General features: G+C 36.2%; 4 protein-coding genes across 15 annotated transcripts; 1 reads left to right on the top strand and 3 right to left on the bottom strand.

The window, feature by feature from the left end:
• Window positions 1-7,105: 7,105 nt before the first annotated feature.
• Window positions 7,106-28,595, bottom strand: LOC105446254. The gene is made up of 5 exons (XM_030999225.1): window positions 28,209-28,595; window positions 16,865-16,974; window positions 10,587-10,728; window positions 7,461-8,695; window positions 7,106-7,120 (listed from the first exon to the last, which is right to left on the bottom strand). The coding sequence occupies exons 1-5, from the start codon at window positions 28,261-28,263 to the stop codon at window positions 7,106-7,108; spliced, it is 1,557 nt and encodes a 518-aa protein (XP_030855085.1). The 5' UTR covers window positions 28,264-28,595.
• A 9,371-nt stretch (window positions 28,596-37,966) lies between these two features.
• Window positions 37,967-53,604, bottom strand: LOC593605 (ribosome biogenesis protein NOP53). The gene is made up of 13 exons (XM_030999369.1): window positions 53,439-53,604; window positions 48,824-48,894; window positions 46,435-46,516; window positions 45,906-46,120; window positions 45,369-45,442; window positions 44,555-44,650; window positions 43,855-43,959; window positions 43,183-43,350; window positions 42,802-42,977; window positions 42,007-42,073; window positions 40,932-41,008; window positions 40,350-40,403; window positions 37,967-39,974 (listed from the first exon to the last, which is right to left on the bottom strand). The coding sequence occupies exons 1-13, from the start codon at window positions 53,594-53,596 to the stop codon at window positions 39,962-39,964; spliced, it is 1,356 nt and encodes a 451-aa protein (XP_030855229.1). The 5' UTR covers window positions 53,597-53,604; the 3' UTR covers window positions 37,967-39,961.
• A 2,353-nt stretch (window positions 53,605-55,957) lies between these two features.
• On the top strand, window positions 55,958-93,658 carry LOC581115. 9 transcript variants are annotated; one of them, XM_030998338.1, is made up of 23 exons: window positions 55,958-56,186; window positions 62,177-62,268; window positions 71,919-72,076; window positions 74,839-74,969; window positions 75,819-75,954; window positions 76,589-76,731; window positions 77,329-77,411; window positions 78,155-78,386; window positions 78,676-78,860; window positions 79,992-80,093; window positions 81,661-81,732; window positions 82,251-82,301; window positions 82,634-82,698; window positions 83,248-83,388; window positions 83,757-83,947; window positions 84,595-84,782; window positions 85,490-85,536; window positions 85,857-85,898; window positions 86,576-86,765; window positions 87,389-87,643; window positions 87,775-87,896; window positions 88,548-88,667; window positions 90,761-93,658. In XM_030998338.1, exons 1-23 carry the CDS (start codon window positions 56,084-56,086, stop codon window positions 90,897-90,899), a joined length of 2,988 nt encoding a protein of 995 aa, XP_030854198.1. In that variant the 5' UTR covers window positions 55,958-56,083; the 3' UTR covers window positions 90,900-93,658. The 9 variants fall into 9 exon arrangements, with proteins under 9 accessions (XP_030854198.1, XP_011673701.2, XP_011673699.2 ...); XM_011675399.2 differs by having other exon boundaries at window positions 78,152-78,386; XM_011675397.2 differs by having other exon boundaries at window positions 77,311-77,411.
• Window positions 93,659-95,596: 1,938 nt separating this feature from the next.
• LOC581180 (mitochondrial amidoxime reducing component 2) lies at window positions 95,597-121,622 on the bottom strand. 4 transcript variants are annotated; one of them, XM_030999066.1, is made up of 8 exons: window positions 121,142-121,604; window positions 117,923-118,099; window positions 117,112-117,232; window positions 100,436-100,486; window positions 99,246-99,386; window positions 98,565-98,629; window positions 97,998-98,072; window positions 95,597-97,543 (listed from the first exon to the last, which is right to left on the bottom strand). In XM_030999066.1, exons 1-8 carry the CDS (start codon window positions 121,363-121,365, stop codon window positions 97,411-97,413), a joined length of 987 nt encoding a protein of 328 aa, XP_030854926.1. In that variant the 5' UTR covers window positions 121,366-121,604; the 3' UTR covers window positions 95,597-97,410. The 4 variants fall into 4 exon arrangements, with proteins under 4 accessions (XP_030854926.1, XP_030854925.1, XP_786287.3 ...); XM_030999065.1 differs by having other exon boundaries at window positions 100,436-100,584; window positions 117,210-117,232; window positions 121,142-121,601; XM_781194.4 differs by lacking the exons at window positions 117,112-117,232; window positions 117,923-118,099; window positions 121,142-121,604 and adding exons at window positions 101,211-101,387; window positions 101,854-102,107; window positions 103,148-103,297 and having other exon boundaries at window positions 100,436-100,607.
• Window positions 121,623-125,365: the final 3,743 nt, after the last annotated feature.

The following is a 125,365-nucleotide window of genomic DNA, read 5'->3' as shown; positions in this document are numbered from 1 at the left end:
GAATGAAGGCTATACATGTACAATCATTTTACACACTAAAATGATTAAAAGATTAAAAGAGAGAGGTGTTGTGTCAGTAATCAAAAGCTTTATCTTTGAAGAATTTTAAACTTGTAACATATCCATACAACATCTACAGCTGAACTCTACATGCATACAGTCAAAAGTGAAAAGTAATTAATTTGACAGATCTGTCGGCATAACATAGACTTAACTCGCTTCTCACTACATATTAATAACATATTTCTTACATAATTCTGGTATAACTCTTTGTTTATTGTATCATAAATATTGAACGTCGCTGTAACTTATTTCCTTTCTGTGGCCTTTCCCCATCTCTCACTTGAGATGAAATAACTCAGTATTTTTCGCCCCTATCTCTTTCTAGATCCCTTTCTATGAAGTATGTATGATATGAAATGCACCCAGCTTGAGCATCACTTTTAAATGATGCATTATAAATGGGTTTCTTTTCTTAAAGAGAAAAAATAAATTCCATAGTATGCTCATTTCTTTATTGTCACTAAAAAAACAATGTGGCCAAACACCAAGTAAAGCCATAACACATGTATTTTACACATTCAGATAACAGAGTAAGATACATGGAGTTCATTAAAAACATATTTTCTTTAAAGGTACATACATGAACACTGTATTAGTTAATTATAATTAGGGCTCTGACAAAATCAGTGTCTGAAACCGAAACACTACAAAAATAACTTTAAAATAAATTATAGGGGACTACATCATGTTTTACTACCAAGTGCCTCTATGAAACTTATTCATTAATAGATATATATTTGAATAAACTTCATGACATCTTGGCACAATTGAAGCACTGTTTAAAACATGTAGTACATTTTTAATCAACATCAAGAATGCAATTCAACGTTATGATTTCATTTCTTGATATGAATGAAGTTTCACTCTACAACACATAAATAAACAGACATAGAAGTTCCAGCACACATACAATTCTTGTAAAGTGAAATAGCACATATTTTTTAATCATAAATATAAATGATTGTAATCTGGTACACGATACACCCTGTATGCAGCAATAGGAGTTTCTTACTTTCCAAAAAGAAAAACGCTCAGATATCTATGGTGGTAAACACATTTATAATTTGCATTCACTCGCTAGCCTAGTCAAATCTAAAGCCAACTATGAGTGCAATTCAATGTAAGATCATTCACTCTAGATAACAAACTTTATCATAAAGAAATGAATATCACATACATAACCTTGCTGAATACTAAGCCCAAGATAAGACAGACCTAGGTTGAGATAAAGTGCATGTTATCGCAAAATTAAATCACATTTAAAAGATACAAGTGTAATCCTCACTTCTCCATGTGTTCATACAATCCATTCCTATACTGAGGCAATGGCAATGGTACAATCATGCCAATAAACCAGTACTTTCCAAACACATCAGTCCATTTTGAGTACATGCTTGCCTCAAGTTTTAGTTTAGCTTTCTTCCCATAGAGGGCCTCGTGTGTAGTTGATCCCATAATCACTAAGACTATCTCCCATACAAAGAAACCAGCAGCTACAAAACCACCAATCAGAAAGATGTATAGTAGCATTGTCAATGCTAGCTCCATGACATCAGTATAGCCAGCAAACCAGCCTGATACAGCCCTAGGGAGTAGCACAAGGTACGTCCAAGCACCAGGGAACTCTACATGATAGGCTAGACTCAGGTACAATGCTGTCTGGAACAAACAGTAGAAAGCAGTTACCATAGAGTACCAACAGAACCAGATGAAATATTTCTGATTGTGATACCCAATGCATTTTCCTAGCAAGTAGCAATGATGATCATGTTTTAGGATCACAGATCTACAGAGTGTACAATAATGGGCACGGAATGGAAGTGAAGTATTAGCCTCTCCTCTATACTTGATATCAGATCGTATCGATGTGTTTGTAAATGTAGCAAGTATAAAATTTGCCAAGGTCACTCCAAAGGCATAAGTGGTAAACATCAGATGCTTCCATTCAATAAACCCTAGTTTTTCCACCACTTCTGGGATAGTAAAAACGATGACAGTAGTGGCTGATACAAACATCATCAACAGAATGAATAAAACTCCAACATTTTTAAATTTCTGAGCAATTTTCAAACGAATAGAGCTTGTTTTTGACATTCTGTTGTGTGCTGGATTATGGAGATGTTTCCGACTGTTCGTCTTTCTTGTCTTTCGTTGCATGTTGCTTCAAGCCTTTTCTAGGCTCTAGACTAGCCTCTAAGTCTAATGCTCTATCTCGATCTCGCCTTTCTCGGTTTTCTTCTTGTAGTATTGTACAAAGTTGGAGATCTAACAGTTAGACCTATACTCTGTATGTAGCCAAGCCTTTGTTCCAGGAAAGATGCCTCTCTTTGCCGGACAATAATGCCAATAAATTTACTTTATTGGTGCTTCCAGTTTGTCCACACCACCAACAACATATTCTGTATTTACGCATCTAATCTACCAAAAAGAAGCACACACCAAATGACGTACGTGGGACTGAAATGTGTAATGATGACAATATGCTGGAGCAAGCCAATAGCCTCAATAAATGCACTTGTCCTTCCGAAGAGAGCTCAAAACATACTGTTGAATAGCTTTAGTGTCCACAACATGTAAAATCGTAAAATCACCATAAAATATGCAATGTGATTGAAAACAACGATTGTTATCATCCACTTCGGCTTCGTCCTTGGACCTTGGTTACCAGACGCTATTTACGAGAAAATCCGTAGTCTATAACAAACAGACACCGAAATTGTTAAAAGTCAATACTCTATACGGGTTAAAGTAGAGTTTGTTTTTAATGATACCCTCCATCGTAGAACTTCATATTTTCTATCATAAACAAGATACGAGTTATACGCCTACACATGATACCCTATTTCTGTTCCTAATTCAATATTTGTATTTCATGATTTCATCCATTGTCACCGTCATGGCTCATGGACATACATGTAAATGACGTCGCAATGAATGGTGGCATCATGTTACCAAACTAAAACAGTTAACTTAGATCAGGGAAACGTTACAGAAGTTTTCATACAAACAAATCCACAAATTACACAGACCCTTCCTAAATCAAATTCTATTTAACTCGGGGGGGGGGGGGGGAGGGGGGCGGGGGTCCATAACATTGAGAGTACCCTAGCTTCCTACCCCAAGTCACCACTCCGGCCTAAATGACCGTATATAGTGGCTACACACGGTTACCTCGTGGCATATCATAAAATATTGAAGTAGATATTTGGTAGGTAGGCCTAGACCTAAATCATAATGAAGATTACCAGTACATCCACGTGTAATGCTGTGAATCCGTACTGGAAAGTAGACTAGTTGCCTCGTTTAGACTGCATCGTTTCCTTATTGCTGTCCTGTAAATGATAATGACATTTAAACTTCATTACATCAAATCAAATCACTTTATTGGAACATCATCCACAGTTTGGGATCATCATTACAAAAAATTCCAAACAGGTTTTGTAAAGCCATACCGACTTTACAGCATTTTCATTATCAAGAAAATATATCGAGATAATTGATCTGCTTCATGACAAAGAATAATTTTTCAAATGATTTTATCTCTTCCTATAATAACAAGTTCTACTCTCTCTCTCTCTCTTCCTCTCTCTCTTTTCTCTTTGTTTTCTTTTACTTCTTTTTCAAGCTAACATCAAGTTGGATTAGTGTTAATGTGATACTTTTAATTCTATTATATGCTGAACAAGTAACTTTTCTTTCCTGTGATAACAAAATATGTGCTAAATTATGTTTGTTGATAAATAAAAAATATAAGAAACATCCATTACAAAAAAAATACTTACCTTTGAGAGAGTTTAAAAGAGCCGTGTATAAATGCTTTTGTCTGGCTGATAACTGATGTGATATAGCGCCCCCTGTAAAACGGAATAGTATTAACAATAATTGTGAAGCTCTCGTTTGATGCGGACATTTTTGAAGGATGGTGAGGTTGAGACAGCATTTCATATTGATGAAGATGTCTTTCTCTCATCACAGTCGTCATCCATTTTTGTTCTCCTTTGTTTCTTTCGTCTTCGTCTTTGTATAAATTTAGTAACATGCAAAATAATCACCGAATAATATGAACTTTGTAGTAAATATCTATGCACAAAATTACTTCACTGGATGCAATTAAATCCTTAATCTATCTACAAAAGCGGTTTTAGAAAAGTAATTTTAGCTTTGTTAAAGCCACACTGTCCTACTGGTAGCTACTTGCTCCCTCTATATAGAAACAATGCCTAATCGGTGACCATTGCTCCCCATGATCCTCTTTTTATAATGTTAATGGAGAGCTGAGTTGATGAGATAACCACCTGTCCAGTGACTTTGCAGTTTGGTCTAATCCCTCCTATAAACTAGTACAGATAAGCTTTAAAAGTTTTATTTTAATTTTTTTCCTACTCTCGTTCTTCTCTTCCTCTCTTCTATTTCCCCTATCTTCCCTTTCATTGTATGTTTCAACTCGACCTCCGCTATATATACTACATTGAATATCTACCTGATGGTACGAGAGAAAGAGCACAAAGGACGGCAGCTTTCTGGGTTGCTTCAGCCTTGTATCTCTCCTCATTCATGTCATCATGTTTGGTATCACGAAGCAAGCAAAGCCGTGAGATCACTTGGAATGCTCGCTCACTGTAGCTCGATATCGGTAAGTTACCTATTAAAAACAAACATATAATCACGATCAGATAGATATTAACATGAACACAAAGGCGGCGCTCCCGGATGGCAGGGGGTGCAGTGCCACCCCCCCCCCCTCCCACCCACCTTTTCAAGTACCCCAAAAGTGCCCATTTTACTTTGAAAAGTGCTCCTATTACTTTTCAGCTATGATTAGTCCCCTTTTTATTTTGACACTTGTCCATTTTCCTTTGCAATAAGTATCCATTTTTCATTCTCATAGGTGCCCATTTTTACATAGGAAAAGTGCCCATTTTATTTTGAAAAGTGCTCCTATTACTTTTCACCTATGATTAGTCCCCTTTTTATTTTGACACTTGTCCCTTTTCACTTTTACCCCCTTCACCTCTGATAATTACCCTATTCAAATTTGAGAGGTGCCCCTTTTCCTTTGTAAGAACTGCCCCTTTCCCTTTTAATAGCTACCCCTTTTCAACTCAGATAAGTGCACCTTTCGTTTTCATAAGTACCCCTTTTCATATCTGGTCAGTGCCCCTTTTCAGGTAAGATAAGTGCCCCTTTTCACCTTTGATTTAAAACAAATTAAACAATAATACGAGCGCCCTTTTCTTTTCTAATAAGGAACCTATCTCCTTTGCATAAATGCCCCTTTTCTCCTCTTATAAATGCCCCTATCAAAATCTGATAGGTGCCCCATTTTCGTCGACAAATGCCCATTTACCATTCTCTTAAGTGCCTTTTTTCATCCCTGGTGAGTGCCTCTTTTCAGATATAGGAAGTGCCCCATTGTCACCTTTGTACTTTGACACGTGCTCCTTTTCTTTTCCAATAGGTGTCTTATCTCTTTCGATAAGTGTCCCCTTTTCCTCTCATCATTAAACGCGCCTCTAATATAAAGCGACTAAGAGCAATTTCCCCTAAAGCTCGCTCGCTACACTCACTCGCATTAATAGATGATATAATTATGTTACTTATCACAGGTCTTTTCAGGCTTCCGTTAATATGAGAATGTGCTCATAACCCCATCAGGATTGGGTTTTTCCTTTTTATATAAAGATGTAATTTTTCGCATTGCGACCTCAAAAATCTTTAAATTTTCCTCGCTCGCTCGCAAATAAATATTCAGACCAAGCTTAAGCAATATATTGTATGATGTTTAAAGATAAACATATATTTAAGGCATCCCAAATAATGTAATCAAACTATAGGGGTATATACTATTATTACTAATGTCTAATAAATTGTATATTTTCGCTTTGATTTTCCCATCAATCAAATAATCATATTTGATTGATACACGTCTGTAAGAAGCCAATTACACACACACGCATACGAGAAACATCTGATATACATAAAAGACGCCAAAATAAAAATTTTCCTGGAAATGACTTGTGACCCCCACCACAATTGATCACGCAGTTTGATTGATGTTTAATCGCAATGTATCTCATAACGCATTCGATATTGAGTGTGAAAGTTCAGAGCTTGCTACAGCTCAAACTTTGGGTGAGTGTGCATGCCCTTTGTGTTATTCGTCTTCATAATATGGTCATTCATCTTCTAAATAAAACTCACCATAAACTTTGTAGGAATAGCCAGCAATTATCGTTTGGATATCGTCTCTCTTTTCTCGAACAAAAGTATCCATGTCCTTGTTACATAACTTCTCCTCAAACTGGATACAAGTCAGAATATGAAGAAAGACAACAATAAATAGAATTAAAAATGAATAATACTGTAAATTCTGTGAGATATATATGAACGATAAATTCACATGATTTAAGCCAAATATTTCTTCTTTACATGTCCATTCTCAGGTTGCAACAATAACGTATTTGAAAGGGAGGAAAAGGAAATTTTCCAACTCGGAAACATTTCCAATTATTTATTTTTAAAAATCTTTTATTTAAATGAAAATGTAAATGCAAGGCTCATACAATCATCAGGTTACTCTTAGAACCTTGTAATCAATGGACATTTTCTCAACAAAAAAGTGTGATGCAGAAACTGAGTTTATTAGGAAGTCAAAGTTCATTAATAGAAGAGAAAGAGTGACGGGGAACGCAAATAATAATAAACCACAAACTATTTTGACACAATGCAGTATCGAATGCGACAAATCTGAAATATTCTTAAACATTAAAGCCCCTTTTAAGTGATGGGAGCCCAAAATTCGCCCAAAATTTGATGGCAAAGTATCACTTAAATTGTTTCATAATGTGAAAGAGAATGTCATTTATTATGCACTTCTGCAAAGATCCCCCCTCCCCAAATCTGTTTGAAGACTTCAATTACAGTTGTTTTGAAAATCCATGCAGAAATGTGTCGTAAATGACACCTTCTTTCAAATTATGATACAATTTAACTGAAATTTAGCTATCAAATCTTTGGGGCTCCCAACACTTTAAAGAGGCCTTTAAAAGAAAGCAAACTGTTAATCATTCAATTTCACAAGCAGAATCATAGTCAATCGACGTCGGCAAGGAATTTAAAAGAAATAGAGGTGGCAAGAGTAAGAATCTCATCATTATCATACTTGTTGGAAAAGGTTTTAGCAAACATGCCAATCCCACCCCCTCGCCGATTGAAATAATGACTACCAGTACTGACGCCCTGTCAGCAATAGTGCAAATTGTAAGCACCGCATTTAAGACATGCTTATTGACAATATTTCTGCAAACTTGTTAATGATCTTGGTCGAACATCAACCCCTCCCCCGCCTTGAGAATAGCGACAACAAAACAAAAGTAATAATGATACAAAAGACATACCAAAGAAGTACTGCGAAGATGGTGCTGCCACAGGTGTTGCATGTTCTTTGTAACATCTGCAAACGCCTCTATTAACCTCTCAATAAGCTCTGCTGATAATCTGGTATTATCAGTATCGTGTTGGATCTCTCCTGTTTCTTCATCGCAGCTTTCATCATCATCTTCATCATCACCTGCCGATTGTTCATCTTCTGACCAGTGACAGTGTTTCTTTCTCTTCAGATAGCTACTGGTTAGGAGAGTCATTGCACTTCCAAGCCTTCGTTTACGGGGTTCTTCTCTTGATGGATGTATTCTAGAAGTAACAAGGTGGTGTGGATCCTTCACAACTATTCGCTCATTATCACACGACGCAAGATGGTTAAAGACAGATTTTTCTGCTGGGCATTTAGGAGAAAGCTCTACTCGCTGCCCATGCCATCCTGTATCGTAAGTGTTCTCACAAGATACTGTCTTTAGAGGAACAAGTTCCGTATAGCTCTTTGACTGTCCAATATCCACATGGTTAGAATCACCCGCTCTATCATCAGCCATACAGATATTCTGATTGATATCTTCGGGTTTATGATCTACTGTCTTGTCTCTGTATAGGTTAGCATATGCCAGAGCAGCTACAGCGCCTGCTTGCACCTCAGGGATAGTCAAGGTAACTGGTGCCTTTCCTGATTGCGTTCTCATTCCATTGTCCCACTGATCATCGGATGATACTTCACTGGTGGTCGAAGGACTTTGTTGAGATACTTGCCATCCATCCCCTTGTGTCACGTTGATCGGAAGGGTCGTACTAGGTGAACGCGTCATCATGGTGTAGTTGTTCTGGACGCAGCTTGTAGCACTATACGTAGCTTCCATCTTCCACGTCAAGTTCGATGTCGGAATGGTCCCATGGTCGAATGATCCATAGCCCGTCATATCACCGTGCCCACCAGCGTATGTATACTGGTTTTGGAACGGTTCGCTACAATGATCACACTGAGACATCGTTTCGTGTTTCAGGTGATAGCATCCCTCACCGTGCAGACCGTACTTGGACATGACGTCGATTTCTAAGTCCTTATAATGAGACTTGACGTAGTCTGGATGTGTAGTCACGTGGCCATTTAATGTTGGAGACCACGAGAGGCTTCGTGGACTACCTGCTATAATGGGTATCGAACCCATATCTATTCTGTTGGCGTAACACATATGCTGTAACGGTTCATTCTCTACTTTCGGTCGGCGTCCCAACTTGATACCTGCATGGTGAAATTAAAAAAAAAAAAAAAAAATCCAGATGACGTGTACATGTATATTCAAAATTTAAACACATGTGGAGAAAAAAATATTAACATAATACAAAATGATACAAACTTATGTATGTGAAAGTTAATTTGTACACGTATCCAAGCAATAGGCCCTACCAATAAACAAATCTGAAATTAACACACGTTTGGTGAGGCATTGGTCTGTCATGCAGATATACCTATGTACAACGACTTCATTTGTATAAAACGTCTTTTAATAGAGAATAACAAGTTCAAAATGAAAGTAACACAATGGAGAAATACAATTTCATTGTTTTGTTTGTTTCGTATTGTGATTTTCATTTTGACATGTTTAACATGGAAAACAGTATTAATGCTGATATTAATGCTAATAATTACTATTATTATTATTAGTAGTAGAAGTATTATTATTATTATTATTATTATCATTATGATTATTATTATTGTTATTATTATTATTATTATTATTATTATTATTATTATTATTATTATTATTATTATTATTATTATTATTATTATTATTAATGATCAGCTAATATATTGTTTTACATATCGGTACTGCGTAAGATACCGAAATTTCAACATAGTACAAAAAGTTTAAACACTTATTGGGAAAATATACAGTTAAGTAAAGGATAACAAAATAATGACAATTTACTTAACATAATAAGGGTTTGTATTGATTTTTCTTTCTCTCTCCATCCATTGATAATGGAATATTTCACCTCCTTTATTTCCTTGTTTTTTTATTAGTTTTGTTTACTTTTTTTGATTTTGCAAACTTTTGAGGAATATGACTAAAAAAATATAAAATCTTTGAACAAATGCTACCAATTTCCAATTTCAAACTTCTATTCATGTCTTTGTGAAAAATATATTTAGTGGTCGACATTTTCGTCATTCCCTGATTGGTGGGAGCACGGCGGAAATCATTATTAGGGCTCAATCTATAATCTAGACCTAGAAAGTTAACGCGATTCTCATTGTTTGGTTGAAATCAGTACAAATGGTCTCAATAAATCAGTCCAATGATCATTCATAGCCTTACTGATGAACATGTCCCTACCATAGAGAGATAATAGGCGACATTAATAAGCAGACAATAGTCTTTAGTAGTTCATTAGTACAAAACAACGGTTTCCTCCATGTAATTTAAGGCGGTAAACTGCGTGCCTAATTAGCCATAGCATATTATGCTGAATCTGGAAGAGTTTTGTACGTCTTTTATTGAGTAGAGTACCTCCAATAAAGCAATCGATAGACTTGATAAATTATTCAGATTGTGAAAATTCTTTCTGCTCTTATCATGTTATATATTATTTCAAGTAAATCGAATGACCTCTGACTCCTTAAAGCTCTTTCTTTTCATACACTACCATGAGAAGTTTTTAGAAAATGACTCGACAATGAGAGACATGTTGCACTCCACAATGGGTTTCTTAACAGTCATAATTTCAATATTCCACAGTAACAGTTTTAAGAAACATATTTCCCCCTCTCTCTCTCTCTCTCTCTCCCCTCTCTCTCTCCCCTCTCTCTCTCTCTCTCTCTCTCTCTCTCTCTCTCTCTCTTCCTCCCTCCCTCCCTCCCTCCCCATACCGCAAGACACATTCTACGTTGTCAAATTTCTAAGGAGAGGGGTAGATAGAGAAAGACAGTGGCAATGACACTTCCAGTTATAACTTTAGTTCCCAATCACGAAAAATATGAGTCTTCTTTTGATTTAAAGAAATTGTAACCTTAAGGCTGAGCCTATGAATTATATATTCACTGCATGGATCAAGATCGACAAGAGGTCTCATTTTAAGATTATATTGAAATATAAGACTTACGGGAAGATATATATATAACAAATTTTTACCTTCTTTTGACATTCCAAGACCAATGCATTTTTGAAATCGACAAAATCGACACGAGTTCCGCGTTTCCATGGTGATTTCACAACTTCGTTCCTTAGCACATGCGTAGTTAGCCCCTTCACGGATGCTCCTCCTGTAAAAACACTGAACAGGTACCAAAAAAAACCAAAAAAAATCACTTGTATTTGTTCACATATTATAACATTTCTCACTTGTTTCCATTTTAAAGATAAACTTTAGTACTGGTAATGCGATTGCATTGTGAAAGAAAAGGTGTGAAAGGATCAGAAACAGTTGATCATGTAGCATGTAAGTATTGGTGTGCACTGCAAGGTTCTGGAGTCATCAAAATCATAATAAATTTGACCGAGTCTTGGTAAAGTAACAAACACTCACATAGAAAGCTACATATGGGACAACACACATGGTGTCGGGGATGGTACTACCTTGGTTTCCTTGTCTTTCTATGCTCATTACTCAGCCAGTATACATTTTCTTCCAAAATTGTTTGGCACATGTCATTTATTTGTAATCTTGAACATTCAGTGTAAGTTTCGTTTGATTCTGTGAGAATTTTTTTTTTTTTTTACCAGTACTGGAGTTTATCTTTAAACTCTTTACCCTTCAAGTTTAGTTTTGGTGTATATGTTTCAGCGATTCAATTATATATTAGTTTGAAGTGATAATATTTATTGAACGTATAATGTGCACTTTGAATGGTATATGGCATGATTTTAATGTACAATGCTAAGCTACATGGATTACATGGGTCATACATAAGCCCTGGCCTGTGTAATTAGACTATGAACTAATAATTTTGCAATTTGTTATCAGCAGCAACAAACAAAATCATTCATTAATTTGTTTTCATTTTGCGTTTTTTTTTATAGAAAAAATGGGCACCTTTAATTTAGCGTTTTATTTCATTTACCTATAACCATCTGAATATCTTTGAAGCATCATGTATCATCGATGTATAGGTGAAAAACAAAGTCATGTTAAACTAAAGTTTGATTTACATTATGTACCATATTGTTATCATTCCTCCACCGTGTTAAGCATCTCACCTACACGGTTCTTTGTGTGCACATTCATTCAAAATTCGTCACGTTCCGTATTTGTATTCATAATTAAAATTGCCCCCTTCATCCATACACAATACCGATGTTTCTTATTGAATTATATACACGTCCTTTAAATATGGCTAGCTCACTTTCAATTCATCCATACAGTTTGCCGGCGATGCTTCATACTCAATCAAAAATCATATGACGGCAAGTTTCACCATGGAGTGAAAAAATGTGATTCAAAGGTGTAAAGGTGGAGATCAAAATGAAGAAATATAACAGGGATAAATGTTGACGGGATTCTCTCTCTCTTTCTCTCTCTTTCTCTCTCTTTCTCTCCCTCTCTCTCTCTCTCTCTCTCTCTTTCTTTCTCTCTCTCTCACACACACACACACACTCACATTTTCTCTCTCTCTCTCTCTCTCTCTCTCTCTATGTGCGTCTCTTTTTCTGATTAGGGGAAAGAAAATGGTATGAGGTTTTAATATACATGTATTTGAATAAAACATAATAGTTGTATTATGAATCGGGCCTGTCTAGAAGTGAGAGGTAGGATGAAGCTCATGCAAGTATTATGAACAATGTTTACATGTATGCTGGGCAACCGGGAAAGTATGCATACAAGTAAATGATTATAATACTGATAATGTAACGTTTCATCTCTCACTTTATTTAAACATTGATTTACATCAATTTTGAGTTTTCAACCAGACAGCCTTGTTCATAATCTATTATTACGTTTCTTCTAGAATTGGAGATTTTTCACAATGAAAGCGATCGAAACAATAGTAGCCAAGCAACAAGTGAGATTGAACATTATTTTCCGCTGGTGTAATACCAACTATATGCCTCGTCATCTTAAAGTTACGAGACATTGCCAATTTCTTTGTGTTTTTTTCTATTCTCGGGTGACCTTGTATCAAAGTATTAAACTTATTACATTCTCTTTTTTCTCAGAAATTGAGGCCAAATATTGATAATAATACCCTTTCGATCATTAATCTTGATGCGTTCTAAAGGTCTGCGTCACATTAATTATTCAAGTTGTGCGGTTTTATCTCAGTGTGATCGGTGCACTAAGCTGAGACAAAGGAAACCTTCAATCATTAACCAACGCTCGAATGGATCTTTTGTCAATACATTTTTTATTCAGTTTAAATTGCGGTTAACTCATTAAATTTTATGAAGACACAATGAGATTGGTTTGTTTTGCTCAAGATATAGATTTTTATATTTTACGTAGGCCCATTTTTATTTTTCCATGTGCATTTCATCAGGAGGTTAATAATAATAATAACTTTTATTTACCCAGGGTAGCCACTTCAGTTATGAAACTGTTCTTCCAGCGGGCCCTGCATAACATAATATGTTATTACTACCCTTCTCCAATCTAATATGCTGAGCGCCTAGCTAGAAGGCAGAAGGTACCATTGTTATAAGTCTTTGGTATGACTCGGCCGGGGTTCGAACCCACGACCTCCCGTTCATGACGCGGGCGCTCTAACGACTGAGCCACCATGCCCGGTTGAACCAACTTTACCGTCACAATTTTCATAACACAATATCATGCACCCATGTCATCATCACATTACCTTCACCAACACTCTTACTATGATCACCATCCTCACCTCCACAATCTCCATCATCATCATCATCATCACCATCACCCCGACATCAAAATCATCATTATCATCATCATCATCATCATCGCTATCACCCCGACATCAAAATCATCATTATCATCATCATCATCACCATCACCCCGACATCAAAATCATCATTATCATCATCATCATCACCATCACCCCGACATCAAAATCATCATTATCATCATCATCATCACCATCACCCCGACATCAAAATCATCATTATCATCATCATCATCATCATCGCTATCACCATCATCACCTCCACAATCTCCATGATCCTCACCATCATCACCACCATCTCCTCCACCACCATCATTACCATCACCGTCATCGTCATCATCATCAGCAGCAGCTTTCACCATCACCTAAAATACCAAGAACATCATCGTCGTCAACACAATTACCAGGACTATCATCACCATGACAACTATCACACGATCATCATCGTCGCCATTCCCACGGTGGTCACCTCAAACATCATCGTTATCCCAACCATCACAATCATTACCACATCACTACCATCATCATTATCACCATCATCACTAAAATAACCAACACCACCATTGTCTTCATCACCGTCTTCGACACCACCATTGCTATCATCTTTGGCGAAATTTTATGATGATGGTGACGATGATGACGATGATGATGATGATGATGATGATGATGACAATGATCATGATGAGGATCATGATGACGAAAATGATGATGATGATGATGATGATGATGACCATGATGACCATGATGATGCTGTTTACATTATGAAAGCAATTCATGATAGGACTGGACCTGCCAATGTAGGAGGAAACTTCTTTTGAGTAGAACGAGTGCAATGACTTTTTTACTAAAAATATTTAGTCATTTGAGTCTCATCGTATACCTCATTGTTGAGATTAATTAAACGTTGTTCAGAAACAAAATGGTTTTATATCAAATATTTTTATCGTTATGTTATAAACTGTAATTATCGGAGATTATTTGTCAATTTGTTTGATTTCATTGGCGATGCAGAAAAGCTTTAGACTTATTCATCAAATATTTACGCGTTCATCTTTACATATACATGATATAAGCAATTTGCGACGCATAGAGGGAATAATTGCTAGTGTTTATCGGCCATTAAAATTACACGATCTCTTCTTTTGTTCTATTGCATGCGTGCGATCAACGCTTAATTCATTCCATTCAAATACCGGCTGCCTGCCCACAGGACCTTAGGCCTTGATATTCTAATCAACTTTTTCATAACAAAGAAAAAGTTGATGTCAAAATTGAACGAAAAGAGAAAAACAAAAGAACCTCCTTACTAGGATAGCCTCATAGAAATTTGAATATGTTAACAGAAAGTTAATATTTCAATAGATTTAATTAATCTGAGTATACTCGGTAATGAGAGGGTACTGTAAATGGACAAGGTTAATAACTCAGAAAAGAACTATGATTTTGTTTTTTTTAGAAATAAAGATAGGATAGATAATCAGTTCACAAACATCTGCTAGTATGGTCCATCATTTTGATTAGAAAATAAACACAATTAAAACAAATAAAGAAAAAGAGAGCGACATTGTTTCTCGATAACAGACATTTCTAAAAGACATTTACTTCAATTTTTTGGTATGATGACCTTTCTAGGACAAAAATTAAGGTGAGACAAAAATTAATATGGCATTTAGGTATACCTTGAATTATAATGTTATATCAAACAGAAGGCAAAAGACAAGTTCGTTCTGGTTTACAATTGTGAGTATTTTTGTACATCTCAACAAGGATTTCTTTTTTAATTCTTAAACAATGCATGACTTGTATTACAATCGCATAAAAAACAAATGAAATAGACTTAAATAAATGAAGGCCTTTTTTTGACAAAATAACATATATATTGTGGAGGGGAAAAAAACAGTGGCAATACAGCAGATGAAGAAGGGGGCACGGGAGATAGAGACAGACACAGACGCAGAGATAGAGAAAAAGACAGAGACAGAGAAAGAGACAGAGACAGAATAATACAGAGACAGAGACAGAGACAGAAAAAGAGAAAGAGAAAGAGAAAGAGAAAGAGAAAGAGAAAGAGAGAGAGAAAGAGAAAGAGAAAGAGAAAGAGAAAGAGAAATAGACAGAGACAGAGAAAGAGAAAGAGACAGAGAAAGAGACAGAGATAGAGCCAGAAAAAGAGACAGATACAGAGACATAGAAAGAGACAGAGAAAGAGACAGAGACAGAGAAAGAGACAGAGAAAGAGACAGAGACAGAATAATACAGAGGCAGAGACAAAGAAAGCGACAGAGACAGAGACAGAGAAAGAGACAGAGACAGAAAAAGAGAAAGAGATAGAGACAGAGCCAGAGAAAGAGACAGAGAAAGAGAAAAAGACAGAGACAGAGACAGAGACAGAGATAGAGAAAGAGAAAGAGATAGAGACAGAGCCAGAGAAAGAGAAAGAGAAAGAGAAAGAGAAAGAGATAGAGACAGAGCCAGAGAAAGAGACAGAGAAAGAGAAAAAGACAGAGACAGAGACAGAGACAGAGATAGAGACAGAGAAAGAGACAGAGACAGAGAAAGAGACAGAGAAAGAGACAGAGACAGAATAATACAGAGGCAGAGACAAAGAAAGCGACAGAGACAGAGAAAAAGACAGAGACAGAGACAGAGATAGAGAAGGGGACAGAGACAGAGATAGAGAAAGAGACGGAGATAGACATGGTAGACAAGAGTGGAGTGGAAGAGGGATGGAGGGGAGAAAAGGGGAAAAGAAGGCAGTGAAACAAATACAAAATGATGAAGTCTTTTCATTTTGTCCAAAAAGGCCTTCATTTGTAGTCTTTTTAACATCTTGATATCTGTCAGTAAATAAGACATTTTTTGAAAAATAACAGTCGACACGATAAATGAGCTTACTTTGATAACTTATTCGAATAAAGATAACGAATGAAAAAAAAATAGAATCGACCAAAATTTTGGAGGCAAGATGGGCAATGAGAATATTGAAATACTTTAATCATGTCGTAGAATATACAGTAGGCTTGCGGATGTCATAGAAGGTTTTCATATCGTGGGGCATCAACATTTAACATCTTACCTTCTACTCTAAAACTATCCCCAAATTACAATGAATTCATAAGGTTATTAAATAAACATAAGTTGAAAACTGCTTCCCTTTAAAAATAAAATAATGTTGATATTGATCAATAATAGGGTGGATGGGGGTTTTGGGTTTTGCTCTTGGGTGGGTGGGGGCATGATACTGCGTAAACAATGTTGTTTTTATATTATACCAATATGATAAGAACTTTAATTTATGATATATCATTTTTCTCGTTTGTTATGTATTGTAAACGGTCCCCTCGGTAGAACAGCTGTGCTGCACTGACACAGCTGAGCAGGGCGATCCATCCAATGTTATTTTCTCATGTTATAATGCATATTGTTATTTATATATTTCTTTGATACATAAAATCATATCAAATCAAATCAAAAGGAAACGTACATCGCATTGAAAAAGTGGATGGGTATGAAATAAAGTTGTATAGGATAGCTAAAGTGATTGATAAAGAAAGAAAAACCTACCTTGCATCCCTCGCATGTAAATACACCGAAGTGAAGTCCAGACGACATCGCACCGCAGACTTGACAGGGTATCTTACGGCTGCTCTGCGGCTGCATCGAACCAAGCTCATCTACAAAGAATTAATCACAATCAAACAACATGCTGTAATCTATCAAACAATGGTTTTTCATTGAATGCTCAAATTTCTGTATGTTTGGGAAACACGTAATGTTGGATTTAGTATCGTTTCATTCATATGAAATGTATACATGAATGTCCGAAAAAGGCTTCCAGTCAACAATCACATTAATAATGTAGTTCCAGGACGAAAATTTTCATTTTAAATGCCCAATGGAGACTATTGCCACATCTTTTTGTAGACCTGTAAATTTATAAAATTAACTCACAAATTATCCGATACAGAACAATTGTGTTCAACCGAAAGTCATATAACGAGAGAGAATAATGTACCAATCATAAGACAGGAAATAAGACTGTAAACAGAGAGTGAGAAAGGAATATAATGATATAGAATAATAAAAATTGCAAAGGAATGAAAAGTAGATGCCGAACTTGTAAAATGTGGATTACATGAACTGGACAGGTATACAGGGAGGAACCATTTTTTATTCAGGAGGAAATCTCAGATTTACAAGAGTTACTACCCAGGCAGGCAATATCATTGCAGCCTTCCAATCTTTCATTGAGGTGTAAAGACCTACTTCAGCGTGGAGCCAACATAAAGTACCTTGTTTTCTGGTTGATATCAGATACTGCCTGACATATCATTAGCATTTATACATGATATTTCACCGTTCACAAGTCACTAATAGAATGATGTCACTACTATGATTTGGAGCGTGCATGGCTAGGTAATCAGTCTTCCATATACATGTAGATAGACATAAAAATACACAAATATGTCGAGTAGCTCACAGTGGATTATGATAAGAAGAAAGTAAAGAGTTATGGCCTCACTGTGACATCCTGATCAATTTGAGAGACAATAATATTGTTTAAAGTCAACAAATAAATCATCAACATAGATAGATATAATCACTTGAATTGGATAAACGCATTTCAGATAAAATGTGCTTATATTCATGTCTTCTAAGTATTCACGTTCCTTAATTTTAAGTATGAGGGAAATATTAAAACTATCGCTCGCTATATACTCATGTCTATACCAATCGTCCTGTGACTCATGGTATGTATAGCCTATTTTTATACAATGGCATACGTAACTAAATTCTTCGCGCAGAAATATTTTGTTTTTATTACAACCTTTTGAACTGAAGGTCGGCTAAGACAAGGTAAAGTAATTGTCGAAGAACTTGTAAAATTCAATTATTCCAGAACAGGATACGCTAATGTATGTTTACATTTCTCATCATACATCGTAGTGTTAAATGCTCTTTACTCTCAAGCATGGTGTTTCAAGTTTACTCTAAAGCTTTGCCTAGGAAACCACACTCTCTAACAACAGTGTAGCTCTTACAAATTCTATTATTGATTCTTACTCCAGAACAAGTGTAATTTTACCGCCGATAATGCCACGATATGAATAAAATTCCGGGTTTCTTTATAGAAGTATAGCACATCATTATGGAGCTTGCAAGCATACAATCATGAAGAGTGTGGAAACGTATCTTCTTTATTAGATTAGTCACAAGAAAGGAAAATGGCACGGTTGATTAAACAGACAAAAAGGTGTTTATTTTATGAAAACGATAACTGTGTATACCATATACGTTGACTCTGTCTGGGCACGCACAAGCTTTTAACATGTTTCATGTTTTTCTAACATATTCCACGTCTAAAAACATTAGAAAATGAGAGAAAAAAGAAAGATAGAGTTTGAGAGTAATTGTCACGGAGCTGAAAATTTATATTTCCTACCAACTTCAATTAAGGAGCCATTAGGAGTAACCACCATTGCCGAAGTAGGAGAAGTTATGATGTATAAAGTTACAACAGAACGTTTTAGTAATTAAGTCGTCTTTTGTTTTAGTTCTCTGTTCAATTGTTGGGAAAATCATGTCAAAGAAACCGAGAGACTAACACTTTCAAGATTTCACTTTGTAAAATTATATTTTATGAACAACTTCATTTAGAATAAGGAGGTCGAGACTCTCTCAAACATTAATGAATCTGAGACCGGGTGGGATTGGTTGATTAGTCTCGAGACGTACACATCTCTGAGTAGTCAATCGCAGAAGTATACCTGCTACAATCTGCCAGGCGCGGATCCAGGATTTCTTAGGGAGGGGGGAGGCCAAAATTTGAAATCAATTTGAAATTTAGTGTGCTAAAATTTGAAAATCGTGCCGGGTAGAGGGGGGGGGGGGGGTAGTGAGCACTAATTTTGTTTCTTCTATTTTGACCCCGAAAATTTGAAAATCGCGCGGGCCGATAGTGAGTGCTTTTTGTAATACTAAACACCCCCCCCCCCCCCCTGGATCCGCACCTGCAACCTGCTACAACCATTCTACATAATATTCAGTTTCGTATAACAACAACGAATGATGCAAGTAAATACAGATCTATAATTTGATCTCATTTAAACATGTGATGAAAGGCTTGTTATAAATATTTATGTATGATTTTATCCATGATTTAGTATCTGAATAAACATTTATTTCAACAACAAAAAACGAAACAACGAATGAAAACTCATAAATTACATAAATTTAAAGTGGCAAATTTAAAGAATGCATAATCACTCTCTTCATTTAGAAATTCTTATTTTTTTGATAATTTAAACATTAGCGTACATTATTTTTGACTGCCCGAATATGAATTTTCCAGCTTCTAAATTTGCAAGTGAGCGAAGCTAGCTTGGAGTAAAAATGAATGATAATGGTAAGAATATTCTTTCGTTTATGAAATTATGCCTATGCAAATCAGTTTGCTTTATTTGAAAGTTTACCTCGTACTATTCAAAACTATGATATCATGTTGTTTGTCTGATATTGAATATCAGGAGGCCTTCGCCTTTTGCTCGGTTAGTTTCTCACTTGTATGCCTTTGCTTTTGCTTTGAGTTCATGACTTCACCCCCTTCAATTCACTGCAAGCATTCAAGTTGAATGTTTGTTCCGCATTTACAAACAATTTATGTGAAGTCACACCTGCCAATTACTGCGTACATTTTATATCTAATTTCATTGATTTCATTTTATCATTGCAAAAATTGCAATCCTTGAAGTATATAAAAAATATTATGGCCTTTGTAATGCGAATGACGTAGCGTCGTAAAAAAATATACAATTTGATTATAACAAACCGGGAAAACATCTTTGAACAGAACGTTGCAAAACGGAAACATCTATGACATTGCATAAGTTACATTGTTGTCCATTACTTACATAACTTAGGTATATTCATGAGCTGATTGGGAAAATGTGAAATTCCCCCTTTCGGCAATTCCAAGAATTCCCATCAAATTTCCATCAATTTGTAACATTCAATCAATTTCTTGTCCAGTACAGTGAATGGTACACGTTGTAATTGGAGACCTAGTTTTTATAAAATATGAAACGGACACGTAATTAAACCTTTCTGCATGCACTGACCTCTCTATTGTGGTGAAAATATAAGCAGGACCATTTTAATAAGTCATGTAACAGCAAAATACCAGTAATGCTGCCAAGTCCAAATTCTAATTTCTACAAACAATAGTTTGCCCGCTTTCCCTTTATCGCTTTAATCTCCTTTCGAATTTTTAACCTGATTATTAACGACTACAAGCAAACTCAACGGTTGATTCGAAAGTTCGAAAAGTTGTTGAGTTCTTTTTTTCATTTATAATTTGGATATCTATCGAGATTGAATACAATAACCGAAGTTTTAGAGTGGGTTAAAGGTCATTGATGTAATATTTTTGCAGTTTTAGTGTCCTTACATCTTAGATGAAAGTGTATTTATTTGAGTGTTGGTGATGAAGAGAGCTCCTGCACGAGTGACGAACATCTGGATTTCCATCTTCGTGTTGTATTCAGGAATTAAAGTATTCACAGTCATGCCTGTAATAGACTTTTTTGTCCAAGATTTATAACAAAAAATAAGGTCATAGGAAAAATAAAGCCCTCCCGCGAATAAACAATCTTTTGTACTATGGGAATTGGAAAACGGATGCAAACAAAGGGAAAAGTTCTCAATGACATCATGACACCAGGCCGGTGGGAAAACAGCTAAAAATTATAACTTTCTAAAACCTTGTCCGATATTTCTGAAACTTTCTTCTTTGCTTCTACTCAACTTTTGAACGAGAAGCAAATTTCCTGAAAATAATTTGAGCACATAATCGTTCTGTAATACAAGTTGGAAATGTTTGAATATTTCAAATAGTTTTCTGATGTTCAAAACGCTCTTTTTAAGGTCATGATAATTAGCCGTTTTGACCCAAATGAAAACATATTATTTCTACGTCTACTAAGGTTATGGTGAAGTCTAATCTCGTACGACGTCGAAAATAGATAATGAAAAAAGAAAGGTCCCTGAAAAGAAAAAAAACGAAACCCGAAAACAAACGATTATTGTGAGTAAACTACTCAGTATGGGCTGTTTGAAAATAGTTCTATAATTTTCATAAATTCTTTGTAATATGTTTCCAAATGACCCATTGAAGACTTTACTCCAAACACACTTCACTGAACTACGTTGTTCTGAAAATGGCATGTCAAAATCCTTTTGTGCCAGATTTGTGTAAAACGGTGAAAATGTTAGTTTATCACATGCGAACATGACCTAAGGGAAATGTAAGCTTTAAAACATTATTATGCCATATTTACACTGTGTGATTATGTGCGTTTAATTAATCTGTTATGAATAGTAGGAGCGAACACTCAGATTTTTTCCAACCAATAAATATCCCTCGAGCAATTAAAATGTGCCCCTTTTTTGATTGAAAAAGGTGCCCTTACTGAATGGAAACTTACATATTCTGTTGATGATTTTCATGATGTCCCCATTAGACCATACCTTTCTCTCTTTACCACAATGGAATTAGCCCTTTTCTCCGATTCTTGTGGAAATATCTACTGCGAGCTTTGCGCTTTTTAAAAAATTGCAGTTTTGAAAACGTGCAAAAGTCACTCTTCATAACCATTGCAAACCGCTTTACACGTGAGCACAAAATATGCCCTTTTTACCCTCACCATCGACAATATCTCAGTTATCCTTTATTTTATGATAAAAGCATTGATTAAATGAGCAAATGAAAGCTATGTCCTCGTTGGATTTTAAAGTTCGTGTTTTCCTTCATGCAGGTTATGTTCAGTTGTTCGTGTGTGATCCTATCGTTTTTCTCAGTTTTACCAAAATCGAGCACAAAGGATTTTGACATGTCCTTTTCAAAAAAAATGTTGGTCAATGGAGCATGTATGGATTTAATGTCATCAGTGTATTATTTGAAAGCACATTACTTCTACTAAAGCAAGGAATTATATTTATGCAGCTCATAGTTTGTTCAGAATAACCGTTTGATTTTGGATTTCGGTGATTTTCGAGGACAGACTGTATTTGGGGAACTTGTCTTTTCTGATAATTTGGTTTGCATGAAATTGATTTCAATTCAGATTACATGTTTATTTTAATGTAACTAAATTTCTCTCGCGGCACCCCCCTATCGATGCATTACGGCATCCCTTGCGGCATCCCTAGCGGCATCCCGGTTTAAACAAACCCTGGTATGGATGATGTCGATGGTATTGATCAAATAAACCTGAATACGAAAAGAATGTAATGTCCATCTTTGAATAAAGGCCTATTCTTTAAGTAATAATAAAGAAAATGAATATCATTGTTATCGTTGATGTTAAGGTTATAATTATTGTGTTCCATCACCTATTCATCACAATGTATACATGGCCCATAATTACTTGCATACAATAATATTGTTTATCATTTAGGTTTTGCAAAGAAAGTAACACAAATTATTGCCAGGGGCTGACGTCTCTTGCCAAAACAACAAATTTTCGTTTTTGCAAAGGAGCGAACCCCATTTTTGACGCGTTTACTATGACTATAATTATGACAAATGACACTTTTTGGGAGGGGTAGAGCATCTATAAAGTACCTTCGTCTGCCTCTCAGTATGTTATCGTGAATGATTCTCATGATCAACTTCCCCTTTTTTGCGAGCGAGCGACGCGAGCTAACAAATATTTTGTTTGCAAAGAAAGGGACACAATATAGCCAAGGGGCTGATATCTCTTGCCTAAAGAACAACTTTCATATTTTGCGAAGGAGCTAACACAAATTTTGACACGTTTATACCATCTCGCTGCTCGATTATCTAAGGAAGCAGCTGAGATTAAAGCCGGGGATTAAAGACATCGCTAACTAGCGAGTGGTAAGCTCCATCTCGGTAATGATCGTTATGATGAATCCTATCCAGAGTGGGGATGGGGCTTTGTGTATCTGGGCACCTTCATTGGAATTTGATTGTTATCCCAAGTGAGGCTTGGATACGCCACTGCATGATAAGGTGGTGCTTTTGTTGAAAATGAAATGACACCTTTTAGCGAGCGGGGGGGGGGGGGGGGCTATGATCAGAACCCCTCCCATATTTCCTTGTCATTGGCTTTTACCTGCTAGAAAACTAAACAATTTGTTATTATTCAACATGACATGTATTTCAAAAAGTTTAATACTGGGCAATTTTAAAGTCTAAAGTAGAAAAATGTAGTAATTTTTTGGTAATTATTGGTATGCAATACTTTAAGTGGATATTAGGCATTTGGAAGTTCAAGTTGAGGAAAAGTAGCAGAGTTTGACATTGCGCCTCCCGAACCCGAAAACGTTGTCATTTTAAAAGATTAAAAAATGCAAAAGTGTATGTATTGTAACTGAAAGAGCCATCGATAACATTTGTATTGGCTAGCGTTTTCCTACAACTGTATATTATTTGCGCGATCAGTAACTACAATGACAGGATAGCAAGTGCCTATAATGGTTGACATGGGAGCTATATAAGAAGCTAATATTTGTACTCTACTTTCAAACTGTTGAAAAATAGCATGCATTAACAACAATTACACGTTTTTTTTTGTTTTCTTACAATGTATTTTATGCATTTTACATAAAATTAAAAAAAGGCTTCATCAAGCTCATATTTAGGGTTACTTATTCAAGAAAAATGCTGTGACAGAAAATTGTAGACTGGTGCATGTACGTGTTGTTCAACTTTTCGACAGCTTGAGATATCCATTTACTTTCTGAACTGTAATGTAGATGAATTTACCCAATGATTTTAAAGACCTTCAAAGAATTAAAAAGCAGAATATTATTTTTAGGTATCTCGATTACGCCGCGTGGCTTTGTCTAAATTTGCAAGTTTTAAAATATCATTTTTTGAGAAACTTGCATATAAAGCTATCTGATACCGTGTTGCGAGGGGTATTTTTGTTTTGGATAACTTTTCCGTTTATCTGGAGCTTCATCAAAAACAAAAAAGGAAATATAAACATTCCCCCTTATTATAGGGTGAATCTTTTATGGTCATTTCTATTTTCATAATAATTTAAGATGAGCTTAAATAGATAAGTTTGCTCTCCAACTCCGAAGACCTTATACTGCATCTTGAAAGAGCAGTCGCATCGGTTCTTACGTATCTCTCTCTCTCTCTCTCTCTCTACATGAGATAATGCAACACGGAGGCAAAGATTCAAGGGGGAATATCGATACCCCATTGTATACCCTGTTTTAAGACGTCGTTTTAATGTATACACATTTCAATAGGTGTTGAGAGAAAAGGAGAGAAATGGAGGGGGAATGGGACCACGAAAGGATACCGTCCCATCTGAATAATAATAATGATATTAAAAACTTACGGTATGTTATTGAAACGCAACTCACAAACTATTCAGGATTTAAACATTTCTTTGGATGGAAATAAAATCAAACAAGAAAAAACATTAGGTACTTAGGAATTGAATTGAACGAACACTTAACCTGGAATATTCATGTAAAGAAGCTCAGTAAATCGTTAGCTTATGAAATATTTTCTTTGAAAAAGGTCAGTAATTTCACCGATACGAATGTGTTGAATAAAATTTATAAATGTATAATCCAACCTATATCAGATTATGCATGCTCGATATGGGGGAATTGTTCTGTATATAACAAGAACATTATTTTTAGATTACAAAAAAGAACAGCAAGGATAGTTGAACGGAATTTTGATTTTAATGAAAGTGGTCTTGATATTGTTAAAAGATTGAAGTGGCAGGTTTTGGAAGAAAGACGGAACTATTTTCTTGCTTGTATAATGTATAAATGTATCCATGGCTACGCTCCATTACGTTTGTGCAATGCTATTGACATGGTTTTTGAACGGCATCCAATGAATACGAGATTGGCTAACTCAACGAGTGTTGTCCTGCCCAAGCCTAATATTGAAATTTTCAAGAATAGTTTACGTTACGAAGGCGGCAAAGTATGGAATCATTTACCCTCTAACCTACAAAATGCACAATCCATCGACTGTTTTAAAAACATGTATAAGAAAACTTTTTTCAGCAAATTATGAATAATATCATCCTTATTTTTGCTCCTTTTGCTTTAAGTTTAATTTGATACTTCATGATATAAGCTCATTTTGTAGTGTGATAGAGTTTTTATTTTGAATAGATTAGTTGATTACTTGATTCCATTATTGTGTTTTTATATATTTAATGAGATATCATGTATGTTTCACTTGGTTTTTACTCAAGATTATGGTCATTCAATATTTGTATCATGACTTCATGAGTATTTTAACAATTCTCATTATGTCTGATTATTTTGTTTTGATGTTTTAGTGTAAGCTTTCAATATTCAGGACCATGCAGGATGTAAACCAGTCCTTTCTGATCTTCTTATCCTGATGAAATTTGTTCAAATAAATAAATAAATAAATAATAAATAAATAAATAAATATTTAATTTTTATATAGCGCTTAATACAAATGTCTCTAAGCGCTTTACAGAAATACTATTACCCCGATCATTGGATTCAGTGCTTGCCCGCACACAATGTGTGTACAATCTTCACTCCCTGGGGAGCATTACAGCCAGGCGTTACATGACGCTCTAAACCTGTTTGACCAACAATGACGGTTGCATCCTACCGGGTACCCATTTAACACATGGGTGGAGAGTGGCAAGTGCAGGTTAATATCTTGCCAAAGGATAGTAGTGCCGTGTCGGGATTCGAACCGTCGACCTTCGCATCTCCAAGTCAAGCGCCTTAAACCACTCGACCACGACAATCCCATTACTTTTTAACGTTGTTAATCTACATCTCATCTACCTGGTGAGACCGGTGTCTGTGCTCCCTCAATCTGTAGACCCACGTTAAACCCCAGGGGGTCACTCCCAACATGACTGACTGGCTACGCACCCGCGTCCAGAAAAAGCGATGAAAGGGTGTCATTTTCAGCTATACGGCGGCGTTGACGTTTTCCTTCATGTGTGTTTTTCAAGCACTGATCGCACAAAAAACAAAAAAGGGTACTTTTTAAAGATTACAGGTTCGGCGCCGTCAACGTTTTCCTACAAAAAAGGTGTTTTTCAACCACTGATCGCACACAATCCAAAAAAGGGGTACCTTTTCAGATTCACAGGTTTCCGACGTTTTCTTAAAGAAGGGTCATTTCAGAAAAGATGCGATACACCACGGGTGGGTAGCATTTGTGTATGAGAGTGACCCCCGGGGCGTTAAACCACTGTTCACAAACAATTCTGAAAATTGTAATTGGCAACATGCTTTTGCATCTTTTATATTTGTACTGCTAATTATATTTATTAAAGTTTTTTTCTTCAAAGGTTATACCATTTTTAGATCGAACATGATAACCCTTACATCTGCAGGTACATGTATATTCGTGAAAGGACTACCCTCCTGATCAGTAAACAAATTAATGATTTAATGTTTTAAAGGGGATTTTAAAGGGGAACTGAGGGGCCAATATCCCGCATAAAAGTAAAGTAAAAACTCAGAACAGTACAGGAGCTGGCATCATATACATCGAAGGCATACGAGATTGTATTAAGAATAGCTAAATAACTTAACATGAGATTTAAAAGCATGACATTGCACGTGTTTGGTTTAATGTTTTATGAAACGACAGCATGTTCACAATGATTGGAAAGCTTGTAGAGCGGAGAACAATATTTAGTCTCAGCTAGCTTCCTTTCCGGTACCGATTCAAAAAGGGGATATGGATACCTAAAAAAGATAAGTTAGGGAGATATTATTTTAATTTCCGCACATGGAAATGATTATGATGAAAAAGTAATGAAGAATCTATTTAAAGATATATATTATACATATATATTTGCTTTTAATTAAGTGTATTTCCAACCATTTTGTTTCGTTGTGACAGCTACATCTTTTTAAAAATATTATGTATGTTCCTGAATTTCTTTTCCTTGAAACTTCGCTTTCAGAACACACGTCAATATTACAAAATTACAATATTGTCAATTATACAGAATCATATATTTTCAATGGACTGAAAATGTTGATATAAAATAACCATGAGTCTCAACATTCTATATATATATATTTCATGTATAGAAGTGTTAGAACTCTGCTCTGAAGCATAATATTTCGTATTCTTGTTTCGGGGAATTTCAAACTAACTTCAATACCGCTATTAATAGATTTTCTCTCAATATTTTAACATTTCTTCAAATGACAGAAAGGTATAGTAAAAAAAAACATTAGGTTCTTTAATGATATCCATCAGTATTTAAGAGGAAAATGCATATTGACTGCACTTTTATTAATATTAAAACCGTTTGCTCTGCGAAGCTATGTTTTTTTTTTAAAGTAACTTATCTTGAAAATTTCCCGCTTAATTTAGATAATCCAAACTTAATCAGAACTCGTGATATCAAAATAAGTGTTATGTATATCTGGTGAGTTTGAAAGGTAATAATTTAAATGGGCTAACATATTAATTCGCGGTTAAAAAATATATTGTTTGTAATTTTGTTCTATCTTGCTTTGTGAAGACTAGGGAATATCTCAATTTATTTCTGCATGCTTTAGACATGGATTTTTTTATTTTTTTATTTGCCTTCTTTTTTTTCGTTTCATATCTCGGAAATCAATCGTCTGTTTTTATAATGAGTTATTATTAATAGTATGTCGATTCCTATAATATATTTAAATGTATGCTTATCAGGCAAAATTGTTTTTCATCATGAGAATAATCATTATTGCAATCGATTATGCCTTCGTTTCAACTTCAGATGAATAAATATTTATAATTTTATATGCTTCAAATAACGTTTATTATAATTGTATTTCACTGATATAAGCGAGCTCAAAACCTCGACTTATTAACGTTGTAATATATAAGAATTTAACTTACCTTGCAACGCGATAGACTGGTATGGCAGATCTAGCTGTAGCTCCAGGTTATGCATAGTGGAACTCAATCTCAAAATATCAAAAAGGAAAGTTCCTAATTAACAATTATAAATTACACAGAATCCCTTGCATGTACCTAGATTCGTATCAGTTTATGCCATAAGTTACAGTCAGAGGTGAATTTATGGAAAACACTGTTTTATTTCGATGAACTCATCATTTTCGACCCTCCTTATTAATTTCAATCTAATATTTCAGATTTAGTGTTCACTTCCAATGCTCGTTGATAAATTCTGTCTACCACCGCTTGCTTGCTGTTACTTTTCTTTCAGCTTCCATGAAGCTACGATGTCTTGAGCACCTCTCACCGGTCTCCTCTGAAGCTGTACCTGACCATCAAAGCGACGAGTGAGCGAACTGACGAGATAAGAGGCTCGCCGTGAGAAAGGCGCCGTTTTAAAGCGAATCGTAGGTGACTGCTGCTGGCGTGTCATTCGTTAGTAGTGTCATCAATTATTCTTTAGTTCAATTATTCTCGCCGATACCATGCCCTTGGTCTCCAATCAATACATGAACGATCGTGATCGGTGAAGGGTGCATGAAGACTATCAATAATCATCAAATCAGCTTCTATTTAAAACACAGTTTATTGGTTTAATAACAACTTGTCTGCTATTGTTCCGTTCAGTCGCTGAACATGTATGATATTGGGGGTAACAATAGCCCAAGGTTCATAAGCTAGGCGACCATTTCGATCACGTGATTTGTTCTTGATTGACATGTGTCTATCAGAGGAGTTTACACACCCACTTCATATTACATGACATATCCGTGTAACTTCCTCAGTCGATAGTAATTCCCAAACACTTATACATAGGAATGATCATGGACAAAAAGAGAAATATTGACACGCGAAGATAAAAGGGTATCATTTCCCTTTTCATGTATGTTTTCACTTTCTTGACATTTTCACTATTTTCACTATGACATCGCTATTACATCACTATCATCTTCTCAATCGATGTTATCATCATCTTCTTCATCACTGTTATCATCATCAGCAGCAATATCATCGTAGATGCATTTCGATTATACTTGAACTATCTTGCTTTATAATGATTATCATTGTTAATATTTTAGCTTTCCTATTAGTACATTGTTGTTGTTGGTTTTTACTAAATCTAGAGCATAGTTCTTGCATATCTATCTCTCTCTCTCTCTCTCTCTTTCTCTCTATCTCTCTCTCTTTCTCTCTTTCTCTCTTTCTCTCCCCCCCTCTCTCTCTCTCTCTCTCTCTCTCCCTCTCTCTCTCTCTCTCTCTTTCTCTTATCTCATTTGTGCTCTCTTCACTATCTCTCCCACGTCTGTCTTTGTCTCATTTTTTTCTCTCATTTTTTGCTCACCTAACCTATTCACATACCCTCTACAGGGAATACCTGTAATTGAGTAAAGTTTATTTATTCTTTACTTTTCAAATACAGAATTGAAAAGGCGCTGTATGTAAACTGAAATGTAATAGCATCTGAGTCCAAGGGTTACGATAACTGACATTTCCCATCATAAGACTATTCATCTTTGACTCTACTCTCTACCTTCATTTTGGAATGAAGAAATGACCACAATGCCACAATGCCTCAAAAGTGAGCAAATTTGTGGATGTAATTATTTCGAGGGGTGAGATGTAGATTTTTCAATTTTCCATTTACTATAATACTTACACTGTGTTGTGGAAAAAACATACATAATAAGTGTGTATAAACAGGACACTGAGGCAAGGAGCAAGTATTCCACATAACTAAAAATGAATATGGAAGTATTTATACAGAGAAATAAGTAGAGCTATATTGCAAAACTTCCTTCCGCGACAGGAAAGACAAAAAGACAGATTAAAGATAGAGAGAATGGGGATTAAGAAAGAGAGATAGAGTGAGAGAGAGAGAGAGAGAGAGAGAGAGGGAGAGAGTGAGAAAGAGAGAGAGAGAGAGAGAGAAGAGAAAAATAGAGAGAGAGAGAGAGAGAGAGAGAGAGAGAGTTGAGATAGATATAAATTTATAGAGAGAGAGAGAGAGAGAGAGAGAGTTGAGATAGATAGAAATTTATAGAGAGAGAGAGAGAGAGAGAGAGTTGAGATAGATATAAATTTATAGAGAGAGAGGCTTCATTTTTTCGTTTTGAACATTTAAAAATGAAAACAATTTTCTGTAAATTGTATTTTGTGCATCTTTCCCACTTTCTTGCTCATCTTCATCTGATGCTGGTCGATGTGATACTATTGTAGTGCATCCAGTCTCGGGGTGACATCCTTATAAGAGGTGTAGATACATGGGTACTGTTTACCAGTTGATTTTGTTTTCGTTGGCCTTCAAGCGCGGGGGCGGGGTATTTTGTATTTGAAAGGTAACACAAGCCATTAGATTTATATATATTACATCTGTTGATTGATCATTTCATTCAAAATATCAATTTTGTTACAAAATGCAATATAGGTGTAATATCAATAGCACAAATCGTTTTGAAATTAATCATAATTTTGAATAAATGTTTTGATTTTAATCATTGCTACAAACTTTCACTAAGCATTCCGAGACTTTTCTCTTATTTCTCATTAAATCTTTACCTTTGATTTTTTTTTCTTTAATCTATACCTCCTGTGTATCCTTTTTGTAAAACTTAGTTTTAGTTGTTCACTGAGTGTGTATATAGAAAGCATCGAAACCATGCTGATACTGTGATAGATCCTTTGTGATCGCAATATAATTTTAGACCTCTAAGTACATGAACCACTACTACAAAGATGGTATTTTCCTTGTCAGAGGTAAATAATTTCCTTTCTTCCAATATCAGAACAGAACCTCAAATTTAGCATGCAAATAAATCAAATTTGCGAGTTTTCTTTTCAGGCGAGAAGTACCGAAATGACGTGGAATTTGAAACAATTGGTAGTGTGTATGAGTGGGCACACGCACAGGTGCTCTTTCTTTTGATCTAGCTCTATCGTGAAAATATAAGAGCTTGGTATATTTTACTAATAGAATCATCTACTCACTGACTATGCATCCAAGCATTAACGCTTGACAAGATTATCAAATGAGAAAACTCGTTGAATTTCTGTCAGTTTTGATAACAATTTGTAACGTCAAGCGAAAATAAATCATAAACATGTATCGATATGAGTAAACGAGGAGCATAGAAACGAGGAAGATTTCTTTGGATTCTCCCTCTCTCTCTTTTAATCGCATGTGCAAGACTTCTTTTCATCATGTGTTCGTATATTATCGCATTGATACTTCAAATCTATGATGGTAAGTTCTTGTAGTTAGAGTGTGAGCATCGAGGGTGAAATCTCGTGCGTGACTATTACAATTGGGGATGAAATTCCCTTCTTGGATTGAAAAGTGGTTAATTGTATTTGACGATCACTGATGGCCAAGAGGTCTGCTCTCTGCCTGTATGCTGTACACAATCTCACTCTGATCGTCCGAACCGATGAGAGAACTGGCTTTGACATCTTAACAAATTATGTTGGTGTTTGGGGCTGCAATTACCGACGCTATTGACAATACTTGGTAGCAAGATGAGAGGTATCGGGAGGAGGAGGAGGAGGAGGAAGAAGGGACTCTGCATGACGCGTGGAGTGTTCTTTGGTGTTAAATGAGGTGTAAAGTATCGGTTTTATTCAGGGGATATTATAGATTGGAGAGCGCGCGCTGAGGGAGAAAATACGGTGCAGTCGAGATGGCATTCAAGACTCAGCCAAGCGGGTGAATTACAGCGCGGGAAATATAGAAGAAGATCAATGCGACAGCACATGGGTTAGAAAGATCTCTAGTGAGGAAGCAATAACAATGGTATAGGAAACATGCAACCACTGATCACCGTTACCATAACAATAGAACATGCAGAAGACAAGTCATCATAGCAAGAGAGAATTTAGCATCTAAATAACTGCAGCACTTATAACCCCTTTGACATTAGAAAGACATTTTCATCTACGTTTTGTTAACCGCTTACATACAAAGCTGCAGTGCCATTTTGATTTATATTGGATAAGTCGAGGAGAAGTCACAACCATACTTCTTTTATGAACCTATGTCCAATATGATTATTTTGTTTTGATGTCGATTAAAGTGGATATAAAAAAAACTATAAAGAGCAATACAAAAATAGATAATAATGCAAACCCCGACTTTGACACTAGCAATGTGAGCACCCCAACTAAATCTTATATCACACACAAAAATATAGGGAATCGAAAAAAGGACGGGAAATAACTATTTTTAAAAAATGAAGAGGGTTAAACGAACGTGATAAAATATTATAGGACCAATCCCCACCCTGGTCGCTTTGCTCCCTCATATTTCATCCACCATGTCCATCGAGGAAGACTTGTGCCTCTCCCCATCCACCTCTGCCAATTACGGCCAGTCCCCCCCCCCACACACACACACCCCTCAGTGATCCATGTCCTATGCTACACTACATTCTCGAATTCGACATCTTCACTGCTTGCTTGAAGGCGCTATCTTCACCATCATCACCACCACCGCTACCACTACCACCACCACCACCATCATTTCCATCCCCTATATCAACCTTATCAACATTACCACATGACCACTGTAGCAACATCATCATCATTCTCTGTAACCCTCATAGACTGAACTATCTCTCATGATCCCCTTCGACGGTGTTATAAACCCCGTCCATTGTAGAAACAGTTTCTTTTCATTTGCCAATTCAATCTTTCGTTCCATCTTCTTCCCATTCTTCTCCTCTTAGCTGCACAGCTTGTTACATCGTACCGTCTTCTCCAAATCAAATTCCAATAATTGATGCATTGTACCCATCTTGCTCCAGGCACCAACACCCTTGTCTATTCAATACTCAATGTGGACCTCATCGGGTTGAATACTGTCTTTCTCTCGACCTTCTCGCATCGCATAGCATCACTCTACGAACCCCGCTCATCATCATCATCATCATCTCGGCTCATAATAGCCAAGTAATCAGGTGACAATACTCCTCCTCTATCTCGCAGATTCATAGCCAGTTTCACTTACATCAGAATAGTCATCAAAGACATGCCCATACACATGTTAAAGCGAAAGTGACATTACGAGTAGAAAGAAAAATGTAAAAGCATAATTTCCTAATCTAAAGGTCCATAAAGAGCTCATAAAGGGCGAGCTGACATAATCAGAAGATTGAGCTTTAGAACAATTAAATAACTTTTCTCTACACTTAACACAACCAGAAAGAAGATATCAACTCTAAATCGTGTTCGAATTACGTAATACTTCATCGTCATTATTATTTGCACAATTAAGTAGGTGATGGACATGGATGTTAAAAATGCCCTACAATTATATTTCAGTAGTGTCTTAATAATGCTTACTGATGATGCATCCTAAATACTCCTTCCTTGTAATAGTTCATAGAAGAAACATATCAATAAACATGCTAAATGAACAGGGTTAGTTTATGACATGATTTTCTGACCGACTGCTTAATACAATGTATATTGGTCTGTTAAAGAGTTTCATTTCAAAGCGTCGAACTGATTCTCTTTCCATGTTGAATGTATATGTCATTGATGAAATATTTATGCCAGCAATTAAATCAATAATTTAACTCGTAACTTAACAATGCCTGATTTATAATAACGAAATGGGTGAAAGTTGCAAACATGTTGATTCCAAATAAATTGAATAATTTTCTATAGATCAAAATATTTACAATGAGTTTTTCTTGATTATTGTCAAGTTTTTGTATCTCACTGCCTCCCCCCACCTCTCTCTCTATCTCTCTCTCTCTCTCTTTCTTTATCTTTCTCTCTTTCTCTAATCTATTTCTTTTCCCTTTTTCTCCATCCCTTTCCATATTATTCGAATTTCTTTTTATGACCGTTATTTCTTTATATCACTTTCCTATTCGGTTTTATCTTATATTAATTTTGTTTGATACTTATATTGCATTTTGTTCGAACAGTTAAATACTTCCTTTTAATAAATGAAATTCGTACGTACGTAGGAAAATAATCATTGAGCAAGAATCTAGAAGCCTGTATCCCTCTACATCAAATATCAGAGCTAGATGTTTGATGACATGATGCAAGCATGTCTCCTCCTCTTAGCAAGAAGGGGAATTAGCTTTACAAATCCCAAATTCAATCATTTTTCAATATACCGACAAATTTTCTATTTGACTTTCCCCGGCGACACTTTCGAGTGTCTTTATCATTTCCTTATGTTATACTACCCTTGGATGACATCACATAACTTCCTCTGCTTTCTTCTCCTTTGCAAATAATTATTGTTGATATTGGTCGAGTATGCAGCGCATCGCAATATTTACTTCACATTGTCGTGTTCCCGTCGTCGTACAATGCTTAGAAAATTGCTCATTGATAAAATTACTCGCTACGAGACCCTTTCTGTCATCTCTTTCCACTTCTTTATCAATAAGTATAACTTTCTCCCTCCCTCTTTCTTTCTCTCTCTCTCGCTCTCTTTCTTTCTCTCTCTCTCTCTCTCTCTCTTTCTTTCTCCCTCTTCCCTCTCAATCCCTCTCACATCTCTCTCTCTCTCTCTCTCTCTCTCTCTCTCTCTAACACTTCGTCGGGATGAAGATAGTTTCTTTTCTCATTTCATATCATCGACAATCAGAATTATGATTCCATCTTTTGATTACCGAAGCCTGTCTACTTCTGCTCTGTACAATCCTGTGCTATTTTTAGATAGCTCTCTTCGCGATGGAAGATAAGTTAGAGAGCAACGGTTAATTTCATTTCAGGACCGTACTCTGATCTATATAAACACGCAATCTGGGCAATTCGATGTACCTGTTTGTAACGTTCCCATCAAATTAATCACACATCCTTCTTTGATGCCATGTGAGAGAAAAACATGCATGCATTATGAAACAACTTGACGGACTTTCAATTTCCTTTGAGACTCCAGGCAGAAGTTTCTTTTCTTTTAAATTTCAACATCTCTATAAATATTATTTTAGACAGAAATACTTGAACAACGTGAATAAAGCGTGCATCAGTGATAACTGATTTAATGTACTTGACTCTCTTCATCGTATACTACTATACTGCATTGGAAACAATTAGCTTCTTATCTTAATTGGTCGTCTCATATTCCTGCCTAGCCCCTTTTGTCTTTCTTTTTTTTTAAAGTTTCTTCGTTTTTTTCCCCTCTCATTTTCCATTTCCCTCTCCTACTTTTTCTCTCGTCTCATTTTCCAATATCTTACCCAGCCGAGCAAGATATTACTGAAATGAATTGAATAGTAGCAGCAGTAGATGCAGGAGGCCCCGTTAACAGAGAATAGTCTTCATTATTATCATATCTTCTAACTTATTAAATATTATTACGAATTGTAATTAACTATTCGATTTACTATTTACCTGCTTGATTCATAATTATCTCATTCAAAGTGTATATGCCTTTCTAGACAATTTTTATATTGCATACATTTCTGCAATCGCAGTTTCGATTATCAGCTTAGCGTTCTAATCGACTCTCTGTTATCTATTATTAGCTCAATCACCTGTCAAATATTATTTCTATCTATTCTTCCTGTCTCTTCGAGCCATACTCGTCCAACCATCTCAACTCTTCACACCAATCTCTAACATGCACTTTAGTTCACTTATCTCTACGATCATAGCCTCTCACTGTGAAACGCACATTACGAAGTGTCTCAGTCGGAGAGCTCTCCGGCTATACACCATCATCTACCCGCCACTGTGGCCCGAAGGCCGAGCCGCTGTCTTACTTAATCTACTATTCCTCCATGGGCAATATTCCAATTTACGGGATGGACATCTTCAACAAGACAGGAAGGAATTTGAGGGGGAGACGAGAAACAGTGTCTTGATCTGTACAAATATTTAAGCGTACTACTTTTTATAGCCTTGAAAAACAAAACATCCATTAGTTTGAACTTGTATCAAGAGTTTGATCGGCCTTTCACGTTTCTTTGGTTGGCAGGTGTTTTGTCATTAAGATTGTATGCCTCCAAGTATAATACTAATCAAACCAATCTATGGGAAAACATTACAAGTTGTGGTCCATTTGCAAGCTTGCAATTTTTTACTTCATGCGATTAAAACAAAAGATAATTAAGATTTTATCTATTCCTTTTACTTTCCTTAGCATTCTGATGAAGACGAAATGAGGCCACTAACGAATGGGTTTTAGTAATATGAAGGAGGAAAAAGACGAAGACAGTGTGCATGCACACTTAACATTACAAATTATTTTGGTAAATGAGGTAAATGAAGAAAGTGTGCTAGGAAAAGACAGAGAGAGAGAGAGAGAGAGAGGGAGAGAGGGAGAGAGAAGGCTAGTGAGAAAAAAGAGAGAAAGAAAAAACGACAAAAGCGACACAATACAATGACGACGAAGAACGACAAAGAAGATAAAGATATGGAGAGAGAGAATGAGAGAAATAGAGAAAGTAAGTGATATTGCCTTGCTTGTAATGATGACAATATGGTGTTAATTAAAACAACAATAATGTTGAAATAATGATTATGGACAAATAAAAGTCAAGTGACTATACAGCATTTCCAAGGAAAATGATTACATTGATGATGGAAACCGTTTTTTCTCTCAAATGAAGACCTAGATGTACTCAAAGCATTATACGTATAAATTATTGATAATTTATGCGTATACGTAGTAGAAAATAAATTTTAATTTCAATACCTGGAATTTCCTGCAAGCTATTACGATAAAACCCAACGTATCGTTACTTGACCGAGTGTAGTCATATATATTGTAATGATTAACCACATTGTAACAACAGTTAATAAAATTATGCATGTTCAATGTTTATCGGGCAAATATGTGGTGATATTTCTGGTAAACAGTTACTTTGTAACTATACATAGATGAGATTTTGACCAACGTTTTTTCTTCAGTCTTTCTTTTCTTTGCTGTACAAGCTTTTCAGTCTTTCATCAAACCAACTCACTCATAATAGATGTATGATGTGCGTGTTGATTTACTGACCGCATCCCACAGTCAATAATGGTTTGGATAATATCCTTTCTTATAAGTAACAATAACTATACTGTACATATATTTATCTTTCAAATCTTACGCAAAATTCAGGACCAGATGGACTTTATCCCGTGACAGCTCCTTTATCAATAATAGAAGCTACATTGGATATATTCTATTTAATTGATACCCAGGATCAAGTCGTGCTGAACTCGGAATTCCGTACAGTTCTTTTAATATGTTTCAATTTTATTTTCATATTGTTATAGCGTCGACCTTGCGGGGATATTTGCCAATTATTATCATACACACATGTCTTCCTTAAAGTAGTACACAGTGTGGGTAAATGTAGAAGTAATGGAACATTTCTAAATTTTCTCTTTTTATTTTTTAAATAGAGAAAACCTTGTCATGTCGGAGAGATAACACATAGCTCTGTTTTCCACTCCTTTGCTTTCTAAGTTAACTGAAGAAGAATGATTCGGTGCAGAGTAATTCGAAGAAAAAAAATAATTAGAAAATCAGGAAACCCATGACCTTGACGAACACCAGCACTGCCTTTATACCACTCCCTCCCTCTTTCTCTCTCTCCCTCCTTCTCTCTCTCTCTCTCTCTCTCTCCCCCACCCTCTCTCTTTCTCCCGCCCGCTCTCTCTCTCTCTCTCTCTCTCTCATCGATGTAGTTACCAAAACATTAAAATTACCTAGCACTTTCTACACAGAAATGCACATACTCAAGTCATAAATGTAATGTGTGTTTTTGTTTAATAAGTTTACTATACACAGTAATTCTCAGATACGCAATTGTATAATGAGGGTAATTGTATAATAAGGGTATTATACCATGCACATTAATAATAATGCATGCATACATTATTAACATTGACAAACAATAAGATGTCAAATACTAAATGAAGGATAGATGAGGCATGTGTACTAAAGCAGTTTAGTACCAGCTCCTGACTGGATTCAAGGCCCCCTAGGCTTGTATGAACATTTAGCAATGACTTTATCTTATATACTGGTAATACAGTGTATCAGCATCTTCACTTCACAGTCCTTAAATGGTTTTTATCTTCTCACAAGTCGGGAGTTTAGATGGGAACCACTACAGGAATAGGATATACTCAACAATAATACACAGGATAGGACAGTTATACACAGGTCTTCAAATAATCTTCTCCACTATCTTGTCCTCATGTCATTTATTGTGTTGGAAAGTTGAAGATTGTTCTCTGATTTCAAATTATTTTATATGATATTGTGGTTAAATATCACACATTACTGGTGCATAATTTGATAAATGGTAGATTTGAATCTTAGCCCAAGAAGCGAATTATCACATATAGGAATATTATTCACAAGGCGCTATAGAATTAAGAAATAAATGCTTGAATATCAACTGTGCCAATCAGTAGATTTGGTAGTTAAAAGACAACATGAAATATAAAGAATACTGAAGGGACAATCATCACATGGAAACTAGAAGCAGTAACCATTGAACCAACTGACTTGTATGATGCATGTACATCAACATATTACATGAAATGACAACAAGAAGATTGAAATGAATAAAAAAAAAAAATATTAAAAAACCTTTTAAATGCTAAGCCTACAATATCTTGAGAATGAGCCTTAGAAAAATGAATAGTGTATCAAAACCAAATCATATGCTTATATTAGATACATGAAAATATACAATGTCTATGCCTATTCTGTAGAGGGCAGTGTTACTGCACTGTAAAATCTCCACAGACAGTCAGACAAAGTGAAGAAAGGATTTAATTATAAATGAACTTGTTTGGTTCGTTTTTAGATTCTTCTCTTTTATCATAAATATTGCATTATTTAGGCACTATTTAAAAAAAAGTCGTACTTACATTGTCTTCCCACTTAATTACAGAATTCGGCACATTTCACTCAATGCAGCAGTGGTATAAAGGATAATGCTATCAAAACAACTTATAGTATGTTTGAAATCAGAGGCCCTGCTGATTTGACATTTTAATACTTCATAATTAGAAAGCTTTTAAAAAAAAAAACTTCTACAAAGACATCTCGGGAGACAAGGAATGATATTCATGGTTTAGTTGTGTACACCACAAGAAGCAGTATTCACACACTGACAAGCATGTCCATCATCATGATATAAAGTCTTACAAGAATTACCTCAATTAAAATCCAACCTTTTGTAGAGAATTGCACTAAACTGCACAGTAGAGGTTATAAGAGTGTAAAAACATCATGTTTCTAATTGCTTAAAACTTACCCTTGAACAACATACCGGTTCTACTAAATAAAACAAGTACCTTGTTATTCATGAAATAAAAAAAATAAAAAAATAAAAAATAAATCATAACCATGATTTCTCTGACATTGAGAAATTTGTATTCTATAGAAGGATGGCTCGTTTACAGTGAAATGTATCCTTGATATTAAAGTTGCTTCGAAGTAAAGCAGAGAATATATGCTTTGACACAATTCAACTCCTCACAAAAGTTGCATTGCCATATTCAAGTGATCTGTACCAGGAACAAGGATTAATACTATATCGGTCAGAAATTGTTTCAAGATCTCGAGATGGGATCTTCTTAGTGTCCACTACAGATGAACAGACCAAACTGCAAAGTATTGATCCTATTAAACATGACAATGATGACAATCGTATGGGTGGTGTGAAGCTGGAGGTAAACTCAGTACAGATTGTGTTCTCTGCAGTTGAGAGAATAGGGCTGGTTCATTCTGCTAACCTAGAAGCAAATATATACAAACATATGCAAATTTAGTCAAAAAGTCAAACTTGAGGCAACTGTTCTATGCTGAAATTGATTTTGTAATTATTTTAGTCCAAACACTTATCCGTTATTTTACTTTGGTCTGGCAATGAGTTTTGTGTTGACATAGACAATACATAATATAAATTTCTACCCTCTTTTTAAATACTAACAAAAAAAAGAGGTAAACCTAGCTTAATCCATGCTGAAGGTTTGAATGACGATTCATAATCAATGGATAATCAGTGATTAGTGTAAAAGGTGGATCAACGCCGCAGTAATATTCATTTATAAAAAAATTATTCAATTAAAACTCTTAATTCCACCACTGAGTATTGACTTGACACTCACTTGATTTCCTTGAAAGTCTTTTTCTCGTACTCCTTCATCTTGGGTTTCATGCCTCTGTTAAATGAAGAAATAAAAATATAACAGAAAAGGTTAATCAACCAAGAGCTAGAGCTTATAAAAAGCATGAACATATAAACCTGTAGTTAAGTCCTTACTCCTGCTTTTGTTATCCCATTATTTCAGATAACACTTTCAGTACCAAAGTGTTCATTGCCAACATTTGTGGAAAAACATGTAATATATTTCACAAAAATAGTACGGCATAACATTTTCAAGTGAAAAAGAAGGCAGTTTTATTGTGAATACATTTTTTGAAATGTGTTAAAAAATTATTGCATTTTGTTTTGCTAATTTTTATGTTATGAGACATATCCAACTGAATCTTCTGTGTATCTTTTTTTATTCATTACCCATCAGTTAGAAATACACTGAAAATGGTAATTAGGTTTACTTCAAATCATATCATTTGAAAATAAAAATAAAACTCACTGAGTTGCTGTTTGCTAGATTACCTTACAGTCCATTACACATGGGAATAATGTTTAATCATAGCATGAAATGCTGCATGCATCATTGACTTACTTTTTCCATATCCTTGGTTCTATCATGTTTCTCTTCTGAAGATTGTTGAATCGATCCACAATCAGACTTCCCTCAGGCTGCAATGGAAACAATAAACAAAAAGAAAGTTACCACACAGGTTCTTGATATATCATATTATTACCCGTATCAGACATCTGAGCAGTGGTTTTACAAAATCATATTACACTTGTTTGTAATCCTCAAAAGGGCTAATCAGTGAATATAGGACCATATTCACCTTTCATGATAAAGCCTATGAGCTTTACGTGTTAAAAAACAGGAAATAAAGTCTCATATTCACCGCGCCGTACTTTGTCATTTTCATTGCGCATCTATTATGCGTATGAGAACCTGCACACTTTGCGCGCGCTCTAGTGTGACGTAATAATCACATCAAATGGTACACTGTTTCCAGTGTATCAACAACAAATTCAAGTACTGGATGCACAGTGCTGGTTTGACATTTCTATGTGAGATTGTCATGGTTGATTCATGTATTTGCTCTAAATGTCTGATTTGGATAACAATAATAATACTGACTGGCTTAACTTTTGGGAGATACCACATATATTGCCCTCACAAGACCTATTTTGCCCTCGTCTTTGACTCGAGGCAATATGAGTCTAGTTTGGGAAATATATGTTGTATCTCCCTCAAGGTCAGTCCATATTATATAATTGTATGTCTCAATTGTTTTTCCACTGACTTTGTCAACAATTTATAATTGTATGCTGGAGTAAATAAATATGTCTATAGGCTAGATAGACTTTGATAATCATAGATTGAACACATGAAAGAACAAATAATGATGGCCAAGCAGCACAAGACAACAACAGTCATTATTCTACCAAAGCTACAAGAAGATATACTCTTCAATGAGCTTTTGAAAATTCCTTTAAACTTTATTAATATTAAGCTATGCAATGAATGTAGTATACAATACAAGCTTGAATTAAACATTTAATTTAAAATGATAACATTTAATCGTCTCATATAATAATGCAGAGTACTTGATCTTATCATATCCTAATATTTTCCTCCGGTACTACAAGATGGATGTCTTGATCAGTCTTACCTTGAGTCGTCTAAGGTTCCCAACAAGATGCTCTGAAAGCTTTACTGGTATAGGAAGCTCTTCATATCTGAGTCAAATCAGTCAAGAACAATAGCCAAGGAAACGTGTAGGTTTTAGAGAAAGAGACACTGTCAATCAGTGTGTTTCTACAGGCCTGGAAAGTAATTGATTGTCTATAGACTTGGAGAGTAATCCCAATCAGAATGTAATCAGTCTGTTAATACAAAAACACAATGATTGTTTATTCGCACCATTAACAGACTTACAGTGGACACTGGATGACTGGAAAATGGGTACTGTACACAATAATGCACTGTGTTATGTGACCTTAAATGCTAGCACTAACAGAAACATTCTAAAGAGCTGAGTAGGCAATCCTACCTGGACCAATCCTGGAGATGACTAGTTATAATTGAATTGTGGTGTGTTTCTACAGAAATGTATACCTGGAAATAAACCATTAGACATATCAAATAAAAGACCCATAAAGAATGGAAAGTAATGGTACATATCTTGAAATCCTGTAGAAATGTGCAATATCAAACCACTATATTATCCAAATTAAAAAATAAATAAGCTTTCAAGAATCCAAAAATTATCTGACAGTATTTGAGTTTTTAAAACAGCCTTTATCTCATAAAGAAAAGGCCCAAACCATGACCAATGTTACATCATGCATTTGTATTAGGGATAACTGATGATTTATTTTGAAAAGAATATACACTGTATAACCAATTCAGTAAAATACTGGTATATTTCACTGAACATTGATAATGGTAGTTCAGAAAAGGATACTTGTAGCGTCCAAGTCGCTTAGTTTTGCCTTCATCCTCCTGTGCTTTAGCCTTCTTCTGCTTGATCTTAGTAGCTATCTTCTCCTCTTTCTCCTTGATTTCTCTCTTCAATGATCTCAGACGATACACCTCATGCAGACGAATCTTTTCAGCTTTCTCTGCATGGGCTTTCTTCGTCTGATGGAGAGATAAAATTCAGTATGAAACATGCAATACTGATGTCAATGCTCTGACCTTTTCATTTTACAGAAATGAATATTAATAAATAAATAAATTAATAAACTAATAGTTGAGAACATTATATGAATGAACAGTGAAAGAAGAATTCCTCTTTATTATACAATATAAACAATAACATGGTATACTTATTCTTAGATTTTACCTGTTGACTGATTTGCTTCTCTTTGTTTCTCTGTTTTCTTGTTTTCCTCCTCTCTGCAACAACAGGAGCACTAGGCAACACATCATCATCTCCATCATCTTTAGCTTCCTCTTCTGGATTGTGTCCATCTTCAAACAATCCTTCAGTCATTTCTGCCATACTAGTTCTCTGTCATGACAAAGTAAGAAAGAAGCTTAGGGTATCACACAACAAAATGTTAAAAGAACAAATGTATCACTTTATAAGGGTAGAATACTAATACACTTAAGACTTATACAAATACGAGGATGATTGGGATTATGATCCCACATTATTTCGTGATAACCACATGTTTAGCATCCAATCAAATGCAGCTTTAGTTTTCATGACTGATTTCATCACATTAAGATTCTTACTTCAAGGCTTCATATCTTATGCGTGCTCTACGGTACTAAAGACAAGTTTGTTTAATACCACAAATGAAAATAACGTTGTCTCATATTTGTTTACAATATGGTCACAAGAGTTATTATTCCATTATTACAATTCCGACAACGATTATCTTTTGTTTCTATAATATACCTGTAAGCTGCTTATTGACATCGTGCCTGTATCGAAGCACTAGGTATATCAATCTAGATTATTAATGTCATTATTATCATTAAGACTTGTGAATTCTGTAAATAGAATTACCTCCATCTCTGCTCTGCTAACTTTAGCAAAGCGATGCCATCTGTTGAGTTTCTCTTCTTTCTTGTCCATATCCAGCTCCACTTGAATGGCCTTCTGGATCAGTTCCTATAGAAATCAAGTTAGACAAATTATAATATCTTTCCACTTACCTAAACCTAAAGTGGTTGACTGTAGAAATGTACAACCATCATTAAACAAATGCAGATCCCCGATTAATAAAACTTGCTTCCAAATAAAAGATAATTGATTGAAAAATAAATAGCTGAACATTTTAATAAATTTTAGTGCATTTACGCCCTGCAGTAAGCACTGACATGACATTGTGAGACATGAGGGAAATTTTGCTATTTTCTTCATGATGAAAACATCAAACGGCTTTATACCAAACATCAATGTCAATGGCATGGCCTAAGTTATGCTACCTACAATGAGGTAATAAACTAAGTGAATTGGGTGTATCACCTGACCAATATACACCTGACTTATACACGGGAAGAAGCCACATTCAGCTCAGCATACAAATAGGATATTTACACAAACTGGATACAAGCATCAAGCATCTCCTCGTGTGATAATATTCATCCAGTAATGGACACATTTAAGAGATCAATGCACTTAAAATTTGGGTTACGGGCTTCAGGTTTTAGGATAGATATAAGCTTATAATGGCAGAGCCGATTGGAAGAAGAGAGAAACATACCTGATGATCTTCAAAGGTTGGGTTATAGGATGCTCCTCCTGACACAACTTCTACTGCATTGAAACATGAAGTCTTATTGTAGTATGTCTTTGGTACCTGATGTAGCACAAACAAAACAAAAATAAATTAAAATATAACCAAAACTCTAGATCTTACCGTTATGAATTGGGCTAGTTTTAATATAAATTCACAGAATCAAAATAACGAATGATGATGCACTGTGTGGTATCAACTTACGTAAATCTTCAATATTTATAAATATATAGCTGACATCATGAACGATGCAGAATAAATTTGGCAAGATATTGCTAAGTACTGGTACACAGAAAAAGTAGAAAGGTACATCTTTCAATCAGAAATACAATGATAATATGATTTTAAAACTGTATGAGTAAATAGATAAACTAGATGACTTTGTGGTTGAGTGGATAAATGGATGTATGAGTATAAAACTATAGATGTATGAACTATAGATGGATGGATGAGTGAGTTGATTATAAATGGATAAATGGATGGAAGAGTGAGTTGATTTATGAATGATTGGATAGATGGAAGAATTCATTAAATAGATACTGGAAAAGTCAGGAATGGATACTAAATAAATAATAGGAAAATGAAATAACCGACAGATAAATGACAAGCATTCACAGAGGGGAGACTAAATTGATAGATGAGTGGACAGATGAACTAGCCTAAGATGAACAAATGATAGTGTGAATGAATGGTAATTAATATGGTGGTATATATTTAAACACAGCGATTGCGGAAAGGACAAGAAGAAGAATGGTAACATTTTTCAGTAGGTTAAACCAACCTGTTTCCTCGTCTTCTTAGTGACCCTGAGATAGTGTTCATTCGGTGTTCCTTCTGTCTTCGTCTTAGCAGGCACTGGAATCAAACACAGATGGTAAAGTAATAACTGTAATCTCATTCACACAACGTTCTGCATTTTCAAAATATAAACAAAGAAATAAGTACTGTCAACATGTATAGTGCTTACTATAGGAGTTGAAACTTAGCAACAGTCCATTAATAATTAAGAGGGAAATCAATCTCTGTTTCCTGTTATCAGTTGAAATAATACATCTGAGTTTTATTTAAACTGCTACATATTGTGAACTTACATCTCGGAGACCATTTGGAAATGAAAAATCAGGATAAGATATATATATATTGTGTGCTTTTAAACATGAGTAAATGTAGTGCACATATCATAAGTATCTTTATAAATTATTATTCCTATTACAATCATTATCTATTCCTAATTAGAATTTGGAATATGTAACATTGAGTGTGAACTCATATTCCTGACTGACATCAAATCTCACTTAATCAAGCAATGAAAACATACCTGGAGCTCCCCAGAGATCATATACCGCTCTACCACATTCTCTCCTCTTCTGATCATCATCTTTGTCTTTCTCTGCTTTATCACTGTCTCTCAAAGCTGCTGTCAGTTTTCTTCTCTTGACTGTTGATGATGGCCCCCATTTACCCTCTTCTTCTAGTCTTTGAACGAGCTTACTCTTGCGCTTCGGTCTCTCTGAAGACTTTGGTGTCCTTGATCTATGATGTAGAATTTAGAATAGTGTTGAAAAAAGATATAATTCATCTTGACGTATGATTTTCATTAGAGTCAAGAATAAAAATAATACTCAATGCTTTAAAACAAACATGATAATTCCATTCTAAAACAGACCATTGTTTATATTAAATGAAATTTAAATTAGTCTTCATTATCTTTTATAGCTTATTATTAAAAATGCATGAGTTGGAGGTTATGATACTATTGATAAATCCACTTTGTATTGCTTGTATTCAAGATATATGTCTCTATAAAAACAATGAAAATGCCCAGAATGAGATCTCTTCATACTTACATTCTAGCCACTGGTATCCTAGGGTCTGGCATCAACTTCCTATCGATCTTAAGAGGCTTCTCAAGATTCTTCTTAGACTCGCCTTAGAGAAAAAATTAAAGACAAATACTATTCATACATGAAAGCATTACAAACATTTCCTTTTTATGAAAACAATAGACTTTAGTCTTGTCAGATCTCGTCAGATACAAATTAAAAAACTTACCAACAAAAAATAAAAAGTTGAATTTACACTAGAGTAAAGGAGGGGGTTTTCGGCCACTTCAGACAAAATCCTATTTTTTGGAACCTTTACTTCCTATTTATTATCATTTCTTGTTCAATTCATGGAGCAAATATTATTATTATTCAAACAAAAAAAGAATCCCAGAGAAAAATCACGAATTGCCATGACAATATTCATTTCAATTTTTACTGTTGCGGAGGCAATTATCGGAATAGCGAACCAGTTTTCGGCCGCATGTACAAAGTCAATAGGAAGCGCGCACGCGTGCCGTGCGTTTCCACGCTGAACTATAGCACTAGCGGGCGGAGCAGGTATCCGACGCCGGAGCTCCCCGGAGCTCGCCAGGCCGAAAACTAGTACTGTGGTGATCGGAAATTGGAATCTGAATTAGACAGAGATATCGTGTGTGCGTTGTGGTGTCCGGCTGCATTGATTTAATACATGCGATGAAATACTTTTGAGCTTGCGACTAGCACAAAATCGGGCTCTAAATCTGAAAAATACTTTAAAAAGCTCATTTTATGGTACCCATATTTTTTACAGACACGCGTAATATACTCGATTTTTCAGATTCGGGTAGCGGGACCGCCGATTTCATCGCTAAAATGTGATATTTTAGGATATATTTTTCATTGCAAATGTGGTTCTTCAGTGACACTGGCATGGTATAGTATGTGTGGGATATGTGTTATGCTATTATGCAATGTATTTTAAAGGGATTTTATCATGCATCCAACCAATCGGCCGAAAACTGAAGCTGGTCGATTACCCCTTCCTTTACTCTAGATCTATATTAACTAGATGGAACTTTCACTGCGCGCAGTCGAAAATGATGCCTCCGTCATAGAGCAATTTTACAAACCAAAACAGAAGAAATTTTTCGAATTCAAGTTCAATTGTAATCCATTAACAGGTTCTCAGAATATTGTGATTACAAGCTATTTTTGCATACATAATGAGCCCATGACCTTTGACCTTATGAACCAAGAATCTACTCAGTTCATTGGCTCTGCAAGAAACATACATGACCTAAGTTGGCAGGAATCCATCAATCGGTTCTTGAGATAACGCGATCACGAGCTGTTTTTGCATACATAATGTGCCCTGTGGCCTTTGACCTTTGACCTTGTGACCCCTACATCTAATCAGTTCATCGGCTCTGCAAGTAACATACATGACCTAAGTTTGGCAGCAATCCATCAATCGGTTCTTCAGATAACGCGATCACAAGCTCGTTTTGCATACATAATGAGCCCTGTGGCCTTTGATCTTTGACCTCGTGACCTCAAAATCTAATCAGTTTTTCGGCTTTGCAAGTAACATACATGACCTAAGTTTGGCAGCAATCCATCAATCGGTTCTTCAGATAACGCGATCACGAGCTCGTTTTGCATACATAATGAGCCCTGTGACCTTTGACCTTTGACCTCGTGACCCCAAAATCTAATCAGTTCATCGGCTCTACAAGATACATACATGACCAAAGTTTGGCAGGAATCCATCAACCAGTTCTTCAGATAACGCGATCACGAGCTCGTTTTGCATACATAATGAGCCCTGTGACCTTCGACCTTTGACCTCGTGACCCCAAAATCTAATCAGTTCATCAGCTCTACAAGATACATACATGACCAAAGTTTGGCAGGAATCCATCAACCAGTTCTTCAGATAACGCGATCACGAGCTTGTTTTGCATACATAATGAGCCCTGTGACCTTTGACCTTTGACCTCGTAACCCCAAAATCTAATCAGTTCATCGGCTCTACAAGATACGTACATGACCAAAGTTTGGCAGGAATCCATCAACCAGTTCTTCAGATAACGCGATCACGAGAACGGGACGTACGTACGTACAGACGTACGTACGTACGTACGTACGTACGGACGTACGGACGGACGGACAACCCGAAAACATAATGCCTCCGGCTACTTCGTAACGGAGGCATAAAAATATACTCTAGTATACTGCATGTAAATTAGAAAAGGGGCAATACTAGTTTGTAAGACTGAGAGTACGCTAGCATAACCCTTCTAGAGTAAACAAAATATATATATTAAGAATAATAATTACACCTCATCAAATATTTAACCTAATTTTCAAATGATGAACTTTCAGATCATGGAGACCTTGAAATGAAGTGAAATAAGTTGAATACACTCACCTTCATCTTGTGGAGGATGTTTATTGTCAACAAAGAACAAACTTTCATCTGGTTTCTCTGATATCAGACCACTAAAAGAAGAACAGAAAAGAGACCAAGAAACAGTTAGAATATCATTGGAAAGAGAAATTGAAAAAGCATTAAACATAAAGACCAGTATTGGAAACGCCCCAATTTCAAACAATGAAATGGAAGCTCTTATTTAATATCAATCATGTGAAAGAATATGTTTTGAATATTACATGATGATAAAAATTTTGACGGGAAACCGCCTACTAACTGATATATTTGGTAAATTAGTGTATCTCTTGCCTGTTGAGAGATATGAAATGCATGTGTCATGCGCGTGTGTGTAGTCCCATATACCTCTTTCTGTGTACAGTGCTTCTTACTTTATAAAGACTTGGCCAAATTTCTTATCATTTTGATGATTCCAGAACCTTGCAGTACATCTATGCTAGATAATCAACCTTTTCTGATCGATTTCAGAACGTTTCTTCCACATTGCAATCGCATGACCACAACTGGTATTTAGCTTTAGCTAGGCACATTCATGGGGCACTAGAGGGCGCTTCGCGCTCGTACGAAAATCTGAATGGCCTTGCTGCGGTGGGTCGGCAATAATCAGCCCAAAACTTAAATATGGGAGGGTGGAAGGATATATCTTTTTTATAATGTTATCCGGTCTTACCCTTAACCATCCTATGTTTAATCTATGTAGAAATAACATGCGAGTATGATAAGAGAAACATCGGGCCCATTACTGAAGTAACTTTTTAAATATTAGCCTAGAAATGACCACCAAACGGAAAAAATCTTCATAAAATCTGAGTTATAAACAAGTCACATCTAGGTTCGCTAATACAAATAGGATTTTCTGAAAATTCAGGTATGATTTTTTAAGTTTCTTTCAAGTATATTTCTGCGCATCGCAGCGCAAATATTCTTCACTGCTTCAAAATCACCCTTGAAATTTTTTATTGCAACAAATTTGATACGAGGTCCGCGAGTGTTCCCCGTTCCTTGCGTGTTGAAAGTTTGGTAATACATAGTTTGCATTGAATCGCGCACGAAAAAATGGTCGAAAACAAAATGTCAAATGAAGAAATAAACAAGCTTTAATTTGTATAGTTATAAGAGTTCTACCGAGGTTTCTTTGTCGATTTAATTTATTATATAGTCTCAATTAGAATTCAGAATTATCTCACTGAAAAGTTAAGAAACCGACGATGTTCTCGATCGTAGTTATTTTCATGTTGCCAGCAGCCGATCTAGCGTTGTTTGGGCAAAAAGCTAGGCCGCTGCCTTCCCACCGGGAACCTTTCCGAGTCCCGCTAAAATGGCGCGCTGCGGAGCTCCAAAGGTGCGTTGGATCTCTGGGCAAACTCTCAGCCGGCTAGCTCCCCACGACGGACCATTCGCGGTATGGCGAGAGTGTGTGTGTGAGGTATGATTTTGGATTCGAGAACGCACGTAACGCAACCGTGCGCGTCATTTTCAGCTGTCGAATGTCTACGACCAATTTTACATGTACGATTTTTAGTACACATACTTGGTCAGTTTTCTTCTTATATCTTTGGTTTTACAACATTTAAAAATATAATTTCTTCAAATTTGCTCCTGACTCGGTTCAGACTAATTGTCTGATGTGTTTTCAAGTCAATTTTTTGAATATATTTTTTTGCATGAATTTGCCTACTTTAGCCAATTTTATAAATTTAGCATCAAATGGACAATTGCAAATTTAACATCAGTGGTCAACGTTTTGTAACATAAATCACGTCAGTTTACGAAAACAGGATTCACATACAAGATAAGTGAGCGGATAGCATTTCCATCCCCCAATTCCTAACTTTGCCTTGGCTTCTGCATTCTTTTTAAAGGTAAAGACCAGTTATGGTCATGCGATTGCATTGTGAAAGAAACGTTGTGGAATCGATCAGAAAAGGTTGATCATCTAGCATCTAGCATCTGCAAGGTTCTGGAATCATCAAAATGATAAGAAATTTGGCCCATTCTTCGTAAAGTTACAAGCACTATACACAGAAAGATGTATATGGGACTACCCTAGTGCTGTAAGTCAGACGCTATGTTCGTGTTCGGTTCGGTTCGGCAGAGTTCGGCAATTTTTCACCCGAACTTGGTTTGGTTCGGGGTTCGGTAATATAATAGCAAGCAGCGTTATAGCCACGGTGGTTGGCACTGGGCGGGCCGGCTAGCCGGCCGGGCCCGACCAGCACGGAGGACTTCTGCACACTGCTTACGACCAGCACGAATTTCACATTCAAAAACTGCTTTAAACGTAATTATTTGTGAAGAAAAGTACTACTTACATTCGTATTTCCGTCTTGAATCGTGTTTTATTTTCAATTTTAAAAGAATCATGTTTTCAATTTGTCGATATTTTTTAAAGATTTTCCGAGACGGTTGTTGTCTAATCATTGCTTATGTTAGAGTCATGAAAAATGCCATCTTGAATAGCAAATCAGGCTCGTCAATAACTGTTTTTTATAAGTTTTTATTTTCAATAGGAAAAATATAAAATCCCTATTTTTCCTTAATAAATAAATACCATACTATAATATATATTTATTTCATTATTTATATTGCAAAATTTGTCCGATATTGTTACAGTTAAAATATTATTTTTTTGTTGAATGGGCTTGAGCTGAACATGTTTTGATCATGCACATGTATTCTTGTTTATGGCTTGCGATCGCGACGTAGCGTGGTCAGGATTTGGGATTTAAATGGCGCCAGTGAAGTCGCGCCCACCACTGGATAGACATAAATCACAAAGGCGGAAAATGGGAAAAAAGTAAATATAAAATGAGCAATCATGACATGAAAATTAGGTACAAAATGACAAGTTTATTAGCTTGCAAAAACGTTTACATTTTTCTGCCGAACATCCGAACCAAGCCTTTGCGTTCGGTTCGGTTCGGTTCGGTTCGGAAGTGCCATGTTCGGCAAACTTCCGTTCGGTTCGGCGGTTCGGCTACAGCATTAGACTACCCTATATCTCTCACAGACCATGAGAGAAACAAATTTACCAAATATATGAATTAGTAGGCGGTTTCCCGGCAAATTTTTTATCATCATGTATTAGTCAAAACATATTCTTTCACATGATTGGTAATGAGAGCTTCCATTTCATTTTTTGAAATTGGGGCGTTTCCAATACTGGTCTTCACCTTTAAGTTACGCAATCAACGCACGCATAGAGTAAAGGGGCCCGTTTTCGGCCACTTAAGACAAAATCCTATTTTTAGGACCCTTTACTTCCTATTTATTATCATTTTTTGTTCAAATCATGAAGCAAATATTATTATTATTTAAACAAAACAAGAATCCCAGAAAAAAATCACGAATTGCCATGACAATATTCATTTCAATTTTTACTGTTTCGGAGTCAGTTTTCAGCATAGCGTACCAGTTTTCGGCCGCATGTACAAAGTCAATAGGAAGCGCGCGCATGCGCCGTGCGTTTCCGCGCTGATTTTTAGCACTAGCAGGCGGAGCAGATATCCCACGCCGGAGCTCCCCGGAGCTCGCCAGGCCGAAAACTAGTACTCCAGTTTTGCTCCAGTTTTCGGCCGATTGGTTGGATGCAAGGTAAAATCACTCTAAAATACATCGCATAATAGCATAACACATATCCCACTCATACCATACCATGCCAGTGTCACTGAAGAACCACATTTGTAATGAAAAATATATCCTAAAATATCACATTTTAGCGATGTAATCGGCGGTCCAGCTACCCGAATCTGAAAAATCGAGTATCTTACGCGTGTATGTAAGAAATATGGGTACCATAAAATCAGCTTTATTTCAAGTATTTTTCTGATTTAGAGCCCGATTTTGTGTTAGTCGCAAGCTCAAAAGTATCTCATCGCATGTATTAAATCAATGCAGCCGGACGCGGACCCTGCCACGCACACACGATATGTCTGTCTAATTCAGATTCCAACTTCCGATCACCGCTGTGCCTGTCTTCGGCCAGGCGAGCACCAGGGAGCTCCGGCGTGGGATACCTGCTCCGCCCGCTTGTGCTGTACATCAGCGCGGAAACGCACGGCGCGCGCGAGCGCTTCCTATTGACTTTGTACATGCGGCCGTAAACTGAAACGCTCGGCCGATAACTGGCTCCAAAACAGTGAAAATTGAAATGAATATTGTCATGGCAATTCGTGATTTTTTTCTGGGATTCTTTTTTTTGTTTAAATAATAATAATATTTGCTTCATGATTTGAACACAAAATGATAATACAAAGGAAGTAAAGGGTCCTAAAAATAGGATTTTGTCTTAATTTAAGTGGCCGAAAACGGGCTCCTTTACTCTAAATTCAGGACTCCCAATGGTGATGATGGAATCACATTTAGGTACCTTGTGTAAAACAGTCTAGACAATAGATATTGTACTGATATATGTACTTATATATTTACTAACTAAATTGTACAATGGAATCTTTTTGGATTAGGCCTAGACTAGAGTCTATATGATTTCTTTAGTGACACCAAACAAAACCTGACACATTTGTACACGTGTGGGACTGATAATGAGCGATATATGCATTAGCGCCCGGATTTATATTACGATATAACTTTTTACCCAGTTCGAAGTTGCATCCGTTGATCATCCATAAAATCTTCGACATCTTTAATATTTGAGTGCTTTCTCCAAGCCTTCTTCCTGTTTTTTGCGACTCCGGCCCTCTTCCTTTTTGTCGGTTGTGACTGCGTGCTTTGCTCCATTTTGACAAATTCCATGTGCGTAGGCCTACTGTACGTACGTGTAATTATATAGCTTATTTAGCTTACGATACGCGGTACGAAGAGATATAATTTACTCAATGAATATATTCATCGGTTCATGGTACGCCGGGTGTGGTGCAGACGATGACAAATATTATTATCATTTTTTCTCCACATAATATGGGCGAAACCCCCTAGTCAGTGGCACGTGATTTTTTTTTTTTTTTTTATCCTATTCCAGTGTAGATCTACATCACATTAAAAAAAGTATCATTCTGAATTGAGATCAATCTTTATTTTTAATAGTTCAATTAATGAAAGACTATTTCATGATTTCTTCTAAAAGTAATTTGCCGTTTGCCGTAATATGTTTTTGGCCCGTTTTGGGGGTCTATTTATCATAAGCTGTTCCATATCTTGACAAACTTAAAGAGGACATTTTTTTTTTTTTTTTGGTCCCAAAAATTTCGCAAGGGCTCAGCCAGCCGCTGAAAAAAAAAAAAAAAAAAAATCTAAACTCAAAGGGGGGGGGGGGGGGAGGGGTTTTCCCAAAACATACACATAAACAAAAATGAAGGGGGTTAACCCCCCCCCCCCACCTGCGTACGCGCCTGCCCCAAACAACATTACAGTAATCAGGATTTGGCTGTACAATTGATTTACAATACAGTTAGAGCTGTTTGATTATCAATTAAATTCGTTAATTTGTTCATGAATAGGCCTATATGCAACAAGATCATTCGAATCTAATTTTTCATCAATATGACACCAAGATATTAACAGGAGTGAACTTGTTTTATAATCGTATCATTAATACACAAAGGGTGAGTTTCAACAAAAATATTTTATCTCTTTAGATCCAAGCAACTTAAGTTCACACTTATTTATTTTGACAATCAGTTTATTACTTCTTAACCATGATGAGATTTTTTACTAAATCATTCTTAAATTTATTTACAATAATATCAGGGTTGATATTAGAACAGAAGGATATAACACAATCTGACAAGCATCTGGGCATATCATTTAAATACAGAGAAAACAATACTGGACCAATTAGTGTCCCCGATTAAACACCATGGCACAACAGTAAATTAGGAATTTGAAAGGGCAACATTCCTGATAGAGTAAATACCATCGATATCGATGGTTTAAGAACCATTCCAAGTTGGGAATACAGATCGAAGACCTATGGAGACCTGTAGACACTATGAACATGACAGACAATGAAAGCGGACAAAATATACAGTTCCTCAGGTAGACAAAGGGACATCCCTTCACTGCTATTATGTAAAAATGTGTAGAACAGGTGTCACATGCATATTCACCTGTTCTACACATTTGTACATAATAGCAGTGAAGGGATGTTCCTTTGTCTACCTGAGGAACTGTATATTTTGTCCGCTTTCATTGTCTGTCATGTTCATAGTGAGACTACATGTGTTTTTTAATTAGAAGTAACCATGGAGGTAATCCTTAGAATTCTCTCTCTCCCTCTCTCTCTCTCTCTCTCTCTCTCTCTCTCTCTCTCTCTCTCTCTCTCTCTCTTCTCTATCTCTCTCTCTCTCTCTCTCTCTCTCTCTCTCTCTCTCTCTCTCTCTCTCTCTCTCTCTCTCTCTCTCTCCTCTCTCTCTCTCTCTCTCCCTCTTCTTAGTCTCCTCAGTTTGTCGGTCTATATCTTTCTATTTTCTTTCTTTCTTTCTTTTTACAATAGTGAAGATGAAGGAGCACTATAATTTTTTTCCCAATTCGTGAGAAAATATTTAGCGCCGAATTCCGGCGAATAGCGAAAAGCGGGGGGGAGGTGTTAGGAGCACTAATTGTTTTTTTTTTTTTTACTCAACACCCAGCCCCCCCCCCCCCCCCCCCCACCCACCTTGGGCATTGGGAGGGGGCCCGTCTTCTTCTTTTTTATTACCAAATGTTAAATTTACCTGTTTTGGGGGCCAGGAGAGGGGGCTTGCCCCCCCCCCCCCCTAGATCCACCACTGGGGGGAACTGCCAACATTGCGTGTTAGAGTTCCGTGGAAACTGCCCCTGCCCCGTGGGCGCGCCCACAGAACTCTTAAATACGTATTAAGAGTTCTGTGGGCGCGCCCCGTGGAGCCTACGCGTGGCCATTGCGTAATACGAAATGGTTAGTCTTGTAAACAATACTTTTTTTTATAGGAAGCTATGAATGTTCACAATGTATTGCACAAAGTCTCAACAGAATAATAGAATATATCTAGAGATTCTTTAATATATTTATAAATGGATATAAATCATTTATGATGCATATACTTTTTGTTAGAAACCAATATTGGCTATTGCCACGTTGTTCTGTCAACAAATAATGAATGAAACTTCGAAAGTAGACTAAACTCCACCAGTACGTGGCCGTGTATATTCTTCTTGGTCCATCCTGGTTGAATTTTGAGCTTGTTTGGCATGCACAAAACAGAAAATACTATTTGAATTTTCATTCAAATCTTTGATTAATTAAGAGAAATTCATATCCGTATGGAAGAAACCATTCAACAAGTAAAAATAGCAGTTGAAAGTGGAAGAACGGATGTGATTCGTCTTGCAATTGATGCCCATTCTGTAAAGCCCAAATCGACAGGTGAGCGGTGAAGGATCGGTGTTATCGCCGAAAGTAGGCGGGAGGGTTAAGCCGACCGCTATACGCGGTACTCGAGCCGAGGTGCTAAGGTTTATATCGTTATTTATTAAACATAGATCTGGCTATAGTCTAGGTCTATTACAAGTTTGTATTTCGTGGACAATGTAGACCTACTTCAATGTACCGGTAGGTAATCAAATTAAAATCGAACCAGTCTCTTTATGATTTATGTAACACTAGATCTACTATTAGGTCTAACAAAAAGTTAGGTCTAGACTCTAGATCTAGTCTAACTTTAGGTCTATCATGTTTTGTGTGGTTTTGAATAAAATGAACAGATGATGATTCATTTCATCCTATGATGACTGGTATGGTAGACTCTACTGAATATGAGTTAAGCAGTAGGGCGCGCGGCACTGGTCCTCATAAACATGGAAGAAATGCGTCCTCAAAAATAAAGATCATCTGCATTTTCGCGGCCTTTTTTTAAATCGACACTCTGCAGGTTTAGGATTACCGAACCGCCCAGTAGGGATGCAAAAAATGGATTCGGCGTATAATATAACCCTAGTTCACGTCTACTTTCATGGGTTGTCCGTCTTCCCGAGGATTTATTGCTCATAATGTGAAAGTCTCTGTACAAAGTCCATGTAAAATGCATCAAGAAAATCATTGCGGAATCTGTTTTTTTGCATCGCCAGCGCGCCAATCAAAAATATGAAATGTCTGCGAAAATGCAGACGATCCTTATATTTGAGGACGCATCGGTCCACATTTACACTGTACGAAGGCGATCCTCGTTCATTCAGACGATCCTTATTCTCGAACCAGCGCCACTACTGTTAACTCTAGACTAGGGAGCTCTGACGACTTACAATGAGGCCTAAATAAAAACTTGTTGTATTGCCCTTTGGGTGCCAAAACATAGTCGGTCGGTCAGAAAAGTTTTTTTTTCTTCAAATTTTTATTGTCGCCCTCTTTCAAATTTGAATGTTTTTGTGTTTTTTCCCGCCCTCTTTTGGCTGATAATTCTCAGTTTTTAATGCTTTAATACATGTGTTTCAGCGTCGTCATTCCATTGATATCTTTTTCACCTCATAATTATCCATGGTTTGCACAAATGAGAATTTTGGAATAATTTAATTTTATGCATAATATCCCATTTAAACAAACAAAATAAATATTTTTTTATTCATTATTTATAAAAAATCTAAAAAAAGGTTTAAAATAATTTTTTTTTTTTTAAATGCCGACCGTAGATTTTCAGATTTTTGGGTAGGTCGCAAAGGCCAATACAACAAGTTTTTATTTTAGGCCTGACTTACAGTTACAATGCCAAAGGCGTCGGAGCTCCAGAGCCAGATTTTTAGAACGATTCAGCGGATTTGCAACATTTTTTTTTTTTAAAGAGGAGTAATTTGAAATTTTCAATATTGACTTTCAATGTTTTTTCGACTCCTCTGGGCATCTTCCAACCTAACCCGATGATTCGTCCATGTTGTATTGTCGATTCATCATGGCAATGAGAAAGTATAATGTGCGGTAGCGGCGCCAAAAATATGAATATTTATGATACAGAGCGCCGTTCGCTCAAAATTGCTGAATAAAAGTGAATATGCACAAGGTTGAGAAGGCTCTTTTTCTTCGATTCATGCTTATTGATTAAGTTGAATACAAATGTACATACATTATGCCTTGTGTCCTTGTGATGTACTACAATAATACATTGTAGGTCTCTATTCATGTGGGTGAACACTAGGAGGGGGGGGGGGGGGTTGTGTAGGTAACATGCATGTCACATTGAGCACTGTACATCATCCTGTAAATCCCTTTCTGAAAAGCTCTCTAAGTTAGGGTCGAAGTCTTTTGATCTCTATATATACAGTGAAACCCATCTAACATCTCTGATTTTTAGACTTTATATCTTGCATGGCATTTTCTTTGTAGACTATTTTTTTAGCCAAAAAGGAAAAGTCCATCTTCTTATCCTCACTTTTACTTTTAATATCTTTCTTTTAATCATTTATTTCCATGTGATTTAAAATCCTTTTCGACCCTCTTCTCCCCACCGGAGCTTTCAATTTTTCTACCCTATCTAGTGTCTTCTTGTCACCAGTGAACAGGCCTTAAATTTCAATATTTTTAGGGCAAGTCCACTTTTCTGTAGGGCACATTCCTAAGTACAGTACAAATGGGAAAAATTGGAAAGGGCACACAAAATCTCCAAGGCCAATGAGAGGGGCGTTGAGGCCAATCAAAAGGGCTTCCACGGCCATGGCCTTTGGTGGTCTTGGATTAATTTACGCCCTGAGTGAATTTGATACCCTTTTTGTGAGTTTTCCTGTTCTGAATACCCTTAACATGGTCGTGATGCGCATACATGTAGTACGCGTCTACTGAAAAGACGCAGTTATTTGTGCATTCAGCATGTTAATAGGTTTGAGGTTTCCAGCTCCGTCACATTTCTTGTTCTTTTTAACATGAACTTGATAAACCTGAAGTACAGACTGAAACCTGTTCATTCCATTAAAATTGTGCTTTACATATGCAGACAAGGACAGATTTTTTATAGAATGGCGAAGTGTGACATCATCAAAAATCTAATTTTAGAATTTCTCAATTTTTTCTTCATTTTCTGAAAGAGCATCAAAAATAATGTCCAAGTGTTGAAAAACAATTTAATATGTTAAATATTGGCTGAGATATGGCCATCTTAATGTAGATATTTCCAATAGGAACTCAGTGTTATATATGCTCTGGCTCTTAAACCACGTTAGACATTATTTTTGATGCTCTTTCGAAAAAAATGAAGAAAAAATTGATAAATTCTAAAAATAGATTTTTATGACGTCACAGCTTCGGTACTCTATACTACACAACAATACACAGCTAATGTATGTACATTGTAGTCGTACCTGAACCTGTAAGAATTCCTTCCTCAGGTTTTTTGTGTATTAGCCAGTATTGATGCAGGGTTGATCATGTGAGGAAGGGGGAAAAAAGTCATTTTATCTTGGAAATAATGCTCGTAAACTAAACATTACCACTTCCACAAGCATGTCACCAAATATCGACTTTGTTCACATACAGTATACATGGAAATATGTATTGATTCACTTTTTATTGTTCTTGTTGTTTTTCGTTAAAACAATGTACAAACATTTTGTAAACGAATACAGATGTTACAGTAATCTAAACATATACTAACTGACTTTTTCCCCTTCTAATAGGCCATTAAAAAAAATATACATGTTTAGCATCCCCGCCCGCTTCCTTTGTGGGGGCTGCCTCCTATTTTTTTTGTTTTTTTTGTTGAAGTTTTTAATTTTTTTTTTTAAAGAAAAAAAACATGAAAAACACGGCTAAAATGGATCTATTTCTGATTTTAAAAAATGTCGGCGGCCATCTTGAAAAAATAGGCCGACTGTCAGGGAAAATGTACCGAGCGGCCATTTTGAGCGGCCATTTTGAAAGAAAAAAAAGAAAAAAAAAGGGCCTCCTCCTGCCTATTTTTCGAAAAAACAGGACGCTAAACATGTTTTATATTTTATATGCTTTTCACACTTGTTTTACTTAGCCTCATACTTTCCTTAGCCCCAGACTAACTTTTTTGACAAACGCTGTTTTAGTCCCGTACTAAGGGCCTATCCCGGGATAAGAATATTCATGTTAGCACCGCAATTGCAGAGTTAGCCTTGCTCTTTTGCAGGGCCAACTAACCACGTACCTAAGGTGGGGCTAGCCCTCTTTGGTAAATTTGTGTCTTAGCAGAGAGTGGGCTAAGCTTAACCCAGGACTAAAGGTGGGGCTGAGACCCCCCCCCCCCCCTTTAGCCCCACCTATAGTCTGGGGCTAAGCACAATTTTACCAGTGTGAAAAGCATATGACTCGACCAAACTCGGATCAAGTATGTTCGAGCATGCAATAATGAACTGATTAGATTTTGGGTGCAAGAGGTCAAAGGTCACAATATCACAATAGTGTTTAAAGATACCAGACATTGTATTGTTACCATGATAAATTGAAAAGCATTGAATCAATTTAAACCAACGTGGATGAAGTGTGTTATGGACTTATGATACATGAACAGTTTAGATCGAGACTTTATAAAAGTAATCTAAAATATATTAATGAACTTTTTTCCCTTTCTAACTCAACTAAATTTGGATCAAGAATGCAGAGCATGCAAGGATGAATTAATTAAAAATTGGTTGTTGAAGTACAAAGGTCAAAGTTCAATGATCATAAAGTGTTAAAAGATACTAGTAAAATTATCAACTTATTACGATGCATTGATACAAATCAAACCAAAGTTGTATGACTATGAAGTACATGATAGAGCATATAAAGATTAACTGATTTGATTTTGGTTGTACATATTAGACCCAGTTCTCACTCACTTCCTCGACCGATCTAGGCTAGACCGATCCATTGGATCACTCCAGAGGTACGCCACATTTATGTTCACACTGCACAAGCTAGACCACTCTTGTTGCTACATGTATGGTATACCCCGAATGATCTAGACAGCTCCTGTTGCTTGGGTAGCAAAGGTCCATTGTTTCGCGCGGAATTTAAAACCAAATAGAGTGCCTCATCTTCTGCTATATTCTGTTATTTTTTGATATTCTATCATTTTCTTTTTCTGTATTTCTAATGTTATTCTTTGTTTTTCCATCTTTCATCTTCTTTTCTATCTTTTAATTTGTTATTATTTATCATTTTCTCTCTCTGTCTTTCCTTATGTTATTCTTTGTTTCTTCCTTCTATCACCTTCTCTCACGTTATTCATTGTTTTTATCATTCTATCATTTTCTCTCTATCTTTCCTTATATTATATTCTCTGTTTTTATTTGTGTACTGTAATCTCCTTTTCTCTTTTATTACCCTCCCGCCAAAAACACACTCACTTCAGGTTGAAGATCGTTTCCCGGCACTGTTTATGTTCACACTCACAGTTAGACCGATCTAGCCTACATGTAGATCGGTCTAGCCTGAATCAGTCTAGGAAGTGAGTGAGAACAGGGTCATTAAAGTGTTAATATTTCCAGAAAATATCCTATTCTGTATTTCTGTGATAACTTAGCAAATGTTGACCTAACTGGGCTCAAGTGCATGTATACGAGCATGAAAAGATTAAATGAAAAGAGTTTGTGTTTATGAGGTCAGATCCTTAGGGTCATAGGATCATTTATTGAATGAACGTATAAAATGTAGGCAGAGGCATATTAGAGATGCAGTTGCATTCATCATGTTTGTTTGTTAGTTTTATTTGATGTCTGATGGTTTTATTTGTAACAGTTTAATATTATTTTATTTAAGTGCAAGGTGTTTTGTCCATTGACTCCAGCCTGAGTTATCTTGGGCTGTCTTTTGGATTTTTGTAGAGTTTAGATAGTGATAACACGCCCTACTGGTTTCCCAACCCCACCCACTTGTTGTGTGGTAGCCACGTGTCATTACCCTTTCATTTTGTTCACTGACTGTACCGTTGAAAAGACTCCCTCCACTTATACACTGTATGCTGATTCTGATTGTAGTTAAGATCAGTCTCTCTAGCTACAGTGTGTGAGTGGTGGTATGTATGTATTCACTGTTTTATCAGCAATCGTCTTAGTTAGGTAATGGCAGGAACATATAACATTTCTTATACATATATACTAAGAACTCTGTCGTGATCAGTGAATTATTGAGATCTGTGTTTAAAAAGTCTGACTAGCTTTCACAAAAATTTGCATGATGATGAAAGAGGAACTATTGATTATTAAACGTTGTAAATAATTCTTTAGTTATAGAGTTGTGTGCTCTGTATTATTTTCTATATTCTCGATATTCCTTTAATAGTACTCTTAAACTGTGAAAATGAAGATTGTTACAAAATATCATACTAATGACCACTGTTTTCTTAATCACAGCCATTGGCAATATTATGATTGTGATATCTAAATCATATCTTATTCTTCTTAATTTCTTTGAATTTTTAAAAATAGGTCTTCATAGCTCTAAGATGGATATCAAACTATTGGATGCTTTGAATTCTGTCACCCCAGAACATGGAAATATGCTGCATCTAGCTGCTAAGGTATTCATACATTTTGTTAAATGTAAATGTACGTACGAGGCTATATTTGTACATCACACAGACACTAGGCATTATATTTGACTTAAACAACAAGCATGACCTGCCATGCATGGCCTTCTAAAATATGGAGGCACATACATGACAGACAAAACAAACAATAACAGCTGTGGGAATTATGCCAATTTTGCTTTACTTGCATGGTAAGGGTGTTGAACAGGAGTCTTTTTCTTGTTTATACAAATAAGACTTTTTAAAAACAACCTATTCCCATTTAAAAGCTATTCACACTTACAGTAACTAGATTTGATTGTGTGAATGTAGTATGGCTAAATGCAAAATGATGTCCTTGACAAAGTTGACATCCTTTGTACAAATATGTCCTGTATGTACATTTTTGTTTTAATGGAAACTGAATAGATTGGTGGGGTTGGGACAGAGAATGTGTAAAGTTTCTACACATAATGATCAGATTGTATACATGTAGTAGAGAAATGTGCAGGGTATAAATCACATGTTCACTGTGTCCGTTACTTTGTAAAACAAGACCTCTTGTCATTCAAATCTGAATGGATCCTTGAAGTTACTACACGTAGGCCTATATGATGACATTCAGATGATTTATACATATAGATTAATTAGATTTATAACTTTCTCTGATGATTAGCCTTCTATATGCTTGGCATCATAGTTTCATGTACAGTGTGTATCATGTGATATACAGGAATGGAATGTTATTAGTTTCATTCATTTCCCATAGCTTCTGGTATTAAAGTACCTGGATTGATCCACATCAGCTGTCTTGAACAAAGATGCCAGTAAATGTAATAGATTAATTTGAATATTTGTTTGAGATTTTAGAGAGAAACTTTTTACTCTATGGTGATTACAGTAGGTACTATAGTTATTTTGACAGGGGAAAAGGAGGGGGTGGGGATCTAGTTTATAAAAAAGAGGTTAATAATCATTACAGGGCATGCATACCTCCAACTAACTCTGAAATAAAGCAAAAATAACTAGCAAAAATCATTAGTATGTTAATTTGTGTCACTCCTGGTTATTGTTATCCCTACTCTTACACTTAATTATCAATGTTGATTTATTTGATTTATTTATTTCTGTTTGATTTTCTTTTTCTTTTGCATTTTTACAAATATATAACAAACAAATATTGCAAATTTACACATGACAAAAGAATATATGTAGAATAAGGTAAGGCTGGGTGTAACTAACTAATCGAGAACATCAAACAGGAGGGTTGACAAAATAAGCAAAGCTTGATAGTATGACTACCCTCAAAGGATACATAATAATACAAATATGGAAGAACAAAATATTGGTAAAAGGGGAAAAGACAGAAAAAAGAAGAGAAAAGAAAGAGGGGATGCACATCAATATTCACAGACTTATGTGGTAGTTGGATTTCAAATTGATATATAAAGATTCTAAATAAGAAAAGAAATGCAAATTTGAATACTGAGTGGCCAACTTGGGATACAATAGAATGAGAAGACTCTCAAGGTTCGGACAGTAAGAATGTGAAAGTAAGATCAACCAGCTGGTTTTAAACCTGGGCCTGCGAGTCAGAGCCTTGAAATGTTTGTATAGAAGACAGTGTTTATTCAGTATCCCAAGTAGGCCACTCTTTATTCATACGTGTATTCATACCAGGTCATGGAAGGTTATAATCAACGTTTCAATAAATGGAAGCAAAAAAAAGTAAACAGTACAGAAAATTATCGAGTTTTGTAACGATGGGTAAACGAGGAGAATTTATTTTGTTGATGGATTTAAAGATAATGAGCAATAAGAAACTTTTTCACCGCTCTTTTAAAGGATAGCATTGTATTCATCGTTTTTATTTCAGGGGGTAGTGCATTCCAGGTATCAGGGCCAGAATGTCTAATTGAGTTTTGAGCTAAGGCTGTTTTGGCGTTAAATAGGTGATAGTCATTGGAATGCCTGGTTGGGTAGGAATGAAAATTAAAATTATGTTGGAATAAAATGACTAGTGATTGGGGAAGATTGCCGGATTTAAGTCGAAACATGAACACAGATTTTTGCATGTAGTGTATATCACTTATTTTTAGAGTTTTTAATGTGGCAAATAAAGGGTCAGTGTGGTCGCGATAACCTGCATCGGTACAAACTCGAATTGCTTTTTTCTGTAACAGTAATATACGATTAGTATTGCACTTATGAGTAGCCCATATGATATTGCAGTAAGAAATATATGGTAAAACCAGTGTATTATATAGCATACTAAGCACATGTGTTGGCAAAAAGTATTTTAGCTTATGTTACACTATAACTTTGAAATTTGTTATCCAATGTACATTGAGAATGATCCTATCTGTTTGGATTGAAATCAATAAAGTTAGCATTTGAATGTGTAAAAAGAAAGCACCTAGCTGAGCATCCTGGTTCTACCATGCCATTGGGGGAGGGGGGGGGGGGGGGGGGTAAAGCATGATTTCAATTTGTCACCAAATCCATGACATTTAACTGCATAAACCCTGGTCACACCAGCACGACTGATCCTAGACTTGTAAGACGAAACAACAACATTCACATTACCGAGAATGGCCTAAAATTGGTCGATTTGGAATTGGTTTGCCATCGTGGCTGATAAATAATGCACTTTATAAAAGTGGTTCCACTTTGCAGACTGACTGAATTCTGACCTAATGAACGAATACCTAGCAAGTTTCTTTTATGCGTAGGCAGTTATTGTAAGAAGCCTTAGTGTTCTCTAGAACTCCTATCTGTACACAAGTCTTTTGTATAACTGGTATAAACTCTCTCCCTTCCATGCTAATCTCTATTCATAACTATCCAAACAAAAGCTGAAGTGAAAACAAGGAGAGTGAAATAATGGGTTCAATCTGTACATGCATGTATGCTCAGCCGGTTGTATTGACACCATCAGTACCTACCCTTCTAAACCAAAATTCATAGTATTGTCCTGGCAATGAGACAACAACCTCATTTGCTTCTGATCCAGGCTTGTGTACAGTCATATATATGCCTTTCTCTATACAGTATTTCAATTATTGAAAGGTATACAGTATCTGTCAGTGTTCGACTGAGACAACAGTGTGGCTTTATATTTTGGAGCTTTAAAGGAATTATTTGATTGAATTGACTGGTGAGTTTTCCTTAAAATTATACTACATTGTAAACAATATAATAAAATTAATTGTATGAATATTAAAATCATTATGAACAATTTTTTTTTTTTTTTTTTTTTTGGGGGGGGGGGGGAATTATTTCAAAAAAATATCTTCTAATACAGTTATATACTGGTACTTCATGGTATACAGTAAAATTTGAGTACCTGTAAATGCATTGTTATTTTTTTTTTAAATGCAAAAAATCTGATCAGATTATAATTAAGTCATTTTTATTTTGGTAGAAGAAAATTAAAGATGTTACATTACATATTTCACAAAAGTTATATGCCATTGAATTGCTAAAAAAAATTCCCTTGGGCAAAAAAACACAAAGTAATTCTGAGATCTCAATTATCGATTCCAAACCCAATGGAACCTTCAATGCAAAGACTTTTCTTGGTTAATGAAATCTTAACTCTAATTTAAAAAAAAAGGATCATGAGCTTGTGAAGCCTTGTGTGTTTGACTTGTCACAGAGATGTACTGACGCTTGCCTTTCTATCATAATATGTAATACCAGACTACCAGCACTACATGTTAATGGTCAATGTCTACCACCCTTTTTGTCTCGCCTGCGTAGCAAAAAGCGAGACATAGGCGCCGCTTTTCCGGTGACGGCGGCGGCGACGGCGACGGCGACGGCGACGGCGACGGCGTCAACATCAAAAACTTAACCTAAGGTTAAGTTTTTGAATTTTTGGTATAATTTTTAAAGTATAAGTTCTTAGTCAATGAAACTTTGACTATAGGGTAATCAAGCATCCCCAATCATGTGAGTAGAATTTCAGATCACAAAGTCAAGGTCAAAGGTCATTTCAGGTCAACAGACTTGGACTATGTTGTAGCATCATCATCGAAAACTTAACCTAAGGTTAAGTTTTTGAATTTTTGGTATAATTTTTAAAGCAGGCGCGGATCCAGGGGGGGGGCCGAGCGGGCCTTGGCCCCCCCCCCCCCCCGCAAAAAAAAAAAAAAAAAAAAAAAAAAGAGAGAAGAAAGGAAAAGAAGGGAAAGGGAAAGAGGAGAGAAATGGAAAGAAAGAAGAGGAAGAAGAAAAGAAAAGGGGGAAAAGGAGATCGGGGGGGGCGAAAGGGCCTTGCCTCCCAGGCTGTTGACCCCCCCCCCCCTCCCCCCAATCAAAAAATAAGAGAGAAGGAAGGAAAGGGAAAGAAAAAAGGAAAAGAGGAGATACTGGCGTACCGATGGGGGGGGGGGGGGGCTTGGGGGAAATCAAATTCAAACGTGGTTTATTTCTAATTCCACAACGGTGGATTACAAATAATGCTGATATGACATAATTTCCGAGATTTTTCCTCACTTTTTAGTAAATTATACGTTTGTATGTGTTTGTTGGAAAATGACAAATTCCTAAATTAACAGCCAGGCAAGAAATATGATTCTTGAGATTCCTACATGTCAGTGCCCGAGGTACGGCGGGGATCGGGAGCACCGAGCTCCCCCCCCCCCCCCCCCACCCCCACTTTTTTGAAAAAGTATATTAAAGAGAAATAATATAGAATGAGAGCAAGAATGAAAGAATAGTTAACTGCCAGTGTTAAAAAATAATGAGGCATCAAAATATGCCCATCTGACCGTGATTAATGCCTAAAACCCCTAAGCCTCCGGGGGCTCTGCCCCCTGGATTCCACCTAGGGCCCTACGGCGGGCCCTTAGATGATCATCTGACGGTAATTTAATGCCTCAAACCCCTGGTTTTTGGCGGCTCCGCCCCCTGGACCCCACGCCAAATAGTGACCTGCCAGTGTCACAAAATAATAAGGTATACAAAAAAAATGCTCATCTGACCTTAATTAAACGCCTAAAACCCCTGAGCTTCCAGTGCCGGCTCCGCCGCCTCGACCCCACCAGGGGCCCTAAGACGGGCCCCTGAATGCTTATCTGACCGCTTGCGGGTTAGACAAGGTATCAAAATGTGTTTATCTGACCGCAGACGCGTAGGCAGGGGGGGGGGAGGGGGGGCGGTCCCCCCAAATCGGAAGAGGACGTAGGAAGAAAAAGGAGCAGACAAAGAACATCTTTGAAATTCAGACAAGGATTAACAGTATAGAGAACGGTACAGCGCATCGGCTTCTTTCTCTAATAATTTAATGAATCGTCACAGCGTCGCGCAGGAGGGGAGGGGGGGGGACTGAATTCAGACAAGGATTAAAAATGGAGAACGGTACAACGAATCATCTTCTTTCTCTCATAATCTTATGAAACGCCAAAGCTTCCGCGCTTCGCGCGGGAGGGGGGAACCTGAATTCAGACGAGGATTCAGAGGCGAGAACGGTAATACGAATCTTAAATGGCTTAATGAAACGTAAAAGCTTCCGCGCTTCGCGCGGGATGGAGGGGGAACTAAATTCCGATGAGGATTATTTTCGAGAACGGTACAACGAATCGTCTTCTTTCTCTAATGATTTAATGAAAATTAAAAGCTTCCGCGCTTCGCGCGAGAGGGGGGAACCTGAATCTAGACGAGGATTAAGAGTCGAGAACTGAATAATGAATCGTCTTCTTTCTTTAATAGTTTAATGAAGCGTCAAAGCTTCCGCGCTTCGCGCAAGAGGGGGAGGGGGGGAGACTGAATTAAGACAAGGATTAAGAGTCGAGAACGGTACAACGAATCGTCTTCTTTCTCTAATGATTTAATGAATCGTAAAAGCTTCCACGCTTCGCGCAGAAGGGGGAAAACTGAATTCAGACGAGGATTAAGAGTCGAGAACTGTACAACGAATCGTCTTGTTTTTCTAATGATTTAATGAAACTTAAAAGCTTCCGCGCTTCGCGCGGGAGGAGGGGGGGAGGGAGAATCTAAATTCAGATGAGGATTATTTTCGAAAACGGTACAACGAATCGTCTTCTTTCTCTAATGATTTAAGGAAATTTAAAAGCTTCCGCGCTTCGCGCGGGAGGGGGGGGGGGAGGGGAAACCCAAATTCAGACGAGGATTAAGAGGCGAGAACGGTAATACGAATCTTTAATGGCTTAATGAAACGTAAAAGCTTCCGCGCTTCGCGCGGGATGGAGGGGGTACTAAATTCCGATGAGGATTATTTTCGAGAACGGTACAACGAATCGTCTTCTTTCTCTAATGATTTAATGAAAATTAAAAGCTTCCGCGCTTCGCGCGAGAGGGGGGAACCTGAATTTAGACGAGGATTAAGAGTCGAGAACTGAATAATGAATCGTCTTCTTTCTTTAATAGTTTAATGAAGCGTCAAAGCTTCCGCGCTTCGCGCAAGAGGGGGAGGGGGGGAGACTGAATTAAGACAAGGATTAAGAGTCGAGAACGGTACAACGAATCGTCTTCTTTCTCTAATGATTTAATGAATCGTAAAAGCTTCCACGCTTCGCGCAGAAGGGGGAAAACTGAATTCAGACGAGGATTAAGAGTCGAGAACTGTACAACGAATCGTCTTGTTTTTCTAATGATTTAATGAAACTTAAAAGCTTCCGCGCTTCGCGCGGGAGGAGGGGGGGAGGGAGAATCTAAATTCAGATGAGGATTATTTTCGAAAACGGTACAACGAATCGTCTTCTTTCTCTAATGATTTAAGGAAATTTAAAAGCTTCCGCGCTTTGCGCGGGAGGGGGGGGGGGGGGAGGGGAAACCCAAATTCAGACGAGGATTAAGAGGCGAGAACGGTAATACGAATCTTTAATGGCTTAATGAAACGTAAAAGCTTCCGCGCTTCGCGCGGGATGGAGGGGGTACTAAATTCCGATGAGAATTATTTTCGAGAACGGTACAACGAATCGTCTTCTTTCTCTAATGATTTAAGGAAATTTAAAAGCTTCCGCGCTTCGCGCGGGAAGGGGGGGAACCTAAATTTAGACGAGGATTAAGAGGCGAGAACGGTAATACGAATCTTTAATGGCTTAATGAAACGTAAAAGCTTCCGCGCTTCGCGCAAGAGGGGGAGGGGGGAGACTGAATTTAGACAAGGATTAAGAGTCGAGAACGGTACAACGAATCGTCTTCTTTCTCTAATGATTTAATGAATCGTAAAAGCTTCCACGCTTCACGAGGAAGGGGGAAAACTGAATTCAGACGAGGATTAAGAGTCGAGAACTCGACAACGAATCGTCTTCTTTCTCTAATAGTTTAATAAATCGTAAATTTTTTCCGCGCTCCGCGCGGGAGGGGAAAAATTAAATTCAGACGAGAATTATTTTCGAGAATGGTACAACGAATCGTCTTCTTTCTCTAATAATTTAATAAAACGTCAAAGCTTCCGCGTTTCGCGGAGGAGGGAGGGGGGGGGGGAATCGCCCCTCCCTGCACCGATCCCCCCCCCCCCCGCATTACGTCACTGTTGGTCACTATTACGTACCAATATTTGGCTCGCATAATTTCAAATTTGGGCCCCCCCCCCTAAGAAATCCTGGATCCGCGCCTGTTTTAAAGTATAAGTTCTTAGTCAATGAAACTTTGACTATAGGGTAATCAAGCATCCCCAATCATGTGAGTAGAATTTCAGGTCACTAAGTTAAGGTCAAAGGCCATTTAAGGTCAACAAACTTAGTCTTTGTTGTGGCATCAACATTAAGATTTTCAAAATGCTTCTTCTTCGTTATTTTTCAACCGATTTTGATTCTGATTGTTTCATATGATAGGGCTAGGAGGGGATTTAAAATTTCTACACAGAATTTTGAAATTGTTCTCCATTAATTAATTATGGTAATTTATGCAAATTTATTCCAAAAATAACAAAAATTGCTTCTTTTCCCTCATTTCTTGCCGATTTTGCCTTATCTGGTAGAGCTAAATTTGGAACAATAAACTTCTACACAGAATTGTGAGATTTTGCTCCATTGATTATTTATGGTACTTTATGCAAATGAAATGAAATTATGTCCCTTCCAGGGCATCAAATTTCTATTTTTTGACCAGTTCAAAAGTGTACCACATAAAATTAACGATATTTGTTGTTGTGAGATGCGGATGAGCGCTACGTCATTGACGTTCTGGTTTATCATATTGAATTGCGTTATGCAGGCGAGACCGCCGAGAGCGTTTCCCTTGTTATGTTAAAAGGTTCAGATGAAGACCAGTAGGAATACATAAGATCTTTATACTGGTAGCATCAAGATTTAAGGTTGTTTTAACTCAAATATATGGGTGGGTTTGTATACACTGTAGCCCTAACTCTTTGGAAATAAGGTTATACCTTTTCCACTATTGTACACCATATCTTCCCAATATTTTCTTTTTTCTTTTGAACAGAGATCAATTTACACACAATTCAGCTAATGTTATTTCCTCTTGAAAAAAATGTTGAATGGTACCATGCAAATAGCTTTTAAGGGTCATTTGAGTGGAGTTTGTTGGCTGCTTTGGTACAAAGCAATCATGAGAGGGAGTGGCCCATTGAACAAGTGGTTTTGTCTAGGGAACATTTACATGTTGAAGTGTGCTGTAGAAAATATTGAGGGCATCTTATAACTCTTATTTCATGGCATCAAAATTCTTCAAGAAAGTTGCATGTAAATCTGCAGGGTAAATATCATCTTACTATTGTACTATATTCTCAGCTCATAAAGTGTACAGAGAACATGAAAGGTGCAGTACATTGTGTAATTGTGTATTGATGTTAAAAGCATTCATCAGTTTAAAAGGAGGATCACTAGCTGCCTTAACTTTACTTAAAGCACACACAAGCACGCATTTATTTTGCTGAAAGAAGAGAAAGAGAGAGAAGGTGGGGATATGATTGGAGAGAGAGAGAGAAGGTGGGGGTATGATGGGAGAGAGGGAGAGAGAGAAGGTGGGGATATGATATGAGAGAGGGAGAGAGAGAAGGTGGGGATATGATATGAGAGAGGGAGAGAGAGAAGGTGGGGATATGATAGGAGAGAGGGAGAGAGAGAAGGTGGGGATATGATATGAGAGAGGGAGAGAGAGAAGGTGGGGATATGATAGGAGAGAGGGAGAGAGAGAAGGTGGGGGATATGATATGAGTCTTCATGCTGTCATTGAGTGAGTGAGTGAGACCCAAATACATCAGATTAATTTAACAATCATTGTGGGGCCTCTCTTCTATTTATTGTTCCATTTTCATTTAATTGGACAGTTTTAGTTGGCTGCCAAAATGAAAAATCTATGCAAGCTGTTAGCTCCACTTCTTGTAAGAGTAATTTTATGAGATCTCATTGCCCATCTCACTTCTCTAACTTTAAAACAGTAAGAGATTTGCATAAATAGTTTATAGTTATCACTGAAATTTATATAATGTTTTTCATTCTTTGTAATGGGTGTATCAACTTGTCAAGCCACATAGGCTTTTACTGATACACCCTATTTCATTTTCCAACTATTTGTTTTTAAATGTTATTACTTTGTTTCACATATTTAAGTTGATTTTATATGTACATTGTAAATGTTTATAACCTGTTTTTTAGTGTGTTTTTACTGAATTTGAAATAAAATGTATCAATAAATTTTTTTAAAAAAAACTCTAATTTCTTTCCCAGCTTGGTAATGCAGATGTAGTGAGAGCCTTGTTAGTATCAGGCGTAGATCCATCTATCAAAGACGGTCAAGAACAGACGGCTTACGACATCGCTAAACCTTCCAAACAACTCACAATGGTCTTCCATGATGTCCTACTGCAGTCCATTGCACAGTCAAAGTAAGTTTCAAAACTAAGAACAGGGGCGGATCTGGGGGGGGGGTGTTCAAGCTTGGGGGTGTTTAAACCCCCCCCCCCTCCCCCCTTGGGCGGCCAAGTGAGAAAGAAAAAAAAAGGGGGGGGAAAAGAAAAAAGTAAAACGGCACGATTTTTGGAAAAATCCTGGATCCGCCACTGGGTCAAACCCCCCCCCCCCCCTGGCAAAAAGCTAGATCCGCCCCTGAAGTATTTAAACCGTTGCCTTTGACAATGTATCTACCGTAACTGATATACATTACTTCACACAACCAAGTAAAGTTGACTGTACAGTCATAGTACATCCTCTAAGGCACTTTTTCTTATGTTCTTTTTCTCAGACCATGTTGGATTTATTTATATTAAGTTAGCTCTATAGGTATTCAAAAATTATGTTTACTTTGTATGTAATATGTATTATAATTTTCTTTCATATATAAATGATATCAATATATACCATAATTTCATTGTCCTTGATAGTTACTAAGTAATAAACTTGAAAGTACTTGATGAAAAGTTATTGAAAATGTGAAAGGATACAAGGTTATAAACACGTATTTGGCCACAATGATTTCCTCCTCTAGTTACGATGATATCTACATCTATAAATGATTTTAGAGTACATCTACCATCTCTCATGGTATACAAACAAATAGAAAGTCCAATTAAAAGTTAAACATTAAGTTTCCTTATTAAACATTCTAAGCTTACTTTTTTTTAAACATTTCAAGTAAATTTACTTCAAGATAAATTCAACTTATATAAAGTGATCACCATCAACCTTGGAAATTACATTTTTGAGAAACATCTAATACTTCCTACACTGACTTTATCACTCCTTTTACAATGTTTCTTCCTGCTTCATAAATTGTTTTCTTCATGTACCGATTAAAGCACAGCATATAACCATGTCTATAATAATTTGGGCATTCATTTAGCATTTTAAACCATTTTTGTAGGATATTTTATGTCAACACATTATTTTGAACTGATATTTCATTCAACGAGCCATACCATAAGGTATTATGGCATACTGCAGGGATCTGTCCTGAGTGCTGAACTGCTGATATTAGTTCTTGAATCTCAACAAATCACACGCAGTACAAACAAAGCAACATCTGGCGATAATTGAATGTTTACCCAATCAATAAATGAGCCCACAGTTAAAGCTGTTTGATATTAATGTGATGGATCTGTGTGCTAACAGTTTTCAATTTCTTTTTGCACTTTTGCAATCACCATTATTTTCTGCTGGGCCATACATGTAGATCCTTCGCTGCTTTCTCAAGTTCATGAACAGTCGTTGTCAGACCTTGTGATCTGCTATCTACCCTCAATACCTAGCATATATATTCATAACATCATACAACTAATCACTACATCCTGTACCTTCCTCTACCCGGCCACAGTCTATGAATCTTTTGCTGCCTACAGGAGTATGGATAAATTCAAAGTGACTTTTCAAATATAGGCAAATAAATACCAGCACTTTTCAAAGTCCCATATCATTGTTAGGATCAGCAGGGATCTCAATCATTGTAGAAGAGTCTCCTATACCTCAAATTAACTTTAATATACATGTATGTAGATTAGTTGAGAAGAGATCCTGAAATTAATGGAGGAGATATTTTTTGTTAATATTTAAGTTTAGCAAGTCCTATCTCACTAAGTCATGCCACCGAGTGTTAAGAACCAATTTTTAATGATCAGTGGCATCGCAACACCGATATCTTTTCTTCATCTTAATTTCAGGAGACCACATTTTTTCGGTATACCTTTTTGGATAGATCATACCAATGTGTAATATGCACATACAGTATGTACATATGTTGTACAGTGCAAATCTTGATGTACTGCGCAGTGTAGAATTTCAATATCTGTTTTGCGTACGTGGACAATGATTTCAAAAGCAGACAATATTGATACTGTTATGGTAAGCTGAGCACCACGAATAGTACTGTACCTAACATAATAACAATGTAAGAATACTCTTTTATCATACAGCTGTTGATTTTAAATGTTTAGCACAGTTTGTGTCACTAGTTCCAAGGCCATGTACAGTAGTTTTTTTTTCCATTGGATAAAAGTCCATTGTGCATATTGTCTTGGCATATTAATCTGCCAAGTTCATAAATTCCAGTTTCATATTATACATGTAGTATGGTAATGATTCAAATGATTCAAATGATTTTATTTCTCATGCAAAACATATGCAAGAATAATTATATCACAAAAAGTATGCAATGAAACGACAAATATAATAGAAAAAGCACGAGAAAAGAGGAACTAACTTGAAGCAGAGCTTGTTGAAGTGTTAGTTCCTCAGCTACTGTTTTACAATATAACATGAACAAGTATGAAACATTACAAAATCTATTGCCATTTTGAAAGGTATTCTTGTAATTCAAGAAGACCTTTAAGTTGGCTTTAACTAAGTTATTGAATACATTGCATGCAGGTTTTGGATAATATTTGTTCTTTGAATTGATTCCATTATTCTCTGGACTTCAGACAGAGACTGAGAATTCACCTTGAGTACACTCTTTTTCCTCATAATGTTCCTCTCCTTGTGTTCTTAGTAATAGTTTTGTTTCTTCAGAATCCAGATCATTTTCTTCTCTCTTTCCCTCGATGTCTCTGTAGCTCTCCTCTGTTTGTATCTTGCTGGCTAGGATAACACTTACCAAGTTGTAAAAGCAGTGGTCTTGATATCAAATACATTGTCTGTTTGTCCTTTTATCTTGTAGGACAGAGCAAGTAAAGGCGTTGTTGAGCAGTGGTCTTGATATCAACCAAAAAGATGAAGCTACAGGAGGAAACACAGCTCTTCATTGGGCTGCTAGCTTCTCCGGAATAGATATCATTAAAATACTATTAGGTAAGCCAGGCTAGAAATAAGATCAGTTTCAAAGATTTGAATTGTTGCTAGTTCATTAATCAGTTTCAGTAGCAAAGTTGTTTTTTGTTTTTTCTTTATTATGATAAGTAAATCTGTTTTCAAGCATTGCGAATTTGTTAATGAGTCGAAATTGCAAATAATTTTTTTTAAAAATATTAATATGACACAAATGTGAGAGATCCTCAATTTTGATTTATTCTGTAAATCCTAGTTTCAAGAACAGCCATTTGCAATGCATTATATCTAAGGCTTATTACTTGGCAAACTAGGATGCCACAGTGGGAGTGAAATGAGCAAATATGAATAGAAAATATGAAATGCTGTGAGTGATACATGTAGTTTACTGGTCACTTGCCAGATGCCCTTGTGTGAATTGACAGGCAATTATAGCATTGCCAAGGATTTAATGACCCACTGACCATCTTTTTGTCCTGTGTGATTAAAGGGATTCTGAATAATGATGGAAACATCTTATTCTGAAATAATAAGTACTGCCTGAAATTTATACCTTTAAGATTATAATTGGAGTATTACAATGTACCTATAGTTTAGCAGATTATTAAATGAAATAAAATAATTTTGTTTGATAGATATCTGAAATTAGATTGAATTCTGTTGAAAATTTGTTTGTTGTTATGAGTTGTCCAGAAGTTGACATAAAACTTTCTAGAAGACTTCATTTATGGTTTTACATGGATGTTAGTTTTAATCAAGATTTCACTTTTAGTCAGTATTGTAACCTAAAAAGTAAATGAAATACAATTTGTATGCCTCTGTGACGTTAAGAATGAATAATTAGCATGATATATGTTGTCAATGTTGATATAGAGCACAACCCTGATGTGAATGCGATCAATTCCGATGGGACGACACCCTTACATGATGCTGTCCTGAGAGGGGATGTAGACATTGTAAAGGAGTTGGTAGCACATGGTGCAGACATCAATGCTAAAGCAACAGGAGGGTGAGTAATGCTGGTTATCACAACAAATCAGTTCTGTGACATCTAATTACCTTAATTGATGTCCGTATCTTTAAGCCATCTTCTCCTAAACCAGAAACTTTTATGTCTTTGAAACTTTGCAAGGGTTGAGATTCACAAAGGTTTAACATTCCTTGAAATAATTGTTCAATAAAGTTGTAATTCTTGTATTATGCAAATTTTTCCTCATGACAGTTTCATGTTTTACAATATCTGTTTTCCTGTACTAGTGTAAGATGTAAGAGGGACAGGCACTTCTCTTTCATTAACTTTTCAAGATTTGATTTAAAGTTTTAATATGATGGACAAATTAAGAAGAGATGTGAAACACAATCACATTATTAGTGGAGAAATTAAAATATATCAATTGTGAAATGAGGTAACTATCATGCCATTGCTAATGGTTATGGAAAATGCAATTGAAATGTTGATCTTGATGACACAAACAAATCATAGTATTACACTTCAGACATCAAAACATTTTAACATTTGTTATAATTTGAAAAGCAAATATGTTGGAAATGACATTGCGTTTCTTTCTACTTTTTTGTTTTCATTATATTCTCTTCAACAATTAAATGATCTATTTTGTGTCTTTTATTTTGATCATGATTAGTAAATCTGAAGGAAAGAGTCCTTTAGATTTAGCCGAGGATAATCGAGAGCTGAAGGATGTCTTAGCTCCTCCTGTCATCATGAATGGACATGTAGAGAATGGACAGAATGGTGTATCAACAGAACAGTCCGAGGATGCTGACAGTAAGCTAGGACTTTAGTCTTTATTAGCCTTTAAAAAAAAATGTGCAAAGAAAACCCTTAAGGACACATTTTACGATCATGACATTGTTAGCACCAGGAAATGGAAGGCTGGAGACCAAGAGAAAGTCTTCTTATTTTAGGTTTGTGTCACAAGTGGGTGAAAATGTTGGTAATCGTTAGAGAAAAGTTATGGGAGTGCTTTAAAGTGTCATTTAGAGGGTTTTATAGGAATATGAAACTAATTTAATGTGATAGTAAATTTTAAATGAGAACATGCTTCATTGTAATTTCTTAGAGATCTCTGGTTTTGATAACCTGTAAACATGATTGACATCAGTGAAGCAGTAATTTTATCATTTTGCAAATCAACCTACACATGAACACACAATACAAATAGCAAAAGTTTTGCTGATCTCTTTCAATTAAATTGTCCAGTTTCTAGGGACAGGCAAATTCAATCACCAAATCATAAATTACCAACAAATGAAGCATTAATTAGCCTTTCCTTTCATTTATATATTTTGGTATGTATATTTCATAGATGTGTGTTTTATCAGTTTGTGTGTTATGAAGGTGTAGATGTGCCTTTCTTTTCAGTCACTTTGGAGACAGAGGAGGAGGAGAAGGCTGAGGAGGAGAAGGAATCATCTGTCAAGGATGATTCTACTACCACACCGGAGGTGAGAATAAAACAATCAATACAAATACTGAGAATCTTTCTTTACACAAGGTACATCAGAATCTCTGTTACATCAACCATTAAGGACCAATCTATTTAATGTTAAATCAGAAACTGTAACAATTGTCCAATGAGAGTCAACTTTGGTTTCTCACAACTTGCTACCAGTTGCTGGGCTCAGTGTGTACATTGTGTTTTAATTTAGCTGTTTATCATTCAACCAAGAATTGTCAGAATGTGAATGTGAAAACAACCAGAAATCTTCATTCTTTCTCAAAGATACAAATGATACTCTCTCTCTCTCTCTCTCTCTCTCTCTCTCTCTCTCTCTCTCTCTCTCTCTTACATCATGCAGGGAATAATTTTCCTCAAATTTTTTGATTAGCAATTTCAGGTGATGGATAAATATTTCAAATGAAATTCTGTACATTTCTATGGAAGAAAACTGCTACACAAAAGATATTTTGTATAGCAGTCATGCAAAAATGCATAGCGAATTGCGATGCGATAACAGGAAAATTATTCCCTGTCATGATATTACATGAAATACGATGTTCTCTACAGTATATTGTGATCTCAAGTAGTAGAATATTTAGAAAGTAATACATGTTTAGACCAAAGTCGGTTTTAAGCTTGTTTGTACTAGAGAAGACCAATGTATTGATAATAGGTGGCAAGAAAACTCAAGAAAATTTGCCCATCTTATATCTCATGGATACCTTTCATTTGATATTTACTAAGCAGGCTGCCAGTCCTCAAGTATCATCATCAGTCCAAGATGAGGATGAGGAGGAAGATGAGGTTGAGATTGATCTTGAGACGATAGAAGGAGAAGAGGAGGAGGAGGAGGATGTTGAAGTGGATCCTAGACTGACCTTCCTCTGGCCCCAACCTCAGCAGGTCATCCAGAAGAATGGAGACAGATTTATTCTCAGTCAAGATTTCAGTGTACAGCTAGCAGCCATTCCACAATCAGGTAATGACTATAAGGATCCTCGCTTATTGTCGTATTATGTTCTACTTTGTTGTGTGTTTGTTTGTTTGATTGTTTAGTCTTTAGATGATGCCAGAATGCTGAATTCTTGAAGTAGTGGTTGATCATATTTCTATCCAGCATCTTCCATGGATTTGTGTTGACAATTAAGAGCAGAATTGATTGACTACATAAGATGTTTTAATGTAAAAAAAATGGTAAATGAAACAATTCAAAATAAACTACCAGTACTGGCTGTAACATAGTGGTTGTTTCATTTGACCCTTGGCAGGTACCCTTGAACCTATGGTTGACCTCTGGACTATCCAATCAGCTGTCTTGATGGAGAAAGGATATCGTTGTGTGCTGGAGAATTCTGTAGTGTGTCTTGATCCCTCAGCTCAGGTTGTTTGTAATATCAACCCTCTACCATTCAAGAGGGAAGAGAGCTATAGGATATCAGTCACTGACAAGATGGTGAGTTACAACGCGATAATAGTATCAAAATTATAAATAAGGAAGATTGGGATAAAACTTATATTCTCTCGTTGTTTTGTGGTATTTGTGAACAATGGAATAAGATGATGGATTGATTCTTCTTATTTCTGTGAAATTCTCTCATCAAATTCTTGCTGGAGTGTCATTAGTATTCAACTAGATTTATGCAACTCACAGGATAATTTTACTATAAGAGACAATATATGCATTATACTTTTTCTGTAAATTATTAATTATTCTATTATTGTTCAAGTTCAGTATTTATTTAATTCCATAGTAAAAAAAAAAACAGTGACATCAAAATATTACTTTTACATAAATATGATTAACATAGTACAATATTGACAGTAAAAACAAACAAATAGGAATTAGGTTGCTGTATAAAAACCCTAGAGGGTTTGTCTGGACAGCCACCAGAAAAAAAAACAGTATAGGAATCATACAAATGATATATTTATTTGAATAAACAATAACATAAAACAACAAAACAAAACAAATCAAAGTAGAACATAAGCAAAAACAAAAACATACATGTAGACCGCACAACTCTAAACAAATTTGCACTGTGGAGTAATTGAGTGTTTTTACGATGTAAGATTATTAGAAATAAGATATAATTTAAGCTTTCTTTTAAATGAGTTCAAACTATTAATAGAAGTAATGTCATACTAAGAATACCTATGATTAAAGGTATAGACCAGTTATGATCATGTGATTGCATTGTGAAAGAAACGTTGTGGAATCGATCAGAAAAGGTTGATCATCTAGCATCTAGCATCTGCAAGGTTTTGGAATCATCAAAATGATAAGAAATTTGGCCCATTCTTTGTAAAGTTACAAGCACTATACACAGAAAGATGTATATGGGACTACCCTATATCTCTCACAGACCATGAGAGAAACAAATTTACCAAATATATGAATTAGTAGGCAGTTTCCAGGCAATTTTTTTATCATCATGTATTAGTCAAAACATATTCTTTCACATGATTGGTAATGAGCGCTTTCATTTCATTTTTTGAAATTGCGGCGTTTCCAATACTGGTCTTTACCTTTAAGCAATGTGTGAATGATTTACTGATCCATTTTGTTCCATAACCCTTGATTTAGGTGACGATCGTTGCTGCTGATCTTCCTGGTCTATGGCATGCAACAAGTACGTTTGTGCAGCTGGTTCAGCTCTGTCATAAGGAAGGCATTCCACAGCTTGAAGTAAGTCATCTCAATACCACTAATAAAAGATATGTACAGTATTACATGGAACAGTCCCATGCAGTTCCCAAAACAAATTTGGCCTCTTTATGTTTTTACAGATGCCTTCATGTGATTAGTTTATCAAAGAGTTGTGATTATTATGTATAAATGTGTTATGGAACATTGTTGAATGTAGTTGGCATCTAGGACCCCTGTTACACATACGTCTGAAAGTGGACTGAGGCCGGCCCCGGAGGCGGCTCGACGTATGTGCCCAAATAGTTCAAGTTCAAGTTTTATTTCAATTCAAGTCCATAAAAAACATATAAGATACAGATTATATACAATATAGAAAACACAAAATACACACAAAATGGAAACATATATGTCTACAAATATATCGGAATTATAAAAAGTTAAACAGCAATAGAAATGAATTGGGGAAACTGCAAATAAAACCATAAGGTTCTGTCGAGGCAGCTCCCTGTTATTAAAAGATACATATACAACTTCCAACAATTGGCTATAAAAAGTATAACAATAACAAAACAGTGTACAAAACATAGGAGACGTATTAACATGCAAATATTATTATAGATTTAAAAACAGATGAAGTATTTTTTTAGTTTAGATTTAAAAGAGTTTAAGAAAGCAGTATCACGTATATCTTTGGGGAGGGAATTCCATATTTTCGGGCCAGTGTGTCTAAAAGTAAATAAGGAATTTGTTGATGGACATTTTTCAATAAAATAGTTATCAGGATTTCTAGTATTATAATTGTGTAACACCAACTTTTTTTGAAAAGCCGGACTGAGGCCGGACTGAGGTCAGGTGGACTCAGTCCTCCTCTGGATGTGGTTTGAGGCTGGCCTCAGTCCCGCAATCAGTAGGTGTAACACCAAAGTGGACTCGGGGGCCGGCTTATAAGCGGAAGTGACGTGACCTGTCATCATTATCAACATAATACATCGGGCGCCCTTTGCCACCTTCTCTTATGTTATTCTTTGTTTTTATCATTCTATCACTCTCTCTTTCTGTCTTTCCTTATGTTATTCTTTGTTTTTATCATTCTATCACTTTCTCTTTCTGTCTTTCTGGAGTCCGTCCAAACGTCAACTCGTGAAAAGGCGGCGTGAGGCCGGCCTATGTGTAGATGTAAAATTGCGGGCCCAAGATCATGTGTAACAGGGATTTGATGATCTCGAGGCGGCTTCAAATTGCAGGCGTGAGGCCGCCTCCAGGGCCCGCTTTAAAAGCTGACGCATGTGTAACGGGGGTCTAGGTGTAGTTTGTGACATTGGTTTATCCAACTTAACCAAGATATAACATTAAACAAGTGAACATGACAACCTGTTTCCTTTGGATAATTTGTTAAGGAGAAATATTAGTTTTCATATAATGTCCATCACATCACTGCAACAGATATTGAGACCAACAAATAATGACATGTAATAATGATAGTATGACCAGCAATGAACTAACTGTGTAGTTAACAGTGAATAAGTACAGATAATACACAATATAAGATGATGATGACCAAGGGAATATTAATCAAGTTGTTGTTATTTCTATGTATCTATCGTAGATCTCTGATTGGCCTAGTATCAAGCATAGAGCTGTCATGTTAGACTTGTCTGCTGGCAGAGTCCCAAGGATGGTAAGTCACTTTACTTTCAAGATACATGCTGTCTGTTTACATATCAAAACTTTTGTGATCAAAACTATCATGAAACAGAAACTCCTTTTAATAGGTATTTATATAGCTTTATTGATCTTTTTTCAGTGTACACTGTGTGGTTGAATTTTGCAGGAAAAGAACATGTACTGAATACTTTGATTGCTATTATTTCATGTAATAATTTCACAAATTTTGAGAAGAAGGGAAGGACTATTTCTGGTTAGAGCCAGAGTAAATAGTGTGAATACTAGAGATTTGGTTACCAGGGCCCTGTCTTTAAGAGTTGATATCAATCACAACTATGTACATAAGAGATAGGAGACTGCAAACTTGTGATTGATTGGAGGACTTGTGATTGATTTGGATCAATCCTAACTCTTTGTAAGATGGGGCCCTGGAATAATATGTATGCCTAATTTAAATAAGACTTATAAGAGATGAAATAGAGGCGGTAATTAATTCTTTATTTGTTGTTGTTGTTCATTTTCCAATTCCAGGATACTCTACTTCAACTTGTGAATAGTTTTGCTCAGCTGAAATACAACGAGGTAAGCTATTACTACTACATGGAATGATAATTATCACATATCCCTCTTCTGAACATGATATGTCATCCTTTAATATTTAGAATACTAAGCCTACGATATCTATGGCTGGGATCTTTTGGAAAGAAAAAAGTGTAATACATGTACCAAAATCAAAGTTTATTCATTGTGTTAACATTTTTGAAAATTACCATGTAAACACAAATGTAACTTTTTAAGACATATCTCCTTGTATGTGTGGAGTTGAGCTCAATGGGTTTTGTTGTGTACTGTATATGGTTCAACACCAACTAATGATGGAAAACAATTTTCTTTCTTTTGCTGTTCCTCCATAGCTTCATCTGTACGTGAAAGCATACAAGGATAGTCCTATACACGACACCATGCCATACTCTGGAAGGTAATTTTATTTCAAAGTAAATAATTATTGGCTCATTTTGATCAACTGATAGAACAATACTGGAATGCCAATATGCACTGAATGTTTATTCCAGATGATCTCACAGTCTAACATTTAAATCCAGACATAGGTGGTACAGAATATAAGTTTTCAATTCTCCCAATCTTATTTTGTATTTGTCCGTAAAGATGACTGATCTTTTTTCTTTACATTTCTCTGGTGTTCAGTGAAATACTATAAATCAGATATCTATGCTTTTCCCCAACACTGCATAAAATGTATGATACTGGCCTACCTTTATTTGTATGTTGAGAAGGCCTCTCAATCACTCCAATAATTGTATATACTGTACTACTTTAAAGATATGCCAATTTTTATAGACACTTCTTTAAGTAAGATAAATATGTAATATTTACATTTTAATTTAGTCATTATACTTTCCATTGGTCTCTGAATTGTATATATTTATATATTTGTTAATGCATGATATCTTCAGTCTGTAATGATCCTCAGTACCTTGACATATTGACCTCTGTTGACCTCTTGCAGTGAGTTGCTTGACCTGGAAGTGTTTTGTCAGTGGAGGTTCATCAAGCTGGTTCCTCACATTGATCTCATGGAAGGTGGTGACCTTTCACCTCCACTCTTCTCTATCTTCCAACAAGTCCTCTCAAGATTTGGATCCACCAGGTGAGAGTAATATAAGGAATCATCAAGTGATTGTAGCAAAGTTAAGACTCAAGAAATCTCTAGCATTAGGAGAATAGTGTATTTCTTTAAGTAGAGATGAAAGACTGAGCTATGGAAAATCTTTATTGAAGAGCAGATCTCATTTCATGAAGACATTTAATATTTTGACTGTTATTTATAGCAATAAGATTGTATAAATCTATAGGCTGGATCATAGATACTTTTGAGTAAAAAAAATACAAGTTCTCATAAGTTCTTACAGATCTGATGTATGGCATTATAAAATTAAAGTGATTTCAATCTATGTGCTACATGGAGAGATATTTAGATATATATAGATATATTCTTTTGTTTTGTTTTCGTTGCAGGGTTGTGAATATTGGACCCAATTTGACTAGGAAACTGTTAGATTCCGTTCCTCCTCCAAGCCCTCGTCCAGAGACACCTCAAGATGATAATAGCTCAGCAGATCAGTCGAAGACATCTGATTCTACTCTGAAGAAAGAAACATCAGAAACTAAGACAGAGGAGACGGGAGAGATTACAACTGAAGCAGAAGGTAAGTCTTCTTTGCCTAGATCATTCACTCTCATACAAAGTTGAGAGACTAACTATATTATAAGTAGAATATGAAGGTTGAAGTTTGGTTGGTTTGATGTTTTGTTTTACCTGACTGCTAAGAAAGCATGTGTTTGCTTGTAAGTAAACAACTAGGGGACCGAGGGACTTGGTTATGAAGATAAATGCCTTACCAAATGTCACTAGCTCATTAAATTGGTTTCGAACGATGGACCACTGCTCTACCACTGAGCCATCGCACCTCACTCGTATAATACAAGGTACATATTTCCAAGCGGCTAAGTTGTTTATTTATGAAAAGTTTCTTGAGCCATAAGGACAATCTTCAAATCTTTTATAAACCTATAATATAAGAGATATGCATTTGTTCTATGTTTTCTATTTAGGTAAGATGAATAATTATCTGTATAAAAGTAAAAGCAATGTTCATTTTTGTGTACAAAAGCTGAACTAGAACTAAGTTTCCTGTTGTATTAACTGCAGTATTATCCTTATTCATATTTTCTTAGTCCAAGAACTATTGTTAGAAATTAAACATGTTTACAAGAACATATGATTAATGAGAATCCTATTCAAGTGATTTGGAGGGATGTTCTGAAATGCTCTTGTTGTTTTGATGTTTGTTAGAAGCCAGAGAGGATGAGATGGAAGCTCCCAGACCCTCACCATTCATCCTAAGCATTCAGGATCAGCTGAGACTGATAGGCATTGGAAGCAATCAAACACCTCTCTTCTGTGCTAACGTCATCTCTGTTTATGAGACAAGCTTCAGACAACTTCCCATTGGAAGTGTAGCTATGTGGTATGGCTCTAAGGTAGGTTGCTTTCTGTGTGTATATGTGAATGAGATCAGTCACAAATACCATTACGAACTGCTACGAACGCCGTACAAACGATTTTCATACAATGGAAATTCGGGAAGACAATGTAAAAACGGAGATTCGTACAAAATTATTGTTCGTACAAACTTTTGTGACCATAGCTTAAGATATCTAGTTTTTCTTCCTGAATAGAGGAATTGCTTGTGTATGCATGGAAAAGCAAAATATTGCTTGATGTATCGTTAATTTTATATGTCTCTTTTCATGTTCCAACTGAGAATCATGATACAGACCATCATCACTAGGTCATAATCTGCTTTTACAAACCTTGCTGAACTTAAAGATCATTAGTTGAGCATCTTGTATTAGCAGAGAGAGTAACTTAGCCATTGGTTGAGATGGGATGCCGAGGCAGGGGTGTATAAGACACCTCATCCCTGTGTGATGACTCCCATACATTAATATCATATCAAACAAATAGTTTCACAATATGCCTGGAATCAGTGCCCTAATTATCCTCACTTATTATATCACGTTATTTGTGTAATGATCCATTTACTGTATGCTTTTTTTTATTGCAACGACTTTGATACAGACAATCAGATATTGGTATGATTATATTCACTGAGAATGTTTGGAGGGTGTTTGCTTGTGTCAGTATTTTATCATATTATTCACAATAGTTTTGTCCTTTTTTCCAGAGCAATTCTGACTTTAAGAAAGCAGGAAAGAAGCTTCTAGGAAACGGGTGAGTTCTACATTAGATACATGTACACTATTTGGGTTTTGAAATACAGTATAACTTTTTGACGGAAAATGTATTTGTAAATTTTATCAGTTTTTGGTGTATGGATTGAATTTAGAAGACTTTCTTTAACTCAACTCATTGAATCAAGATGTAAAGGCTACTATAAAATTCAGTTTACTAACTCATTGGCTGCCTTGCTAAAGCCAGGGTAATAATCAGGGCAGCGCCAGGAGCGTCACAACGTGACGGACATGTGTGCTATATAAGAAGCCACTATTATTATTATTATTATTATTATTATTGTCTTCTTCATCTTTCAGACAAGGTTTCTATGTGTGCCCTGGAACAGGTGTCTGGAATAGGTAGGTTTGTTTCTGCAATAATCTCCACACAATAGTTTATTGCCGAAGACAGTGAATGTATGATGTTAATGTAATATATAAATAATACATTACATTTTTCATTGTACTATCAAGTCATCACACTTTGACAGGATGCCACTGGGCCAAAAGACAATCAAAGAATAATTGTAATGACTCTATCAATTAATCTCTGTGTAAAAGTAGAATATATATACAAATTATGAATTTAATGTTCAATGATTTTCTAAGTAAACAAGGAAGTTCTTTTTAAACTTGCTTTAAAAATATTATTATCAAGTGTGATTTTATCAAGCAGTGTGGTAAATGGAGTGAATGCTGGAATGGTTTGTTGGAGCACTGTGGTATTGTGCTTCATTAATTTGAGTTTAAATTATGAAATTGTAGGTTTCAATCGTAACATAGTATTCCATCCTTAGATAAAGTATTTATCAGTATTGCCTCTCTCTACCCTGGTGGAGTAAATGGATACTTAGTAAGACATGTTTATTTGATGCACTATGAGTTGCTATCATCCATCATCACTATGGATGGGGTAGTACGATCATAAATTCAGAGACATTGTATGTATATGGATTATGGAATATCATTATTGTGTAGTTAATACTGTTGTTTTATGTCTTTTTGATTGTTTTTTTTATATTTTTGTTTTTCTTTAGTTTGGGTGGTGCTCCTGAAGGGTCGATCTGTAACATATCTCATGCCATCAAGACAGCTACCACCAACCCTAATGCTATAGGTCTCTTGCTCACTAACTGGGCTGGTTGTACATACTCTAATCATCCAGTACTTAGTTGGCCAGCATACATCTCAGCAGCAGGTCTTTCATGGAATGCATCTACTTCTCTGGTGAGTTCTTCTCATTATTATTTGAATGCTGCTTTGGGTAGCTTAGCAGAATGCAATCGATATGTTAGTCAGTAGTGTTTGATAATTAAAAGTTCTTTTTTGACATCGAAATGAAAGTCCAGGTAATATTAATCCTGATTGAGATAGTACATGTATTTACCATCTGCATAACCTTGCAATGGGGTTCTTACTTTATGTGATAAAATCATGATTTACACATTTTGCTATCCTGAAGCATCTTTTTTTTTTGCCATTATATTTTGCAATCATTGCCATATAGTGTAATTGGCCTAATCCATGAATAGCCTGATGATAATATCGTCAGGTGATTTAGCCGTCTTGTACAGGTTGAGATCCTGCTGGTTTGCTTTCCTTTCGTATCGCATTATTCCTCAGTACCGTTCAGTAGAAATTAAACCTTATGGGCCCTAGTGGCCCATCTGCACTCATATTCTGGCTTCCTCAGCAGTCGGATAACAAAAACTTCCAATGTTTTAATGTATTTTAGATGGACGTTAAATCTTTCATAGTCCAAGCAATGATGTTTCTATTGAAAGAGGTATATAGTACATTAAAGTGCTAATGATAAATCTAGTTATCTATTTGTATTGTTTTCTTTGCAGGACTTTCTCCATGGCAACCTTTCATCGTTGATAAATCGTCACATCCTTCAGGATCCTGACTCACCTCTAGGTGATGCTATCCTTGAGGTGGGTCGTATTGATACCTATCTCACCAAGGCATCCCTCAATCAACTAGATCTACCTGTCACGGACAAATCCGTCATAATACCTGCCAAAGAGGGCTCTTTCCTCTGTCGAATCATTCAGGAGACGGACAACATTGATCTGGAGTTCATCACAATTGAGATCATAAACGTAAGTTATCCTGTATACATGTTGGCAATATTTTAAGAATCGATGTGGATGGTATTTGTTTCCTTCTCCTTTCTAGATAATAGATTGGAGCCTATCTTTACATCATCTTATTGTTTTCTTCTCCTTTCTAGAATGCTATGCGCAGGATACGGAAGAGTCAGTCGTCTGTGAATGCTGTGGATAAACTCAAGCTAGACAGAAGAGTCTACATACAAGTTCATCTCACTCTAGACTTGATGTTCTGGGCTTGCAAGTAAGTCTTAGTCATTGTAAATGCATACAGATTTAAATGAATTGCTGCTGTGTTTTCAAGTTTGCGTTCTTAGAATTCACTAAAGTTATCTTTCGAGTAAAGTTATGAGAGCAAAAAAGTTCTTGAAAAAATATAAAGCTATATATAATGTATATATCAGGAAAGGCTTAAAACAAATGTGGGGAAAGGGTGCAAGAGATTGACAACACCATGAAATTAAACATTGTATCATAAATATGAATTATTATTATTATGCAATATTGCTCACTGTGCCTCTTAGAAACTTCTTTTTTGTTGTTTAAGGATGGCAAAAGTTTTTGTGATTGAATGTATTGAAGATCCTTTTAGTGCCAACAAGTTTTTGAATTATTGTTTTATTTGAAATTCATGAGTAAGATTTTGTATTGTCATTTATTTTTGATTTTGTTTTATCATTAGGGTGTGATGCTTTTTCTTATTATGTTTTCAGGATTGATATAAAACGGTCATTCTTATTCCAAACACATTGTAAATCATTAAACACTCTTTGAAGGAATGTGCTACAATGGCACACAAAGGATGTCTTGATTTTTGTTTGTTTGCTAGTATGCTGCAGCTCTTCGAATATAAATGTAAATATTAACATTGATGTGTGAATCTTTTTTCTTGTAGGATGGTGCGAGCTTTATTGATTGCTGGTAAGAAACCCAATCATGCTCAGAGTGGTTTCAATGTCATCAATGTAGGACTTGCCAACCTATCTGCAACCACCAAGACAGATTCAGCTAATAAGTAAGTCTCACACATATTCACACTCACTTTATTTTTTTGATTCTCTTTAAAGGCTGTCTGTACTAGTTCGCTCAGGGGGGATTAGACCATACAGGGTCGTCACTGACAGGTGGCTATCTCATCAACTAAGCTCTCAATTAAAATAAGAAAAAGAGGATCATTGGGGACCAACGGTCACCGATTTGAAAATGTTTCTATATAGAGGGAGCAATTTGCTACAAGTAGTACAGTGGGGCTTTAACTACTAAATACATTGTGAAAAACATTGTATTTTGAGTGGTTCATGAATGTCCATCTGTTAATGAGGAATGAACTTCTAAATTGTAGAGCTCTGTGTATCTTGTATTGGAAAAATGAAGTCATGGGATTTGTTGTCTTTAGGTCTAATGTCAATAAAAAACAAAAATCTGTTGATCAAGGTCATAAGGTCATTGCAAATACCTACAGTACGTTTTGCCTTATATTTGCCCAGCTTTTTATCATGTAGTCTGCATTGTGACACAGGGTGTAGAGATCAAACAAGATATGTCTCCTTCTTCTGGTCAGATTACTGGCAGTATGTGCAGGAATACCTACTTGTATAGATCAGATCATGTGTTGGGATTCTTTCAAGCAGCATAACCTATGGGATAATACTATTGGGACTTGAGTGTGAAATTGCTTACAACCATAATGAAATTTAAAAAAATTGGGTCAATCATTATGATATTGAAGTCATACAAGGTATCAAATATATATCCATTTATTTGGTGTCATAATTAGAACTCTTATAGTATGACTTGGACTTTGTTATGCCTCCGCCACCGAAGGTGGTGCCGGAGGCATCATGTTTTCGGGTTGTCCGTCCGTACGTCCGTACGTCCGTCCCGTTTGACCGTTATCACAATATCTCAAGAACCATTTAAGATTTAAACTTAAGACTCGGGAATAGTATTTATCACCATAGGAAGACGATCTGATTAGATTTTGGAGTACGTAGGTCAAAGGTCACAGGTCACAGAGGTCAACTTATGAAATTCCTTGTATTGAGTTTGTTAGCGCGATATCTCAAGAACCATTTGAGATTTAAACTTCAAACTTAAGGATAGTATGTATCACCATAGGAAGACGATCTGATTAGATTTTAGAGCACGTATGTCAAAGGTCAAGGGTCACAGAGGTCAACTTATGAAATTCCATACATTGAGATCGTTATCGCGATATCTCAAGAACCACTGGAGAATTTTCACTTCAAACTTAATGATAGTATGTATCACCATATCATGATATCTCAAGAACCACTGGAGATTTAAACTTCGAACTTAGTGATAGTGTGTATCACTATAGGAAAACAATCTCATTACATTTTGGAGCATGTAGGTCAAAGGTCAAGGGTCATAGAGGTCAACTTATGAAATTCCATACATTGAGATTGTTATCATGATATCTCAAGAACCACTGGAGATGTAAAAACTTCAAACTTAAGGATAGTATGTATCACCATAGGAAGACGATCTGATTAGATTTTGGAGCACGTAGGTCAAAGGTCAAGGGTCACAGAGGTCAACTTATGAAATTCCATACATTGAGATTGTTATCATAATATCTCAAGAACCACTGGAGATTTAAACTTCAAACTTAATGATAGTGTGTATCACCATAGGAAGACAATCTGATTAGATTTTGGAGCACGTAGGTCAAAGGTCAAGGGTCACAGAGGTCAACTTATGAAATTCCATACATTGAGATCGTTATCGCGATATCTCAAGAACCACTGGAGAATTTTCACTTCAAACTTAATGATAGTATGTATCACCATATCATAATATCTCAAGAACCACTGGAGATTTAAACTTCAAACTTAATGATAGTGTGTATCACCATAGGAAGACAATCTGATTAGATTTTGGAGCACGTAGGTCAAAGGTCAAGGGTCACAGAGGTCAACTTATGAAATTCCATACATTGAGATTGTTATCATGATATCTCAAGAACCACTGGAGATTTAAACTCCAAACTTGTTTAAATTGCTCTATGGCGGAGGCATCATTTTCGACTGCGCGCAGTCAAAATTCCATCTAGTTAATATGTGACTCTTGTCTTTTCTGATCCAGATTGCTGAGTATGATGGAGGAGTACAGGACAGTTTGGTTGGATCAGTGTTATCAGCCTGGTCTGGGGGCTTCAGGAATGTTCTTCAAAGATGTTCTCAAGCATCTTGTACCAGAGGGCACTGAGAAAACAGAAGATTAGAACTTCAAGGATGTACTTCACAAAGTCATTTATCAGATAACGGGGATAACAGAAGATAATTCTTGCAATTACTTCCCAGGTTTATATTTTGATTGAGAATATATTTATGGTTTTATATTTCCTATGATTTCACATAGTAGTTTGGATACCAAATGCTTATATTTTCACTTAAAAGATGAAATTGCACTACTTGATAGTGATAATAATGAATTATAAATGGTATGAATGTAACTTTTCCATTGCTGTATATTTTATTTATGCTTTTGGTTAAATGTGTAGTTCAGTTGGTTGTACAGTGGGTTTTGGTTCAAGCAAATCATCTTAACCTTTTCTCGTTATGTCATGAGACATAACAATGCTCCGTTTAATAAAACTAAGCATTATAAGTCAAAACTTGTTAAACAATTGTTCAATATGTTGTGGCACTAAAGAAGTGCATGAGCATGGCAACCTGGTGCAAGAACATTGTAAAGCCTTTTCATTTGGAGAAGGATAAATATAGATAATCTTATATTCTTACATTTATAAATACTGAAAAGTTGTTGAATTGGAGGGGAATTTGGTGTTTTAGTTTTTTGTGAGTACTGTAGATACAAGTGCTTGATATTGGTACTGATATTTGTTTTACCTGACTGTTTACAATGAACCCAGGACCTTCCTGTTCCAGGACCAATGTGCTTGTCCACTGAGCCATCCACCATGCCTCCATGCCTGTAGTGCTTGTTTATCTTTTCAATGCTAAAGGCAGTTCCAACCACCAAAATAAATGGAACAAACAAGAGCATTTTTATCCTGAAATTCATGTAAACTGGTCCCATAAAATGATCTATGTGATACATGTCTGTCCAAATTTGTGGCGTTGTATGGTTATCAAATATGCCTTGAAATAATTATTTCAAGAAGCCTAATGGATCATAATTATCAGTGTAGTTAAGATGCTGCAATTCTCTCATTCCCCAAGACTTAACATTGGAACCACCTGGTATCTGCAGCTAGTGAGTTTGTGTAATATCTAGGTATATTTTTTGTGGATATTTGTTTGCTGAAGGTAATCTTTATTTCCAATGATAGGTATATTGGAGTGACTGGAATATCTATATAGTACAGAATACATCTTTAAAGGCTGATTACGATCAATTTATTCTATTTATTCATGGTTTTAAAAAGTTTACTGCATAGTATTAAAGTGACTACTGATTTGAACTCACCAGAAAAATGTAGAAATTTTCTAAAGTAATGAAATTTGAAGGAGAAAAACAAATCTTGTCATTTTAAGAGGAGTTTAGAAAACACCTTGAATTTTGATATATATTAGTTGTTGATATGCATTGAAAGAACATTAGCTTCATTAGTCAACAACAGATATTAGGAATTACTCCAAAGAGTATATTGTTTATGTACATAATGATAATTCCCTTGGCTCTGGGCTTTTTTCTTTCTTTATATATTTTAATAGTGCAAGCTGGCTGAAGTGGCTTAATTCAAGATCATAGTTTGTAAATATTATTTGGATTAATCGAAGGTAGCCTTTGAAAATTGTATCTCTCTCTGAATGAATAATTCGAAAAAATTGCATTAAAAATGTACTGTTTGAAATTCTTTCTTAATTATGTGAGTAAAGTGAATGTGGTATTTAATTAAGAAAGTGCCTTATCAGATTATGAAAATATAAGCCATTTCCATTCTATATTACATGCATGTTTCTCTCCCTTCCTCCTTCTCATTACAAGAACGTCATATCTCCTTCATCTTGTGTTTGTGTCTCTCTTTCTCCTACTTTAGGAGACGGTAGACTGTGATTTGAGTTTACACTTAGTTTTGATTAGTCTTTGATCTTCAAATGAAGCATTGCCAGCTAAATCTGAGTTACAGTACTAGCACAGTGAAATTTACTGCATTGAATTGAAAATAAGAAATAATCGCATGTAATACTTATTCCCTTTTCTATTGTTATTCACTTGAATGGGATTTGCTGTGATAGGGATAATTCAATAGTCATGTCTTTTCTTTTTAGATTATATGAAAAGATTGTCTTGAATTATCTCCTTAATCATTAATATTCAGTGATATTGTAAACTGGGAAATCACCTTCATAAGCAAATTTACAAAAATAAAAAAATATTATTGCACAGATCATCATATTACTAAAGAGGAACGGATATCCATGTGTGATTCAAATCAAATAAATCAGACGGAAATTTGTTCAATCCGCTTATATAACATGCTTTGCAAAAATATATTTTCGTATTTGAAAATTTGTTTTGGGAGATGTATGATCCTAGTAAATCTAGACTATTATTATTATTATAATTTGAATGGAAGTAAGTTATTCTTAGTACAGTATTCAGTGTAGCCCATGTCAAACATTCTTGAAAGATTAATGAGAGATTGATGCTTTTTATTATTTGTAATCTCTATGTTATTCTAAATAACAACGTTCATAATTCACAAGCAATGTATAATTTGAGTGCATCTACAAAGTCTTTCCGTTTCTTTAATGATAGGTTATGTGGAGAAGCTTCAAGTATTTATGTAAATTGTAGTAAAGGTAGACAAAATAAAATCAATTTTATAAAGCTGCTAATGGCAAACTTGCTATCAATATAAATACAAGAGTTTACATTTTATATGAACATTTATGCTTGTCATCTTAAACAAATCTGATGAATAAAGTATTTCCAATGAATGAGTAGCAAGAAATATTCAATAAAGTTTATATATATATATTGACATACATATATATATTTGATTTATTGTTTTAAGTAGTCTTTTCAGTTTTCAGAATTCTGTGTTGTGTGGTGTGGTGTAGATTGGTTATGTTTATGCATATCATTCCATTAACATGATGACATTTTAACTCCCATTTCATCCTAGATGCATTTTGTAACTCATATTTTCAAAATTTGAATAGTTCTGCTTGAAGATCTAAGTGCACACTTTGACGATTTTGCTTTCAATCCTGGAAAGTTTCTCAGGGGTACTGTTACACCATCTCAGGATCTTTAGTGCCAATTACAGTCAAACACCGAATTCATGGACACTTCAAAACAAGTGTAAATCATTTATATCCGCTTTATCAGAACGTTGAGCCTCAAATGGTAAAGCTCAGAAAACAACCACATTCCCTAACCACTAAACAGTAGAGTAAAATAAATGGAAAAGGTGTAATGTACTGTAATAGTTTACACATTTATAAAAACTACCATCAGAAAGCCGTTTTTAGTGTTCAAATCTATAAAAATAAAAAAAACCAGGGCAGATATTCCTGAATCCTTTTAAGCTAGTTGCCAACTAGGACCTTGTAGCCAACTAAAATCCCTAGTTACCAACTATAGAGAAGCCTAACTAACTTACTCAACTAGATAGGAACTAGCCATTGTGTGCCTTCTGGTGGAGTAAATGGAAATTCAGTAGATTTAAAATGTACACCCTTTGGTACATCTACTAAAAGGATTGCAATCCCTAAAGTCGACTCAACAAATAATGTTCCTTATTTTTCCACACAAAGACATTTTCAAGCCCTTTTTTAAAGTTTGGCCTTTTCATTTATTTGGCCTGCAAACGGGACGTAGTACCTTAAAGCTTATCTGCCGTAGTTTACAAGAGGGATTAGACCGCCCTGCAAGGTCACTGGACAGGTGGTTATCTCATCAACTCGGCTCTCAGTTAACATAAGAAAAAGAGGATCATGGGGGACCAATGGTCACCGATTAGGCATTGTTTGTTAAATAGAGGGTGCAAGTAGCTACAAGTAGTGCAGTGGGCCTTTTGCTCTGGTGATGGAGGGGAACCCCCCCCCCCCCCCCCCCCAATAGAAAAATAAAAAATGATGACTCAAGGAGAGCATGGGAAAATTGATCAACATTTTCTTTGTTTTGTTTGGATGCCACGTCCACTAAACGAGAGGACCTCTAATCTGTGTTTTTCCCTTTTTAGATTCTCCAGATTTTTTAAGCCATTGTAAGCTAGGGCAACTGCCTTTGCTGCATCAATATCACCACCCCGGCCCCTCTTTCTCTCTACCCCCCCCCCCCCCACCAAATGTTCTCTCTCTCTCTCTCCTTCACCTCCTCTGCCCCCCTCTCTCTCTCTCTCTCTCTCTCTCTCTCTCTCTCTCTCTCATTAAGCCTACCATGTCCATGAAGGATTAGGTGATTGTGTTCATATATTTAAACAAATTCTGGGCAAGGAGTTAACCACTTCTGACCTTAGGCTTTTTCTTGTAGTTTCCCTTACATCCATCTTCTCAAACATTACTCTTCAATATATATTTGGATTCATCAAAATATAATTTCCACAGGAGAATTTTCATATTTAAGAAGAAAAAAAAGATCATTCAAGACTTACCAGGAAAAGCAATGTACTAATTCTTTATGGATGATTCATTAATTGTTACCTCTGTATTTTTGCCTGTGCATATAAAAAAAAAATATTTCTTACCTGACAGGCCTAAATGTAATTGCATAAAATCACAAACATAATTCAATCTACAGAGACACCTTAGCTTATCACACAAAAGTCTTTGATATTTTGTGAAATTTTGATGAAGGGTGTACTTATAATAGAGACCCAAGAACATGATACAAGAAGCAAAAATTTTGACCAAAAACATTTGTTCAGAATGCTTGGTGAATTATAAGTTTGATTTAACGACCTGGCACAATAGCTAACGAACAAAAAAATAACTCACACCGATATTGTTGCAAAATATTTATAATACGCCATTTAAAACATTCATCAATATCCCTCTCACTAAGTAAAAAAAATGTGTTGAAAACAACATACCAGGAACCAATATAATGACATATTGTATTTCACCATTTATTTTTATTACAGAATTACGAATTTGGTATATGTATGAGGTATATGTAACTAATATATGAGGTATATGTAACTAAAATATACAGCATTAAATGCTAAATATAGGGGCTACTAGAATCCATATAATTATTCTTTACTTTATTAGTTATTAAACATCAATACTTGTATAAAAATAAACATTTAAGCCATGATAGATCAAGTAAGTTCTTTCCATACAATGTATGCATTTGAGTACATGTGCAGCTCATAAGTAAGCTAAAAAACATAAATCATAAAATGCCTCATTAATTGATTTATCAAATGATGCGGAGAGCACTACTTTGCTTAATATAGCAATGCCCCTCAACCTGATGAGACAAGTCAGCTATTACGGGTAAAACAAACATCTTGAACGCTCACATTACTCGTTGTACTAAACTAATTATGCACAATTGAATAGTCCAATGTGGGGATATGAACAGTTCAGCAAAGTGGGCATTTCAAAGATGTAAAGTGGTAAACAAAATAAAAATAAAGCATAGATGTATTTGTACCGATTCTTTTGAGTTCTATTGTTGGTACATGTACTAGTAAAACTAAAACAGCTAACCCATTAAACTACTTAATTTACAAGCAATATGCATCCAACCCCAGCTAAACACTAACATATCCTTTCACTATCTATATCAATATTGATACGTAAATATTAGTTGAAATTACATTCTTGTAGTGATGTAGTACAAGTTTTATGAACCTTACATTAGATTACAAATAAAAGCTCTAATTTTAAATTCAATGTTGATAGAAGGAAAGATTTTTATAAGTAAAATTTACATATCCAAAGAATAACAGCATATCCAAACATGATCATTAACTAATTAACATTATGTTATTTATTTTTTCCATCACAACTACATGCAGATAGGTATTAAGGGATGCATTCAAAACCCATGTCATCTGTATACCTAGTGAGTATTTTTAATCACTATGACATTAAGAGCATTCTTAATTTGTCATGAAATGAGAACTAAACAAAACATGATAAACAACATCAAGAGTACAATCTTAATTTGCGACAAAAAAAAATGATTTTAGAGCAATGTTTAACGGGTCATAACAAATGGAAGACAATTATAGCAAGATACACTAATATCCTAATTACGTCTTTTATTTAGATGTGGACAAAAATGAACTGGAAGAAAAATATTATGACTTTTGATCTGTATCCAAGTTGTATGCTGCATTTTCATTGTTTGTTTATCTATATTTATTTCTTGATGCAACTGATATTTGATTTATTCCATTTGATTATTTTAATCCATCAAAATGGAAAGAAAAAGAAAAGAAAAATAACTCCCCGGCAGTCTTAAACACATGTTTGCCTCCTTACACACTCATAGCAATGTTATCATAATCATATTCATATACCAATGAGGTTCCAATAAGACCATTCAGAATACCAATTTGAAAATGCGAACTGTTAATAGAACTGACACTCAATACTTAATATGTGATTAACTATTGTTTAGTCTTGATTTTGTTCCATACTCTATATAAAATTCATTTCTCCATAGACTATCTCTGCTTCCTGACTGCAGTAATGCCATATAATGAAATAATAATTAATGCCATGTATCGTACAAATCAAGATTGAGGATTATTTCAGGAAGTAAATTGCAAATATGAAAATGATATGACTGGGATATTGAGATCAGTCCATGCTGGCAAAGACAGGATCTCCCAGCTTGATAGAGCCATGGGACTCAACGGCAAGCTGAGTACCAAAGAGAGGAGATGTACCATAGAGTTTCCCATCGGGATCACCAGAGGGCGCCATTCGATATCTAAGATAAGAGAGAAGATCAGGGCCGGGAGGAGGAAAATAAAACCAGTTACACATTGTACCTGCTAATACCTCAATCACAACACCAACTAAACTCCAAGCTCAACTCCAAGCTCAACTCCAAGCTCAACTCCAAACTCAGGACTTCAAACCAACCAATTCTGACCTTGTTTTGAAGAAATTATTGAATCCGTCCGTTGTCTGTCTGGCATCAGTTTTGTTGGTGAGACTTTGTTATCATTTCTATCATGTAATCTACAAATAACATTAAATCTCAAATAGAAAGCTGTTAATTTCAAGACAATATCTAATTATGTGTCCTTAAGCACTGCATTGTATTGATCATTTATATCAGCTTCTATGAACTTCACTATCGCAATCATGACGTTTATGAATTGAATACAAAATATGCTAACAACATGCTAACAAAAGTATTAAAATGACAATCTGCTTACGACTTGAGTGTCTTCAGTGGGTCTCCACTTTCAATGAATGTTCCTGTATCTGGATCAACGGTAGTTTGACGGCATCTATTTGGTACAAGCATACAGTAGAGTAATTAGAAGGAATGTATTGAGGGTACACGGATACGTAGATGGCCAAAGAATACGTTGACGTAGGAAAGACAGATAATCATGCTATGAAACATCACCCATGAATATACATCTTTGCAATAAGAACTAAAAGTTGATGAGCAAAATCAAAATTGATCATGATAAGGGACATGGATGTGCATGGGATGGATTTTTTTCTACTATTGTAAAAGATGCACATGGGTTACCGTTCAGTCAGTACAGTTACAATATTTTGTGTACTATATTTCCTTCTCTTCTCTTCCTTTTCTCTCCTTAAATATTACTTTGTGTATAAACTATTTGATACTATTTTGTTTTAATTTTGTGTGTCTTTTGTGTCTGTTTTTGTCCTTTTTATGATCTCACAACTTTACTTTACATTTGACAAATTTACAAGTATATTTATTGATTATATTTCCCCTATTACTGCACATATTGATGTTTTACCTGCCACATAGATGGGTTGTCCTCAGTACAGCATCTCCTCCAATACGCACATATTTCCACTTGTCCTGTAAAAGCAATCAGTCATCAATTTTATGATTCACTTTTTTAACATGAAACTAAAGATTCATACTGTAATCCCTTAAAATCACACAAGAAACACCCAATTGCCTATTACTTCTCTCAAAATATTAACTAAAAATAAAAACAAATAGATTAATAGAGTCAATATTTAAGGAAACAATGTTGACCTTTGTCACTCGTTTGAAATATCACAATAGCCCTTCTAACTTATAACCCCAAAACGACCCATTTTTTTCTTTCACAATGGCTTCTGGTCTCAGGGTTGGAAGAACAAAAAACATTAAATTTTCTGAATCATTTTTCTGTGGGGGGGGGGGGGGGGTCCTTCCTTTTGCATGTGTTCTAGTTCTCATTTATGTATTCTATCATTGTCTATGTATGTTATCGCTTAATGATATGTTCCTGGAAATCAATTAACTACTTAATTGAATATACAAATACATACATCAATAAACAGATACATGAACAATAAATGAATAAATAAATAAATATGGGATGAACAAATTACTATGGGATGGACAAATAAATATATCAGACAGACAAATACTTTGCAGACTTTTGCTTGCTGAGACTTTATAAGCACGAGAATTAAATAATCACCTCATAGAATGCAGGGGTTCCTTCCACCACAATATTTGGTCTGAAGTTTCTGATCTGCACTGGTTTGTCTAACTTAGAGTTCAAGCTATCAAGGGAAGCAACGCTCAAAATGTTGACTTGGGCAAGGTCCTGATAAGTCGCCTACAAAGAGAACATTTTCAGAAATTATTACTTATTTATTTAAGCAAATTCTTTTGCTAAATAAGCATAATTTTATGAATGATATTGGTATTTTGGGGATTTTGATTTTACATACATTATATAGAATACAAGGGATTATATCGATCTGGGCCCGTTGCATAAAACTTAGCCATGAAATTTAATGCTATTTTCCATGGAAACCTTGACTTGATTAGCTGTTGAGTGATGTTTCCTTCCAATACTTAATTCTCTTCTCAGTTTTACCTCCATTTACTATATTTTCTTACCTATCAACGTTCTGTTATACATGTAATTTTCATAATATTATCTGTGTTCTAGCTCTCAGTAACTTGTGTTAACTTATTATGGGCGTTCCCCACACAAGCTATGATTTTCGGAGGCTTTCGACTCCTTCTATTATCTGAATTATTTACTGTATACTCTATGTTGAAATCATTGTTACATATATAATTCATATATACATTGTGTTTCACATTATACCGTTGAAAAGAAATAAATATTAAAACTCAATTCAAATCATAGCAATATTGGTGACCCAGCTACCATCAGTGGTAAGTTTTATGCAATGGGGTCAAGAAGTACAAAGTTTAATAGCTAGTAGCCAGAGTCAATATAGGCAATGCCATGGTGAAATTTGTGTATGGACTTTGCAAACAGTTTCAAAAGATGAAAGTCCATATGCAGATAATGCCTACAACAGCTAGGTTTGATGTACCACTTCCATACAGACATAACAATGACTGTGTTTATTCAGCAAATAGAATATTGATCTGCATTCAGACCTCTGTTCAACACAACTAGTTAAATAAATGTGATCTCTTCATTTACTTCCCAAAATACTTCATACAGTACTTCATACTTTCAGGCTATTTTCAGTTAAAATCCATCTTTCAAGAAGACCAAAAAGACATGCTACATCATTGAAATTCAAAATGGAATCATTCTCCCTTCACATACAGTCAGAAATGTCTTTGATGCAAAGTATGACAATTCTATTGAATGAAGTGTTGAATAAAGACAAAGCGCACCTGTTCTCCTCTCTTAGCTCTGCTTCCCCATGTAGGGTCATCTCTTAATATCTTTCCCTTGAATCTCTGTGAATGGCGTACTAATTTATAGCCAGGTGATCCTAGGTACTGGCTGAGCCATTCACTGGCTGCTTGACCACAGTCTTCACCTTCAACTGGTAACTTGAATATTCTGAGAGAGAGGGAGAGAGAGAAAGACAGAGGGGGGGGGGGGGGGGGGGGTGGGTAGCAGAGACAGAATGAATAGCAAGAGAGAAAAATAATAGCATGCTAAGAACAGAGAGACTTGTCCTTTCCATGAGAGCTCCTAAACATGTCATCTAGTTTGGCCTACATACATACCAAGCGTCAAATATCTTACTGTTCCAGTACTCTATACATGGAGATCTTGATGATACATCATATCAATTTCATAAATCAGGGCTCAACACCAACAGGGCTCCAGTATACATGGGCAAATTTGTAAACCTCTTGACCCCCCCCCCCCCCCCCCCCCGGCAAAAAAAAAAAAGTTCACATGTGGCCCACGCAAGTAGTACCTACTAATTCTAGGTTTGACCCACTATGTGGTGGGACCCTCCATTAATGTGATACGTCATCATACTTCTTGTCTTGGTACATTTTCACTTGGGAATGAATATTAATAGCACTTCAAGATAAGAATATAGCAAAGAGTAAGCTATTTGCTACATTACATTTATGCAATAGGGTTATTTGTAAGTAAAAGAAAAAAATACTGGAAATATTAATTTAAGACTTTTATAAATGTATTTACCTGACATTACAGACCGGTCCCTTTTGGTCTTTGAGAGATAATGTGAGAGTTGGCATTCCAGGAGCGTTGACCAATAAACTCTCTCTGTCTTCTGAGAGAGACGGAGATATCAAAGCTATGGATGGTTGCTGTCTTTGGGTCACAAATCTGCCTTCAGGACCTACGATGACAAAACATCTGAAATTGAATTAAACAACGTAAATAAATTAATAAATAACATTGCTCTCGTACTGTACAGTGTGCTTGAGTGATAGCAAATTCCTAGGTTTTCCGCAGCCTTTGACCCCATACATTTAAGCACTAAAAAAAATGACTCCTCAGTCCTGAGAATAAGTCAACTTAATAAAAACACATCTATCGGGCAAAACAATGCTAAAACCGTTTGGGACTGCCAGGGACTTATTATTGCTCTTTGAACACTTTAGCAAAGAATGCGCCTAAAGCAGCATGAAAATAGTAGTATGAAAATGTGAAACAGAAGTAACTTGAACAAACACATGCAGTTTTGATTCCATGTAAAATAAAAATGACAACAAAAAATCCCACCTCTTTGTAATACAACGGAAGGGGAGGCAGAAGCAGCAAAGAAAGAAAAAACAGGACCTAAGGCAAGTGAAAGACAAGTTATAAAATGCAATCTCACCTGTCCATGACTCCATCACTCCTCATCCCAAGAGCAACACACTCGGCCTGAGAAACCTCCAACCCTCTGCATGACTTGATAGGATGGACAAAGAGTTTAGACACTACTCCAACCTGAGTGAACTTGCGTCTGTCTCTACGTAAGAGATATGAGATACCTAACACACCTACAGCACACGCTACTAGACCACCAAGAACAAAGTTGTTGCTGGAAAACTCAGGCATGATGTTTCTATGTGACAGTCTCTAAACAATCTGTAAGGAATGAAATATAATACAATACATGAAATAATGAGAAAACGTAATCGTGATATAAACACAATGCTATAAAAGTCAAGATGATTTCAGGAAATTCCAAATCAATACTTTGTCTGTCAAAACAATGCTCTTTGTATATAAAACCGAAAATCCCTACAAGGTCTACAATGTACGTACATGTATCTGTATAGGTCTGTATGAGTCATACCCAAACCTAGTTAAGCTAGCTAGGACAGGATGGGCAGGCAATTTCCCTTCCCCAAATCATCCTCTTCTCCCTGAGGAATATCTGTAAGAGCATCTGCCTCATTTTGAAGTTAGAAGATTCTTGCAGATAGTTGACTCAGTGTGTGGGTAGCCGAGTTCGTGTGCAGCGTGTACACTAATCACTATTTATAAGAATATGGTCCAAGTAGAACGTGTCCATCTGTCTGTCTGGTTTAGCAATCAAAGATAATTATCTTATATTAATTAAAATATACACCTGTAAGTTATTGGCATTATTGAAATTCTATTCTATAGATCAGCTGCTATAGATAGTACAATAAATTGGTCATTTTATATTTTATATTCTCAAACATGTTTAATATTGAGGATAACAAGATCAGTTGTAATTCATTGTTTTTATCATTCAAATGATGCCCTGTCGAGCTCTCTCTCGAGCTTGGAGCGAGGTCTTCTTTAATTATAAGGGACTGTTAGTGTTAGATTTGCACATCAACATAGTGGACTGCTACGTGTCACATCCTTTTAAGGCACTGCCAGTGCCTTAAAATATAAAAGGACGTCACACGTAGGAGTCCACTATATGTCGACGTGCAAATCCATAAGTCCCTCTAGTATTACCAGTGTGCACTAACCCCAGGGAGCTCCGACGCCGACGTCGGAGCTCCCTAGAGTTACCAGTGCAGTATCAGCCTGGAGTATCAGCCTACCAATATGCACTAAAGTAATAGTAGGCCTAATCGCGCCCCGCCCCCGGCCCCGCCCCCGGCCCCGCCCAGCTAGCAGCCTATTGATACCAGCAGAATACACACCTGTGTGTCAATTCAGTTGCAGTTGTATTCCAACCGGAATCCAATTTTTGACGATAGTTTCCTGAATCTGTCCAGAGCCAGCACAAAATTATTAAGCCAATTCGACGCCACATGTAGAAAGCGCAGCGAGCGGTAGTTTTCGTATTTCACGATCGCGCGCGCGCGCGCTGTGCATGCCAAAAATGCTACTAGCTAGCTAGACAGATTATAAGAGCGAGCAGAGAGTTTTAATACGGAGAGAGTGGTAACTCTAAGCACGCACACGAACTGTAGTAACACATTATCTAGATCCGAGAATTCCAGGGATAGCCTAATTAGCTTTAATAATCGAGACACTTCTACTATACTTTTCTATTTAACTAACTACTTTTGCTTTTGCTGAAATCTTTTGATTTTTAAGCCACCGAGGTTGTTATGAATCCAAGTTGATCAATCTGGAAGAGAAATTCACGCACATGATTGGGAGATTCCTTCTCAACTCATCGTTTTCGTGCCATTACCATGCAGCCAAGAAGAAGAAGAATTAGAATTAGAAGAAGAAGAAGAAGAAGAAGAAGAAGAAGAAGAAGAAGAAGAAGAAGAAGAAGAAGAAGAAGAAGAAGAAGAAGAAGAAGAAGAAGAAGAAGAAGAAGAAGAAGAAGAAGAAGAAGAAGAAGAAGAAGAAGAAGAAGAAGAAGAAGAAGAAGAAGAAGAAAGAAGAAGAAGGAGAAGAAGAAGAAGAAGATATGTTTTTTTTTTTTTTTTTTTTTTAATATTTATGTTTTTATTAAACAAATCATCAAGAATCACAATTTAAAACACAAAAAAAATAAAAAAATAAAAATAAATAAATAAATATCTCTCTCTCTCTCTCTCTCTCTCTCCCTCAATTCTTGTTCTTTTGGTTTCTATCCTATTGTCTCATTTATAAAATTCATTAAAAAATGACTTCACGAATCGTGTACACAATGTACTTTAAAACTATTTGTACCAATTCTATATACAGTAGGCTTGCGGTAGCACCATGTGTGAGAGAGAGAGAGAGAGAGAGAGGGAGCATACTGTATATATCACCATGCAAGCCGCGATACTTTATAGAAGCAGCATCTAATTCTATATTCAAGTGTATCAAAAAGTATATTGAAATCCCTGTCCCCTGGATTCCACCTAGGACCCTAGGGGGGCTCGATGCTCATCTGACCGTACAACCCCTGAGCTTCCAGTGGCTCCGCCCCCGGGAATGCACGCTGATTATTGACCTGCCAGTGTCATAAAATTAAGGTATCAAAATAAGCTCATCTGACCGTAATTAAATGCCTAAAACACTTGAGATTCCGGGAGTTTGCCCCTAGTCCCCATACCAATTTACGCTACGCTCTACCTGATTGGGCCTGCATGTAAGAGTGGTGGTGATGCGGATCTTTTTCTACCCCCCCCCCCCCCCCCTCCACACGCTTATTTGCTCATTACGCTACTACTTTATCATTACGTACCAATATTTGGCTCGCATGATTTCAAATTTGCCCCCCCCCCCCCAAGAAATACTGGATCCGCTCCTGGGCTCAGTAATATGATTTATTCAAGTTATTTGCATAGGAATAATAGATAGATAGAATAGATCAGAAGTGTTCTCCCTTACCCACTTAATAACCATCACCAATAACCAATCACAACTCTCGAACCTGTGCATTGGTCGAACACAGCATAGTTTTATTTGGAAGTTGGCACTTTATATCAGCGAAGGACCATGGCATGCCGAAAAGAAATTTCGAGCAGTGAGGGGTAGTGAGCACTCTTTTTTTTTGGCCCTCGAAAATTTGAAAAATCGCATCCCTTGAACGCCAGGGGGGGGGGGGGCCTATCTCCAAAAAAGGATAAAATTAACGTGTTTTTACACGTGTTTTTTCGCAGGGAGGAGCCCTCAGAAGCTCAGGGGTTTTATACATTAAATTATAGTCAGATGTGGACATTTTATACCTTATTTGCGACACTGGCAGGTCATGAATTGGTCTGGGGTCAAGGGGGCGGAGCCCCGGAATCCCACGGGTTTTGGGCAATTAATAACGGTCAGATGAGCATGTTTTTATACCTTATTTGTGACACTGGCAGGACACAATTTGGTGTTGGGTCCAGGGGGCGGAGTCCCCGGAAGCTCAGGGGTTTGGGGCAATAAATAATGGTCAGGTGAGCATATTTTTATATTTTTTTGTGACACTGGCACGACACAAAATTGGATTTGGGTCCAGAGGGCGGAGCCCCAAGAAGCTCAGGGGTTTATTACATTAAATTATCGTCAGATGAGCATATTTTTATAACCTATTTGTGACACTGTCAGGTCACGAATTGGTGTTGGGTCCAGGGGGCGGAGCCCCCGGAAGCTCAGGGGTTTTGGGCATTAAAATTACTGCCAGATGTGCATATTTGATACCTCATTTGTGACACTGGCAGGTCACGAATTAGTCTGTGGTCCTGGTGGCGGTGCACCCAAAATCTCGCGGGTTTTGGGCAATAAATAACGGTCAGATGAGCATGTTTTTATACCTTATTTGTGACACTGGCAAGACACAATTTGGTGTTGGGTCCAGAGGGCGGAGCCCCAAGAAGCTCAGAGGTTTTATTCATTAAATTATCGTTTGATGAGCATATTTTTATACCTTTTTTGTGACACTGTCATGCACAAATTGGTGTTGGGTCCAGGGGGCGGAGCCCCCAGAAGCTCAGGGGTTTTATACATTAAATTATCGTCAGATGAGCATAATTTATAACCTATTTGTGACACTGGCAGGTCACGAATTGGCGTGGGGTCCAGGGGGCGGAGCCCCCGGAAGCTCAGGGGTTTTGGGCATTAAAATTACTGCCAGATGTGCATATTTGATACCTTATTTGTGACACTGGCAGGTCACAAATTAGTCTGTGGTCCTGGTGGCGGTGCACTCAAAATCTAGCGGGTTTTGGGCAATAAATAAAGGTCAGATGAGCATATTTTTATACCTTATTTGTGACACTGCCAGGACACAAATTGTGTTGGGTCCAGGGGGTGGAGCCCCCAGGAGCTCACGGGTTTTATTCATTAAATTATCGTCAGATGTGCATATTCTTATTTGCGACACTGGCAGGTCACGAATTGGTCTGGGGTCAAGGGGGCGGAGCCCCCGGAATCCCACGGGTTTTGGGCAATAAATAACGGTCAGATGAGCATGTTTTTATACCTTATTTGTGACACTGGCACGACACAATTTGGTGTTGGGTCCAGGGGGCGGAGCCCCCGGAAGCTCAGGGGTTTGGGGCAATAAATAACGGTCATATGAGCATATTTTTATATCTGTTTGTGATACTGGCAGGACATAGATCGATGTTGGGTCCAGGGGGCGGAGCCCCAAGAAGCTCAGAGGTTTTATACATTAAATAACCGTCAGATGAGCATATTTTTATACCTTATTTGTGAAACTGGCAGGACACAAATTGGTGTTGGGTCTAGAGGGGCCGAGCCCCAAGAAGCTCAGGGGTTTTGGGCAATTAATTATCGTCAGGTGAGCATATTTTATACCTTATTTGTGACACTGGCAGGTCACTAATCGCGGTGGGTTCCAGGGGGCGATTCCCGCCCCCCCCCCCCTCCTGGATCCGCCACTGCCCCTTCAACAATTCAAAATACCAGTAGTACTGCAATCTCTCCTCATTTAAAATATTTCTGTTGTAATCAATTTTCTGAGAGGAGGAAAAATAGGTCCATGCATCGATTGAGTAAAATAAATACTCTTTGATTGTAACGAAGATTATTATTCTTGAATTGCATTTAAAGCATTAGTCCTAAACAATAGTAATTTAATATAAACATGTACAATTATTATTAGGCCGCACGAGCGCTCTCTCTCTCTCTCTCTTTCAGCTATCGTGGATTACTTTCTTCGGTTTCGCTTTTTCTTTCACTTTTATATTGTTGCCATTATAAATTATATAAATTATTGTATATGTGCTTTATTAATGGTCAAATGAACAATAATTCTATATGTGCAAAAAAGAAACCGTAGACCACATCTCCTCGTTTCTACAGTACCCGTATAAATTATTTCGTTCCTTTCATTCTTTATAGTTCACTGCAAGTGCTTTTTTTTAAATACATGTAGAGTGATATGTACGTATCACCTCAGTTCCTCTCTCTATTTTCGTTCTATTTATTCCTCTATCCTGGTGAAGTTAAAATGAACAAAGTTTTAAAAAAAAGCACCTCAGGTTGACACACATATATAACTAATATAGGTAATTATACTTGTGACTAAAAAGGGGCATACATTTCACGAATGTCACTTTATTGATTTATTCAGCATCTATTGAGTATTGTGTTTTTTCAGCATTCAGATTATATGATAAAAACTAAATGACAACAGTTAAAAGACATTTGGATTGACTCTTGGTGTTTTAGAGTTTATATCGAATGATTTTATTTCTCATGCAAAACATAATAAAATGAATAAGTATATTACAGATAATATATAATGAAATGACAAAATATTAATAGCACGGGAAAAGAGGAACTAACTAGAAACAGAGCTTGTTGAAGTATTAGTTCCTCAGAGGCTGATTTACAATTTGTCTTGAAAACAAAGTATACATACAAAAATAAAAATAAAATTGAAAAAAATGTAGCAAAGAAATTATGGATTTTGGTGGTAAAAATAAAAAATAAAAGAGAGGAAAAATGGATGAATATGGTAGAAGGCAAAAAAGAAAGAAAGATAGAAAAGGAAAATGAAGGATTGCAAAAGCTCTAGAAAAAGGAGGTAACATCAGCAGCATGAGGGAGAAAGGGATTGAGTCGAGAGTCTAACAAACCGAGATTCATGTACATTTATATTCACTTATCAGCAATGTCAACAATGCAGCTGATCGGCACATACATTCATGCATATGGGATAAAGATGTAAAATCAGTCATGCTATAAATTATTACATTACAATCCGATTTAAAGATACAAATCTGATGGTACACGTTATATAGACCTTTGCAAAATGTGATATTTCAAAGTGATGGAAATCAAAATGATTTTGTCCAAATAACTTCCCCTTTTGTTCAAGCTTACGTAAAGAATTAAGATCAAATGAGGAGTAATAAATCAAGTTAGGAGTAAAGTCTGCACAGAAGTAGGATTTGTAGTAATACAAATAAAAAAGGGGAAGAAAAAAATCGCATCACAGCCACATCACAAATTCATAAAGTAACAGACCATTGGGGGCCTTATTCTGTAACTGAAAAGCTTTAAATAATTTGCAATATTAATAACGAAATTATTGCTTATATATTCTGTAGCGTATAACCAACCAATCGGACTGACTGCACTTCAATAAATAGCGACAATTTCAAGCATGATGCGATACCGTTCACAAAAGGCGATTCAACAACATTGGGCTTGTCTGGAAATACTAAATATTGATCACAATCAGAAAGATGACTTTTCCCAAAATTGAGAATCATTTGCAGCTAAATTACTACGCCCCCACTCGGCAGACTAAAAATTCAACCAAAAAAAACCTTCGCTTCTGACGTCATACTTCGATCGTCAACTGAAACAAAAAATGTCCTTTCAAAATAGAGATTAGTATCTTACATTCCGGCCCCTAAATGTGAAGAGCTATACTGAACATTTACTTCTCTAATCTCTTCTTATTCTCAACCTGGACTTACAGGTATATACTTTATCCAAAATTCCAAAGGAATCCCAAAATTTAAAACATAGCTATCTATACTGAATGCCTTCATGCACCAATTAACAAATAACCTAATTTACATTAATTTTCATGAACACCTAAGCAACCAAACAGCTTTCTTTGCAAACGAAAAAGAAAAAAGTTGTTCATGTCTAGATTTCCTTGTTACAACACCAAAAAGGACTACAATTTCCTTTTTAAATAAACTTACAACAAAGTTGGTTGTCATACTACCTGTATCAATGTATAACATGCTTCAATATTAACTTTATAAATTCCTACATTAGAATATGAAAACCGTATATCACGAAAACCAAAATTTCACTTTGAAATATCTCTGTTGGCAACTGTTACCACTACAACCACTTCTTTCAATCCCATACACACTAAAAAAGAAATCTTGTTATGTGTCACCCAATAAAAGGAAATATTGATTCTGTAATCAACACTATGTACGATTTCACAGATACTGTTTTAAACTGAATTGAATTCACATACCAATTCCAGTACACATATAGTCATGTTGTTGTACCCAATTATATCTTCACAAGACATCATCTGCTAGAAAATATAAACTTTCCTAGTCGAAACTTCCAAGTCCCTACATAGACAAATACATCATCTGCATATACCATTTCAATCTTTCTATACACAATCTGCATATATGACATTATCGATTCTGGTATTACATATTCTACCAAATAGCCAACGCCATGTAATTTGGTTGTCATGGAAACAGTAATAAACGACATATCATCAACATGTATAACTGATTTGAATGTATTCATTCTGCTACTTTAAGCTTTCTCCTCTGGAAATAAACCTAATATAGAATACATACAAATGCATTCATCATATGAATATAAAGTTTGTTTAGAAGGTTGAAAACAAAAATGTTACTTTTTAATATCGTGCAAACATAAATTACACCATGTCAGTCCTGCATTATGGTATAATCCATTTTCTTCAAAAATCTTGTTCTTTGACATTCTCTGAGTTATTAGAGGATCAGAATAATATGTATTTCCTCTTATGACTAAATATCAACTTTTTCTGGCAACAGTTTTTTCTCTTCTCTTGCTTAGAACTTCTTCTAAAACGCTGTCCTTTCCTCAAATTTCTTGTCAAAGTCTCTAAAAATTCTCTGAAAGTTGCTCAAATGTTGACACCTTGTCCATGATGCTGACGCACAAAAATTCCTTAATTTCTTGACTGATCAATGTTACTCTAATACGCGAAAAAGGATCAATGTCAGTTCCGCTTTCTGGTTTTAAGAACACAAAACACAAATACCTCTACAATTGGCACGGGACAGCGCTAGGCTTGACCCCTCATCTTAGAAACACAGAAATGTCTCCAAGAATCTGCCTCCAAATTAAATAGAGCTTTGTAACTGGTCTCCCCGCAGTACGCTGGTTCAGGTCTTCACTTCACACTGTCGATCGAAGCCTTTCTCTTCTGGCCATGTCTGAAGGACTCTTCCCAAAGGCCAAACATTGTGGTGTGAGTGCTCGTCGACTGACAGTACCAAATCGTAAACCTGGATGATGAGGGAGGTATCGACATGTTATGTCACCTGGTTGACAATCTTGCTCTTCCACCTCCTCGACACAACCTTCTGTGTACTTGTAGTGCAGAGAGTCATCTCTACCTAGCTTCCTTCTGAGACTCCGCAACCTTTGTTCTGCTACCCATTGGTTGTCTGTCAAGCTACATGTAGGTCGTTTCTCCTTGAAGGGTATGTGAAACTGGTACTGTTCCATCTCTTTGCACGTCCCTTCATTCTGTATGTCAAGTGCCTTTCTGTCCTTCACCGACATTCCTTTATTGTCTGGAATAGCAGCAGCAGGGCCATGCAAGGACCATCCAAGTACAGTTTGTATAGCAAACGGCTCATCTTCTTCCTTTCGTCTACGAACCTCTAAGGGCATTAGAGCAAATGGCGCATCTTTCCCTATCAGGAGTCCCACTTCTTGTCCGCAGGCAAATGGTAGATCCAGCCCCTCTAAGTGCTGCCATCCTCCTTTATCTTGCATACTGGCCATGTCGTCACTCAGTATGTTGGTATTCCTGTTGGTGAAACCCTTCTGAAGTTTTACTCTATCTGTCATTGGACCTGTGTCGACCATAAGACTCTCAACTCGAGTCTGGATCCTTCCATCAGGATTGTCCAAAGTTGATATGGAAAGTATGCGCTCTTCCCCCTGTGCTGACACTTTCCTTACTAGGCCCTCTGTGCAGAAGAAAGTGGTCGAACCAGAGTCCAGTAGAGCGTAGGTCCGAACACATCTATCTCCATCTGCTGCCTGAACATGCACTGGACCTATGGGAAGTACACATCGCATACCGGCCCCTATGGCGATTCCGTAACTTGCTTCTGACCCAGTTAATATGGAGCCATTCTGTTCTGTGGTTTCACTCTGATTAGTGGTGGTATCATACTTCAAGGGCTCTCCATGCTGGGAGAAGTCCTTGTCTGTTACAGTAGCGCTGACCATGTTGGGTTGCAACTCTGAGGGCCGTCTCAGCTGGTAGACACCCTTCTCTAAATCTGTAGCCATGCTGGGCTCCGTCGTCAAGGCCCCTCTTCGTTGAGAGACATCTTTATCTGCAGCAGCAGTCATGCTCTCTCCACGCTGGGAGAAGTCCTTGTCTGTAGTGCTGACCCTGTTAGGTTGCACCTGTGAGGGCTGTCTCAGCTGGTAGACAGCCTTCTCTAAATCTGTAGCCATGCTGGGCTCCGTCGTCAAGGCCCCTCTTTGTTGGGAGACATCTTTATCTGCAGCAGCAGTCATGCTCTCTCCATGCTGGGAGAAAACCTCTTCCTCAGCTTTTGCCATGCTGAGTCTTGTCTGTAGCTCAAGCTTACTCCTTCTCTGCTTCAGCTTAAACTCCTCCAGTTCAAGAGCTTGTTGTTCGTTGAGAGCTGCTGCCTGGGCTGCCAAGGCCGCTCTCTTCACCATTGCTTTGACTCTAGCTCTGGAGGTACTGCTTGTGCTGCTCTTGCCAGTCTGGCTTGCTGAATCCCCGGGCTTGACGGACTCTTGATGGGACATATCGCTCATGTTGACTTAAAGCACTGTTGTTGAACTTAATGTAGCGTATAACCAACCAATCGGACTGACTGCACTTCAATAAATAGCGACAATTTCAAGCATGATGCGATACCGTTCACAAAAGGCGATTCAACAACATTGGGCTTGTCTGGAAATACTAAATATTGATCACAATCAGAAAGATGACTTTTCCCAAAATTGAGAATCATTTGCAGCTAAATTACTACGCCCCCACTCGGCAGACTAAAAATTCAACCAAAAAAAACCTTCGCTTCTGACGTCATACTTCGATCGTCAACTGAAACAAAAAATGTCCTTTCAAAATAGAGATTAGTATCTTACATATTCAATGATTTTAATTTCACACTTCATTTAATCTTTCCCTCTGTAAATTAAGTAATAAACGTTGGGGAACCACACTAGACAATTTTAAACAATACTACATTATTTTAATCAAAGTAATGTGGATTCAGTTATTTATCTTTGAACTACCAGACGGACACAGAAAGTAAAAAAAATTTGCTAGGACGATGTACGATTTTTATTCTGGGGTGACACTTTCCCAATACTTTTTCTATCGTACTAAATCCCCGTAAATTTGTCCACAGATTTTATGTAAAATAAAACCTTAGTTGTATTTGTTGATCAATACTTATACCAGATTGATGAGGTAGTGTATAAAGATAATATATTAAATTATGAAATAAATTTAATTTAATTCAATCCAAGATGAAGATTTAGGAGATAGAGAATGAAGAATTCAGACCATGCTGGCGTAGACGGGATCACCTAGATTGATACATCCAAATGATTCAATAGCAAGGTTGGTTCCAAACAGAGGAGCTGCGCCATAACGGTTCCTGTAGGGATCGTCAGGAGATGCCATCCGGTATCTAAGATGAGAGACGCAACAATGAAATAAGAAGAAAGAGAAGAAACAGGTAAGAGGGAGGTTATAATGATTAGAAATTTAGAGAAAGGACAATAGGACAGGAGAGAGAGAGAAAGAGAGAGTAAGAGAGATAAAGAGAGAGAAAGGGAGAGAGAGAGAGAGAGAGAGAGTGGACGAGCAGCACTGGGAACAAGAGTGACTTAAAAGACCAATGCCTAACAATAATTAAAATGACACTACGAAATGATGTGTGCTGATGAAGGCTTGCTTGAGCTTTGCTCGTCAAATAATTTAGCTCACAACTATTATACATGACTTGAGATTTAATTTGCTGCCCTAAATTTCATCAGTACATGGTTTAATCTTTCCAATGATCACGGGAAATGTTTGCATATTTTATAGAGATTGTGATATTCTAAAAGAAACAAATATAATATGACGAGATGCTTACGACTTGAGTGTCTTCAGTGGGTCTCCATTCTCCATAAATTTCCCTGTATCTGGATCAACAGTAGTTTGACGGCATCTTTGTCAGAGATTTGGAAAGGAAACACATTACGTTGGGTATTATAGGACCATTTCTCTTTGAAAGGTCTCTCATGAAAATTGCATCCATATATTTTAATTTAGCACATAAATAAATTCTAAGTCAAGACAACAGCAGTTTGTAAGTAAATAAGCAGACATAAAATAAATTTACGTTTCAAGATTGATTCAGTGCAAATTGTGTTGCTATCAAATAAATCCCGTTTTACCAAAACAAATTGCTGAGCGAGTACACTTATTTTCCACATTTCAACTGCAAATTGTTGTTATTAAATTTGATGTTCTAAAAAATAATACGCAACATCAATGAAAAATCTTTTTAAAAACTGTGCATTCCACAAACAAAAACAAACAAAATGCTACACACTGATATTTATAACTCTATCAGATCATGTCAGTGTGGGTTTAGGTTTGAATAGTCATAATTATGAACCATACATCCAAATTATTTTACCTGCCACAAAGATGGGTTGTCCTCAACAAGATATTTTCTCCAATTCTGACATATTTCCACTTGTCCTGCGAAAAATGATAAAAACCCACTTTAAAAAAAACGAAAACTTTCGTGCATTCGCTTATAATTATGTACCAAAAAATTGACAGATTTCATCATTTTATTAATCAAAATTAATTTTTGTATTAATCCATTTTCGATAGAAAAATTTCAAAGTAATGGATGTATGCCTGCAAAAGCTTGCACTGCTCAATATCTCACCTCACTTTCGAAAATCTGGAAATGGGTTTGTTAAAATCTCTGACGCCAATGTGTAAACAAGAAGTAATCGGGACACGCACTATATAATAAAATAAAATTATATGACTTTACAACACACATCTCTCACCATGACACCAGGGGGGTGTTTCATAAAGAGTTCGTAAAGTTACGCATGACTTTACGAACGACTTGTATATGAAGTGCCAGATAGGATGCCCAAAGTTTTTTTCTGATATTTCTCATAACCTCAATTAAATTATGGCAAAAAATATACTTTGCATTAAAAATGGTTGTTATAATAAAAATATTAATCTACATCTGCACACTTCAACTTAATAAATAATAATCAATAATGATTGAGCATCCCATTTGGCTTTTCATATACAAGTCGTTCGTAAAGTCGTGCGTAACTTTACGAACAGCTTTATGAAACACCCCCCTGATGGTATTTGACCTCTACCAACTGGATCATAAATAAACAAATACTCATTTGTATACATAGTTAAATCGGTAATAAACTGCCAATAAATCTATTGTGAGAATAAATTCACCAGCAGTATACATTAGAAATTGCCTACAGCCCTTTGGGAAACCATGGACACAATTGAAAACAGGCTAGTTTCAAATTCCTTTCAATCCGTTACCCACACCCATGGGTAAAATGATGAGAAATAGTAGTTCGCTCCAATTTTTCAAAAAATTTCACAATTCGTAATTTGTCGATAGTCTAAGGGACGGCTCATGGTATCCTCTGGAAAGGCCGTTATATAAATCTAATTATTATTACAAAGGCTTAAGAGTTTTTTTAGTCGTTTATTTAAATGAAGAGAGCATGTCAAATTCTATGGATTAATGAACGTTACCAAATCAAACTCTTTAATAAAACAATGATGAGCACACATTACTCCATAGAACTGGAGAGAGAGAGAGAGAGAGAAGGGGAAGAGGGGGGGGGGGGGGGGGGGGGACGTGATAGGCGGTATAGTTGCAAACATCTAGAACCCACCTCATAGAATGCAGGGGTTCCTTCCACAACAATATTTGGTCTGAAGTTTCTGATCTGCACTGGTTTGTCTAACTTAGAGTTCAAACTATCAAGGGAAGCAACGCTCAAAATGTTGACTTGGGCAAGGTCCTGGTACGCAGACTGAAAACAACAAATCGGACATGAACCATATTCATTGTGACACATGGCTGTATAGAATAGTGTACATAATGAATGATAATGACATTAATTTTAAAAGGCTTGGAGTAAAAAGTAAGAAAAGTTTATATAAAACTAAATTAAAGAACAAAAATATAGAATAATTCTAAAACATGTTTACAAAATATGATATAATAAGTTAATACAATATTATGAATATAAATATGGATCGACGGATAAAATTGCTTATCAGAGCATTTGCAATACTCATCAGACTGTATAACAATACATCGCCCATTGAATGATACACTGTAGTATAGACAATGTATCGGTAAATCAGGCAATATAGTGGTCCACATGAGTGATCTTTAAAATAATTCGTTTTTATAAAGAGTAGGACTCGTATAATATATATGAAAATCTCTTTTTTTTTTTTTTTATTGTTTTCAGATGGAAAGGCATGAGATCATTTTGGATTTTATACATAAGATACAAGTTTAGTATAGGCCTACTTAACTCTTTGACGAAAATAATGATTACTAAGAAAGTTCAGATACCATAGTAAAATGAGGTGTACATAAATCTGCGTTTAGTATAAGTCTCGCACAGCGGTTTTGTACTTGTTTAAACTCTTTTTATTCAAGTTCAAGTTCAAGTTTTATTTCCACATCTGATTTTAAAAAACACAAGTACAATTCATATGCATATATGCAATAACAACGTTAAAATGAAAGATCTTCAATTTAAATCATAATGTGGTGGGAAAAAACAGAGGCCAATGACCTATCAAGGTTATTCCCAAAGATAATAAAATGTACACAAAAATGTTCTTATATATATATATATATATATACTAAAAACGAGATAGAAATACAAAGATTAAAATAACACAAAACATCAATATATAGAATTAAACCAGACAAATCCATTACAAAAAACAAAACAGAAAAGGCATTTATGTAAAAATAATCCTAATTATGCATATTCATTTACAAGATATTTCTTGAGCTTTCTTTTGAAAATTGATACTATTGGACATAATTTGAAGTTCTTGAGGCAATTTGTTCCATAAATTTGGTCCGGCATATATAATTGTTGTTCTTGAGAAGTCATAAGTAAACATTGGTAGGTGGAAAAGATTTGATTGACGAGTTTCATAATTATTAGTCACATTTCTATTACATATAAAACAATCATCTAGAAACTTTGGAAGTATATTGTTAGAAGAAGATAACATAAAGATACCAATCTGTTGCGTATATCATAGATTGTTAATATGTTATGTTTTTTTAATACATAAGCAGTGTGGGAGAAAGGATGTAAGTTAAATTTAATTCGTATTGCACGTTTCTGCCGAATTTAATATGTTACATATATCACTCCCCCCATTTAATATTGCAGTAGTCAATGTTCGGATTATTATAAGTAATCAAAAAAGCATTTGTGCAAAAGATATCAAAAGCGTCTGATACAACCAATAATTCCTGACAATTTATTACAAAATGCATCAATGGGACAAATTTAACATAAGCAAGAATCAATTATCAATCCAAGGTACATTAAATTGACATGCTTTGTAGTTTCTTGTTCTCCACCTTCCACGTGTCCCAGTTAACACGCATTTTGTTTCTGTATACGTTTAGATTTATTAATCTATTCTCCTCGATCCATAGTACTAGCTATTGCCAATTACTGTGTATAAAAAGTACATAACAAGAGATTTTTATTTGTCTAAATCGGAAACTCTTCGCTGACACAATAAACGGATGTACCAAACTGTATACTCCACAATGGGTGGTGACGCAGTAATAAGAAACTCAAGAAGACAGCAGCACGCCAGCAGAGTGCAAACATTTAATTTAAATAATTATCTCACCCTTTCTCCTCTCTTTCCTTCGCTCCCCCAAAGAGAGTCTTCTAAGAACACCTTCCCCTTGAATCTCTGTGAATGGCGTACTAATTTATAACCAGGTGATCCTAGGTACTGGCTGAGCCATTCACTGGCTGCTTGACCACAGTCTTCACCTTCGACCATCAATCTCCATAACCTGATAGAGAAAGTGTGTGGGTGAATGCGTATGAGAGTGTGTGGGTGAATGCGTGTGAGAGTGTGTGGGTGAATGCGTATGAGAGTGTGTGGGTGAATGCGTGTGAGAGTGTGTGGGTGAATGCGTGTGAGAGTGTGTGGGTGAATGCGTTGGAGAGTGAGATAAGAACAAGAAACAGAAGGTTAAATAAGAATTTTAAGAACTTAACTGATCAGAATGCAACCATTATTTGTACTGTAGATTTGAAATCATCCCAAAGATACACACGCACACACGCACACACACACGAACACCCACACAGGGAAGACACTTTACATTATTTTGAGTAAAATTAACGTATTGTGACCAAATCAATGTAAACATGGAAAGAGATAAAGAAGGAAGATGCAACAAGATATTCAAAATTTTCCTTGTTTTAAATACGTAGGTCCATCGATGTGAGAATAGACCGGTTTACTAAGTTTTCAAACTTTTTGCATACTTTTTAAATAAAGTATATTCTTTACAACCCGAAAGTTCGCCCGAAGCTTGTCCGACATAGCAACAAGTAATATATGCAGACTGGATTCCTAGTACTGTAGATTACTGTAATAACTCGTCAGAAGGTCCCCAGGAAAGAAATATTGCAGTGTTGAAACTTCGGATAATATCGGGAGTCTATATTTTCTAGGAATGTAATGAGTCACATACTTGATATTATAGACAGGTCCCTTTGGGTCTTCGAGATGCACTGTGAGAGTTGGCATTCCAGGAGCGTTGACCAACACACTCTCTTTGTCTTCCGAGAGAGATGGAGATATCAAAGCTATGGATGGTTGCTGTCTTTGGGACACAAATCTGCCTTCAGGACATACGATGAGAAAAGATCTGAAAAAGAATTGGAACAAATGAAAAGAGTCATGATTTTTTTTAAAGTATTTTCAGTTCTGAGTTTCCCAGTTTGCGTTTCCATTATAAATAAAATACTGATAGTTGATCGTACACAGATCGAGAAATTATTTTCATCATAACTTCAATAAATTGTTATTCTTACTTAAAGTAAACATCTAACATAATTCTTTTAGTACCTATACACAAATTATCAAATTTTGGAAATATAAGTATCATGGTCCAATAGGCCATTTCCGTAATGTAAACAAATTAAATGCACACATCTTTGTGAAGTGCCTCGAACGAATTATTTCATTCACCTGTTTCGAATGATATCTGAAAAGTCGGAATGCAAGTTGCATACATGACTTGTTACAAGGTATAAGCATGGACCCTAGTACAGATGGACTTATAATGAGAAATCTTTTCTTTGATCACATCATGACCACCGCCACCTGATAATGTGTATGTTGATGAGGATATTCATTTGACGCGATATTAGGGACTTTTAGATTAGGGACTTTTAGATTCGCACGAAGACAATGGGGATTGCGACGATCGACGTCCTTTTAATGCACTGCCTTGAATGGACGTCACACGTATCAGTCCACGCAAATCTAAAAGTCCCTAATGAGTGGACGAGAACGGCGTGAATGTCCACTGATCTTGCGTGTCCATGGTAAGCCGTTTTAACATTTATTCCTATTTCTTGATATCAAGAAATGATTTCATGTTGTAAAGCAATGGTAATTCTTGGTATCAAGCAATGGTAATTCTTGGTATCAAGAATTAAATTCTCGATATCAAGAAATAGGAATAAATGTAAAAACGGCTTGCCATAGACACGCATGGTCAGTGGACGTTAACGCCGTTTTCGCCCACTCAATCTAAAAGTCCCTTTAAATGTTGATTATGTAATCACGCATCATCACAGACAAACGAACCTTTTACATTTCCTCAGATTCTTTTCGCTGGGCCAGGGCCCGGAGTGTATAATTCCAGGATAGGTATCGTGATTTCAAGGGCCCATGACATCGAAATACAAGTGTATTCCTGTTGGTGTGCAGTCCTGCATACATCTCATATTTGATATGTAAACTTCTGAATTTGTTTCATAGATTTTTAAATAATTTTTTAAATATTTGTTTTTCAACTTGCAAAGCTCCACCCCCAAAACCTCCAGATCTCATTCCCCTTGTGACATCATCTGTCAGTCATACTTGAGAAAGTGGTATGTATCTTTGCCGAAGTCGACCACCTGTTATAATACCACAAACAATAGCAACATATAAGTTGCTATGTCAGACATGTCAGACTAAACTAATATTCTAGAATAGACAATGGTATGTAATTTCCCCAGCTTAGCACACGTTCATAATAGAATTGCATGCTTCCATACATAATGTACAATACATCATCATTGCCTTTGTCTTCCTGGTGATACTACAGCATGTCTGACATATCAGCTTGTATGTTGCTAGTGTTATAACAGGTGGTCGACTTCGGCAAAGATACATACCACTTTCTCAAGTTAGCTCATTGATGACTGACAGATGATGTCACAAGGGGAATGAAATCTGGAGGTTTTTTGGGGTGGAGCTTAGCAAGTTTGAAAAACAAATATTTCAAAAAATATTTAAAAATCTATGAAACAAATTCAGAAGTTAACACTGAGATGTATGCAGGACTGCACACCAACAGAAATACACTTGTATTTCGATGTCATGGGCCCTTTAAGACCAGTTAGGGGAGCAGTGAACCCCAAATTATGACAATTTGTGTGATATTAGATTGATGATTAAAGAAGTGGACACTGGTAGACGTACAGCTTGCCAAACTTCAGTCTTTACTGTCCTATTACCTTCTATTCTTTGGAAATGAATAGGATATGTTTTAAAAATGAAATTTGAAATCATTGTGTTTCAGCCAAATTTACAGGTTTCTCTTGTAAACTACTTCTAATTTCCTATTGAAAACTTCATATACGTCAATATTCATAATTATGTACGCCACAACTGCTCATGCATTTCCGTGACTTTAAGCGATTCGGTTTCTTTTGCGCATTTTGTAGATTCTTCAAGGCACAGATCTGCTTTTTCTTTTATGGCTGACTGGCGGCGGTCGTGACCTGGTCGTTATGAGATCAAAGCTTGCAAGCATGTTTGGAATGTTATTATGATACTTTTGACAGAGTCAGGTGCATTAATATCTTATGGTCCCGTTCAGTGTCCATTTAATAGTGGGTCCACATTATCCGTGTTCTGCGCAAAGGTCGTGTTTAGAGCTAGTCAGTAGGGACTTTTAGATTTGCGTGGACTGAAACATGTGACTTCCAAGGAAGGTCGTGGCAAGTTGGCCGAGTAAGAGCGTATGGACAACATTAAAGGTGTAAGTCAAATATGTATGGAATATTTATGGCTGCAGGGATTAACTTATGCCGACTATGAAGCCGGCCCGTCTGAACACATGGCTAATGTGGATTGCCCTTCCTATCACTATGAACACGACAGACAATGAAAGCGGACAAAATATACAGTTCCTCAGGTAAACAAAGGGACATCCCTTCACTGCTATTATGTAAAAATGTGTAGAACAGGTGTCACATGCATATTAACCTGTTCTACACATTTTTACATTAATAGCAGTGAAGGGATGTTCCTTTGTCTACCTGAGGAACTGTATATTTTGTCCGCTTTCATTGTCTGTCATGTTCATAGTGTATGTACGTCACTTAATGCATGCAATTTGCATTTTGGCGCCAGTTTAAATGGCAATAACGATAATGCATGTTGGTTGCTGCCATACCATTTGACGACGTACGGCAAAACTCAATAACAGATCTTCAATTTACTTATTCCATTTGTAATCATCTTTGTATTGTTGTTTATGTTATGGGCCCATACACCAACCTACCATTGGCTAAAGCTAGACCCTTATCCACCCCCCTTATATTGGAACAACATACACAAATATTGATCGTACAAACTGTATTAATTTTCCTTGTGGGAAGGGGAGATTATAAATTATAATTAATCTCACCTGTCCATGACTCCATCACTCCTCATCCCAAGAGCAACACACTCGGCCTGAGAAACCTCCAACCCTCTGCATGACTTGATAGGATGGACAAAGAGTTTAGACACTACTCCAACCTGAGTGAACTTGCGTCTGTCTCTACGTAGGAGATATGAGATACCTAACACACCTACAGCACACGCTACTAGACCACCAAGAACAAGGTTGTTGCTGGGAAACTCAGGCATGACTATTTTCTTTTATCCTCTAGAGATTTCAATCTGGATAAAAGCAGAGATATAACGTTAGTTGTGCAATTTGTTCAAGAAAATGAACAAAGCGAAAAAATGGTTAACTTCAGAATCCACTCCCATTTACCACTTATTCCACCCGGGACGAACTTTGGACGACACTGGACAGAATCGCGTATAAAGTAGGCCTACTAGCCGTAAATATATGCGTTTCTGTGAATCATTTCCTTCCCGACAATGTTGATATTACTTTCCAATTTCTTTGATATCGATTGCCCGAATGACCTCAATATGGCAAGATAAAGACAGGCTGCAGTAGCAGTAACTCTTATCTATTTTGTTATTATATACCTAGCTAGAACACGCTTATCCTAATGGTTACGTTTGGTTGTGATCAGTGGCGTACGCAGGATTTTTTCGAGGAGGGTGTTTGAAATTTCGGAAATCGCGCCGACCGATATTTAGCTCAGTGAGGGGGGGGGGGGGGGGGGGGGTACTAAGAAAACACTTTTTTTTTGCCCCCGCAAATGTGCAAATCGCGCCGACCGATATTATTTGGTTCAGTTGGGGGGGGGGGGGGGGTTAAGGAGTATTAATGTTTTGTTAACACCCCCCCCCCCCTACGTACGCGCCTGGTTGTGATACTAGACTAGAACGGGGCTTCAAAGTCTATGTTTACTTTAGCTCTTTATCAGAATTCGACTGAAACATAATGATGATAATATCAGTTAATCTGTCATAGATTTCATGGCAGTTGAGTTACAAAAATATAGGATGTTGAATGTCAAGGGTGATTCAAATTGATCTACAATGTAACAGGGTGAACGTTTGCTAGAGTAATTTAGCCCAATCATTCTTTTACTATGGAGAAGTTCAGTAATAAAATTTTTAAAATGTAAACTAAAATGAATACCATCAGTGTGTGGAAGGCTGACTTGGGTTTTGACAGCTTTTGACAGCTTTAAAGCGCTTGCTAGAGTATTTTTTTCGCTTACATAAAAGCATATTCAAAGGGTCTGAACTACAACATGATGCAGAGGAATACATACACTCTCGACTCCTTATGAAGGACAAAGCAACTCGATAGCATAGTCCAGTGTTTATTACTTATCATATTGACACGTCTCCCAATAGAATTAAAGATAAAGGTGAGTTCTGGTCATCCGATAGCATTGTGAAAGAAAAGGTGTGGAATGGATCAGAAAAAGTTGATCATGTAGCATGTAGGTATTGGTGTGCACTGCAAGGTTCTGGATTCATCAGAATCATAATAAATTCGGCCCAGTCTTGGTAAAGTAACAAGCACTATACACAGAAAGATGTATATGGGACTACACAAATAGTGTCGGGGCTACTAACCTTGATTTCCTAATCTTTCTATATGCTCATTACTCAGCCAGTATACATTTTCTACAAATTTTTTTGGCAAATGACAATATTTTATTTGTAACCTTGAACATTCAGTGTAAGTTTCGTTTGATTCTGTGAGAATTAATTTTGTCTTTTATACCAAAACTCAACTTTATCTTTAAGGTGATAGAAATCATCTCTGAATATCACTGTACACATAATTGTCTCGTTTGATTGACAGTGTATTCACGATTAACGAAAAGAAAGAACTTCTTGCAATGAAACATCTTCCTGATGTAATCAAATTTAAAGTGCCTCGATATAAAATTATTCATTCTCCTGTTGTTTAAAAAGTTAGAATGCAAATTGCATACATAAGTTGTTTCAATATTATGACTTGCCTTATCTAACAAGAAATGTACATGATCTGCTGACTCTGAATCTGAAACACAATTATTATTCTAGGTAAATGAAATAAGTTTTAACGAGGTACTTAATAAAGACTTATGCATTAATTCTTTCTTACATTACTAACATGGTCTATTGTAATCGTATTATATCCCCCCCCCCCTCCTCCATAACAAAATGGAAAACAACTTACGTCTTCTACACCGAAGAAGCATGTCTTGTACCTTCGAAAGTCTAAGACAGAGTGGTGTTTTTTAAATAACGTTCTTACATAACGTACTGCCTGATCGATTTGCACGAATCGATTTCGTTCCAACCCTTGTCCGTAGTTTTTAGGTGGTCTGTCGGTATCGACAGATGACCTATTATTTTCGTCAGAATTTTCTTTCTTTATTAGGTGGTCTGTCGTCTACGACAGATCATCTATTGTTTTCGTCTGAATTTTCTTTCTTCTTTATTTCTTTATTTTTTATTACTCCCACTTTTTTGTTCCGAGGATAACTCAAGATCAGTTCAGTTAATTTCTTCCAATTTTGGCACAGTTATAGGCCATTGTCATGAGACGTGACAGGAACATTTTCAAGGTCATCGAGTCTTCATGACATCATCCAGGCGCCATTTTGTGAAATAACATTATACCATCATTTCTTCATGACGCGCCATCAAAGGTCATTCATATTCATATCACATATATTTCAGGTCAAGGGTCAACAGATCGTGTCATCAAAGGTCAAATAAAGGCCATGACGTGCGCAAACGCGCGCGTCAAAATTTAAAACTGTTCAAAATCATTTAACTATTAAATGAGAGTACGAATCAGTCATTTTAAGCATTTCAAAATTTCTTTACTTTTTTTTTTCTTTTTGACCTTTCACTGTACCATCTCCTTTGAATATCAAAACACGTAGAATCGCAAATAATGCAATAAACAACTATATTTACTTTATTATTACTCTATTATCACTTGATCAATTACTTGTTTGCGTGTAATCCCTATGGGAGATGACTTTTTTCTCCAATCTGGATTCTACATTCCTGTCTTTTGCGAGCAATATCGCCGTTATTTCTGCTTGGTTTTTGTTGATTTTTTAATATGTTGTAGCTGAGACTATTATGCTATCTAAATGTTTCCTAATTTTTTCAATCAGATGTCAGGATCACGCTCATGATCATGATGATGATCATCATCATCAATATCATCATCATCATCATCATCATCATGGTCTGATGATTATCATCAACATCATCATCATCATCATCATCATTATCATCATTTTTATCATCATCTAACATTATCATTATCATCATCATCATCACCATTACTATCATCATCATCATCATGTTCACCATCATCATCATCATCATCATCGTTTACATGGCTATATAACTTCTCCCTTTCTCTATATAGTAACTATTCAAATATATCATAAGAATTGAAGACAGACCCCTATTTCGTCCTCATGACGAATTAAATTTCTAGTTTTTATTTTGTTTTAAATTCTTTTTTATATTGTTTATTGGGTACTCAAGGATGAGCGCTACGTCATTGACGTTCTGGTTCTAATCCGCAGTCTGAGATCTCTTTGTTTCCGCCAATTTAACAAATTCCTAATTTTGCTCAAAATCTCAGCACGGAGATCGAATAAAGTCGGTTTACTAACATATTTTATGGATGTTTCTTTCTTGGGGAACTATAGTGATGAGCTAACCTGAATGAGCTACAATACTCTGACTCCAAAATGAATATGTAACGTGTTGCTACGTAGGGCAAGCCTCGGGAAAGCTTTCGCGTTGGCAAGATAACCCTGAGTTTAAAAAGTTAGTAAGCCGGTCTATTGGAATAAGATAGGTCATCAGTAGAACATTATAGGAGAAAAGAAGATGTTTGCTTGCGTGCGTGAGGTTGTTTGTTGTGTGAGAAGAGAGAGAGAGAGAGAGAGAGGGGGGGGGGGCGGAGGGAGAAATCAGTGCATGCACATTTACGTGTTTCTATTAGTTATACTGAATTATCCGGTTGAAGAAATAAGCGTATAATGCCAGGGAAGAGCAGTTAACATCTACGCGCATTAGCAGGATAAAATACACCACTCCGATCTAGCCAGAAAAAAGGCGGTGAAAAAGTTCATCGAACTCTGGCTAAACAGGTCACCGCAAGGTATTGTGGGACTGCTAGGTCAACCCGGGATTGTAGTGTCGCGCGTGTCGGGGTAAAATTTTCCGATCACGTGATCACTCCTAT

The sequence above is a fragment of the Strongylocentrotus purpuratus genome, unplaced genomic scaffold, assembly GCF_000002235.5.
Source record: "Strongylocentrotus purpuratus isolate Spur 01 unplaced genomic scaffold, Spur_5.0 spur5_scaffold_5, whole genome shotgun sequence".
Taxonomy (NCBI): domain Eukaryota; kingdom Metazoa; phylum Echinodermata; class Echinoidea; order Camarodonta; family Strongylocentrotidae; genus Strongylocentrotus; species Strongylocentrotus purpuratus.
This window is presented reverse-complemented; position numbering and strand designations above follow the sequence as displayed.

Bases quoted from the DNA above. Each gene is read 5' to 3' on its own strand.
- LOC105446254 (XM_030999225.1), bottom strand. From the start codon at position 28,263: ATGCATAACCTGGAGCTACAGCTAGATCTGCCATACCAGTCTATCGCG. The intron at 16,975-28,208 runs GTAAGTTAAATT...AATTCTTTGTAG, and splicing joins CCAGTCTATCGCGTTGCAAG to ATGAGCTTGGTTCGATGCAG. The intron at 10,729-16,864 runs GTAGGTTTTTCT...GTACCTGTTCAG, and splicing joins TTACATGCGAGGGATGCAAG to TGTTTTTACAGGAGGAGCAT.
- LOC593605 (XM_030999369.1), bottom strand. From the start codon at position 53,596: ATGGAATTTGTCAAAATGGAGCAAAGCACGCAGTCACAACCGACAAAA. The intron at 43,351-43,854 runs GTAATTCTATTT...TTGTCATGACAG, and splicing joins TTAGCAGAGCAGAGATGGAG to AGAACTAGTATGGCAGAAAT. The intron at 42,978-43,182 runs GTAAAATCTAAG...TCTCTCCATCAG, and splicing joins AGAAGCAAATCAGTCAACAG to ACGAAGAAAGCCCATGCAGA.
- LOC581115 (XM_011675396.2), top strand. From the start codon at position 56,084: ATGGAAGAAACCATTCAACAAGTAAAAATAGCAGTTGAAAGTGGAAGA. The intron at 87,644-87,774 runs GTAAGTTATCCT...TCTCCTTTCTAG, and splicing joins TCACAATTGAGATCATAAAC to AATGCTATGCGCAGGATACG. The intron at 88,668-90,760 runs GTAAGTCTCACA...TTTCTGATCCAG, and splicing joins AAGACAGATTCAGCTAATAA to ATTGCTGAGTATGATGGAGG.
- LOC581180 (XM_030999067.1), bottom strand. From the start codon at position 121,365: ATGCCTGAGTTTCCCAGCAACAACCTTGTTCTTGGTGGTCTAGTAGCG. The intron at 115,188-117,060 runs GTGAGATAATTA...TGTTGTTTTCAG, and splicing joins AAGGAAAGAGAGGAGAAAGG to TCTGCGTACCAGGACCTTGC. The intron at 113,306-113,779 runs GTAAAATAATTT...TCTCTGACAAAG, and splicing joins ACAACCCATCTTTGTGGCAG to ATGCCGTCAAACTACTGTTG.